Source organism: Emys orbicularis, chromosome 15, assembly GCF_028017835.1.
Source record: "Emys orbicularis isolate rEmyOrb1 chromosome 15, rEmyOrb1.hap1, whole genome shotgun sequence".
Classification (NCBI taxonomy): domain Eukaryota; kingdom Metazoa; phylum Chordata; order Testudines; family Emydidae; genus Emys; species Emys orbicularis.
Genome location: NC_088697.1, coordinates 28988820 through 29132998, shown reverse-complemented (window position 1 = coordinate 29132998; position 144179 = coordinate 28988820). Strand labels below are relative to the sequence as shown.

The 144179-nt window shown below is 43.5% G+C and overlaps 1 protein-coding gene across 1 annotated transcript; it reads right to left on the bottom strand.

Annotated features, from left to right (window-relative positions):
- Positions 1-28990: 28990 nt before the first annotated feature.
- Positions 28991-130938, bottom strand: SIK2 (salt inducible kinase 2). Its single transcript, XM_065417006.1, is given in 16 exon segments — positions 28991-29570; positions 31961-32052; positions 33039-33152; positions 34535-34698; positions 34861-35145; positions 36219-36447; positions 45999-46157; positions 49554-49706; positions 51281-51501; positions 52427-52550; positions 57614-57738; positions 79156-79317; positions 111885-111948; positions 120120-120236; positions 130788-130913; positions 130915-130938. Coding segments are annotated over 16 exon segments (2739 nt in total).
- Positions 130939-144179: the final 13241 nt, after the last annotated feature.

Genomic DNA, 144179 nt, shown 5'->3' with positions numbered 1-144179 from the left:
TGGTCCATCTGAATATAATCTCTGACTTGGACTGCGTAAGGGAAGCAATTGGGAACCATCAGCTCTTCCGGTCTCTCCCATTTGTCATGGTGCAGGTGACTGCAGGTTCCGAGTGGAGAGCATCTCTGGCTGTTTATTAAGGGATGACCAGCTTGGGGTGCCCAGCATGGCTTTATGTAGCTCCGTTAAGTTTTTGTTACTGTTGAGATGGGAAGAGTCCAAAGCCCTGGCTCCATGAAATGGCTGGATGAAGGCCAAGTAACTAAGGATGTTGCTCTATTTTGGGGCATTACTTGTTACCGTATGCAGAGCACATTGCCTTGACATTTGATTGCTTTAGTCAGATGGAGGGTTTGCTGCATTTTTGGCTTCCTGTGATTGAGGATTTCATTCTTGTTGGCTGCAGGCTTGAGCTGAAGATAGGTAGCATGTTTCCTTCACGTTCTTCTCCCTTCATGGCTGCACTAGGCACTTTGCGGTTGGCAGGGCCATTTCATGGCTGCTTAGAAGGAGAAATAAAGTCGCAAAGTGCCCTCTAATGGGAACAATGAGGCCATCAACTTGCAGTGTTGGTGGAGATAATGTTACTATAATACTCTGCATGTGTATGGTACATCCACTACTCCTAGACCTTCTTGGAATGCTTAAATCTCTGACTACTCAGCTCACCCATTGCTTAGGTCTCGTCTACACGGGAAAGATTTTTGAGTATAACCAAAGGTGTGATTTTAAACAGAGTTATACTGATATACATCCTCTTGGGTGACCGTTCTTGCAGTATAAGAGTGCCTTTTTTGGTGTAGCTTATAGAATCATAGGAATGTAGGGCTGGAAGGGACCTCGAGAGGTCATCTAGTCCACCACCCTGTGTGGAGGCAGGACCAAGTATACTCAGATAGACCGTCACTGACAGGTGTTAGTCTAACCTGTTCTTAAAAACCTCCAATGACAGGGATTCCACAACCTCCCTTGGAAGCCTGTTCCAGTGCTTCCATATCCTTATATGGAGAAAGTGTTTCTTAATATCTAAGCTAAATATCTCCTATTGCAGATAAAGCCCATTCCTTCCTCTCCGTGTCCACTGAAGGAAGGATAACAATTGATCACAGTCCCCCTTATGACAGCCCTTAACATGGTTGACGACTTATCAGGTCCCCCCTCAGTCCTCTTTTCTTAGGACTAAACATGGCTGGATTTTTTTTAACCTTTCCTCATAGGTCAGTTTTTCTAAATCTTTTCTCATTCTATCACTTGGGAAGGAGTTTATGCTAAACTGAGGAAACATACTCTTATACTGTATTAAGAGCGTCCACATGGATAGGTTATACTGACAATATTGTCTTCTATAGACAAGCCCTTATGCTCCTGCTGGGGTCTGGAAGCTCATCTTGTTGACTTTCAGGCTAGGTCTACACTACCCGCCTGAATCGGCGGGTAGAAATCGATCTCTCGGGGATCGAATTATCGCGTCTTGTTGGGACGTGACAATCGATCCCCGAATCGACGTGCTTACTCCACCAGGGGAGGTAGGAGTAAGCGCCGTCGACGGGGAGCCGCGGAGGTCGATTTTGCCGCCGTCCTTACAGCGGGGTAAGTCGGCTCAGATACGTCGAATTCAGCTACGCTATTCGCGTAGCTGAATTTGCGTATCTTAAATCGACCCCCCCCCTGTAGTGAAGACCTGCCCTCAGACACACTTTCCTGGGTAAAGCATTCTTGCAACAAGGTGTTAATCAACATTGGGAGGATTCATCCCCTTTGCTCCAGTTGGTACATTCTTGGTCTGTTAATATTTTGCTTTAGCTTGCTTGGTTCCTGTTTCTTTCCTTTTCTCTTTTGTGTTTTATTCTCCCTGCAGTTTTATTGTTTTGGGAAGAAAAAGGTCTTGTAAATTCTTACTCTCCACTAGCTGAGCCAAAAATACAAGCAGTGCTGATCAGAGGGGTGGGTTAGGAGAGAATGAAACCTGAGAAAGACTTAAGGAAAATCCTGGAAGACATTAAAACTGCTAGGAGAATCATGAACCTTCTCAAATCCTGTTTTTATACCCTTGGGTGAGGAATTAAAAGCCCCAAAAGGTTTATAGTGGTTTAACATTTCAATAATGCAACTGGAGAATGTTTAAATGAGGCTGACAGAGTATTTAGGGCTCAGATTTGACTGACTTGAAAATTGTTATAATTGGATGAGGTAAGCTCTAGTTAAGCCACAGGGCAGAGTGCAATAGCCGTTGTTTGTCCAGCAGTTCAACACAGCTTTTCTATTCTCACACAACTTGCTTTCCCTTAGCTGCTTTACTGCAAATGCCCGTTCCCAGGGCTATGCACCATTGCTAGTGTCCATGAGCTAGGAAGTAAAACCAAAAAGCCAGGTTTGCTCTTGCTCTAATGGTAACGGCAGCAGATTAGTTTGCTTGGAAGGAGACTTATTCTCAAACTTTGCAAGGACTGCAGCGTAGGGTAGCACTCCAGAAAAGCTGTGGCACCTTTTCTGTTTAACTTGGCGTCTTTGGGGGTACCTTACCCTTGACTGACGGCTGTTTACAAACTATTGGCGGATGTTTTAGAAATTCTCAAGTGACTCTAGGTTTAATTGATGTGTAACTATATGATGAGTAATCATGACTACATATAAATACTAATGGATTTGCATACGTATAGATCCTATAGCTATAATTGATTATAATATTTATACTGTTTATTATAAACATACTGTGCTATATAATTCCATGAGACCTGACTGATGATCGGTGTCCTCAGGCTGTGGAGTTCTGTCCATGAATAGCAACTAGAGGTCAGAGTTGGGGCCACTTTGTGCTAGGTGCTGTACAGATACATAGCAAGAGTCAGTCTCTGCTTTTTTAACCTAAGTTGGGGGTGACTGATTGTGCTGAGAGCAGGAGCCAGTTTGCTGGCGCTGCAGATCTTCTAACCCTGGCGTCTTCCTCACGAGATGGGAAGGAACGGGCTTGTGGTTTTAGCAGCCGCCTGGGAGTCTAGAGATGGTGGATCTAGTCCTGGCTCTGCCACAGATTCGCTGCGTGACCTTTGGGAACTCACATACAATGGGGCTGGTGCCTCCTTCACGGGGAGGGTGAAGGGGTCATTCATTAGCATTTGCAAAGCTCTTGACACTTGTTGGATGGAAGGCGCCAGGGAAGTGCAGAGAAGTATAATTCTAGTGCTGGTTCCTTGCAGGAATTGGTTTCCAGCCTGCTGCCTCGAGAGGAGGCATCTGCTATTTCAACATCAGCAGGAAACTGTGGCTCAGATGGGTCCAAATTACAGTAAACGGAACATGGCCTCATGTGCATGAGATGTGCCTTTCTTAGTGCTGGCATGTACCCGTCGAGAGCTGCTGGCACTTCCCGGCTCTGGGAACCTGGCCAGCAATGCACTTTGTACAAGCTACAACACAGGAGACGTGCAGATTAGCAGCTTTCAGCGAGGTGCTTCCTTCAGCAGTTATCTCACTGCAGGTGTCTAGAGATATTTAACACCCTCCTTACTGGTAGAGGTGAATAAAGAGGGTAATGAGACAATCCTAAGGGGAGTGTGTGTGTGTGTGTGGGGGGGTGGGGGTGGTAAGTGAGGTGAAAACTAAGGCTCTATTGTGGCAGAGCTCAGGGCTGTACATGCATCTTCCTCAATTCTTACTGCTTTATTATTTTTTTCCTTGTGTAGTGCACAGGGGTTTATGGTTTAGGATTTCTCCTCTAACAACCAAAGCTAAACCCAGGGTTGTGAGTTCAGTCTTTGAGGGGGCCACCTAGGGATCTGGGGCAAAATTAGTACTTGGTCCTGCTAGTGAAGGCAGGGGGCTGGACTTGATGACCTTCCAGGGTCCCTTCCAGTTCTATGAGGTATATCTCCATATATTTATTTTTATTTATTTATTTACTTCAGCTTGTGATTCCCAAACAATAGTTGGTGCAAATCCCTTTGTTGCCTTCATTCTGGAGCACTGTAATTATACCTAGCACTTCTCAGCTGTAGAGCTCAAACCATTTTACAAATGGGGAAACTGAGGCATGGGGAGGGGAAGTGACTTGCTCAAGGTCACCCAGCAGGCCAGTGACAGAGCCAGAAAGAGACCTCAGGTATCCTGAGTCCCAGCCCAGTGCTCTGTTCACTAGACCACACTGCCTCCCATGTAATGTAGCATCACCTTTTATGAGGAAGCAACCATATCAATATTTAGTGCTGCTTGGGTGGGAGGTAAACTGTAGCGTATGGACGGTTTCAGAGTAGCAGCCGTGTTAGTCTGTATCCGCAAAAAGAACAGGAGTACTTGTGGCACCTTAGAGACTAACAAATTTATTTGAGCATAAGCTTTCGTGGGCTAAAGCCCACTTCATTGGATGCATAGACTGGAACATACAGCAAGAAGATATTTATACATACAGAGAACATGAAAAGGTGGAAGTAGCCATACCAACTGTAAGAGGCCAATCAATTGAGATGAGCCATCAGCAGCAGGAGGAAAAAAAACTTTTGAAGTGATAATCGAGATGACCCATAGAAGGTGTGAGGATACTTAACATGTATCTCGATTTGTTAGTCTCTAAGGTGCCACAAGTACTCCTGTTCTTTTTGTAGCATATGGGTGTTTAGTTGCCACCCACAAAAGGGCAGATCATGTCTTCTTAGTGCTGGCCGTAGCTGAGGGAGCCTGACTTCCAAGAAATTCCCAGCTGCTCTGGAATGCTGTTGTGTATATTTAGGCCATTGGAGTTCCATACAGGAATCTGGTTTTCTGTACTTCTTCCTAGACTTGGCTGTCGTATCTGCATCTTTAAAGGCTTTTGGGAGTGAGAAGCCCGTCAGCTCTGTGGCCCTATTTCCTAGATACAAAATGTGAGGTGAGGACTGATGCTGGCAGACGTGGTACCAGCATCAGTGAAGATGATTACTGAGCTCATGCAAGGATTGGAGCTGCAACAAACGAGATGCTTAGGTGCATGTTTAGTTAGGGATGTCACCCTCTACTGCTCTGTTAAAGCTTTGTAGGTATTCGTACAACACCTAGTGGGACCCTGATCCTGTTTGTGGACTCAAGATACTTCTACAATATAAACATCAAGCAATAATACTAACACTGCTCCTCTGTTAGTCACACTTGGCCCAGTCCTGTGGTGCTATTGCCAACACCCTTTTGACATCATACAACACTGTCATCAGACCATAAGACACCAGATGGAAAGTTCATAGAGATGCAGGTTGAGGGGTTCTCGTCAATCCTGTCATCTTTATGCCAGGAAAGTGGGAAATCATCAGCTCCTTGACAGTTTTGTAAATGTTTGGCTTCTTCCTTCCCGCGGTTGGAGGCTTGGAGACCTGTCCAGAGCTTGAGCAAACAGCCTCCAAGAACAGACCAGCTGTTTATTCCTACCTGGAAGACGTTACTTTAGAAGTCTGGCTCCTATTCATCACTTGGAAAGATCCATCGAACTTGCTGCCTTCTCACCGTACAGATGTTGGGTTGCCTCACCGTTCCCTTCTCAGGGGGGCCCTTTCACAGAAGCATCACTCGAAGGCATTGCTCGGATTGGGCTGCAGGGACGGAAGCATGCTGGTTTTTACTGGCTTTGTAATTATAATATCTCAAGAAGCTGCAGGGTGGGCACTGTTGTTTTCAGACCCTGCGCTGCCTTGATGAGCGCTGGTCATTCTGAATTTAACATTTCGGCAGTGAATGTTGAGTTGGTCTGATGGCTTGTGGTTCCTGGAGAACTGAAGAGTTGTCTCCGGGTTGTTCATGATCCCCATTCAAGCCTCATGCTCTGTCAGCCAAAAGGCCTCTGGGACTCTGTACAGGGAATGTGCCTTTGTCTGATAAGGCACAGGAAAGTATAAGAGGGAGCTGCTTTGCTTATTGGAAAGCAGCCCTGCCAGATCTTTCATAGGCTGATTATTTTGGTAAACAGAAACCAGCTCAGGACCAGGCTGCATTGTGCGGTTGGGAGGAATGTAACAAAACTTCTGTGAGCCCATGGAGTTGGTTTTGGCTCACTAGCCACCCCTGAGTTTATCAGTGACAAGGACTGTGTTGTTTTGTTTTAAATTCCATCAGAGGGCAAAAAGCGCAAATGCTGTAAATGCTTTAGATGTTCTGATTCCAGGCTCTGCTCTAAGCAGGCAGAAAAAGAACCCATGTTGCTATGGGGGGAGATACGCCAGCCTCAGTATGTGTCACTATCCCCAGCTTTCACGGTGATGTTCTGGAGGGATAAATTGCAAGCGCTTTGGGGCAGGGACTCTGTGTTCTGTAGTTGTGCACAGTGGGGGTCCTGGACCAGCTCTTTATAGAGTTAAAGGGGACAGGCATAAAAGTCAGACAAATAAGGTAAGAATGCATGCCCTGTGCATGTCACCCTTGCTACAGAACAACTAGCGACTGCAGGGGTGATGTTGAGACATCATTTTCTAAGGCATTCTGAATGCATTCCTGGGGAATCGTACTGTGCTAAGGGTCAGATCTGGCCAGCCGAAACTTGGCTTCCATGCTGCACTATTTCCTAACACATACGTGGGCAGAGCTCACTGAAGTCAATGGGAGGCTTTCCATTGGCTTCAGCAGGCATCAGACCACGCCCTTTCTGGATCCTACCTTAGGGTTACTTCTAAGGGTCCCTGGTGGGGAGGCAGAATTTACGGCTCATAAGAAGAGTGAAAAAGAAGAATATTTTACTGTTATTACAGTAACATCTAGAGGCCCCATGGTGCCAAGCATTGTGCAAACACTTAGGCCCTGTCTTCACTAGGAAAAAAGGTGGATTTTTTACCATGTGTTAAAATTGTAGGGTGGACAAGGTGGTTTGTAGTTTTTACACACTAATACGTCAAAGTGAACATGAAGCTCCCTCCTAGTGTTTCACGAGGCTTGCTAATGTGTGAAAATGACAGCAGCTTGTCTACTTTTTAGTGTGGACACACCCATAGTTTGAGAGACTTCCTGCCCCGAAGAGCTCATTGTCTAAATGGAAAAGGCAGACAAATGATGGGGAAGGGAAAGAGTGGTACAGAGAGGGGAAGTAACTTGGCCAAGGTCACACAGCAGGTCAGTGGCAGAGCCAGGACTCGATCCCTAGGTCTTGTGACTCCCAGTCTATTGTTCTAACCACTAGACCCTGGCACTTCAAGTTAAATTAAGTCCAATACCTGGCGAGTTTGCCTATGATGATGCAAGTGTCATCTTGTTTTGTATCATTTGTTTTTGTATGAAAGCTGTCTTGGAAGAATGTTCTCAGATCCACAGAACTAGAACAGACAGCATGTACATGAAAAAGGGACAAATGTTGATCTAAATTCCTGCCATAGGCTTTTCCCCCTCAAAAACCTTTTGTTAGAAATAAATATACACATGTGAGAAGTTACCAGGTACCAGTTGACACTATTAGTGTGATTTTGCTTGAATTTTCCAGTTCTTGCTTTATGTTAATGAGGAGCAGCAAAGACTGGATCTTTTTATATTCACCCCACAGGTCCCATCCTACCAGAGATGGAAACTCTCCAAGTCCGCTTCTAAAGACATGGCAACTACTTTTGAAAGAGTTCCAATCCAGAGTTTGTGTTTTTCCTAAGGACAATGGGTGAAATCCCAGCCCCATTGAAGTCAGACGGAGTTTTGTCAATGACTTCAGTGGAGCCAGAATTTCCTCACAAAGGATGTGGGTTTTTGTTCTGAAATCTAAGGAAGTTTCTTTAAGCTGCTTTGGCCATTTGACTTACCTACAAATTCCTAATATGTAGGTAACTGACTTCTATAGTTACCAGGAAGATGGTGCTGGCATAAGGCATTGAAAGGGGAATATGACAAACGTGTTTATTGTAGTGGTTGCTTTCACTGTACACCTCTACCCTGATATAACACTGTCCTCGGGAGCCAAAAAATCTTACTGCGTTATAGGTGAAACCGCGTTATATCGAACTTGATTTGATCCGCCGGAGTGCACAGCCCCCCCACCCCCCCGGAGCGCTGCTTTACCGCGTTATATCCGAATTTGTGTTATATCGGGCCGCATTATATTGGGGTAGAGGTGTATTTTGATTTTTATACGGTGAGGATGTCATACAGAGTTCAAGCACTGGCGAATTCTGTGCTGTTCAAGCAGAATGTGTTTCATGGACTCATTACGGCAACATTTCTTGTAAACATTTTATAAGGGAATTTTCCACGGCTGGGAAACTATGCTTCCGCACATCTTGGAGTGCAGAGGGCAGCGGGTCCATCCTTCCAGAGCTACAAGAAGGTTTGGAAACGTGTCACAATGACGGTGTGTCTACACTGGAGCTGGGAGTGAGCCTCCCTGGCTGCGTAGACAGACTCGTGCTAGCAGAGTTTGAGCTAGTGCACTAAAAATAGCATTGTGGATATTGCAGCTCGGGCTGGGGGCTGGGTGGGCTTGAAAGCCCTGGCTTCTGTGCAAGCTAGAATATCCACACTGCTATTTTTAGCATGCTAGCTCGAACCCTGCAAGCAGGAGCCTGCCTGCCCGGCCTTGGAGCCTTGCAGACCCTGAGGGACTTGTCGAGTTCATTCTATTTGGCTTAATCTTCTCTTTGATGGGAGGTGGCTGGATCACAGTCTAGAAGCACCTGCGGAGGAAGATGATTTCTGACACGAGAGGTTAAATCTAGCAGACAAAGTCACACAACGGGAGCCAACGGCTGGAAGTTAAACATAGAAAAATTCAAACTGAAAACAATTTGCAAAATGTTAACTGGGAGGGTAATTAGCTGTTGGAGCAGCTTCCCAAGCATTCCCCATCACTAGGAGTCTTTAAGTCAAGTTGGACGTCTTCCTGAAAGATACGCTGTAGTTCAGTCAGAAGTGATTGGGCCAGATGGTAGAATTGCTGGGTGACATTCTCTAGCCTGTCTTGTGCAGGAGGTCAGACAACATGATCACAATGATCTTCTCTGGCCTTCATAACTATGACGTTCAATCAGTGTGTTTGAGAGTAGGGGTGGTCGTGATTTCTCTTTTTGCTGCTTTTTTCTCCATTAGAGCTTCAATTAAACCAACCTCAGTGATAGCTGTCCTGGTTTTAATCCTAGAAGCAAACATTCTCCAGGGCCAAGACTTTGTCTCTCTCTGTCTCTCCTCTCCCCCCCATGTGCCTCTTGTACGTTGAACTAAGTTATGAAGCTGGTTCAGGTGTTCTTCTCCCAGGGATGGAATTACAATGCCAGACGTGCAGCGAAGGGAATGAGCTTCTTAACTGCACAGAACAGATGATGCCATGGTGGTGTGGTGCGCAGTCTGGCATGTTGAGATGGCAGATGAAACCAGTTAATATCCAGCTGCCGGGAGTCCATGTCAGAATTACTGCCTATTATAAGTCTGTTGGTCTTGCTCTGCTTGCATCATGCTGGGGCCATAATGTTCCCTGAAAACCTCCAAGTGATACCACAAAGATGAGCTGCTCTGGCAGAATGGAGCCAGTTCTGTCGGCTGTCTCAGCGCACCCGGGCGCTGTGGCAAGAGAGCTGTGCTGGAGTTTGTACTGGAGCATGAGACCAGGAGTGAGCCGATACCATTGCAGTAAAACAACTCCATCTCACAGCCCTGGTGGCTGTGCTGGGTATTACCCAGGGAGTGCGAGCAGGGTGCCAGAAGGAAGGGGCTTAGACAAAGCTCTAAAAATAGGAAGAGTCTGTTTCTTGTGACAATAGCTGTCTTGTAGCCCTCCCTGCTGCTAGTCTCTGGTAGGGCTGGCGACAACAGAAAGCTCCTGTCATCAGGGGTATATTGGGCCCCATCTAACTCCAAGGACTTGCATGGCTCCCTTCATGTCTTTACCCAGCATTACTGTCTGGGAAGCTATAGGCCAGGCTTGGTCCATACATTGTGCTAAGATTTTTCATGAGCTAGGAAACCCAGGCCGCCCTGTTTGTTCTTCTGTTGCTCCTTAATGGGAGGTGATCTGTGATATACAGAGCTATCAAATGCTGCATCGCACATTTGGCATTGCCCCATGGGGAGGCCGAGGCAGGGCAACATGGACCTCGGAGGTACATGGCGGGGAGTAGACGTAACATTTTCAAAGAGAAGCGGCTCCCCAGGTCTTGGCTGCCACTCTCTCTCTGCTTTCCAAACACTGCTTCTGGGGTTAGCCCATGACACCCGTGGCTCCACTGTAGCTCCTCAAACCTTGTTTCTTGAGGTCTGATTTCAACTAAGCTTGCGTGGCCCTGACTGAATAGAGAATGGCTGCTCTGGAGTGTGTCTTCCTTTCCTCATTCAGACCATGGAGACTTCACACAACAAGCTGTACGAATGTCGCTGAAGTGTACAAGGGAGGCAGACCCCAGCTGTGTGTCAGACGGCGGTATCCATCCAGGACGGTGCTGCACATTGTGTGTCGGGTCTGACCCATGGTCTGGCCCATTAGTCATTCCTGCACCACTTTGGCTTGACAGAGTTGTGATTAACCCAGAACTGCTACTGGGCTTTCAATCCCCTGTCTCTGCCACTGGCCAGGAGCTGGTCTCCTCCCACACTTCCTGCAATACCAGCGGGAGGCCCTTTACAGCAAGGGGTGGGACCTAGTGCTCTTCAGTCTATTGCCGGTACTTCTATGTCCCCCATGGCCACAGCATCTGAGCATGTATTTATCCTCATAACACCCATGTGTGGTAGGGCAGTGCTATTATCCCCAGTGGGAAACTGAGGCTCAGAGAGGCTGAGTGACTTGCTCAAGGTCACACAGTGGGGGAAGCGAAGAATTCAACCTGAGTCTCCCCAGTCCCTGGCCAGCATCCTAACCACTGGACCATCCTTCCTCCCCATCAATTTATTTATTCTGAGATTTCTCCAGAGGAGGAGCACTTGTATGTCAGGCAGCTACATATTTCCCTTCCATAAGGGCCTGACAAACAAATGCTAGGTTCAGCTAGTCCCACCAATCACCAGACTTTGCCCGATGGAATTGCAACATCACTATAAAGGCTGGTGATGCTAGAACACAGATTGCTTCTTCCCCTCACCTTAAATCAGCATCTCCCTTTGGACAGGGTGAGGGCATTTGTGTCCTGTTCTATAAGAAAGCCCTGAGAAATGTGTCGCTGTGCTGGATTAAGCTAGGCTGGGGCAGTGGGGAATGTGTGGATATCTGCTAAGCATCATCCACAGTGTAACTTGTCCCATCTCTTTGAAGGAGGTTAGGAAAAAACTGCTGCCTGGCGGTAGGCTGATTAGTTGTGACGTAATCCTTATGTTCACTCTTTAGTTAGAGAGCATCAGTTCATTCTCCGTTCAGTTTTTAAACCCCATGGAGATGGTTTTTGTTACCAAAAACAGTGATTTTACTTTATGTATTTTTGTACTATATGATTTTTATTTTGCTGGGGGCTTTTTCCCCCTTTGCTGCAGAGTCTGTGGTGATGTCTCTGAAATCCATCTGCCAAAGCAAATCCCTCCCTCTAAGCACTTTAGCCGCACCTGCCTTGTGGCTGAGACGGAAAAAAGTGAGTGAGGCACCATTGAAAGCAAAATAAATTCAGCAGCCACTCCTGGCTCCAAACCCACTGGGTATTTGAACTGAACATTGGCAGCTTCAGGTCAGATGCTACTGGCGTTGGCTGCCTCTAGTCTTGAGAAATGTTTTCACCGTTTTTCTTTGTGTTTGTTGGTTCTCTGGATGGGTTAATCCCTTGGGTGCTCTGTACATATACTGGCATCCTGGGAAATGCCATTGTTTTGATGTTAAGGTGAGGTAAACACTAAGAACTTGGCTGAAATCAGGCATAATAGAGGATTGTCAAAGTCAAGCTGAACCCAGCAAAACCCAGATCTTGTGGCTTTGGCTAGTTATTGGGAGCCTTTGAGTCTCCCATTCAAACAATGTGTGAGGCTGGCAGGAGCGATGCCAAGTGCAGAGTTTGGCAAGGCTGTGCCGACCATTCACTGCATAATTGTGAAAGCCGAACCTTTGGAGGAGTGCCCTGGGAACGGGCCACTCTGCACTGAAAAGGTGATTGTGACATAACGAAGCTGAGCAACTTCTTGTGTAAGTTGTGATCGCTTTTCCTGCACAGCTGGTGTGTATTGGGTAGTTTCGATGCTTCGATCATTCCTGCCTCACTAAAGGACACTTTGCACCAAGGATCCCATAGAAAAAGCATGCATTTGATTTAGACGAGCGGTTCTCAGATTGTGGGTTGGGACCCCAAATTTCAATGGGCTGGGGTTAGACTTGCTGGGGCCCAGAGCTGAAGCCCAAGCCCCACTGCCTGGTGCCGAAGCGGAAGCCCAAGGGCTTCAGCCTGGGTGGCGGGGCACAGGTTACAAGCTTTGGACCCCCCTGCCAGGGGACTCGGGCTTTGGCCCCCACATCTGGGGTAGCGGGACTCGGGGGACTGGGGATGCTTTAGGCTTCGGTTCCCCTTCTGGGGTCATGTAGTAATTTTTGTTGTCAGAAGGGGGTCATGGTGCAATGAAGTTTGAGAACCCCTGATTTAGACTATTGCATTAGCCTGCAGAAGCCGATTGCACTTGGCCTCCAAAGTACTCCAGAGGACTGTATTAAAGCAAACACAATTGGTCCTATCAGCAGTATAACACAGCGGCTATCCATTTTCCTATGTGGATACTTAAACAGCTCTAACAACCCCATTATATAAGCACCTGTTGGAAGGTTAAATTACTTCTGTGCCTGACTAATCATCCCTGGCATCCCTGGTGTGGACTGAGCATTGATTGCTCTGGGCTGGACTGCATTGTACCCCCCATCCCAGAATTATCTGCTAGTTTCCAGAGGGAGCTGAGTTCTAGACAGGGTCCTGCTGGGGGAAGGAAGCAGGGAGAGGCTCTGGGGTGGAGTTCCAATGCCGTGGGCCAGGGAGCTGCAAGGGGGGCCAGGGACTGGAGCTGAGGCTAATCTCATTGGACAGGTGGGGGGTGCAGGGAGAGGCACTGGGGCTGCCCCCCAGGCACCACAGTATCATATGGCCATATAGCCAAGTGTCTCCATGTTGTCTGAGCACTTGTGCAAGTGGAGGTGGGCGCTTGGCCTGGGGAGACATCTTCAGGATGGGGAGTTTAGCAGGTGAAACGCATCGTAGATGTGCGTGCGTGCAGGAGGTGCAAAGTAGTGCTGCTCATGGGACAGAGAGCAGATGTAGCTAGTCGACCTCCCTTGGGCTTGCCTGCCTGGGGACTGCAGGAGACACTGAGAAGGTGCTTTGTGGACCAAAGAATTTTATAACCTGCTGATGGGCCGTGTGGGGGCCCCGTGGGTGCCCTCTGTGTCTCGCTGGGCAGATGCATTGGCCAGGAGGTAAGGGCTGGACCTTTTGGCAGGGGGGAGTTGGGTTTTTCCGGATCTGTAACTCATGCGTGCTGCGTGAAGTTGGATCATTCTGGGAAAGGGTGATTCAGTGCTGCTCCGGGAAATGTCCTGCCCCTGTCCCATGCGAGAAGGCAGTCTGCCTCCTCCACACAGGCCATTCTCTTGAGCTAGGGAGCGGCCCGTGGCGTGTGTAGGGGGCACGTCACAGCAAACCCAGCACACGGCTGTGCTTATAATGCCAACATGGGGCTCAGCAATAACGCCGAGCAGACATAGAGAAACAGTCCCTGCTTCCAGGAGCTTCCAGTCGGTTGTAACACTTGGCTCCCTGTTGCCTCATTCCCCAAAACCAGTAATCCAGTGTTCTAGTACCATCACCCTGAAGCCACCAGAATAGGGTGGAAGTCATGGTTTTTTGCAGATGATTTGATTTCAGGGGTGAAGATCCTGCCAGCCAGGGATGGATTGGAAGGAAAGCCACTAAATATAGTAGAATAACTGGGTAAGGTGAAGTGAGTACATTGTTCTCTTTACGCCTTTATGATCTAATAGGTGTGAGCCATTCAGACAGCCTTCAGAGACTACAGGAGGGCTCTGGCTTGTAAATTAGTTTTTTTCCCCCTCCAAAGATCTTGCTAGAAACAATGGAGGCCATGCAGTACAAAGAGTTCTATAAAAAGGTTTCCAGGCATTGATGTTCATTTTCCCCCCCCCCCACCCTCTGATTTTTTTCCATGCTTATTTTTAGACAATTTACAGTTAATTCTGTAGGAGCAAAAATCAGTTTCATGGTTTCCAAGAAATTGTATAAAAATCAGCCCCTTTAAAGGCTGCTATTCCTGGGGACGCGCTCCCAGGGGCTTTGGGGAAGGTGTGTCAGTCACACCTGTGCCCTTGCCTGCTTATTTCGAGCAGTGCAAAAAGAGTAAATGTGTAGGGTATTTTTGCATTATTAAAAGAAAGTCTCAAACTCATGCTTTGATGCTGACGTTTTACCTGCCGTAAGCCGGAAGCCTGCCTTTTCAACCTACGTTTCTATTGTTTTTAGAGGGGGGGGGGTTGCTCAAAATCATGACAATAAAACAAACAGGAAGGGAGTCACCCAGGCTCCAAAGCGGTGCTCAGAACTTGAGAAATGCTCACATAAGAGGCAAACTGATGTCTTCTGGTTTAGAAGCCTGTTGTGTGTGTTGTTCTGCTGGTGTTCTTAGAAAGCTAACGTTTGCCAAAATTCCTGTCACCGTATACAAACGGCTGCTTAGATTCCGTCATCCTTTTGGTGCAGGGAGCATCTTGCAAGCCAGCCTGTCGTCATTCCTCCACAGTTAGCAGACATTCCCCTGGGAAACTGACCCATGTATAAAATTTGCAAAGTGATGGTGCTGAATCAGACTGCTGGCTGCTGATCAAAAATGTGATTCTATTAAATACATGTTACTAAAACAAGGTGAAGAGCTTTGGCTGCTGGGACGTTCTTGGAGGCAGAGGATGAAAAGTGCTCGGGTTAGTCCAGAAATGTAAATAGTCAAAGTGACATGATTGTGAAGCGAGCTCAGGGTCTTTGTTTGTTTAAGAGAAGTTTGTCATAATGTTGACTATTTAGCAACCTGAGGCATTAGGGAAAAAATGTTCTGCCCACTGGATCCCTTGGCTTGCTTTGTTTACTTGCCCTTGCTAATTAGAGGTTTGTTAGGAAAACTGTAGTTGAGTCCTTGATTCTTGCTTGGGTGCTTGGCGTTTCCCCTCTCAGACAGAGTTCTAAGCAGAAAAGGGCAAAAACCTCCTGTCCCTTTGAGTCTCCTTAGGAGCTCTCTAACTTCAGCTCCTTCAAGGTATAATCAGAGCCAGGGTTCTCCTTAGGTGGGGCACCTTTTAAGTGACTCCGGGACCATCTCCTGTCACATTAGCACGGCCCACCTGATAGGAGAGTGTGCTGAAGCTGGGTAGCTCTCTAGCCACCCTCTTGCTGCACAGGTATGAATTAAACAGACCTCGTCCCTCCCTCCACAGGAAGGTCAGCATAATTATCCCTATTTTACGGCGCAGAGAGGGGAAGTGTCTGAGCCACGATCATACAGTGAGTCGTTGGGCGGAGCTTGGAATAGAACCCAGGAGTCCTGACTCCCACGCCTCTCCCAGAGCATCCAGCCTACCCCTGCTAACTCTTTTGTGAGCTAATAGAACCCGGGAGTCCTGGCTCCCAGTCCCCTGCTCTCACCACTAGCCACCGCTTCCCTCTAAAGGAATGTTTTTAAGCAGGTGATACCCTTTCCCCAGAGGCTTGCAAGGCATTGACTGTGTCTCTGCAGCCACACATGGATTGATCACTGCTCACTGTTCTCAGAGACCCCCTGCTGAGCCTGCTGCCCCCCACCCCCCATGCTCTTTTAGAGTGTCTGCCATGGGGAGTCCTGGACGGGGCAGTCGGGTGGGGTTACAGGGAGCCTGTTTGTTGAATTGCAAAGTAACTGTCGCATGATTTTATCAAAACACGGTTCCCTTGACAACAGCTGATGTCAGCCTTGTACTTGCAAGGAGCCAGCAGCTGTGTGCCCCCCCCCTCAGTACTGGGGCCAGAGCTGGGGAAAGCAAGAGCAATATAAACAGCCCGGTTTATCAGATCCTGCTGGGGCTGGGTGAGGTTCTGCCCCACTCTTTGAGGGAAGGGCACAAAAAAGCAGCAAGAGCCTGGTGGGTGCTGCCTGAGCACAGGGGGCAATGCAGGAGGCTGTTCTCTACCTGCTGGCCTTAAGACTTCCCTCTGAACGGTCCCCTCCCCTTGTGCAGCTCTACGGAGAGGTGGGTCCCCTCTTCCTTTTAGCCCTCCCCCCTCCCCCAGGTTAGAAGGACGGTTTGTCTGATTCCCACCCAAAGTCCCTGGGACCAGAGGTTTGAACTCCAAGCTGGGTCAAATCTTCGCAGGAGGATAGATTAAGTCCCTTGCGGTTATTGGCCTTGAGTCTGTCAGAGGAGACCGTATAAACAAACGAAGGGTCTGTCTGCTCTGTGCCCCGAGACTCCAGATCCCCATCCTCTGGCTGTGGGAGCGGGGTGTCTCCGGGGTCTGGGTGGAAAAGCACGGAGTGGAGCCTGGCTTTAGCGTGAGAGGTGCGATTGTGTGGGTGCATGGAGGCTGAAAGGAGTGCGGGGGAGAGTCAGGGTTGACGGTCACCAGGGTACAATTTACTGTTGCGAGTTCAGTTTGTGCTCCCGGAAGGGTTTGCTGCAGGCGTGTTTTTATAAACCGCAAAAGAAATAGGTGCCCTGGATCGTTTCCCTTGATGCTCAAAGGCTAGTGACACCCTAATCTTCTCAGCATTACCCGAGGGCCAGGAACATGCAGTGTCATTTGTAGGGCGCTCTGGCGTGGCATCTTCGGCAGCCTTTGGGGTTGTGGGCGCGCACAGCCTGGCAGCTGTGCTTCTCGTTGAGCCTCTCGCACATGGAAGTGATCTCTGGGCCCTAGCATGACTGCTCCAAGCCTTGGGCAGCCCCAGCCCCTATCCCACCTGGGCCTGGCCCGGGGTGCAGCTCCTGGCTCTTCCTCCAGATGGAAGCTGTTCAGGGAGTGGGAAAGGGTTAAAACCTTCACGGTTCTTCCCTCGTTTCTGTGCTAAATTACCTTAAACTTTCCGCAAGTGGCAACTGCTTACACAGATGTGTTGACATGGCAACAGGCAGCTCCAAGGAAACGCTCATCAAGTCAGGAGCCAGAGGCGGCAGTGCAATCATGACAAGGCACCTTGAGCAGGCAGAGAGTCTGCCACTGCCCTGTCTGTGCCCTACATTGTGGCAGGGCTTTGATTAGTGAGAATAATTCATACATCTCTCTAACGACCTATCCCGCACCTGCAGTGACGTGCATGGCGCAGACAGAGCCAGGGCCTTCCGCACCTGCAGTGACGTGCATGGCGCAGACAGAGCCAGGGCCTTAATTTGCTGCATTAATAATGTCGCCCTGTTCCTGCCCCAAGGAAATATTCCCAAGGAGCAGGGCTAAAGTCACATTCCCTGGTTGGCCATTTAGCCAGGGCCTTGCCCTCTTCGCACCAGATGGACCAATGCAGCATATCAGTGTGCAACAAGCATGAAGCCAAATGCTCTGGGGCTAAGGAATAGGGGTGGAGCATTCGTGCAGATCCATCCCCAATGCCTGGACCACATTCTCAGAGAGTCAGTGGGCTGGTTCCTGTGTACCCCCAGAACCTCCCCTAATACAACGGGGCTGTTGGCTCGAGCAACAGCATGGTCTAGTGGATAGGGCACTTGGAGCTCCTCAATTCTATTAAATTCTTAAGCAAGTCATGTCCTCTCTCTGCCTCTGTTTACCCTCCCACTCTGTCTTGTCTGTCTAAACTTGAAGATCTTCAGGTCAGGGACTGTCTCCCTTGTTGCTACTGTAATACATACAGTAATAATAAGCCCTGAGCCTCCGCAGAGGGGTGCATGACCTGTTTCCTCCCCAGACTCTAAACTGGAGAATTTTGCCACCTTAGCTATTTCAGGAACAAAGTTATTTGCAGGAAAGTGCCTGCTGCTTCTGTCCTACTTGTATTTGACTAGTATTGTGCATCTGTCCCTAATAAGCCAGTATAATGCTAACAGATTGTCAGCAGGCAGGAGTGAACCTGGGACCTCTGAAGCTTAGTTTATGAGCTTCATATGGCATGAGCTGAAAGCCACATGTCTCTTAGCCAAGGCTGTAGTAGACTCCTTAATCGCTAGTTGGGCTAGGTGTGACTAAAGGGGGACAGTGCCACACGAAGCAGGCTGGGTTACACCAGCACTGAACTCCCTCCAAGTCCTGTATAGATGGTTAATTCAAGCACCCCAGTGCCAATAGGGCAGCATTATTAGCTCTCGTTTATAGAGGACTGAACTGACATGGCCATTGCTGCCGTTAAAGTTGCTCTGGGCAGTGGCATTTGAGTTCTAGTGTGCCTAGCTGCTAGGCCCCTGCTCAGTCCCTTGGACCATACCACGACAGTACCCTGTAGCCCCTGGGATCCCTATTACAGACATACTGGGTCCATCAGGGAAGAGGGTACCATGCCCTAAGGAATCCAGGAAAGGATTTATGCTGTACCAGCCTCACAATCCTGTCTGTTCAGCACCACTTCATGGCATGCAGCACATCATTCCACCTAACACAGCAATGGGAAAATAAGATTGGTCAGGCAGACACAGCCAGTCACTGGAATGAGAACAGGCTGTCCTGGAACCAAGAAAGCAGCTGCTCAGTTAGCCCTGACGAGGCTGAATCATCTCTCTATGCCACAGGTCTCTGCTGCGGGGTTCAGATACTGCTCCGTCGTTTTGCTCTTTTGGCAGCTGCACACTGGGGTGCATGTCTATTGGTGTATGACTGCTGTTTTTCCCATGCTGCCCTAAGCCATCCTTCTCCCCACCCTCAGTTGTAGAGAAAGCCGCACCATTTTATTGGAGCTTTGCCATTTCCAAAGCATGTTTTCTGTATAAGCAGACACCTGGGCTTCCCAGAAGTCTTTGCTGCAAGATGTGTTCAGCTGGCTGTCGTTGAAAGGGTAATACAGACTCAGGTGGTTTCAATGTACGGTATTATTTACCCTATTGACGTCAATGGTAGCACATTCTTAGCTTTCCTTCTCCATGGCAGCCTCTAGATACAAGCAGGGAAGCATTTACTAGCTACCTAAATGGGACTAACCTTTTCAGAACTCAGCATATAATTCTCAGATAAGTAAATGTCCATTTTTGATTATTTTGGGAACAAACCTCCCATTAGTCTTTCACAATCCAACACCACATGTATTCTTATCAAAACACCGTAGTCTTTATTTGCCGTTAAGTCAATTCAACAGCGACTGTTACATAAAACCATATTATGACATTTTCTTTACACAAAATTACCCCATTAAATTACGTTTTGGTACAAAGATTTTGTATTCAACCACCATATTTAAATAGCTTTCTAACTCTAAGTGACAGCAATACAGGAGACACATTTTTCACGTTAGGGGTATTGTATTGACTCGTCTTGCTCAAGACGCACAGAAAATTCAAGAAGTGGGAGACACCCACATTTCAAAATAAAGATAAGATCTGCTACAGGAATTGCTGGCTTTCCTGAATAGTTTCCCACAGAGCAAGCTCCTCCCAGAACTAAAGGAAACTGTATCCTATATGGTACAATTTCACTGTCTCTTTATTGCAGACAAGGCTCCAATGGGGCCTGCTGGACAACCTGCCGCGTTCTTTGAGGCGATTGTCACAAGCTCCAGAATCTCAACTTTCATTTAAAAACAATAAATAAAAGGGCGGGGGGTGTCCAGCTCCAGCTTTTTTGGTTAGAAAAAAGCCTTGGCGATGTGACCCGAGTGTAAGCGTCGGCGTTTCCAGGCAGACTGAAGCAATAGCTCTCAGGAGGGAGGGCTGCCCTGCTCGTCTTGGTAGCGTTAACGCTGAGGCCCAACAACGATGCTGTAGGTGTTGCCATTGTCAACTTGTGCTGCATGCCAAAGCCTGGGAGAAAGGCAGCGCGAGCTGCACAATGGACTGTGAGTGGCCCCCTTGTGTTGGTGCAGTGAGTGTGTGGTGCATGCGCAGTACCACCACCTTTCTCTCTTCGCACTCTGACCTTTGGAAACAGTAGGCCAGAGGGGAGGAGCAGAGCCAATCCCACAGAGTCCAATGGACATCCCCCCTTCAACCAGCTGCAGCATGCTCTTGTGGGTGGGTGCCAAGACTGCAGTTTACCAGGCTCCAGTTATTGCTGCTTCTCCCTTTGCTGGATGCCGCCTGCAGACATCACTGCTTTGGTTACACTCGGTTCACATTTTTCTGCACAACCATGAGGGCTAGAAACAGGTGTATTTAAGGAGAGTTTGGTTTCTGATGTCATTGTACGACAGAGCCCGGGCATGAGCCTGTGCCTTAATCCTGTCCTGCCGAAGGATGTATCTGAACACCTATGAGTGGGAGCCACGTCTGGCAGAGCGTGCATGATCGTACTCTGCCCACCTGCATAGTCAACTGTGTGGTATCTCGAAGAGCAAAGCTTGGGCAGGTATCACTGTCTCCCCACCGCCTTGACAGTAGCCCGAAAACCTACAGGTGGACCATCTTCCCCTCCCCCTGTGCCCTGAGATTTGGGAGTTCACCAGCTTGTCTGCTGTTTTACAAATGGCCTTGCCTTTGTTTGATTAAACATGGCCCTACATAAAGTACACGGAGGCACTCAGCGGAATCGTGCACCACTAATACAGCTGAGGGGCAAAGAGGATACAGATTAAAGTTTTTGGAACACGCTTGTGCCACCTGGTTCGTTTGGGATTTTGGCTTGAAGGTGTCGATACAGCCGCTGGTGTGGTTTTTGACTGTAACATGACGGGAGGGAGGCGCACTGCCTCGGTTTGGGCTAATGTTCTGAGCAAGGACTGACGTTACTATTGAATAGCAGCAGCTGCAGCATCACCATTGTAGCTTTCCTTTGCAGCCCAAGCCTGTGCTATACCATGTGACGCTGCTCTGATGAGCGCTCTGCTTCCCCTGGGCACACAGAGGGACAGGCTTTTTGCCAGAAAGTTTTTGCAAAGCTGTTGCTGAGCAGGTTTTTATTTCCCCCTTTGCAAAAATGCAAGGAGTTTGCCCTTTGGGGCTGTCGAAGTCACTAGTTAGTCCCAGAGGGCTCTTTGCCTTGTGACTCTCCCACTGGTGGTTCATTCAGTTCTGTCTTCCCCATGACTTCCCTGCTACTCCCCCGCCCCCAATCACAACCACCTCCCCCCACTTCACTGTATCCTGATAAGGGCTCTAGAGGGAAGCATTTTCCAAGCTTATCTTGAATAGCTTCAGGATTCAACTGCCTTGGGAACTGTCTAGTCACAAGGAAAATTGGCAGTTTTGAGGTGGTGAATGACAGGGACTGAATGGAGGCTCAGAGTCAGTTTGATTTAGAATCTTAGAATATCAGGGGTGGAAGGGACCTCAGGAGGTCATCTAGTCCAACCCCCTGCTCAAAGCAGGACCAATCCCCAGACTGATTTTTACCCCAGATCCCTAAATGGCCCCAAGGATTGAACGCACAACCCTGGATTTAGCAGCCCAATGCTCAAACCAGAGACCAATTAATTGGTCAAATTAGATTATAAAAAAAACCCAATCAGCAAAACTGACACCCTCCCCTTTGCAGCCTGTGTATACAGGGTGGTGATAGTTGTGCTGCTCAGTTAACCATGGGCTTAATGAAAAAGCAAGTGCCACAGGCTTGAGGCCCAGGATGGGAACGACTCTGCTCTACAGCAGTGACAGATTTAAAGTCTACACCTTGACCTAAAGCCAGCAGTTTATACCACTGAAAAGGGAGAGCTTGGCCTGCTATCTAATGGGACCCACAGCCCTTGTGTCTAGCCCTGGAAGGTTCTGAGACTGATGGAGAAGTTGTCTGGAAAAGCTACAGTAGGCCATTGTTGAAGTGTTGTGAATGTTACTCGGGCTTCTGATTTGTATCATGATAACTAAGGCACCTGCTCTAGAGGTGGAGAGAGGAGCTCTTCCTGTGGGGTATATTGGCACATATGCTGGACTGGGGTGGCAGAAAGGTCTTGATGGTTTGGGGGGTAGTCTCACATGACTTAGTCACTCTAGCTGCCTACATCTCAGCCCCATTAACCCTTCATACACCACCTCATGCAGTGCATACTGTTTACAGCTGTGAATGTAAGAGGTCCAGGAGAAGGGGGCTTCAGAATGTAGCCACCCCCTGCCACACACCAGTGAATGAGGAGGTGAAGGAATCACCCACATGTTTTTTTAGGACGAGTATTTACAAATAGGAAAATATTAAATAGGGACTATGAAAAGTAAATCTGAGAATTTCTGTGGCAAAGTATGTCTTGTCTAGGGAACTAAGCTGTCCATAACCAGACCTTCATTTTCCTGTAGCCTGATTTGCTCTGAACTCTTTGGCTAATGTTTCCACTCACATTTCAGGCAGAGGGCAACCCAGGCAACATTAGCAAACAGCACCTCTGATCCTGCATTTAACCAGATTTTGGTGCTTTCACATTGGGTGAGGTGTTGGGTTTGAAAGAGGCTGAAGCAAGAGCTGGTTTTGGGGATGCCGCTGTCAGGTCTGTACTGCCAGTGTATCAAGGGCTACATTGTGTTGGGTAAATATTTACCAAAAGCCAGCCATCGCTCCTTTCACTGTTCTAACCACTGCCTTGTAATTTCTATCAGTAGGAATGCAACAAGGTTATCTAGCAGCTAGATATAGCAATTATAAACTGAAACTAACCCAAAATGCTAACTTCACATTCCAGTGTGCACTCATACTTAACTATAGAACTCTGTTCTTTGTGATCACACCACAAGCAAGAGAATCAGGGCCTTACACACCTGTGCACCAGCCCTTGCAGCTAATGCCACAACACAGGTGCACCCATTCAGCCCTTAGAGGAGCAGTCAGTTCTGAGTGTGGCAGGGTGGAAGGGCTTTTCCAGGTTAGTTTGTGCTCCCCTAGTAATTCTTCCTCAATGTACTTAGGACTTTAATAGTCCCAACAGGGTTAAAAGAGGCTCTTACAAAATATGATGCTAAGTCTAGCTAAGGTTGTAAGAGAATATCTCTGTGGTTGTTGGAGAATTAGCAGCAGATAAAATATATCTTAGCCTAGTAGGTCTCAACCTTTTCCCTTCTATGACCGTCCTCCCACCTAGCTGGAATCCAGGATAGACTTTTGTTCCATCTAGGACTATAGGAAGGTAGGTTAGTCACAGCTCCCTAGTTGAGAACCCATGGTTAGAGCCCAGCACAGATACAAAACTTGTATCCACATCTGATGGGCAAACATATCCATGGATATCTGCAGATTTGCAGGGCTCTACCTGTGATGTTGTTTGTATATTTTCCCTACCTTAAACTCACTCTCTATGCAGAGCCATTCCTCTGAGTCTTTTGCTTTCTATAGAGCTTTCCCTGCTTGAGTATTTAAATTTCCTCTTATAATGTAGTTTTTCCTAAGTTCTCAGTGGGCTGCCATGATTCATTTTTATAGTCCCTGCCCCTATCAGGGCGGACCCATGGGACTTCCAGGTGTATCCTATAAAAGCGGCAACATATGCCCTCTCTCAGCTTTAGTAAGTTGATTCTAGCCACACTGGAAAAAAGCATCTCTTGAGGTTAACCCAACTGGAAGGTAAGGTTTTAAGAAAAACCTCCTAGTTTTATTATACTAAGCCATAGTTCTCCTGTCACACACAAGGTTACAGCAAAAGGTTCAGCGAAAGTAACAAGCAGGATCCAAACAAAACTGCATATTTATTTCTCAGCATCTTCCCTTCACTTTTAGAAAGAAAAAGAATGGCTGTCCCAGCCACAGTCTCCGACTTCAGGTAAATCAAACTTATTTTGTGAGAAGAAAAAACAATGTGAGCATGGATTTCAATTTAATACACAACTTTAGATGGAACAGCTGGATGCTGCTTCTGGTTCTGCAAACAGAGCCCAGGAATTGTATCTATCTGGCTCCTTTTGCCATTAGCTGTTAACTTGTGGATTTTGGTTGTATTTCTCTTAATGACTGTAAGTGACTATGGTGCTGGTGAAAGGTGTGGGAGTAATACCCCCCTGCAGGGTGCAGTTCTCCTCTTAACCCCTAGAACAAGTACAGTCAGGGCACCTGAAACTCCCTACTACAAGGGGGGAAATTGTCCTTTGCACCCTGACTCTTCCAAATTGGATTGAGAAATGCAGCCTCACTGTAATTCCCCCAATAACTGCTAGCACCTGCGGGTTACAACTGAGCTAGTCTGGATTTGACAGGTCAATGCATGCTTTTGTACTGATTTAACTAGATTGGCTTAGAACAGTTAAATCTGCAGCCTCTTTGAGTGGGTATTATCTGTATAATTTACTCCTAAAATGTAGCTCATTTCCATAAATATATAACCATCTTTTATACCAATATAATCTCATCCTTGCTAGAAGACTGCATGGCTTTAACTATCTGTTTCTAAACCTATATAGGTAATAGGTAGAGCCTTCCAGGGAAACCACTCCCAGAGCCCATTTTCAATCACCCTAACCATTACTTCCCCTACCTATAATAAATGTTGAGTAGAGCTAGGCAGAACTTTCCAACCAGAAAGCTTTCCTGCAAAAAAAAGGGGGGTGGGGGTTCCGAAATTTCTTTTCCCCCCCACAAGAAAATGTCATTTGATTATTTTTTTTTGCAATGAAAGTTGTTATAATTTTGGAGCTTCAGTTCTTCCACTCTCCCCTCCTCTTGTGCCACCAAATGCAAAAGATTGAATGGAGTTGAATGGTTTATTTCTCCCTCTGCTTTGACTTTTCTTAAATGCTCTCAACTTTGGAGGATTGGCAGAGCTAAAGGGTTTCATTTTTCCTTTTGCCACTTCCAATCTGTAGATTTTTCTAAAGTTGAGGAGGTTTTAAAGAGTGAAGAAATGAAAATATGCCCCTGGACACTACCCCTTTAATTGTGTTAAGTGGAAAAAGGGGGGGGAAACAATTATGAAATTCTGAAAATTCACAATTTTGCAAAACAAGAATTGTTCTAGTGTTCTTCAAAACAGAAAAAACTTCTAATTTTGGTGTGAAATTGTTTTTCCTTCTCAAGCTGCTTTAACATTGAATCCTTTTCCTGATCAAAACCAAATGACTCTTCTTTTACAATGGGTTTGAGAGGGGAATGGTTCAGCAGGTGACCTGTGACAGTTGGATTCTAGCAGTGTTAATAGCAAACATCTATGGCCACACCCAATCTCTTCTTGTGTTTAGAAAGAAGAGGGTTTTTTAAATCAGGGAAGTATAGGAACTAGCATTATGTAACCTACACTAAACTGCTGCTTTCAAGTCATTTGGATTTGTTGGTCAGTGTTCCCTGAATAGCTTAGGAGTTACCTATGCTTTTAGCCTCCTGTTATAAGAAACTGGTTTTGAATAATTACTTTCCTTATTCACAGTTACCTGTGTAGTCTGTCGGTGATCCAGATGCATTAAGCAAACATTGCCTGTGCTGTGAATGGGTGATATCGAGATCAGGGCTGTGCTAAATGGGTTGCATGTAATATAGAAATGGAGCTATTGTGTGAGGCTGTTAATACATTTTCTTCCTTCACATTTGTCTTCTGAGATCAATTATATGAAATAAACGGAGTTGGTTTGTACCATCTTGAAAAAGACAGTCCAGAGAACCCCACACTGGCAATAGGAACATGCTTATTTTTCGTTATTTGTATCTTGGTGTCTCAGCTGCAGCCTGCCATTAGAATAACTTAAAGGTAATGCTACCATGGCGCTTGCTAAGCTTACAGTGTAGAACAATTTTCGATTCCATTTTAGCTCACTAAAGATTTAAAAATGAAATGTACATACTCTTTATTTTGTATTAATACACTGTAATTGCTTTACAGAGTCCAGTATACCAGTTGCATGTAATTACTACAGATGAACTTGCCCAACTGGAGCTCACAAAACTAGTGCATTTATCCCAAAGCAAAGACTAAACCCTCTAACTCTTTAAAAAAATACATTAAAGAACGTACCACACACACATATTGCACTTTTCTCCATATGAAATTTTTACCCCATATACATCTCACCAAAGTCTCTTCAAAGGAGCCTGTAATACAAGATACTAAAGGTAATACTTAACTATACAGTAGTATACACAATCCTCTAATGTTAGACACAACAGACTTGAACAAAAGCAGCCACTTCAAAGTAGCATGAATACAACGAGTGGTGCCCACGAAATAGTCTAGTGTGGCATTAGAAATGTTTTATTCTAAAGAAAATGACATGAAATGTTAAACAGGCTGTTAGTTGAGGGAGATCTAAGCTACTTCATGTTCATAACATTCAAAACTCTTTAGCTCCCTAGATACCTGCATTCCAAAACTCAGCAGTTTAAACTAGTTGGGACCCTCTGGTAAAGAAATGACTAAAATGAGTTGAGATCAAACCACAACAATAATTCTGCTCTCTGTGCCCCTGAATCCTGATCCATGGCAGCCTACTATGTATGGGGTGGTAGGGTTTGTTGTGGAGATAGTTAAGAAAAGGGGCAGGCCGTGTTTTGTAACTCAACTCCCTGTGCAGAACTGGGCTTCTGAATTTATTGTTCATGCTATGGAGACATTTCCATATCCATTGTTTGCTTCTCCCTCATGCAGCTCTCTAGGTATTCAGCTTGGCCTCGTATGTCCACAAATGTTTGCTTAATATTTAAGGGGGCCCCCTTGCTGCCCACTCTTGCAGCGTGTGGTCACCTGCCCTGGTGAGATGCTTAGATTCCACTGGACCTCTTTGCCATCTAGCCATAAAGAAAGGGGTAAGTGGGCACAACCTCTAAGCTGGGATTCCATGCTTTAGCTTACATGGGATTTCAAATTGCCCACCAGCAATGACTTTGGAATCAATGTGTAGTCAATACAAAGCCTTGATTGAACAAATCTGACTGCACTACAAGTGGATTAGTGACCAATATTACACAATGTGCTGTATAAACACCACAGGTCAGTCAGATTTTAGCATACTAGGAAATAAGGCAATTGCTGGCAGCAGTGCTGAACTTTTTCCCGTTTAAAGCTGACTAATATATAGTCACTAGATTTTTTTTTTTTACCTTTGCCATGTAAATGCTGTATTATTGCTCTGTGTGCTGGCTGCTTATTCTCTGAAGGGAAAAAATAGTTCTGCAGTCTGATCTTTGATAACTCTGTTTATGACATGAAATTAGTTGGTCAGAAAATCTGATTATAAACTGACTGGGCTTTTTCTCAATGTATCAGGAATTCTTTCTTCTGCTACCACCAATTCAGTTCAATGTCTTGGTGCTTTATACAGTGCCTGGAGAACTTGCCCGTGGGTCAGTGTAAAGTGACAGCCTAGATTTGGTGGGGTTGGGAACTTGCAACAAGACGTTGATTTGAGAGCAAAGTCTCAGGCGCAAGGATGGTGATTGTGTAGTGATAGATACAGATGGAGCTATTAGCATATTTAGCCTCTTTCCTCACTTTGAACTTAATGAAAAGGGAAAACCTTCCAGACAACAAAAGGTGTTTTTCATAAGCAGTACCTGCTTCTCTGCTGTTCTTTGTGCTTTAAAGAACCTGCATTGTGCTTAGTGTGTTCATCTGCTCACAAAGGGCTAAACTCTCCAACTATGGGGTACTAGGTTCTCCTTTAATATTGTGTCTCAGTATTTCAAACACTGGAGACAACCCAAATTATGGTGATTACCTATGTCCCTTCTATGGATCCAAAGCCCAGCTGCTGTCTGGCATTTTGTGAACTGCAAGGGTTTGGAGACTCAAGTGCTTGCTCAAAGTGAGTATCTGTTGAAATGGTTAATATAGCAACAGTTCTTAACACTAAATATTGCTGTAATACTTTTAACATTTCACATATAGATGAGCAATCAAAACACTAAGGAAGTTGCATTGTATTCCACATGGTGGAACACGTGCTCTGAAGTGACTTTGGCTTTAGCATGGATATAAATGGGGTATTGTCTACTTTCTTCAGGAAAAAAAGCATATAATCTGATAAAGAACCCAAAAAGGCACAGCACTATCACTTCACATGGGGTTTTTAAGCTCATTTTGTTTTGTCCTTAAGTTCTAAAACCTAAATTGTCCAAATATACAAAGCTTAATAAACCACCAGCAACGCATACTGTAAATTCAAAATAGTTATTTTTAAAAAGCGACAGAGGACAGATGTATCCTCTCCAGTGACCAGAGCTGCTCCAAGGCAGAGGCCTCCACAAGAGGCTGTCCGCAAAAAGGGTTGATTTCTAATGCTACCCTGGCTGACCTTTTTGACAATGTCATTTGCTGCAGTTGTAGACCTCCTCTTGGTACTTTCACATCTCTATTAACTGATCCTTTACCTTTGGAGTATTCTGTACCCCATTCAAAGGCCTCTAAAAACACTGCAGTGCCCCAAGTCAGACCTAGCTATCTTTTGACTAGGTCAGTGTATCATTTTGTCAAAGTTCCAGAAACTTCCCATGATGGGCAATTAGAAGTTTTTTGGCAAGTTTGGGGAAACGCTGTTTGCTAGCAGGAGGATGTGAAGTCTGTTGGAGAAACACCTGGTGTCCTCTGAGACTTACTGTGGACTAATTCAACATCAGTAGCTTAGAACCAATATTTCAATGCCAAAGTGCAACTTTCCTTTAAATCCACCATGCACTAAAATTTCAAGAGTTTTTGATTTGCCTTCAGGTTACCCAAGTCTGAGTTCCAATTAAAAATATATTGCTTTTAGTGCCAAGAAGTACACTGCGTCACTCATTCATTCTCCTTTCTTTTGCAGATCTTTAACAGGTTTCATCTGGTACTGGATGGATGCTAGCAGAGTATCCAGTTTTTGGAAGGGCCCCTTTTCTTTCTCTTAAAACTACATCTGTAATCTCCTTCTCTGCAAACTGGTTCTTGGTTTGACCAAATCGCACTATCCATCTCCTGCCACCGGGTTTGTGGCATAGTACTGACAGGATGAACTAATGGCTATGTAGCGTTTAGCCATCCCTGGCTAGTACCAGTCAGGTGGCTTTTACATCCCCCAGTAGGTCAAGGGTCGGAAAATAAGCCATGAATTTTAGGGTTGGAACAAAAATGAAAATTCACATGCTTTTCCTTCACTTCACCTGTCTTCCATTCTTAAGTTAACACTGCAGGGTGGCTAATTCACCAAGACATAGCCACTATGTTGGGGGTCAACAGTCTCCATCATTTCGCAATCAAAAAGTCCTGGCAACTCTGAAAGGGCTAACGCCTCATAGTTGGACTGAGACTCATGAGAGGCTGAGCTCCTCTGGCTATCTGGTGATGCTACATTGCTTTGCTGGGCTGGGTTCATGGAATACTGGCACTGGTTTGGGTAGTCTGGCTCAGAAGAGGGGACGACTGGCAATTCACAAGTCTGATAGGAATATTGTAAGGGCGGCGGTGGTGGCTGCTGCACATGAATCTGCGATGGCAGCCGAGGTGAGCTGTGGATCTGTGATGGCGGCAATGACTCCAGCTGCAGTTTCTGATACTGGCTAAGGAAAGGGTCGTATTGCATTTGTTCTGAGGAAGGCTCCATTACAGGGCTCAAGGGCTGTGCCAGGCTGAACTGTGGCGGCGGCGGCTGCTGCTCCTCCTGGCCTGGAAGTGGCAGTTGACTTGAGCTTGGGTAGGAGCTTTCAGCTATTTGCATCTGGTTAAAATAAGCCTGCAGCTGGGACTGCTTCTGGAGGAAGAGTCTCTTCTGATGCAGCCTGAATCAAGGACATCAACAGGAATTATTTTCAGTCTTTGAAATATTAATACTGAGTGAGATTTGTCTGCTAATCATTCTAACAGCAATGGCAGAGGAGAGTGGTGAAACGTACACTGGGTTCCAGAACCTTTGAGAGAGCCAATCCCTAAACTGCTAGTTGGGTTTCATTTACAGTTGATCCTTGTTAATTGTCACTTTGCTAATCTGCACACTCAACACGTCTCTCCCTGCTTCTCAGCAAAGGTGCAATAGCAGAGACAATGCACTAAGGTCTCTCATGGCTAACGTTACAGAACATGTTCTAATAGACTATGAAGTATTATCCTGAACAATTAAAACTAGACTATGCTTGGCAAATAAATAAACCTTATGCACTATGCAATGCAGCACGAATAATTTATTGAAAAAGCCCACACTTCCCCCCCACAAAAATGCTAAGGGTGCTTGATCATAAAAAAATTCTCATTAAGTAATCAACATCCCAACTTCAACCAAAAATTGTAGATACATTTGCTTTGTTTGTTTGTTGGCTACTTGCTAAATTTCAGAATTCAGCAACTGACAGAGTCTCCCCAGTTACCAGTGCAAATTAGTGAAGTTCCACTGTTCCTATTTTGTGACCTGCATCATCATCTTGGATTTTAACAAACACCCATGCTCTTCACATCTGACAAACAGGAAGAACTTAATATGAGGACTTTTATTTCATAGCTCCCGTTGGCAAATTCTGGGGATATCACAAAAGTGGGATCTCCAGTCAGGCAATTTGCAGGGCATCCAGAAATAGGAAGTCCTTTCCTGCCTAGTCTCTACAGCAGAGGTGGTACAAGACTGTTCCCAGCTCACCTAGTTTAGGTCGTTTACATTTCCTTACACGCAACCTTCTTTTCTTTATTTAAGACATGAAAAAGCAGATGAAGTTGCTTTGGTCAGCAAGATAGTGTTCTGGATGGTTGTCAGCCTTAGCTCTCAAGCAAGAGTCAGCGTTACCTCTCAATTCTACAGCCACTCTGGACGCTCACTCCAGATATAAAGGGACAACAACAAGAAAGTAAGTGAAGATTTCAAGTCCCTCTACCAGTGTTTATGGATTACAAACACATGGATTATGTGGATATGTCTCACTATATCAATTCCCTGCCATTGCAGGGGCCTTGGACATTGGTGCACCTTCATCCTTCCTGTTCTCTGCCTCTGGCACTCAAGAGTTGAGTCTCCTGAGGGCTGTTATACTTTTGTCTAATTCTGGCTTTAAGGCCAGACCCCTTCTGACCTTCAACTCTGTGACTCTTTCACACAAACCAGAGCCAGTTTTTAGCTGACTGTTATACAGGCCTTTGTATACCCTTGCTCTTTTTGCTTTTGTATCAGTTTTCTCTAACTGCTGTTGAGCCTAGCAATTTAAATACACAGAGAAAACAGTGAAACCGGTTACAAAAAGAGGGGAAAAAAAGGGGGGAAGAGACAACGATGTCTCTTCCAATCTAAACTCTGTTATTGTAGACATTACAACAAGCAAGATAGTTTGAGAAGTGTCATTTTTAAATTGATTGTCCTTTTGGATGTCTGTCAAAGCCTGGCTCACAGGAATTCCTCATGTTCTTTGTGGTAAAATTATCTGGTCATGGAAAAAAGGCAGGAAATACCCAAATGACTGCAGGGATTCCGAGACACCACATCATTCATGTTCTGAGTTACCATAAATATTGCAATACATGGTTCAGAAACTTTCACTGGAAACCATGAGTACAGAAGTATAGGAACACTGCCCCCAATTCACAGAACCTCTGCACACTAAAGAAAGCTAAGGACACACCATTATCTGCTGAATCAAACTTTTATGGTCCTTTATCATCACTGCAGTAGTCAGGCAGTGGTGGCTGTTGGGACCCAGCTCCCTGTCAGTCTCGCTCTTCTCCACTGCACAGAGGAAGTGAACAGGGCTACACTGTAGGGTTGGACTCAGGAGGGAAGCAGAAGGCTGCACCCTGTGAGTATCACACCCCCCTCTGCTCCTCCCCGAACAGAGCCCCGGCTGACCCTGCCGGCCCATCAGCCTGGCCCCATAAGCAAAAAATTCCCAGATCCTGAAAAGCCAAAATTTGGGTGAAATTGGCAAAACTTGAATAAAATCTAGGAATTTTTCAGCAAAAATTGGTAAATACTGATAATGAAGGGCCTTAGTACTGTGATCGTAGAGATTTTAAGATGAGTTTGCCTGGCCCAAGAATGTCTCTATTCTCCTATTACTCCTGGGAGGAAGTTGCATGTAAATTACTCATCTACCCAGATTGTGAACCATAAGAACGGCCGTACTGGGTCAGACCAAAGGTCCATCTAGCCCAGTATCCTGTCTTCTGACAGTGGCCAATGCCAGGTGCTTCTCACCTGTGCTCTTGTAACTGCTGTTCCAGGCTTCGGGGCAGTTCTTTGCAGTACAGCTGGCAGGTATTCTGGGCTTTTGACAGCAGGCTGGGTTTCTGCAACAGTACCAAAAGATGATGGATTTAAAATGTGAAATGAAATGCACTGTTTTAAATGGATGTGAGTCCAGGAGAGAATGAACTGTCCCATAAAGCCTCATCTGGGGAAGTACTTGTTTATCCTATCACAATGTGAGGGTTTTTAAGAGATTGGGGGCAGCATTTTCAAAAGTGGATGTGCAAGTTTTGGATGTCCAACTTTAACCTATCTAGCACCTGGTTTTGCAGCACCACCAGTTACTGGTAGTGCCTAGAGGTCCCAATCAGGGATCAGGATCCTATTGTGCTAAGCACCTGTAACTAAAAGATAGTATTTGCCCCAAACAGCTTTCCGTCCAAGTAATCACCCTCAACTATAACTGAAGTTAGTGGTAGCTGGAGGTACTCTGCATTCTGAAAAACCAAGCCCAATGTCACTCAAGTTGGATACCCAAAATAATCTGAACCACTCAGAACCCAAGCACACTTGAAAATGTTGGTCTGTTCCTACATTCTAGATATGATTATGTACTAACTGGTAGCCATAATTGATTTCAAACATTCACAGAGGTTAGACTTCTGTGGGAATTTTTATTATACAAGCTGGGAGAATCTGCAGAGTTTGTGTTCTTAAAAGAAAACCAGTAAAAATAAAAAGAAATGTTACTCTGAGATGAAAAAGGACAGAGGCTCCTCAGATCACTCCCCAAACTAGATCTTGGTACATTTCCTTTAAAGGAATGCAACCAAGAGGAGCTACCAAGAACTGTCATTGAACTCCTGTTACTCATATTTGCCTCTAATTAGCACATAAGTAACTGGCTAAGAAAGTGGAAAACCAGAAGCAGTAGCTGCAGCAACCAAAGGAATCCCTATTACACAAGGTGTAACTTGAATTTTTGTTGTTTTACTAGTTATCCACCATTTTTCTCATTGACAATAACTGGCTAGATTGGTGTGTACTATCGATGGCTGGCTTGACATTGTGGAGGAAGGCACCATACCTGCAGTCTGTGTTGCAAGTACTGTGTTTCTAAGCTCTGCCGTCTGGATAATAACTGTGGATGCACGCCATTAGGGAAGGCAGATACAGTCTCCTGCTGCTGAGAAGCTTCCTCCTGGGAAGAGAAGGCAAGAGCACAGTTTAATTCCTCCAGACAGAAGCTACATTTTCTGCTTAAACCCTTTAGGGAGCTGCTTACACAGATCTCCATAGCTGCAGTGACTGGGGCTCTAGTGCCACTTGATCTGCGGGGCTCATTGCTCATTTAGGATTGTTTAGAATTTAGATAGGATTGTTTAGAATTCTCCTCCATGCCACAATAGAAAAGGCACACAATTGACTAACCTGGAGAAATACAAGGTATTTTCTGACTCATCTGCTCTCAGATCCCAGTGGCACTAGGACAAAGTGATCCTGACCCTGTGAATATGTCTGCCTCTTTTCAGAGTTTTAAAACCAAAGACAAAAGGCTTTTGATACGAATTTTAAAAAGAGCTACACACACAGTGGGTGTCTCCAACAGGCACGATAGCTGCTGATGTGGCTGGAGAGAGAATGGTTCATTGGTTGGCACCACAACTGAGCTCTGACCTGTCACACTTAATGACACGTTCTTCTGAATGGATTGTGACTTTCTGGTTTCCAGAGAGTGAGGAGTGGCACCTAAATCTCATAGCGAATTGTGAGAAAGCACTGGGATTATCAGTGCTTCAAAGTTGGTCTCTAGACCATTTTGCAAGGAGTACAATAGGTTCTATTGACCATCAATGCTGATTATTCCCCTGAGCAGGTGGGCCCAACAAGAAAAGATAGAAAGCGCTTATTTACATTTGCTGCCTCCTGTTTTATTACAAACAGGCAAATAAAGGAAAATGAAAGCAACGAGTTGGATTTTGTCTGGCAAAAGAAGGCCAAAGCTGACCAAGTGATGTACCACCAACCATATTTAAAATGACAGGCGGAGGTCAGTTCTGTTACAGCACAGTAACTCCACTGTGGCAGAACAGAATGTAGTTCTATATGTATCTAAAACACACGTCCTTTAGACAAACTAACAATCCGTTGGATCCGAAGAGCCCAGAATACCATCTCACTGGTTCCACAAGGCTGGCAAACACTAACCCACAGGCAGGGCCGTAGCAACAAAGAACATGGCCCCCTCCGAACATATGTCTGGGCGGGGCCCCTTACAATGCAGAAACTGGAATGCAGTATTTATTTTGCCACTTTTAGGGGCCCCCTTCCTTGCGGGGCCCCCTCCGGTCGGAGGGTACGGAGGGCGCTCGCTACGCCTCTGCCCACAGGAGCTCAGTACCTGCTCTACCCTCCATTATACAAGTGAGGGGGAGAGGAGCAAATTTAAGCTCTAAATTAATGTCTCTTCTAGGTCTCCCAGTGCATCTCCTCTCCTCTCTTTATCTGTCTCTTTGAGGAAGGGGCTTGTTTCTGCCTGTGGCTTGTACTGCACCAAACACATTATCAGTGCTTAACACACACCTGAGGGGGGCTGTTTACAAGATTCTGCAAGTGGGGAGCAGTTGATGTTAGGTTGGGCTCTTCTTCTGATCCCATCTGTTCATATAGCAGCTGGACTTTATTCAGCTCCAGGATTCCTTTGGTTCGTGCCAGATTCTGAAGGTGCTGTCTAAATGCTACAATTCCTGGACAAAAGTCAAACAGAACAATATCAGCGAACAATGGGCACAGCCAGCTGAACTCTGGCAGGGCCCAGCTGAGCCGTATTTCGCCACTAAAGCTTGGGTTAAAGCACACATAGTACTACATTTGTGCGTAACTTCTCATGACAACAGTGAAACAGTTACCTTGTGTGAGGGATGTGTCAGATGCCCTGCGCCCCTCTCGGAAACTGACGGGGGAGCGGTTGTGGGCCTCTCGTTTCTGGGAGGTCAGTGCCTGCATGGCTGGATTGGCAGGTCTCAGGCCTATGAAAGGGGGTGTCATTCTGGGTGCTGACTGGTTGGCCAGCACCATTTCTTTCAGTGTAGGATTGTCCTCAAGGAAGTTAAGATCCCTCTGAAAAGATCCCATATCATATTCTGAGTCAATGCTGCCCAAAGATGGATTCTCATCCAAGGAGTAGACTTTCCCTGTGAGCAATAACAAGCACCAGATTAAATGAAAAGTGCAGTAATTTAGCAAAGCAAAGCACCACAGGTTGGAGCCATTTTTACCAGCACCGTCTCCAGTGACTGGCATGGAGGAAGTGTAAGAAAAATGCAAGCTTTATAAACACACTAATATTTCCAGCACTGCAATGGGGGTCACACACCTGGTTTTAATACTAAGTTGAAGGCTAAAATAAGTTAAATGGCTTGCTAGCAAGGATACTGTGCTCCCAAAGTGCTTTTCAAACAATCACTTCATTCACCACTGGGGTGAAACACAGAAGCCATTTACAGTGGACAGGTACATTACACAACTATTGGGGACATGAAGATGTGCATTCCACATCCAAATGAAACTGTAGGAGGAATTTAGGGAGGCAGAATGGAATTACCCAAACTGGAACCTAGCAGGGTTAGTGGGAACCAACGCTTGCAGAAGTGCAATGGAACCTTGAATGGTTAGATATGGTTATGAACTTGGCTCTATAATCGCGAAAAGACAACCGCTGAGGGCTTTAGCCTTGCATTAAGACCTCAGTTGAGTACTGACTCTGGTACAATGCCATTAAGTCACCAATCTTGTTTCCTTCACCACACTCGTTTTCTTGAGGAATTTCCCATTCAAGTACTGTCTAGATTCTGCTCAACTTGGGAGAGCTGACAAGATCATAGCCCAACTTGGCATTGCTGCATCCCCGCATTGGCATGGGCTGCCAGAGAAACTAGTGTTTCTGTCTAGGCACAATCTTCACCTGGGAATTAAATATGTTGGGATGGTTAATTATGCTAAAAATGTAACTCATTTAAGTTGCCTGCCACCCTCTACCCTTTCTACATTGCCATTAGATTGGATACAGTTGTGCTTGCATAGGCCACCTGTGAATTTGCTCCCGTCTTCATATCTGCCTTTATTAATTAATAAATAAAAAGCTGCTTTTCTTGATAGTTCTTAATTTAAGACACAAACCAAGCTACAGTTCTTCATCCAGCATGTAGCAAGCGGGGCTCGTAGAGCCTTAAACAAACTTTTGCAGAGACCTCTACAATTTATGTACCTATGCCTGGCATCATGACAAGCTGGTTGGTCACTTCTGCCAGAGTGTGACGTCTTTTCCCACAGCGGGTTGCTTGGAGGGCTGCAAATGCCTGCGCGGGATCGTCTTCTGATTCGCCTTCTGTCTCTATCCCCTCATCAATAGACGTTTCCATCATGCTAGTAGGCAGTGACTGGCATCCTTTCCTAATCACCATTGGGGGCAAGGGATCTAGCAAGCAGCCGTTTACCTAAATGCCACAGGGAAAGGAAGAAAGACAGCATTCAATTACTAGCATAGAGGCTCCTTGAAGAATAAAATCTCTGCCCTATATTGTGGGACGCAGACTGAGACTGAGACTGACTCAAGGCAGCTTGGATATTCAGTGTCATCTGCGAACTCCTCTGATTTAAATCAGAGACCAGTTCAGAGTTCCAAAGTGAGGTTCCAGAAGAGTAGAATCACTGGTCACCTTATTTTTTAGTTAACTTGAGAGATTCCAACAGTAAGTCTTAATTTCCATAACACTTATTCTTGTCAGGAGTGTCTCATAAAATCTGCTTCAGGCGTAGCCACAAAATATTTACATTTATGAAACACATGAATTTTGTTCTCTTCAGTCCTGTCCATTGTTTAATTTAGAGTCTGGCAAACAAGCATTCGTAAGACCAAGTTTGCCCTATTTAATTCTGCACTGTCTCTGTAAAACTGCAAAACAATAAGTTCTCCTAAGTGTATTTCACAAAGGATCAGCAAACATGCCCTTCCTTGGTTCATGCTTAGAACTGGTCATTTGCATTATAGGTCCATTCCTCTTATCTTGTGTCTGCTCAGTCCAGCTGATGTGGGGGTATCTGGGACTTGCAAGGGAAAATGAACAACATCAGTTTGTTCAGATAATTTTACATTTTGATTCCTTAACAGTGAATTGGAAAAAGATGGAGCCTGTGTTCATACCATACTATGGCCGTACTTTATGCAGTATTAAAAAATAGTTCTGTCTCTAAAGTATCGTAGAAGCTGTAAGCAGCTTCCTTTTGTAAGATTGGCCTGGGCTGCTACTTTTTTCTTCTGCCAAGATCAGGGTGGATAAAAATAATTTTATTATTTATTTATTTTTTTAAAACCCTAGATTTTATTTTAAATGGACTTTTAAAAATGTAAACGAAATAAATTTGTTTTTCAAAATAAGCCCACTTAATTTCAATTTTAATTTAACTTTATGAAAACCTATGTTAAGGACTAAATTTACAATAATAAAAATTTAAATAAAAAAATTCAACAGTACATATTTGCTGCTGGAATTTTAAAGAAAGTCAAACCACTAAACTGATGGAAGTCATTGGCTAAGCACCTGGAACCAGAGTTTGTTGAAGTGCTAAATGGGCTTTTGACAGCAAGTAGCTGCTTCTGCGGGTACAGAGAGAATATTTTTTTTTCATTTGTTTATTCAAGTAGTTCAAGTTCAATTACTAGCTCATTCAAAATTGAGAAACTGAATGAGAGTTGAAAAAGCAAGAAAGTGTGTTCTCTCCCAATCTACGAATACAAATGGAGAGTGAGGATGAGATCTGTTAGAACTAAAATCTTGATGGACATGGTGACCTGAAACATTTAGTTCAATTAATTAACTATAGACACTTCCTTAAACAAATCAGTATGTTTCAAATGCAATTTTGATACTTACTTTTTATGTATCCAGCACATGTAAGATTTTTAACTCATAATGATTCTAAACTTCTTTTCTGTGCATTTTTAAATTAATTCCAATTTCCATACAAATACTGCTTGACACAAGTCATGAGTAAAAAATTAGATATCTAGTAAATAAGAAATGTCTATTTTCTAAGATAATAAAGTAGAATTAACATATTCAGGAAGGATGTGGCCAAATTGGAGAAAGCCCAGAGGAGAGCAACAAAAATGATTAAAGGTCTAGAAAACATGAGCTATGAGGAAAGACTGAAAAAATTGGGTTTGTTTAGTCTGGAAGAAGAGAAAACTGAGGGGAAACGTAAGTTTTCAAATAAATAAAAGATTGTTACAAGGAGGAGGGAGAGAAATTGTTCTTGTTAACCTCTGAGGATAGAACAAGAAGCAATGGGCTTAAATTGCAGCAAGGGAGGTTTGGATTAGACATTAGGAAAAACTTCCCAACTGTCCGGTTAGTTAAGAACTGGAACAAATTGCCTAGGGAAGCTGTGGAATCTTTCAGTGGAGGCTAGGGAACAGTTGTCAAGTGTAGTTCAGGAACGCATCCATGGTCTAGCTCAGTAGGGATGTCTGGACAAAAGATGAAAGAATAAAGAGGCATCCTTGGGTTTGACATTTCATGGATTTAATAACATTTCCTCATTCTTGGTTTAAGAAGGTTTTAGGAGAAATAATTGAATCCTCTATTCCTGTCTAATACTGAACATTTAATATTACGCTTTTGCCTTTATTATGTACAGTGCTCTTCTCCAAATCCTTCAGAGGGAGCTTTCCAACCATTGCCTGGAGTCTGAGGTACTCTGCTCCTGAATTTTCCTCTTCTGCATTTTCATTTCAAGTCCCTCCAACCAGATAATTACCTCCCTGCTCTTCACTAATCCCCAGACATTTAAGCAGTTGCAATTTTACAAAATGGTGTAGAGTTCTCTACAGAGTTTAGTTTTATCAGATTAACTTCATAATTAGTTAACTGCTGAGCTGTTTTGGGTTGGGCCAATTGCCCACACATCTCTGTGGATGTTACTTTCTAGTGAAAACCCAGTCAGGTTTTCACTACCTAGGTCTGGGAATGTAATGTCTATACCTGGATAAAGGTTAGAGTGGGGAGCACCCCATAAGCCAGATGATCACTAGACCTAGGAAAAGGGCAGGCATTCAGCTATCCCCAGATGGAGGATCCACAAAGCCCTCCAGATGAGAAATGACTGCCTGGTTGGCTAAAAGATCTGTTTCTGTAGTTCATTTCCATGCTTTCTGGACTCATGGAACGGAGACTTCAGGGTAAAACGGAAATTCTCTAGTTTATCCAGTCCTGCTTGGATAGAAGCTGAGTCACGTTTTGGGGTGATACCCATGGACAGCTGGGGTTGTCTGTTCATCACCTCCACAGCTGCACAATGCTAAATGATAGATATTTCTAGGGATAAACTTAGAAGGGGAAGAATGCATTCAAGCTTTACCTAGAGTAAATTTGGATTCAGTTTTATTCTGGACACTTCCTAATATCTTTTGCAATTTAATTCTTAAACTTCCCCCTGTTCTTAAACTCTCAAGTTTCCTGCATAACATTTCCAACCTGTTTTAAAACCCACTTGAGCAAGCAGCTTGGTGCCAGAAACAGGTTATTTCTGAATCTGTGGAATCCCTGTACTCTCCTTCACACCATTCCTGCAAGCCACCAAGTTGTAAGCACCTTCTTTCTGATCGTGGACAAGGCAGGATGCCCTCTGAAGTCCATCTGTGCTGCTCCTTAGTCATTTGGGGATCACTGGGTGATATGAGGTGCTCCTACTGACCCAAGGAATGAGACTGGGACTATTTTCTGGCATAGCGGTGCATAGCATTAACTACAAGGGCCATCATCACCAGAGACTTTGATTTCATAGATTGCTTTTTTTAAATACAGGGATCGCTAGTGTCTCTCCCCAGTCCTGACTGAAGAGTCTAATGGGTGACAGCATTACAAGAAGAGGCTTTTGTATGCACTCCCAGCTGGTGCAATTTAATACTGAACTAATGTAATTTTGTGACCGTAACAGAACAGTTCAGCGGTCAATGAGATGCCAACGCCACGCGGCAGAAGCATTGCTTCTGTTCAATAGGAAAAATTTAAATGTCCCCAGTTATAGTCAGTTTTACAATAATATGGGGAAGGTCATCCCTGTTGACTGAGTTTTCCTTGCAATGCTATAAACTTGAATGAAAGTTGTGCACATGGTCCTGAGCACAGTGCAGACGTTCCCACTACACACTGGAATTCAGTTGGCCATTCTGTATAACTAGCATAACTTCCTAGTTACTAAACACAAGAGAAGATAACAAATGACCAGTCTTTGTGTGCCTTCTCCCAGAGTTTAACCGCTAGTAGTGGGGCCTCTGAGGAGTCAGATAGCAATGTCAAATGCAGGGATGCAATTCCTGCCACTGTTTTTGCAGGGGTAGAGGATGCATGCCTCCTCTCCACAAGGAAGCCTGAAAACAGAAAAGCATTAGTGACACCTGAGGCCTTGCTAGAGGCATTGCTAACACAACCTCCAGCAGTTAAATCTGCACGGAAGGCAAAATGCCGGGCCCTACGGCCCTGTCTTGACAGGCAAAGTGTGTGGCTTTCAACTGAATTAGCTGACCAAAACTGAAAAGCTCTCAATGCTTATGTAAGATCTGGGCTAACAAGCCTGAAAGCATGCTAGCTAGCTTCTTGTAGCCTACGCTACCTCTCTAGCTACAACATGGCCCGCTAAATGTCTTCAGCCCAGGGTGGATTGATTTAAATCAGCTAGTTAAATTACCAAGAGGCAAGTCTCAATTTAAATCACTGATTTTAATAAACTTTTCCATTTGTACTTCAGGTATTTTTAAAGAGGCACATTCTCGCTGATTGATATAACCATTAAAACATGTTGATTTACAACTAAATAGAGCCTTTACACTAGATTTGGTACATTTTTTGCTAAGAGTACACTATAACTATGTACATTTATTTAAGCAATTATATAGCTTATTATTTTCACATTCTTATCAACTGTACATTTAGGTATGTTTGAAAATGGTGAATGATTTGTTGCTTATTTACTAGATAATTATCTTTTTGCTCATGATTTGCATCAAGCTGCATTAGGATGGGAACTGGAATTTAATTAAACACACAAAGCAGCATATAAAGTTTATGGTGATTAAACAAAACTACCTCAAATGTTTTGGATACTTAAACTTCTCTTATCAAAACATGTTTCATATTTTCAACTAAACAATTTGTTAAACAGATTAACTAGTGAGTGAATTAAACTGATTATTTCAGATCAGCCTGGGCAAGTTTTCAAATATGCCTAAGTGAAAGTGACTGAAACTTAAGTTGCCTACTTGCCTAAGTCTCCTGAAAATGAGACCGTCTCTTAAATTATTTAGCGTGACCTATTGTGCCATATTTATAAAGCTTGATCTCAAATTAAGATCCCCCCCCCCGTTTTTCTTTCCTTATATAGAAAAGCAGCCTTTAGCTCACAGTTTTTGATAGAAGCTCATGCATTCAGCATATTTTTTTATTTAAACCTTTAAAAGATTATAATAAGTTTAGGCCTTAGCGTATTTTGTATTAAAATCAGATTTCATTTTAATCAGGTTTACAAAAAATTTAAACAAATCCAGATTTTTTTATTTTAAAAATCGATTGTTATCCACCCTGTTTCAGGTGGATCACATCTTAAAGAACAATAAGAGGACTTTTCAATGACATTACACTAACTCAATTGAGCTAACACAATTGAAAACTCCATCCTATTTGCTGTCAAGCAGTGCCTGTTTGTTGTCTCCTGCCGCCCCCAATGTGTTTAATAAATAAGGATTTAATGTTTGTTATGCTGTCATCAGGAAAGAGCACAAAACCAGGGATACACCAGTACCTAACTGGTGAATGCAAATCATTGGGAAGGCTCTGGCAACTTATTTGTTAACACAGGGCTATAGATGAGATGTGATGTTACAAGTCAGGTACAGAATGAGAGTAAGTTTCAGAGAGCTTTTCCTGAGTTTAGCTGGTTTCCATGCCATGAGAAACAGCATTGTAAAATGGCATAGTGAGCTTCACGTTCCTCTCAATGACTCTGACAAACTTGGTCTGTTTGCAAATAAAATGATGGCATTTCATATCCCAGCCCTGCAAACCCAGTCTGGGATCCGAGAGTTAAGCTGTTTTCCCCCCCTAGCTAATGCATCATCAAAAGTAAAGATTCTGCAATGGACACTTAGGGTATGTCTACACCCAGCCGCTAGTTTGGCGGCTGAGAATCGAAGTTCCGGGTTCGATTTATCGCGTCTGGTCTGGACGCGATATATCGATCCCGGAAGCGCTTGCCGTCGACTGCGGTACTCCAGCTCGGCGAGAGGAGTACCGCGGAGTCGACGGGGAGCCTGCCTGCCGCGTGTGGACCGCGTCTGAACCGCGGTAAGTTCGAACTAAGGTATGTCGATAACGTAGCTGAAGTTGCGTACCTTAGTTCGAATTTGGGGGTTAGTGTAGACCAGGCCTCAGTTAACAATTCTGCTACCAGTGCACAACCCAGAAGAGAAATCAGTTTGCCTTCTGTTAGTTATGCTGCTGCAGCAGCAACAAAAACAGAGCAAATTTATTTTAGTAAAGTCAGCTGATATGACTTAGAATAAAGGGGGCAGATCTGTTGAATAAGGAAGTTCAATATTTACCAAGTAATTTTCTGACTATATCACTTCATACATTTCTGAATCTACTGAAAGAAAATAGTAGCTAAACTTCCATTGTTATAAGAGTGCTTATAAAACAAGACTTGAATACTGAAAATGGCTTTCTGTGCCCTTCTTGAACACCTCAAGCTTTTCCAACTCCACATGGGACAAAAACTGAGCCATCAAAGAGATAATGCAACCCCCCCTCCCCCAAACAAAAAAGATGGAGATCTAGATTCAGATTCTACTAGAGAAATGAGTTAGGGCCCAGTGTTCACTACACCAAGTGGTTTTGGCTCCTGTTCTCATATGGGATTCTGTTCCTCCATTTTTAACATGCATTGGCAGACCAGGGCTGCCGCAGGTCAGAACTAGCAAACTTCCATCAGGGGCACGAGTGGAGTAGCAGGGTTGAGATGCATAGGCAGAGATATAATGGGGAAGTTTACACTGCAGTTTCATTCCCTGTTGTGCCGACTAATGGTATTAGTCGGACTTTCATCAACACTAAATTAATGTACAAACAAAATCTAATGAACTGGCAGCCCCGATGCAGGGTTCTCTAACTAGAATTCTAACATGAAAAAAAGGGTATTCGGGTCTGCTGTATTATGTTTTTGAAATGTTTTAAGGGAAAATGTGTTGCAGAACAGTTAATCTACAACAAAGCGTCCTTTAGTATTTTGAAAACCAACATTTTTTCAAACAGCCCATGTAGATCTAGGGAAATACTTCCAGCATTCGTATGAGATGAACACCTATCCATATTGTGCTTGTAGTAGAATGTGTTGGTATGTACAAAACAGCTCTGGATCTGTTGTCTGATATTTTAAGACAATTTTTTTCCTTCCATAGTGTGGGTCACATTTTAGGAATATCTCAGACACCTCCCTTCCTATGTGTGATTCCATGGACCATCTATACATAGATTTTATGCTACCACCTATCACTGTAGTGGATTTTGTGTAGTCTCTGGCACTTCTGCCTTTTCAAGGTAAAAACTCTGCTTCTCCCACTTGAAAACACTTAATATCCCTGTAGCAATAATAGTTTCTTACATGGAAAGTATTTAACATATTTGCTGTCTTGTAGTGCAATTTAGCAGCTGAAATGGATGAGGACAGCCAACACCACATGTACAGTCATTTCTTTGCAGACCACCAGTGGCATATGGACCACAGCTTGAGAACCTCTGGTGGACATGGACTGTAATATCTAGCCATTGCAATATTCTCGAGGTCAGTGTGATCTGACTCCACAGTATAAAGTATTCTGTGTGCTGGTCTATTCTGTTCAAGCTGCATTTATTTAAAAACAAACAAACAAAACAAAACTGAAGTTTCATTTTCAAAGGCTGCTTCTTTTAAGTCTTGTGATCTGATGGCCATTTGCTTTAAAGTGAATCAATAGCTTTTCTGCTGCAAAGGGGCCACACACAGAGCTATTCAAATCAGTGATGTGAAAAAGGTCCAATGTACTACTGTCAACATCTAACCATCAACAAGTAAGAAATCCTTCAGAATGACAAGCAGGGACTAAAAAACATGGTTTGAATCCAACAGAATATAATACGCCAAGATTAAAATTATAATGTGGTAGCAAACATGAGAATGCCAGTGTTAGTGTGTGAATAAACTCATTTTTGAACAATTCAGTCTGATGCCAAACTTGAATTTTCTCCATGCTGCCAGTTCACATCTCTCTCTGCCTCCCTACAAAGTATTGCCACAGACACATAGTTTCATGACAAAATACATCAAACTTGCTGTTGCTCCCTTCAGAGAGTTAAGCTGTAACTGTACACTTGTATAGCAGTGGAGTTGTCAAACCCTATTAGCAGAGTTCAGTTAAATCTTAACTGTGGAGGGCAAGGCAGCCTACACAATCTTCCAGTCTGATTGCAGGAAACAAAACCCATTAAATGGGACTGCAGTTTAACATGGTCTCCAGAGCAGATTTTATATACAATTCTAGTTACAGAAATGGCCTTGCTGAGAGGATCAGCTGTAATCCCGTTGAGACGCAGCAGTTTGCTAATACTTTGTCAGTATGAATGTCCCTGCTGGCTATTTACTGTTCAAAAATGGACTACAGTAAAAAATTAATAAATACTCTAAACTGAAATGCCTGTCTGCCAATTTTCCTGTATTTCATAAGGCAGGGAGAAGAGTGAAATTCTAATAACCATAAGCTTGCATTACCAGCTAAAGCTAAGGCTCCATTATAACCTCTTGTTCTCAAATATCTACATTTCTGGGAGGGGAGGGGGGAAATCTCACTTTCAGTTGAAAGTTTCCAGTGTTGGACTCAGCACAAAAGTGGGTTTTTGGGAAGTTTGAGCAGTATCCAACTGCCCATTTTTACACTTTGTGAAGCTGGAGAGTAATATACATATATGCATAAGTCAACTGCACAAGCAAAACGCCTGCCTGAGCAACTGTCTTCAGGGCAATTTTTACATTTGTGGAGGAGGAAAAAAAAATCTCTGGAGGTTGATTTGTTTAAAAAAAAAAAAAAAAGCATGGCAGGTCAGTGGGCTTTGAATGTTAGACTGGCTCCCATGGGGTTTAGATTAAAGGACACAGGACAGGTAAAACTGTCAATGGGGCATGATGAATTCCTGTATCTTGTCTCTAGAACTGGACATGTTTCTCACCTACATATGTAACATATGCACATTTATACTACGTGAGGAGGTAACATCTGATAAGGCAGTCAGAGTGCACTATGAATTCCTTTATCTGTCCTCTGACTAATCAGTCTTCCCCAAATCACCCATACAAAGATAGGATGAATAAGTTTTGCTTTTAAATGCCCCAGAGGCAAATAGGGAGAGAAGATCTAAAAAGATCTAGGGGGGGCAGAGAGGGTGATAATATCTCACTTAAGACTATGCAGCATTCAGTAAGCCCAGCTGTCTACAGGGCAGATTCCAGCTGGCATGAATCAGGGTTGATCTAATGAAGTCAGTGGAGTGACACCACCTTCTAAAAGCTGAGAATCTAGCCCCCCTCTCTTCGGGGTTCTGTACTAGGAAACAGACATACCCTAAAGGCCAAGGTGCTGGTCTTTCAATTAACTAATGAAAAGGTGCAGATCATTCCAGTATCAAATGCTACTTTCAGGCAATAATTTAACAGTACCAACCCTCTTTCTCCCCTCCCCCCCAACTTTAGTGTCATTGAAACCTGTCATTGAAAGAAAGAACAGGAGTACTTGTGGCACCTTAGAGACTAACAAATTTATTAGAGCATAAGCTTTTGTGGGCTACAACGCTTATGCCCTAATAAATTTGTTAGTCTCTAAGGTGCCACAAGTACTCCTGTTCTTTTTGCGGATACAGACTAACACGGCTGCTACATTGAAAGAAAGGTAATTTATAAGCTATACCTTTGGGGTATCGACTCTTTCTTCTTCCATGAATGCTGACTCTACGTGGCAGCTGGATGGGGGAAAGGAGAAGGCTTCTGGAGCTGGCGGGAGGCCCGGAGACCTCAGCAGCCTTACATTCTGTGAACGCAGGTTCACTGGGGGCACCGCAGCTTGTGTCTATGAGATATAACAAAACCAAACCATCTTAGGGCAAAAGAGGAATCATGAACAATGAAAACACAAAGGTAACTGCAAATACAAAACCTGGTATCAGGGCTCCCCTGAGGAGTGTAGATTTTTCTGCTTATCACTGCATGATAAGGAGGGAACCTTGGTACCAGTCAGGTTTTTGTCATGTTGGAAAAAGGGAGAGACGTGCTTGAGCTAAATTCCTTCAAGGTCATTGGCATACAAGTGCCATTAACATTAAAAACATAGTCCCGCTCAAAGGTAGTGGGTGAGATTTATTGCCTAGTTCTTCATCCAGAAACATAGCCTCGCAGGCTTAGACTTCAGAGTTCATTTAGTATATAGAAAGATTTACATTTCTGAACAAATAGCATCTCTTCAAAGATGGCAGAAGAAAATTGCTTGGAATCTGCAGATGCTCCAAACTGCTCATGCTTTCCATGTTCCAAAAACCCTTTTCCTGGTTCCTTTCCTCTGTCATAAACTGATCAAAGTTTGAAAGTCTCATTTTAAAAACTTTATTTGTATAAGAAATCTCAGGGTTAAAATGAGGCAAATGGCTATTTTAAGCTGTTTGTGACTGTCTAAAGATCATCCCACCTGGTGACCCCTATGGAACAAGACACAAAGGAATGGGAAGGATTCAGATGTGAAGTCGGGCACCTTTAGAGGGGACTGATCTCCTGGAAAACATAGTGTTGAAAGCAAAGGGGCACCAAACTCCAGGCAAATGTGGTGAAATCAGAAAACTGACAATAGACTGGAACAAATTATCATCATAGTCACAGGCCTGATTATGTGCTTGTGTGTAACACAGGCACAGAATGATCACGTAATTACACCTGCATGGGCTGAGCAACTACAAGTGTTTACAAAAACAAAGTTCCATACAAAAATATTAATCAGACTTAAAGAAATAGTGTAAACAAGGCTCTAGTAGCTTCTGATATTTTACTGATATTGTTGATAGGGTAGTCAAAAGGCTAGAAAGCTGCACAGCCTTTTCTACACCAGGGCTCCCCTATCTACAGCTGAACAAGTGGTACCATTGGTGGGAATATTAGTGAAATTCCCTAGCATAGACACAGCAAGCATCAATCATTTGTGTTCCTGAGATTTCCTCAACAGCCTGAATGACTTTCAAACCATCATGTGATTTACAAATGTGTCCATTTGGGATAGCGGTGTCTGATCTGTGTTTTCAGAGACGATACAGATTCTGCCTTCCACTTCAGGAGAATGCAAAACACACAAAATGTCTTACAATTAGCCCCCAGAGCACCATCACTGCTCTGATTCCTCCTGGAAAAGAGTAATGCACGAAGCCTGGTAGCCACTAGATGCAGACACATCTAGACACAGCAGCACTCAGTGTACAGAAGGGACCAGCAACGTGACACAGTATACATATTCAATACCATTAAAACTTGACTGTATGAGTCATCTTAGGCCAATTATTTTAATAGGGCCACGTCTCTCGTGTTTCCAGTTAGGCATTAATGGAAATTATAAGCCAGGCAATATTTTTGCACTTTAATGAAACAGGAGAGCATGTAAAAGGAACTCTAAGGGAATTATTGGAACAAAACATGATAAACTGTACATGACCTTTCTGTTTGGAGGAAGTAACTAGGGAATAAAGACAAATGGCAAGAGTGCCCCAGAGCCTGTACTGAATCCATCAGTTTTGGAAGCATAACTGAAGAAGATACTGAGTAGATAGCCTCCTGGAATGTAGAGGCCAGTGTCCGAGCAGTGAGCACCCAGATGCTGTTCTTGTGAGTGTTGATAAAATACATGTGACATCTTTGAGACTCAAATCAATTAGTTAACAGGTATACTGGGTCTACTCACACAGAGGTGCTGGAAAACCTCAACGGAGTCATTTTCGGTACTCAGCCACCTGTGCTACAGGATTGCCAGCAAAACTAGACTCCTGACCACATGTCTCAGGAGATCCTCATGCTGGACTCAGCAGAAACCACATTGTGTTCAGTGACAGGTATACACACCCTTGAGGCACTAAGTATATGAAGACGATACCTGTTGCTTAGATATCACAATGGATCGGTACCTTAGATAACTAGATCAGACAGACCAACCCTAGAGATTTGTCTTGGGTATGACCTCACTTCTTCTCCAGACTTAAGTCCAAATAGAATGCATAGCTTAAGAACAGCAATGGGGAAAGTTAGGGTTAATTTTCAAAGGGTCCCAAGAGACTGTGTGTGTAAGAGCACCGAACAGAATGTGCTGACCATCAGCCTCTGTGCTGACACAAACTCCTTTCACTCATCTCTAAATAATCCCCTGTAAGAAGTTCAGCTGCTCATTTGCAGATTACATTCAAGGTACTTGGAGCACAGAGGAGTCTGCAGCACAGCTGAGTTGATGGAGAAAGACAAACCTCAATTACTGACAGCAAAGAATGCCAAATCCTCAGAATCATAGCATATCAGGGTTGGAAGGGACCTCAGGAGGGCATCTAGTCCAACCCCCTGCTTAAAGCAGGACCAATCCCCAGGCAGATTTTTGCCCCAGATCCCTAAATGGCCCCCTCAAGGATTGAACTCACAACCCTGGGTTTAGCAGGCCAATGCTCAAACCACTGAGCTATCCTCTCCCCAGAAACATTCCATTAAAGTAGTGCAACAGCACACTTTTCATTTTTATGCCCCCAAAAGCTGCCCCAGGAATGCTGAGGGTGAAACAGAACTACTCAAACAATGAACTGGGGGTTAAGAATGAAACTCCCTGTACCCATTAACCCTGAGGACAAGTGAAATCATCTTTGGTAGCTTCAGCCCCAGAGTGCAAAGTCAGGCCATGTCCAATTTGCTGCTGCTCTGAGCCAACAGCCTCTGCTTTGTTCACCTGAGATAGGAGGCAAGATCCTTCATCAAGAAGGACAACTAGGTGTGTGTGCACAGGCCATGAAGTTGGGGTGATTCATTGCAGGGAGTAGTTCTGATCCAGTCTGGCCTCTCAATGACCACATGCCCTCTCCAAGCACAGTGACCCTAGTGCTCACAAAATGAAACAGGAAAATTAGCCAGCCATTTGGGAATTGGCCAGTTTCCAAGGGTTCTCATCCCATTGCTTACACAGACATACAGACAATTGGTACCTAGGGTCTCGCATGATTTGACAAGTCCCACAACTCTCAACAGGATGAGTCACAAACAACTGTCTTGTCATATGATGGTTCTGAACAGAACAAATGCAGAACACTCTGCCCAGAGCAACACAGAAAAGCTTGGGATTCTGAAGACACAGGAAAGCAAAGGATCCTCTGACACAGAGCTACCTAGGAACAAGAGCTTTCTGAAACAAGAACATTTTGTGCAGTGTTCAGTCCCATCTCTGCCTGGAATTAGGAGTTACCTTGGCGACTGTTTGTTCAGCAATGGTGCTTGGCCGACGCTGACGAGCATCGAGTCTCTGCTCCACAGGGAAGCTACTCCGATGTGACTTGAGTCTCTCCACTAACAGGTAATAGATAGCAGCAAAGTGGTTATAACTCTTGTTCTGCAGAGACTGAAAAGAGAAACAAGTGTCTAAATGCAGCCAACCCTCCATTCTCCAAAACCACAAAATAAGGAGCTAGGAGAAAAATTACACTTTTATCAAAAACAAAATCAAACGCTTAAAGGGTGAGGGGGTCTCAAGCAAGTGTCAATCTGGAAACCAATCAGCTGAGAGACAGTTTCAAGCCAGAATGGCAAAGCAGAGTGTCAGCCTCTTGAGGCTCAATGGTTCTGTGAAGTTAAAAAGACCAAGTAGCTGCAGCTGCATGTGGAAGCCCGCTTCCAGAGTTAGTGCTCACTGTGTGCCTATCGGCAGTGATAGTTGGCGTCTGTAACCCAAATGCCTTTCTGAGCCCTCTAAGACTGGCTCTTAGCCATCTGAAGAGAGCAAGCGCCATGACCTCACTTATAAAGGGTAGGCTACTCCAGATCCTCACCAGCACTGGGGAATTGATCCCTGGAGTGCCTGTGCACACACTCAGCCCTTTCTAGCAAGAAGTGTTAATAGTGCAGCCTCCACACTTGCTAAAAATACCAGCCATTCTAAGGAAATGATCATGCTGAGTCCTGAGGGAGTCTTTTGAGCATTTATTTCTGGCAAGTGGCACGATTTGGAATCCAAGGAAGACAGTCAATGCTTGCTGCTCTTATGCTTCCTTTTACTCTCCTCTGAATTTCACATCCCCACCCTTTCAGAAGCGTAAATCCAAATTATTTTGCTTCTGATTTTGCCCCCCTCCATATGCCAAATGATGCTTTCCCCAATACCACCCAGTGAATCTAATGGAGCAGAAACCAACACAGCTCCTTGGCTTTGTTTTTCTGCCTAAGAATCAGCTTTACTGTCCACACAGAGCTCTAGAAGGGGGGGAGGGGGATCTTACAGGGCTATCACTTTACAAGCTCTGCAGCCTCAGAAAGTCCCACAGGAATTATTCACAGGCATTTCAGTTTGCTCCGTGATCCACTATAACACATTGCAACCCCAAATGTTTGCAAGTGCACTCAAATAAAAATACCAACCAATAATTAATAAAAGAACCATCTCCAGTTCTGGAGGCCCTGGGATACATGGAGTGAATTCATTAACCTTTCCCTTCTGGAGCCAGTGGTTCGTTCCAGTTATGATTCCCAGCACAAATGAAAGTTAATTAGGTGATTTCTTCCCAGGTCCCACTTTTTACATAAGCCCCACACATTTTGCTATGACTGGCAGTATCTGCACAACAGAAGCCCAGCTCACTGATAAGCTCATCGCATTCAGGAGAACCTTTCCAGTTATTAGAGACATCCTTATTCCTCTGATCTCTTTTATTAATCAGTTACAAAGAATCGGGGCCAAAGTTGGCTAGAGCAGTTGTGAACTGCAGGATTCTTAAACCTTCCAGAAGCTGGAGCATATTTTCTGTAACTTGCCGTCCCTTGAAAGGGTCTGTGCAACTGATAATACAGCAGCAGCTTGACTTTGTTGCAAGAGTAACAAAAAGAATGCTATGAGAGACTCAGGTAAAATCTAGATTAAATAACGCAGGACAGTAAATGGGCTTATTCTGGGGTTATAGCTCTGTGGAAGGTCTATTTTACCTCAATAGTTTTCTGTTGGTCTATTCCAAGGCTGTGCATCAGCCGCAAAACCTGCTCATTATACTCTCCAATGGAAGGCTCGTTCTCCTGTCCTTGTGGATAGAGAATGGGTCTCTGCACAGGAACTTCTATTAGCATCCATTTATGCTCCTTAATCTGAGCAACTGTCAATCTCTTGGATGGGTCTAGGACCAGCATTCTCCTGATCAGGTGCTCACACTCTGTTGGGATAAAAATAAAGTAAAAAAGGGAACATGCTACAAATTCCTAGCAAAGAAGCTACAGTGCATACACTGTATTAATCTGACACCTACTGATGAAGAGCAACAACAACAGGAAACTGTCCTAGTTCTACCTCATTTTTGTGCTAAATAAATTTCCTGAAAGTTAAAATAATCTTTTGAGCTAAAGACTTCAGTTCACACCAAGAAAAAAAAATCAACTTATTTAAAAAAGTGTGCTGTTTGGGGGAGGGGTGTCATTAATTCTAAGCATCTCCCAAAAAACAACTGTTATTTAAAGCTCAGAAAGCCACTTGATATGTTCAAAACAGTGTCCCTTTAATTTAGACTAGACTATTGGCAGCTTCTTCATGGCCTGCAGGCCAGTACCCACATCACTGATTTTGGGGTTACGCTATCAAACATTTCCTCATTGTCTGTGATCAAGAGTGACAGAGCAAGACCCAACAATTGGATCAACCAAACTAGGAAAAGATCTGATAGTCTTACAACAACAAACAACATCATCATCATGTGGGTGTGCCACAGATATAAGACTCTGACACCCATATGAGTTGGTTATGTGGTTTGTTTGTTTGCTTTTGTTTAAAAGAAGAAGTCAAAGAAAACAGGAAAACCCAATCTGCATTACACTAAAATTATGGTGATTTTGTTTTCCCTGCATTTGCCTTCCAAACTAAAATGAATGTTTGTTTTGTTGTCTTGGAGAGTGAAAACTACTTGCTGTTTGAATCTGTGAATTTTTTTCTGTTTCTAATCAGAGGTAGGAAGTGGGACAGTCCTCTTCATCTACACTCATATTCATTGTTCATTAATGACTCCGTTGTCTTGTCCACCATTTGCAGTTTAAGAGTTTAACTTAATCGAGCTTAAAATCCCCAAAGCATAAGGACAAATATATTACCTTCTGACATGAAATAGGGGATCCTGAACCTTCCTTCCAGAACCCGTTGTCTCAGAATAGGGAGTGTAGGTCCATCGAAAGGTAACGCTCCACAGACTAGAACATAAAGAACTACACCCATGCTCTGCAAAACAGAGAACATTCCTGCTTTTACCTTTCAGATGCACACAAGTACTCTTTGCTCTGAGTTTTGCTAGTGAAACCCCAGGCTGTCATTGAAAAAATTAAAGTTGTTTCTACATCCTGCAGAAACAGTGTTAAAGAAAAAGGAGCCATAGACCTGAAAACCCCTAACCCTTCAGAACCCTCAGCTAACCCAAATGGCTAGGTTTGCAGTGCCTTTTGCTGATCAGCAGGGTAAAGCTGCTGTGTGCAATGGATTAAAGACTCCGTCTGCTAGTGCAAAGCTCCATACGGGTGACTGAATGATACATGAAAAACGAGCTGCTACTTCAAGTGAGATTTAAAGCCACTCTTTACTACATCAGAATATGTTCAAACAAAAAACCCCCCCCAAACTCCAGTTGTTCAGAACACAGAAACCTCAACCTCTCCTGTTCACTGGCTTGCAAAGTTTTAAGGGAAAAAACCCACTAATGTTTGCATGGACTGTGATGGCTGTGATTCTACACTGCTACGTGCAAAGCCCATTGAGGGATTGCATCAGATGTGCAAGGAGATACACACAACCAGAACAGCAGCATTAAGCCAAGTGTCAGATTCATTTCTGAAACTGTGTGTTAATTGGCAATATGTAAGTGGAAACAGTCTTGCTACATTTGCCAAAGAAGATAGTGCCATATGGAATTAAATGACCATACCACACCCTGGGGACATGAATCTGTACGGGTAGACATGGCACTAGGTGCCTCAATGGAAAGGAAAAGCATTCTAAACACACACCAAAACTGGGCCAGCATACTGAGATTTTAAAACTAAAAATATTAAAAATCAATGTCTTTGTTTATCTGCCAAAACCTGAGCTGAAGATTATGTCTTCCTCCTGCCAACTCAGCTTTTTAGAGACTATTTCCATTAGCTGCTTTAGCAGTTATCAACTGTAGCACAAGAAAGACAGTAGTATCCTGAACTCAGGTCTTGGCAGGTATGTGAAGGAGGAAACCGCTTTTCAGATGTTTTATTTTAAAATGTAAATACACTTGTGTTTTTAGTTTACAAGGAGATTTTTTTAATGAGCTGAGATCTTAAACCATTTAAAAAATATTTACCAAAGCTCTGCAATTCACTTTTCACATTCAAACACCACTCACACTATTCTGAACCTTGTGCATGGTTGGAGAGTAATGGGTTCATTTGGCAGTTACAGGATAATAGGCTCAGCAAAGATGTAGCCTTTACTCATTAAAAAGGAGTGCTTATGGGGACAGTGTTTATTTACTAAAACAACATGGATCTCTTTAGATGAGCAGCTGCAAGGTGAACGTCTATGCACTGCCCTGTTTGTGAACTGAGCTCTCACTAGAAATTAATCTGCCTCTCTCACATGTATGTAGTATTAGCACTGTGCTTCTGGAGCCAAAGCACAGACTGCCGAATTGCACTGTATCTCTGGGTGCTTCAGGATATGGACACATCATCATCAAGACCAGAACACTAAAATTCGATTAAAAACAAATTCAGAATGAAAAGTCTCATGTTTGACAGTGCATTAAAGAGCGCAAGGAACCCTGCTCAGTGCATGTTTCTCCCTCTTTCACTTCATGCGATTTCGGTTGTCCTCTCTGTCCTCTTCCATTAGAGCAGCAGGCAGGGAAACACACACACTGATTCAACAATATGCATCTGCCTATAGCAGAATGGCATGGGGCACATAGCTTCTGCTCTCTCTCAACTCAGAGAGAGGGCAGCCGGCAGCTCCCTCCCCTTTGTGTTAGTGACTCAGACTCATCAACAATTTACATCTTGAACTCCTGTAGGAGAAGGAAGCAGTGCAGTGAAGCAGGGACATTCATGCAAAGAACCTATTCAGAAAAAACAATTACCTACCTCTCGTAAGTGTTGTTCTTTGAGATGTGTTGCTCATGTCCATTCCAATTAGGTGTGCGCATGCAGCGTGCACGACTGTCGGAAGGTTTTTCCTCTAGCGGTACCTGTTGGGTTGGCTGTGGAGCCCCCTGGAGTGGCACCTTTATGGCGGTGTATATAGGTCCCTGCTGACCCGCCGCGTGCTCAGTTCCTTCTTGACGGAGGGGAGGCGGGCAGGATTTGGAATAGACATGAACACCACATCTTGAAGAACAACAGTTACGAGAGGAAGGTAACCGTTTTTCCTTCTTCGGGTGCTTGCTCATGTCCATTCCAATTAGATGACTCCCAAGCCATACTCTTGGAGGAGGGGTTGGAGTTCATCTGGTTGCAGATTGCAGCACTGCCCTGCCAAACACTGTCATCTCTGGACTGTTGCGAAATTGCGTAATGCGAGGTGAAGGTGTGGCTAGAGGACCATGTGGATGCCCTGCATATATCCTGAATGGGCACTTGAGCTAGGAAAGTAGCAGATGACGCTTGAGCTCTTGTAGAGTGCGCCATCAATGTCGGGGCCGGAATCTTGGTCAAGTCGTAGCAAGTCCTGATGCATGACGTGATCCAGGATGATATGCGTTGGGAGGAGATGGAGAGCCCTTTCATCCTCTCTGCGACAGCGATGAAGAGCTCTGGGGACTTGCAAAATGGCTTTGTGTGCTCGATATAGAAAGCCAGAGCGTGTCTCACGACCAAGGAATGAAGCATGCAATCTCTGTTATTGGCATGCGGCTTGGGAACAAACACAGGTAGGAAAATGTCCTGATTTATATGGAATTGAGAACCTACCGTAGGGAGAAACACAGGCTGTGGGAGCAGTTGCACCATATCTTTATAAAAAGACAGTGTAAGGGGGGTCAGATGTCAGCGCCTTGCGACCAAAGAGGTCCAGCTTCCTGGCCTCCTTGGTCTTTGGAGTGGGACCCAGCTGTCCTTGCCACTCCGTGTGATTGGTGGTGTCCACCACTAATGTGCCCAGTTGGGGTAGGTGAAGAGATGCTCATACCCCTTCTGTGGAACAAAATATTGGCGTTCTACCCCTTTAACTGTTGGTGGGATAGAGGCTGGATTCTGCCAGAGCACCTTAGTTGTATTTACAATGGTCTTAATAAGAGGAAGGGCCACTCTAGAGGGTCCCTCAGGAGCCAGGATATCAACCATTGGGTCTGAAACCTCTGTGACCTCCTCAGCCTGTAGGTTCAGGTTTTGCGCCACCCGGCGAAGGAGGTCCTGATGGGCCCTGGTGTCCATTGCTGGCAGAGAGGTAGTCGTCCCTGCCATCGCCTCATCAGGCGAGGTGGAGGAAGACGCCCGAGGAGGGATTGGGTCCTCTTGCCCTTCCGGTGCCCTGATGGTCACCAGGGCAGTTTCAGGTGCATCAGCTATAGGTGTCCTTCCTTGCACTGGGAGTGGGGTGACAACAGCTCCTGTCTGAGGGTTGGATTGCCCCAGATATTCCTCTAGGGACGCAGCTCTCTCCTGGATCCCTTGAGAGCGATAGGGCCCCGCGGTGTCCCAAGGCCACCAAAGTCGCCCTCGAGCCCGGCCCTTGGGCCTGATGATAGGCCCCTGGGGTCCAGAAGGGCCACTGCACCAGCCCCTACCACTGGGGAGGCCATGACTCCATTGGCACTGGGTTGGGGTGCATCGCTTCTCAAGTGGTGCCGGGAACAGTGCCAGGATCTAGAGCAGTACCAGCTCCGCCTGGAGGTGTAAGATTCCACCTCCAACTCAGAGGAGTACTCAGATGTGGACCAAGACGGAGCAGAACCCGACGGTGCTGGAGATCGGTGCCGTTGTGAGGATGAGCGATGGCCCATCATCTTGAGCTTGCCCCTATGTCTGATGGGGGGGGGGGGCGGAGCCGTCATCGGTGCCATCATTGTCAGAGCCATCAATGTCGGTGCCAGGGCATGTGCCAGCAGGCACGGGGATTGAGCCATCATGGCGATCAGATCCCGTGCTGCTTCCAATGTGTCCGGTGTGGAAGAAAGATCGAGGTCTTCTCCCTCCAAATCCTCCAGCACTGGAGAGTCCACCTGCACCTGACTTGACGGCCCCCGTCACGGCCAGAGTCGACGGCTGTGGGACTTGCAGGCCAGGTTTGGGGTGTTCCAATACAGGAGGCACCCCACTGGCGCGCCATGCTGGCGAGCGGCCCCTGTCCGCCGCCTTATTCTTATGCAGCACTGGCGATTGTGAATGGTGTCACAATGTGGAGTTGGGCCTTGGGGCTGGGAAGCGGTGCCAATGCTCCTTACCAGAGTCCTTCCTCGGTGCCGAGGGTTCCCGCACCAATGCCGGTGCTGGCTCCGGCTGTGGGCGAAGTGCAGATTCCATTAGGAGGAGCTTCAGGCGAGAGTCTCTCTCCTTTGTTCTGGGCTTAAAGCCCCTGCAAATCTTGCACCTATCCGCCTGATGACCCTCCCCGAGGCACTTGAGGCAGGAGTCGTGTGGATCGCCACGTGGCACAGACTTCAGGCACTTCTCACAGGGCTTAAAGCCCTGGGACTGAGGCATGCCGTGGTCAGGGGGAAAGGGAATCGGAGATGATCCCCCAGCTAAGTACTAATCAACTAATTAACACTAATGGGTAACTATTTACAACAACTATTCGAAGAAAGACTGCTAAGTAGGCACGTGTAATACGCAACACTGAGCTGCTCCAACAACTGTCACTGGCGGTAAGAAGTAACAGAGCAGGTGGCGGGTCGGCAGGGACCTATATACACCGCCATAAAGGCGCCACTCCAGGGGGCTCCACAGCTGACCCGACGGGTACCACTAGAGGAAAAACCTTCTGACAATCGTGCACGTGGCGCACGCACATCTAACTGGAATGGACATGAGCAAGCACTCGAAGAACCTCACATTCTGCAAGGAACAGTGACAGCTTTTTGGATTAGCTAAATTATGTCGTGCAGTGACTTCATGTGCACCTACTATGTAACCTTAAATGCCAACCTGGCATTCCAAGTGACTTTACAAAGCAAGATCCTAGGCTTCAAAACTATTTTGTGACTTGGTCTATAAAAATAAAGCCAGAGGGGAACAGCCTGTCTTGTGGTCTAAATGAAATTCAGAGGTGATTACAATGTTCATTTCTAAAAGGTGATTTTAATCTAGTAAATAAAATAACAATACCCAGATATCCAGCTGGGGTCCTTCATACTGCTGCCCTTCAAAGACTTCCGGGGCTGCATACGGGGGGCTTCCACACCAGGTGGTGAGAGGCTCACCACTTTTATAGAAATTTCCAAACCCAAAATCTGTAGGGGGAAAAAAATTTTTTTTTGAACACATCTACATTTTTAAACCTACATCCACCAATGATCTGGTGCTGATATGCACTGACTGGGCCTAAAGGCCCACTTTCAGTCATAGCTCTATATTTCCTGCAGAAACAAGAGACGGTTACTCTAATTTTCACTCGCGGTGCAGATTGCTAACTCTTAACGGTAACTGCACAACTAGCCCCCATCCCAACCAGCACAACGCAGTGATTAATTTCTACCATTGGGGTAAATCTGCAATTATAACAATGTCATCATCTAATTAAGTGAGAGAGTGGCAACCAGGCTGTGAGCTGAGCCTACGTACTCACCTGTAAATGTCTGAGATTCAATACTGAACCTGAGAGCTCTTTGGCTTTCTCTAAACTAGGCTTTCTTTAGGCTCAGAGAAGGAAAGTGATTTGACCAAGGGCACACAGCTTTTCAATGGTAGAGAACCTAACACACAGAACCTGAGTCTCCTGAATCCCAGTCCAATGACCTATCATTATGAAATGAGGCCTCTTCAAGAAAGTATCAAAACTGACTTAATACAAACATAAGAACAGCCCTACTGGGTCAGACCAAAGGCCCATCTAGCCCAGTATCCTGTGTTCCGACAGTGGCCAATAAAGTGCTAAAAGATGCTTAAAGTAAACAAACTGGGGGAAAAATAGAGTGGAGCAAACATATTTTCTCTCTCTCAGTTCCAGTAATCACAGCGGTTACATGTAACAGTAGGTACAAAAACATTCAGTGTAATTTTTAAGCTGATGTCCCTTTCAGGCTTTGACTGCTAATTTGGACTTTGACAATGTCTCTGGAAAGGTTGCTTTTGAATAGCTATTAACTTTGACTTTAAGAGCGTAGTTACGTGCCATCAACTTGTCTGTGCATGTACAGTGGACATCAGGGTCTTCAGCGAATGAATGACTAATTCAGGACAGCAGGGACAAAATACACCCATCCTCAAGGTGCCACCAGATAAAGAAATAAAACAAAATGTGGGGAATGTTGTGTGTCCATTGCCACAATCCATTGCAGCCCTCTGGCTCTCTTCTGTCTTCCACACACACTTCCTAGTCAACACCTTCAATGCTCAGCACAACTCTAATCTGATCTGCCTCTCTGCTCTTACTTCTAGCCATCCTTCTTTCTCCCTTTATCCTGTCCACACTTCATTGCCTTCTTGCATACTCCTTTGTAACACCCCCTACTCCTCCTCCTGGAAACAGGAACCTGTTTCAAGTTCCTCCCCCGAACCCTTTCCTTCAACAAAGCCACTCAGTGCTAACCCACAAAGTGGTGTTAACTATTTATTAATACATTTTAAAAAATAAACCTCCACTGCAATGTACCTGCTCATCTCTTGTGAAATTCTGACTCCACTAAATCAGTGGAGGTTTTGCCATTGACTTCAGTGGGGCCAGGATTTCTTCCTTGCTTTGTGAGAGAGACTTTTTTTTCATATACCAATTTGAAGTGTTAGGTCCTTGGGTCATGGACCATTCTGTATGGAGTAAATCACTGTTGGCACTCAAAGAGGAAGAAAAAACTCCAAGGGGAAAGGGAGTGGGATGGACATATTCTTTGTTTAAAAACCTTCAAGAGTTAGACAAACCCTAACTTTAATGTTAACTAATGGGCTGTATTTCTGTAGGAAACTAAAGCCTGGTTGTGACATTACCCAGGATACAATGTGGACTGATGAACAGCTGTATTCCCTCAATTCTCCAATCTGGGGTGCCTTTTACACTGCTTTGCTGTGAGAGCTACCACTCCTGGTCTGCTCGCACACAGCCTCCAGCAGGTAAGTTACTCCCCGTTATACTGTATGAGTGTTGCAACTAGCCACTCATGAAATTACACTGCAGAGCAACACCAGCATATTCCCAGTCCCAGACTTTCCCCAGAAATGTACATCTTGTACTGCCCAGTTCTCTCCTGGACAATACAAGCCCATCATGTTATTAAGAGAAAATGATATGCACAAATCCTGTTATCCCAAATGGAGTTTCCCAAACATTTCAATCCAAACACACTGTTTGAGATAAATCAGTAAAACAAGTTTATTAACTACAGAAATATAGATTATAATTAATTAATTAATTAATTTTTAAAAATTAATTAATGGAGATATCCCATCTCCTAGAACTGGAAGGGACCTTGAAAGGTCATCGAGTCCAGCCCCCTGCCTTCACTAGCAGGACCAAGTACTGATTTTGCCCCAGATCCCTAAGTGGCCCCCTCAAGGATTGAACTCACAACCCTGGGTTTAGCAGGCCAATGCTCAAACCACTGAGCAAGTGATTACCACTAATGAGGCATAAAAGTCAGAATTGATTACAAGAAAATACAAGTAAAATGCAACTAATGCCTAACAAGCTAAGTGAATTCAAAGCAAAGTCTCTCTTAACACAGTTCAGCAGTCTTACTGGCTGAATTTCTTTCAGTCAGGATCCCTCCCCCAGTCCAATGCTGCTTCCTTGTTCTTCAGCTGTTGTAGATGCCTTGGGTACAGAGAAAGGGAGAGATAATTTGGGGCACCTACTCTCTGTTCTTATAGTTCTCTCTCTTCTTCAAGAAGCATCTCCAGCTGAGGTTCAAGGAGACAAAGTTTGTGTGGATAGGAACCCCAAGCTGTTTCTTTGTCAAGATATAGATTTTTCGCTCACACCCTCTTTCCTGCCAAAGGACAGCCACTTAACCAGTCCATTTGATTTTGTTGACACCTTGCTGAGGCATCGCCTAGCCTTTTGTCTCTGGGGAACTGGTTTGTGACTGCTCCCCAGACTTGGAACATAACTTAATAGTAACAGAGGGTCCTGTGGCACCTTTAAGACTAACAGAAGTATTGGAACATAAGCTTTCGTGGGTGAATGCCCACTTCATCAGACGCATGTAATGGAAATTTCCAGAGGCAGGTATAAATCAGTTTGGAGATAACGAGGTTAGTTCAAATCAGGGAGGGTGAGGTGCTCTGCTAGCAGTTGAGGTGTGAACACCAAGGGAGGAGAAACTGCTTCTGTAGTTGGATAGCCATTCACAGTCTTTGTTTAATCCTGATCTGATAGTGTCAAATTTGCAAATGAACTGGAGCTCAGCAGTTTCTCTTTGGAGTCTGGTCCTGAAGTTTTTTTGCTGTCAGATGGCTACCGTTACATCTGCTATTGTATGGCCAGGGAGGTTGAAGTGTTCTCCTACAGGTTTTTTGTATATTGCCATTCCTGATATCTGACTTGTGTCCATTTATCCTCTTGCGTAGTGACTGTCCAGTTTGGCCAATGTACATAGCAGAGGGGCATTGCTGGCACATGATGGCATATATAACATTGGTGGACGTGCAGGTGAATGAGCCAGTGATGATGTAGCTGATCTGGTTAGGTCCTGTGATGGTGTTGCTGGTGTAGATATGTGGGCAGAGTTAGCATCGAGGTTTGTTGCATGGGTTGGTTCCTGAGTTAGAGTTGTTATGGTGCGGCGCGTGGTTGCTGGTGAGAATATGCTTAAGGTTGGCAGGTTGTCTGTGGGCGAGGACTAGCCTGCCTCCCAAGGTCTGTGAAAGTGAGGGATCATTGTCCAGGATGGGTTGTAGATCACTGATGATGCGTTGGAGAGGTTTAAGCTGAGGACTGTAGGTGATGGCCAGTGGAGTTCTGTTGGTTTATTTTTTGGGCCTGTCTTGTAGCAGGAGGCTTCTGGGTACACGTCTGGCTCTGTTGATTTGTTTCTTTATTTCCTTGTGTGGGTATTGTAGTTTTGAGAATGCTTGGTGAAGATCTTGTAGGTGTTGGTCTCTGTCTGAGGGGTTGGAGCAGATGCGGTTGTACCTCAGCGCTTGGCTGTAGACGATGGATTGTGTGGTGTGTCCGGGGTGGAAGCTGGAGGCATGAAGGTAGGCGTAGCGGTCAGTGGGTTTTCGGTATAGGGTGGTGTTAACGTGGCCATCGCTTATTTGTACTGTGGTGTCTAGGAAGTGGACCTCCCGTGTAGATTGGTCCAGGCTGAGGTTGATGGTGGGGTGGAAGCTGTTGAAATCATGGTGGAATTCTTCCAGGGTCTCCTTCCCATGGGTCCAGATGATGAAGATGTCATCAATGTAGCGTAGGTAGAGAAGGGGCGTGAGTGGACGAGAGCTGAGGAAGCGTTGTTCCAGGTCAGCCATAAAAATGTTGGCATATTGTGGGGCCATGCGGGTGTCCATGGCGGTGCCACTGGTCTGGAGGTATATATTGTCACCAAATTTGAAATAATTGTGCGTGAGGATAAAGTCACAGAGCTCAGCAACAAGTTGTGCTGTGTCATCATCAGGGATACTGTTCCTGACAGCTTGTATTCCATCTGTGTGTGGGATGTTTGTGTAGAGAGCCTCTACATCCATGGTGGCTAGGATGGTATTTTCTGGGAGGTCACCAAGGCATTGTAGTTTTCTCAGGAAATCAGTGGTGTCACGGAGATAGCTGGGAGTGCTGGTGGCGTAGGGTCTGAGTAGGGAGTCCACATATCCAGACAGTCCTTCAGTGAGAGTGCCAATGCCCGAGATGATGGGGCATCCAGGATTTCCAGGTTTGTGGATCTTGGGTAGTAGATAGAATAACCCCGGTCGGGGCTCTAAGGGTATGTTGATTTGTTCCGGTGTTAGTGTAGGGAGTGTCCTGAGTAGATGGTGCAGTTTCTTAGGCTAGGTCTACACTACCCGCCTGAATCGGCGGGTAGAAATCGACCTCTCGGAGATCGAATTATCGCGTCTCGTCAGGACACGACAATCGATCCCCGAATCGACGCTCTTACTCCACCAGCGGAGGTGGGAGTAAGCGCCGTCGACGGGAAGCCGCGGAGGTCGATTTTGCCGCCGTCCTTACAGCGGGGTAAGTCAGCTGCGATACGTCGAATTCAGCTACGCTATTCGCGTAGCTGAATTTGCGTATCTTAAATCGACCCCCACCGTAGTGAAGACCTGCCCTCAGTGTATTCCTCAGTGGGATCTGAGGAAAGTGGCCTGTAGAATTTGGTATTGGAGAGTTGTCTGGCAGCCTCCTTCTGGTAGTCAGACGTGTTCATGATGACAACAGCACCTCCTTTATCAGCCTCTTTGATGATAATGTCAGGGTGGTTTCTGAGGCTGTGGATGGCATTGCGTTCTGCACGACTTAGGTTATGAGGCAAGCAATGTTGTTTTTCCACAATTTCTGCCTGTGCACGTCGGCGGAAGCATTCTATGTATAGGTCCAGACTGTCATTTCGACCCTCAGGAGGAGTCCATGTGGAGTTCTTCTTCCTGTGTTGTTGGTGGGAGGGTATCTGTGTATCAGTGCGCTGTTCAGTGTTATCTTGAAAGTATTCTTTGAGTCCGAGGCGGCGAAAGTAGGCTTCCAGATCACCGCAGAACTGTATGATGTTCGTGGGAGTGCTGGGGCAAAAAGAGAGTCCCCGAGATAGGACAGACTCTTCTGCTGGGTTGAGTGTGTAGCTGGATAAATTGATGATATTGCTGGGTTTCTGTTAGTCTTAAAGGTGCCACAGGACCCTCTGTTGCTTTTTACAGATTCAGACTAACACGGCTACCCCTCTGATATCTTAATAGTAGAAACTTATAACTTTACATACAACGTTGCCACACACATTTTACCAGGACAATAATGATCAGCAAAGTATGAGTTTTCAAATGATACCCCACAAAGCATATTTTGTACAAAATTTATCATAGTCCTGTAAAAAGGGTGAATATACAGATTCACACAGGTCTACATTAGAAAATTAGGTCAATTTATGTGTGTCAGTCAGTCGGGTGTGAAAAAACCACCCCCCTGAGCAGCATTGTTAAGCTGACTTAAGTCCCCATGTAGACAGCACTAAGGTGATAGAACATTTTTTCCATCAACCTAGCTACTGTCTCTTGGGGAGGTGGATTATGTACACCAACAGGAGAACCCCCCACCCCATTGGTATAGGTAGTATCTACACTTAAGCGCTACAGCAGCACAGATGTGCCGCTGTAGCATTTTAAGGGTAGACACTCCGAGACATGTAACAATAGCAGGTCACAGGCAATCTAAGGCCCACAATCCAATATACTGTGCAGAACTTCATATATGCTCAGCTTTAGTCTAACTTGGTGTTAGCCATTGTTTAGCTGCTCCTTGAAGTAGTGATCCTGCTAACTTTTCCAGAGAATAACAAGCCATACAATATAAGATTTCAGCTTGTATTTTTTCAGGTGATAAAGCTTTACCCTCCTAAGTAGCTGAGCTTTCAATGTGTAACTGTACACTGGTGTGTTGGGAAATTCTGTGAAAGTCAACAGTGTTGATTTATAGTTATCAGGCTGTTGATTTAGTCCTATCAACCGCTGAATACCTCAGAGGCATGTGAATACCATGTGGCGGTGATCAGCAGATAGCTTCACTGATAAACACTGTGGTTAGTAGACATTGTACAGGCATCACTGATACCACTTCATTTTGCTCTATTTGCATATGTTGTATTATGTTTGGGAAAGGACTCGGATCTCGCCTCATATGACGTGTGCTACAAAACCATATAAAGACCCTGCAAGTCACAAGCACAGCAACACAGCGTTACTGTTAACTATATGAAAACACAAACTAATCCCACAGTCAGAGGAATTGACAATTTTAGATAAAACTAACCTTGCTCTGGAGTGGCACGTATGTGGAATTGGAATTGCAAGATTTATTTTCAGTGTAGAATAAAGGTATGTGTATTTCTCTAACATAAGGCTACAAGATTCTCCTAGGGTTTATCTACTCTTCAGCTGGGCGTGAGCCTCCCACCCTGGATACACAGACCAGCAGGAGCAGGGCTTGAACTAGAGTGCTAAAAATAGCAGTGTGGACATACCCTTAGAGCTCATTTAATTTTCTCTAACTTTATGTACTGTAATGTGTCAATCAACTGTGATGAAATTTAGCAGAACCAACCACTGAAACAATAAAATCTGAGTCAGTGGGTCACAGAACTTCAACAAGATTCCTGTAATATCAGGGTAGTGGCAAGCTTTTAGTGTAGATTACATCTTAATAGAAAGACTGTCTCCTGGATACCCCCACTCCCATTCATGATAGCATAGCATCATTAGTAGCTACAACAACTGCTTATTTGTAAAGTACCATCCACAAAATAGTCAATGTATTTTTTACTGTTTATTAATTAAATATAGCATCTGGGAACAAAGAAAGCCAATGCCACATGGCCAGTCAGCTCTCTTTAGAACACAATATTGAAATCACTGCAGCAGGAAACATGGTTTAAGGTGATGCAAACATTAAGTCAATATTCACCCAGTATGACTATTCAAGGGGAACTCCTCCCATAAACTGGCCTTTTAATATGGCCTGTTTTGTGGCCTATCTGGTCCACGTGAGCAATTGAAGTGTGTAGTTCATTCTCATTACAAACGCAACCCATGCCATTTCCTCCTCACCTTATCCCTCTCCTCCTTCCACTCACCCACTGTTATCTTGGGTTTGGTACTGGACACAGACAAAGGAAGTAAATTTCTACACTAACTTACACTTAGACTACTTCTGAACTGACCTCACTCCTTGTTACATCAAGTTTAATAATACTTTGCACCTTTATAGTATAACTCCTTCCATCCAAGAATCTCAAAGCATTTATTATTCAGCTTGTCTTACCTTATAGGGGGTGTTTTGATGATAAATATCCCTATTTTACAGATGAGGAATCTGAGGCAGAGATTAACTGATTTGCCCAAGATCCCACACTGAGTTAGTAATCATGATTAAATGGCTGATCATCTCCTAAGGCTAAAACAGAAATCAGTGTCTCTCTCCTTAGAACCTTTGTCTGGACATTCCCAAGCACAGAAACCCAGCGGTATTCCTGAAATTATGCTTTGCTCCACCCTCTCTTACACTTACATACCATTTCATTAAATGGATTGTGGGCCACCTTTCTATCACTCCAATTCACAGGATATGCTCAGGGAACACCACACTCAGATGACTCCAACGCATCAGGACTCAAGGGGAACTGCCAAGTCCAGTTTCCTTTTATAAACATTAGCCTTGTGCCTTTTTGCTCGGCTGGAACCATATGGTCCCCACCTATTTCTTTATCGTCTCATGCACCGCTCACAAATTGATTTTCTTCTTTATATAAGCCATCCATCCTGTTCAAGACACACCACAGAACTTGCAGTCATGAGAGAAGGACAAGACTAAAGGTAATCATTTGGTGGCATTTTTATTAATAACCAAACACCACCAACAACCATCACAACATTGGAATTCTGTTTGCTTTGATATTGCATTAAGTCACCCTCAACCCATCTCAAATTAACCGTACCCAATATCCCCACCAATAAGAAAACAGACACTAGTCGTATCCCAGGGTTCTCTTGTTGGGAAACAAGAGTAAGAGGTGTCAATGGATGGGCTGCCTTTGTGCAATCTTCCACAACGCCTTTATGAATTGAATACTCTCCCTCAACTGATCTAGGTGGTCACTACCGCCTTCTTCATCTTTCTCCTCCAGACCCACCGCTGTCAAAATGCTTACAAGAATATAGCCAGTTAACATTGGTTAAGTCAAAGGGGTAGTTGAGGATTATGGATTTTTATTGTGGGGGGGGGGGCCGCGAAATGTATACATTCTGTGTTTTATACTGCTCCTCTATATTTCATATACTACTTGTCTTCTCAGATAGTTAGCTCCTCACAAGAGGGATTATGTCTTCACATGAGTTTGAACAGCCCTAGCACATTGATGGTGCTACCAGAATTCAGATACTAGAACACTTTCATTTTTGTAGAAGAAAACAATAATTTGCTCTTCCTTCAAAACCTGTGTATATGAACACTACGTGGGTTCCCTTCAATTGGTATTTAACTATTGGATTAGGTATACAGCATGAGCCATCTTTATTATAAATCAAATAGACCATCTCATAAAACTGAAATGTAGCATAGGGTGGATTAGCCATTGCTTGGAATCTTTGAATTAAGATTAGATCTGTTTCTAGAAGATAAGATGTAGCTGAACCACAAATTATTAGGTTTATGCAGGAATTAGGGGGTAACATCCTATAGCATCTTTCACAGGGGCGGGCAAACTTTTTGGTCTGAGGGCCACATCGGGTTTCCAAAATTTTATGGAGGGCCGATTAGGGGAGGCTGTGCCTCGCCAAACAGCTAGGCGTGGCCCGGCTCCTTCCCCCTATCAGACCCCCCCTGCTTCTTGCCCCCTGACGGCCCCCCCAGGACTCCTGCCCCATCCAACCGCCCCTGTCCCCTGACTGCCCCCACCCCAACTGCCCCCCACCACCCCATCCAGCCCCTCCTCTCATTCCTGACTGGCACCCCGGGACCCCTGCCCCCATTCAATCCCTCTGTTCCCTGCCCTCTCACCACCACCCCAAACTCCCCTTCCCTCTATCCAACCCCCCCTGAGCACGCTGCCTGGAGCACCAGTGGCTGGCGGTGCTACAGCCGCGCCGCCCAGAGCACCAGGACAGGCAGCCACGCCGCCCGACTTGAGCCAGCCACGCCACAGCACAGAGCTCCGGGTCAGGCCGCGGCTCTGCAGCTGCGCTGCCCAGTGAGAGCTTGCTGCCCCGCCGCCCAGAGCATTACGCTGGTGGCGCAGTGAACTGAGGCTGCAGGGGAGAGGGAACAGCAGGGGAGGGGCCAGCCTGCCGGGGCCAGGAGCTCAGGGGCTGGGCAGGAGGGTCCCGCAGGCTGGAGGTAGCCCGCGGGCCACAGTTTGCCCACCTTTGGTCTATCATGAAGGAAGTCAGATTAGATAATCACAATGGCCCCCTTCTGGCTTTAAAATCCATGCATCCATCTGTTGGTCATTACATATCAATCATCGTCTCTGTGCCGGTCTTTTGCACAGAATTGTCAAATTGAAAAATGTGCAGAAAACATGGGAAATTTTTGTATTATTTTTATGAAGTGTCTGTGTGACTTGGTTTCCCCACTCACTATTTTATTGCTGCCCCTTTGGTAGTAAGGGGTTAATTTCTTTCCAAAGAAGGGGGAATATGCAATGAATTGACTGGGTGCGGGTCCTGTAGACATGTCTAGGTTGGTATGATTGGACTATCAAGAACTCTCAACATATGAAGAGAGCTACTTTGGGAGACACAATGGAGACCCATGACTGAACCATTAACATTTAAAAACTGCATAACTGTTAACTGCCAGCCAAAGGGACCTGCTGGATGTGGATGGACAATTACTTGTCTGACCGCAACTCCTTCCCAAGGGAAGGCATACATGAGAATGCAGTGCGACTGGGACTCACTCCAGATGAAGAACTAAAATGCCAGGAGAGGGCAGTAAGAATCCTGCTCTTCCAGCAAATGGAGTAATTCAATCTGGGCCCACTGGGCAGGGACAGGGAGGTTTGCTACAGGAAAGCACTGCCCGCCTGTCTTCCAGGCCAGGGCAAAGAGGGTTCACATCTACACAGCGCAAAAAAAAAACCCCACAACCCACAACTGGTGGCAATGAGTCTCAGAGCCTGGGTCAACTGATTTGAGCTAGTGGGGCTTGTACTGCAAGACTAAAAATAGCAGGGTAGATGTTTGGGCTTGGGCTGGAGCCTGAACAGGAGAGAGACTCAGAGCCTGTGCTCCCGAGTCTCTCCCTCTTTGCCGGGTTCGAAGTTTCGTCTCCAGCCCGAGCACGCATGTCTGCTATTTTTAGCCCCATAGTTGACCCAGGCTATGAGACTCACTGCCAATGTTTTATTTGTTTGTTTTTTGCTGTGTAGATGTACCCAGAGGGGCCCACTTAACTAAGCAAGGAGGAGCTGGCAAGTTAGGGCAGGACATGCATTTAGGCTTTGCCTCACCACTGTCCCTAAATACTGTATTCCAGTTCACAAATAATGTCTTGTTTTGAAAAGGCTGTTCTGTATCACTGCAAATATCTGCTGGTTGCATTGCTCCTAAGAGGGGAAGTCTCCAGTGGGTCCAAGCTCATTTGGACCAGTTCAAGGAGTCACACTGAGAAACAGAGATGCTGAAGCCAAAAATCCAATCTTGGAGTCATGGGGCTCCCCCCCTTGGGAAGAGTGGAGGCCCAGGGCCTATCACATACACTTCCAGAAAGCCCATACAAAAGTCAGAGGCACAGCGTATCTTGTGGATCCATGACATCATCACATTTTGAAAACATGCAAAAAGCCAGACAAGCTAGCCAGACAGGCACCCAAGCAGAGTCTCTTTTCAATGGCCCTGTGGTACATCATTGTCAGCTGGAGAGACAAGGGATCAATATCAATCCAGCTCTGTATCTGAGTGCAAAGCACAGAACGTAAAGTTCATGCCACATTTCCCTTTCTCCCTCCCCGAGACCCAATAATTGCAAAATACGTTGTGATAAATACTTAATAAAATAGTATAGATGAGAAAAAAAAAACCCACCACCCAGTCACTGTTTCTCGCCTGCCTTATTCCTATTACAGCCAGACTTGTGTTGTGAAATTTTTAATTCACTTTGACACAGTTTTTCTTCACACATTATTGGCTTAGCAACCTTGACAATACTTCAGGAGACGTGAGGCAATTTCTTTCCTCAGAAGCATTTTGCCATCTGTGTAGGTGTCATTAAGTCTGAACTCTCCCCTCAGTTATCTTGAATTTGTCAGATCAGTTAAGATCTCCAAGAGTCTCTTAGCACTGCAGATAGATACCAGTCTTTTGCCAAGAATTGCAGTGTTGTTCAGGTGCCATTATTAGGAATTTTCCATATCAGACCACAAGTACTTTCAAAGGGGTAAAATTACAGTGACTTGACTTGCAGAAAAATGTACAAGGTGCTGTTACAATTCCCAAAGAAAGCAAAAATTAGGCCTGGTCGGCACTTAAAACTTAGATCAACCTAGCTATGTCGCTCAGGGCTATGAAAACATTCACGCCCAGTGTGCCATAGTTAGGTCAGCCTAAGCCCCAGTGTACGTTGACGACCTAACTGTGTCTATCTACTGCCTCTCGGAGAGCTGGATTAACAATTTTATTAAAGTTAATGTTAAACAAAAATTATGTAATACATAGGATGAGAAAAGAGTGTCTGTACATCTGGGTACAGTGCTTAGATTATCCACAAATACAATTTGTTTTTAAAGTCATATGATACATAGAGTACATAATCAGCAATAATTCAAGTTTAGGTGAATACATTTAAGAATACAGTTTGGATATGAGCATCCAAGTATTCAGGTACATCACTCATGAGAAGTTGTACAGAGATTTGGTTGTGGAAAGCAAAATATATCAATGAATGGAGACTGTCCCTCAGTAATTGAGAATTAGGGTAGGTTGTCCAGTTAGGAAATACAATCTATCAGGGAAGTCTTTCAGTTACTTTCCTTGCTGTGCTTATCGTCGGCACTCCAGCTCATCCTTCCTGGTATTGTCGATGTCCAGTGACGTGTTCTATGTAGATGTCCCTCGACCATCTGACGACGTCCGACACCATGAGTTGCCGCATCAGACGAGCGTAGCGTTGCCTGATTCCGCATTCCCGCAACACTCACTCGTTACTGGGGTCCCATACGCAAAAGGCTCACACGATCAGCGTGTCTCAGAACCTGGTAACCCGTAGCTCTCAAGGTGTTGGCCAGAGGGGCATATTTCTCCACCTTTCAAGCTCGGGCATCGTGGAAGGCTGGGGTCCTGTTCTTGAAGGGCACTGTGGCGTCCACCATGATGATCTTCTTCCAGTCGGTCGCAGTTGGCTGTCCACTCTGGGAATGGTGGAATTCACGGCAACCTTCCCTATGGGTGGTGGGATGGCTTTGATCAGGCGATCTTGGATGGCGTTGTGTTGCAGCTGCCAGGCTCTGGAATGGGGCTTGCAGCTACACAGGACGTGGGGTAGTGTCTCGTGGGCATAGCCACCCTTCCTACATCGCTTGTCCCAATTCCCGTGGCGGACGACTCCGTTCAGAGGAACACAGTTGAGCCGGGCCCCATGGATGAATCTCCAGTTGGCAAATTGGCTGAAGCTGCCCCCGGGGAGGAAGTGGTTGCTGGTGTCCCACTTTGCATGTCACCTCGAACACTTTGCCCTGGTCCGGCTTGTGCTTCAGGTTTTCCACATACTGGCAGCAGATGGCATCCTTCAGGGTCCTCTCCAGCATGGTTCTAGTTTTTGGAGTGAGGATAACTACACTGATGAAAAATCTCCTTCTGCTGATGTAGGAAGTGTCTGCACTACAGCAGCTGTGCTGCTGTAGCATGGGTAATGTAGGCAGAGCCTAAGTTTGAAGTTTTTTTAAAATTCTTAACTAATTTAGACTATGTTCTGATATACTACCTGTTTCCACTCTGGGTACTTACTAGAATATGTTGCTGTATTCATATAATTTTAAGCTCTAAGTTTTACAAAAGGTGCCAGAATACCTCCAGACAGCCTTGTCTTGAAAAAATTAAACTAGTTGTTTATAACAATACAGAGTCCATATAAAACATTCTCTTGTTTGCAGTGATAATATTTTAGTAAGCATCTTAATGAATCCAGGAAGGGATCCAGATAAGGTCAGAGCTCAAGACCATTAAAATAAAGGTTACTCAACTGTAACTTGGGTTTTCTGAACAACAAAAGAAGAGAGAGGGCCTTTACACTGGGTTGGTCAGGTGTAAAAAAATGTCTCTTTTTCTAGGGCATGAAGGATTCTTGAGATTCTCCTCTCAGAACTCTGTAAAGTATTGACGTTATATAACCAAATACTCATTGTTTTTATTTAAGATTCACTAAATCTACACCAAGGGCAAGTAGGTTTTATAACTAGACAGCATGGCCCTTGCAAGACTTTGGCCTCCTGCTCCCCATTTGGTCAGTGGTACGACACATCCAGAATTTATACTACCCCGGATGCTAAGACAGACTGTGGCCGAGTGGTGTGGGTAGCAGTACTTCTTTTCCACAACAGAGAAACTGGGATTTGGGGAGACGTTTATGTCCTGCATAGAGCCACTGTATAGATTCCCCAAGAATGTCCCTTTTGGTTAACGATGGAAAATCTCAATCTTATTTTCTGAAGAACTGGACTAGACAGGGTTGTCTACTATCTTGCTGACCCCAAACACTAGCTGTTTTTCAAGGTTTCTCTCTGAACAACACTGAGTACAGAGTTGCCATATATGCAGATTACATACTGCTTATCATCTCCAATCCTACAACCTCAATTCCTTCCCCTTCAGTTCCTGAGGAACATACATCTCTCTCTGATTTTAAAGTAAATGTTGGAAAATGGCATGCATTGGCAATAGGGTACAGCCCAAGTCGGACACCTACTAACTCAGATTGGATTTCTTCATGTAACGCAAATCTCAGATACTTAGGGATACATATTCCAGCAAATGGCTCAGATCTTTACAAATCCAACACATTCCACTGTTGGACAAGATAATTACCTGTTTGGATAAGTGTCTGGAGTTCAATGTCAGCTGTTGGGCCATATCTTTGTAATAAAAAACTACCCCTTTCTTATTTTCTCTAGGTTTCTAGAATTGTCTTCTAATTTTTTTAAAAAATGTAAAACCCACATATTAATACCATTGTTAAAAATTTATTTGAATTAAAAAAAACCCACCCAGACTTAGACAGAGCATTGTATATGGCCTCACATTTAAGGTATACCATTGGGCTGTTTGATTTATTTATTTTTAGTTTGATTGGTTTGCTTTGATAAGAGCATTAGAGTGACTGGTACTCAAGTAAATACAAAACAAACAATAGGTTTTTTCTTCATTTCTATGTTTTTGTGTTTTGTAATTGCTGTTCCATTATAATCAGACTTCATCCTGGATCAGAGATGATCCCTTTAATATAACATGAATTTTGTTAATATTTCTTGTTCCAGATCTAGCAATCAGATTTAAAGAATATTAGTGTTCTTCAAGAGAAAGCCCTCCATCGAGCATATGCCATCCTGAGAATCTTAGGAGGGCTGCAATTGGACCCGCTATAAGGGCTGAGATTATACAATGGAGTGATCTTTATCTTCTTAACCTTTGCCCGCATCTGTGCTTCAGATATACGATCATTCACAGTTTTGTTTTCAGTTGTATAAACTGTATGTTCCTGCAGTCTGCAAATCTTGGTCTGAATGATCTTGGCATTTTGTTTCTTTTCCTTGTTACCCCTTTAAAATAATAAACTACTTAAACTAAAAAAAAATCTTGAATCAAAGAGGAGTAATTTTTGTCTTTACATAATTTAAATGAGCATCTGTTAAAAAAAGGAAACAATGGAGTAAGGTTTTAAACCAGTTTTCAAGCTGAAAAATGGAAGCTATTTCCCAGAAATAAGAGAACCTCTGCAATATTTGCTGTGCATCCAACACTCTGAGGTGGGCTGTAATTCACAGATTTAAGAATCCTCCTGCTGAAGAGCAAATAGCTTCAGGGTTAAATTAATCCACTTTTTAAAAATTACCAACAGAATTCAACCTGCCTGGCTTCATGGAGGCACACGGATCTTTAATTATGATGGTAATACGAGTGAAGGAGATAATTTTGAGAGAGCTGCTGATAAAGAAAAGGTATGAGTGCGGTAGAAACAAACCTGACCCACTTCATGAACTGAATACTGATCAGCCATTCTGACGTCAATGCATATTTTACTGTCCACCAGCAAGACAAGCCAGCAGCGCACTCTACTTCAAAATAATAGTCACTCCTACCTGATTTGGTTCAACCACAATTGCGATCAAGTTCATGTGATCTCTGCAGACTCAGTCTATAAAAGATCCTAATCCAAGCTCTCATGGGCTGGAAGTATACAGAGAGCTTCTCATTGTTTCACCCTAGTTCAAAGCTATGCTTATTTTCCACAGACCTTTACAGAGCGCACAGATTTTATTTGGTGGAGCCATAGTGCAGAAGCAGTCAATCTGCACTCTGGCCCTCACAGACCCTCCAAAACCAAGTAAGCTCAAAGAAGAATAAAAATAGTTTGACTTTTTTCTGAGGCAAACCATTTCTGATAAAAACAAACGGGATTGTCTGGTTAGCACTAAAAAATAATGCAGGGTAAAATCTGAAGGAGAATGCATTAGTGTAACAGCCCTAACCCCATCCCTCCCCAAGCAGACATTTTATGTGGTCAGTATAGAAAGCCCTTTGTTTTCAATTTTTACCAGAAAATTCCCAGGTTCTGTAAAAGCGATTATTTGGTTTTTACCAATTTTCACCCAATTTTTTGGATCACTAAAGTACATGAAAATACTGATTATGTTAAGGAAATTCAAAGCATTAGGTAGGTGCAATTATGTTAATAATAAATTAGTGTAAGTGTAAATACAAGGCTGTATGTTAAAGTAAGGCAACATACACAATGTAAGGAAGATACACACACGTGTGCATATGTGTATGTACTGTTAATGTACAGTTCATGAAATCAACCACAGCATTTAACTTTTTACTTTCAATACTCTTACTTTTCTCTATTTGTTGCTTTTTTCTGTTCTCCCATCCCCCAATATTAACCCAGATGCTTACTCAGAAAACTGATAACTTTTTGCACCAATTTCCACCCATTTTAAATTTTTTGTAATGAACATGATAAATTCCTTCGTAATTTTAAACAAAATAAAAAAAAATGGAGGGCCTTGTTAATATATGTATGTTTGTTATTTAGGACACAGTTTGAGTTTGGATTTATTTATATATAAAAAATTCTGGAAGATAATCCCCTAGAACAATCAGTTCAGGAGTCATTGCTCCCTAGGATTAACATTTACTTATCTTACATGAAGACCCCTGTTGAGAAAAGTTCCTTGGACCTCTCTCCGTTGTTTTTTGGAGCAATTTTAAATAAAAAACCCGTAACTTGCAGTACTGCCTTTTTTTTGGGGGGGGGGAGGGGGAGCCTAAGCAGCAAGGGTGACAATCTCACAAATACTTCAGCATACATTCTTGGGAACAGGTTTTTTGGGGTCTCAGTGTCTTCACCATTGAGCTGAACCACACAGGGCAATTTTATTCCTACTTCTATATTTGACTAAGAAGTGTTCGGCCACTAAAAAGAAAAAGCTTCAGAATAAGAGCCCCAAGAGCCAGAAGCAGATTTGCCAGCAAATTAACTAGTGAGATGAACCAGCAAGTTACTGTGAAGAATGCAGCTGGGCAGTTGACTCTTTGTTCTTCCATGGCAGAACTGGATGTGTGGTTGGATTTCCCAGACGGCTGGACTGACTAGCAGAGGGAGAGCCCAAAGAATTAGTACAAAAAGCTCAATGCCATTACAACAACAATAGAACACTCTTGGAGTTAGATATCAGCTGGGTTTGGTTTTCCTCTGACTTTGCAGAACTGTCTCTCAAAATAATCAATTGCTTTAATTTGCTATTTAAAAAAAATGTACAGTATTTTCATGACAGAGAGGACTAAACTATGGGAGTTGTGCCCCTAGCTGCCTTTTGCTCTTTCTCAATTTGATGATTGGAGGCAGTTAAGAATACAGCAACTTGCATCCATCTGAGCATAAATGACCCACTGGGGAAAGGGAGAAAGGACAAGGACCTCTGTGACAACACATCACCATGCAGTTTGGGGTGAAACACTGGGTGAAATTCACTGCTCATCACTTTGTGGAATCACCATAATGTTTCTGACAGCTATGACTGTCTTCTGATTAGCCATCACTAGAGCCACTGCTGGACAAAGGGACCACTCTGGGTATGACAAAGCTGTACACAAGAATCACAGGATATGAAAAGTGTGAAGTGTGGGACTACTAGCTAACGTGGATACTTATCCACAGGCCAGCACAGTAATGAGCATTTTGACAATACAGTGATAGCACTACAGAAGATCTGAAGAGAGAGAGAGCGCCTGACATAAGCAGTAAATGGAATTGGCTAATAACTTTATAATTTCACCTTGCTTTTATTTATTTTTGAATCCTGGAGAATGCACGCTGTGAAATTCCCTATGCTAGAACAGCTCATGTCTCTAACCTTTCCTTGGCTAACAGAGCTCCTGGGATGCCTTTGAAATAGTGTTTTTGTGAACCTTTGTTGTGCTTGTGCTGGAATGTTCAGGGAGGCAAGGAACTTGCTTCCCTGCACCTCTAAGGAAATTATGAAAAGGAGACCTTCTCTGAATACAGCACACAACCTTCAAGGCAGCTCAGACCCCTGAGGAGGAAATCTGAAAAACAATCCTGGTTGAACATGGCAAACAATAGCACAAAAAAATGGCATAAAGAAAATAAAATGGAGGGAGAGGGTGGGGAAGAAGAGATGAACAGAAGAAGAGGAAATGAAAGACCATACAAATAATAGGCCAAGAATGTTCATTAATTCAGTACAGCTACTGATAGTAGATAAGTCCAAATACACTGCAATTCTGAGCTGCAAAATTTGCCCAAGTACTGCTCCAGAATTTCAGCTTTCATTCTAAAAAATAGTAATAATCGCAACAGTCATAAGTCGTTAAGTCTTATTGTGCAAAGAAAACCTTAGAAAACATGAACAGACTGCAAACCAATGGTTAAGGCTACGATTATGTCACAGAGGTAACGGAATCTGTGACTTCCATTGACCTCCGTGACATTTTCTGCCCTGGGGCTGGAGCTCCCAGCCAGTGCCACACTCACAGCTCCCAACCTGGTGGAGGGACCCTGCATGCCCAGCTGCAGCCGGCAGGACACAGCAGCCAGCGGGGACTCCCCACAGCTGCACAGCCGCAGCTGCAGGACCCTGCAGCTACCAGCTGCCCGGGGCGAGTGGACCCTGCAGCAGGGGGACCCCGGAGCTCCCACGTACCGCATCAGTGGGAGCCGCGGGAGCCCCAGCACCAGTGGGTGCTGAACCCACCTACCCCTTTTGTCAGGGATATTTCTAGTGAAAGTCAGGAAAAGGTCACAGGCTGCCGTGAATTTTTGTTTCTTTCCCGTGACCTGTCCATGACTTTTACTAAAAATATCCGTGACAAAAACTTAGCCTTACCAATGGTCAATGCAAGTCTAGATGACACAATGGTCAAAAAAAACCCAAAGAACACTCCGAGTGTCCTATCAGTGCTAGTACCGATGAAGCTGCCCAAGTGGTAGAATGAAGTTGAGAGAACTGCCTAAAACCCTCAGTATCAATTCAGGTATCTTTGTCACCAATAGCTCTGAGAGAACAATGTTAATTGCTCAATTAATTTTAATGGGGTGCTAATTCTGAAACTGAATGATACAAATTCATTCTGGACATTATTTAGTATTTCACTTTGAACTGTTTATTATAACATCCAGCTTATGCACTTGGTCCACAGTCTCAAATGGCCTTCCATACCAAAAGCCCCATTTGTCCCTTACTCCAAAACTCCCAACTTCCATGCAAAGTTACTGTAAAATCCTCCTGTTTCCTGACAACTTCAACAACAGATATGCATTTTCAATACAAAATCCTGAAACATACAAAAAAACTAAAATTTATCGAATAAAATGAAGTTTAATATCAAATGAAATTACATGGGGACTATTGCAATAACTGTGCTATTCATTTTCAGATTACATGAAATAAAAGCCTTCCATTTTTAGTTTATCTGAAGCTGCTGCAGACTTTCTAGTGTGACACAATAGAGTGCTGCAGGAATTAGGACTGCGGAGTGTACTGCCGCACCCCCTGGCTTGAAGTGGTTTCCATTATATACAGGGTTTACAGTTTGCTTCAATGGATCTCAGCACCCCCACTATAAAAATAGTTCCAGCACCCATGGCTACAAGGATGCATAAGTGTGGCCATGAAGTACACAGGACTTGACATCAAGAACCAGCTATTAATTGTCCATTTGCTCCCTTGTTTTATAGTGTTACCCTTTTTTGACCTGAGCACCTAGCCAAAGATTTGGGGTCTTGCAGATTCCAGTTAGGAGAAGAAATTGATGGAGTCAGATACCTTTGTTGTAATCTTGTTTATTTACAAAAATGTACAAAATCCTTTTTCCCCCTGAACACAGCAGGAACCAAACAGGAGACTGCTTCCTTCCTCACAGTCCCAAATCTCTCTTAGCTAGCATCAGACCCAAAAGCCCTTCCTCTAGGCTTCTCTCAGGACCACACACCAAACTTATCCAGGTTACGTCTGGAGTTTCCTTCCCTGTTTCTATGTACCTCTCTGCTTCTTGTCTCCCATCCCCAAACACTTCCTATTCAAACAATACCCAGTGAAGCCCTCCGCCCACATAATTCAAATTCACGAGTGGCCTTGGATGTGTCTTCGTTTTGGGTAGAGACAGCTAGTATTTCATGAAGGAGCTTAACTGTTCCTACTATTTTAAACGAAGGGTGGCTGTTACACCCCCAAGTTTCATGGAGGTTTAACCCAAAATATAACAATAAGGATCCTTCCATTCTTTCTTCAACCAAAAATGTCCTCCAGTATGTTTAAAACCAGCAACTAGAAATAGTCTAATGTTCTACCAGCGATATGGAACAGGCAAGCAAGCGCTGCAGGCACCACACATTGAAATTAAATACACCTCCCTTTTCATTGCTTTTTTTTGCCAATTTTAAAACAAAAATCTGTTGAGTGTCACCTTTAACACATTCCTACAGCCTTGTCCGTATGGAAAATATCAGAGATCAAGATGCATCCTGCATTATGGCAATGGCTTTTAAGCCACTGCAGGAAACCTAGGTAGGAAGTCCAACAATAAGATGATGTGATAGGGATTTGTAGCTTAAAAGAGTATCTCTACAGCTTTGTCAGCCAACTGAAAGTCTATTTGCACTTTCTTGTCAGAACTGGCAAGTTTACTTCACTGAAAACCAGCTTCTTACTGCAGAGACTCCCTCCCCCTCCCCCCCCCCGTTCCCCAGCTACTGCCAATCACAAAAGTTCTCCAAGTCAGGGTGTCACCCAACCCTTCCCTATGCTAGAGTGTCAGGGCTAAAATCAGTCTGGAAGGGTTCTTGGAATTGTAATGAAGTAACAAGCAGCAAAATTATCCCATTGCATATAACATCTGCTGTGTCTAAATTTATTAAAATGAAATCATGCATGGTAAAAAAAAATCAATAGGCTTCCACTTTGAGTTTTTTTATGTTGAAAGAAGTTATTTGATTAATTCTGTTTTAACCTGCACATCTGGCAGTGTTAATGAAGTGTCATGACACTACAAAAAAAACCAACCACTCTCCCGACCCCCACCCCCAAAAAAACACCACACCACAACTCTATACATTAGTTCCATTTTTCTGAAGACAAAAAGGAACTAAACTAGGAGTTATTTTTAGTTGGTGTTTATTGCCATCATCACAAATTACCCACAAATGTAAAATATTGCCCTCTTTTGCCTTTCCACTTCTTACTGTTAGTGGAATCATTTGAGCAACAGCAACTGATTTGTTGGAGCAGACCAGGTGCTTCCATGGGTACAAATAAGGTATTATTTAGAATCAACTGTATTCTGAGTACCTGCTATTTTGATGTTCATGTTGTTGTCGAGCAGGAGATTTTCAGCCTTGAGGTCACGGTGCACAATCTTTCGGCTATGACAATATTCCACCGCAGAGAGGATTTGCCAGAATTTGCGCCTGGCCTCGGGCTCACTCAGACGGCCATGGTTGGCAAGGTAATCTATGAAAATAATGCATGTTTCAAGGGAAATGCGATAACCCTGTGATTAAAATAATTTCTTTCAAACATTTATGACGCAGAAACAAGAGAAGGATTTTGGCCAATTTCAGACACCAACAGTTATTCACCCAAGCCCCTCTGCAAAATGGCTTCAGAGCCAGGAAAAAAAAACATTGTGCAACATAGCTCAATAGTCCCTTCCTTCAGTGATGCATGTTTTGGTTTGATATTCCCTTGTCATAAAACAGGAACTATTTCCATGGAAACAGAAGGACAGCTGCAATACATTGGCTTTTGCTATTATAATGTTTCAGCTTTGTTTCAAGATTTAGTCACCTGAAGACGACATTTACACTCCATTCTCTCTCTCTACGGATATGTCTACACTGTGCTGTAGCACCATGGCGTAGACCCTTCCTACACTGACAGGAGGTTTTTTCCCCATCAATGTAGCAATCCATCTTTCCAAGAGGCGGGAGCTAGGTCGATGGAAGAATTCTTCCACCAAACTAGCCACATCTACCTCAGGGACAAGGTCGATCCAACTATGAGGCTCAGGCACAACATTTTTCATATCCCTGAGTGACATAGGTAGGTCAATCTAATTTTTAAGTGTAGGCCAGGCCTCACAGTGAATTCTCACCACATGCAGCCTTGCTGCCTAATTATATTGTTTCCATAGAATATAGACAACCAATATCTATGCAACAACAGACCTAGCTGGACGCTGCTCCTTCTCATACCTCAGGCATTACCATCAGTGTGTTTTTATAATTAATAATTTTTGTGACAGTAAATTTAGTGCTGGACTATAGCTAGCCCTAGAAAAAGAAGTCTCTATGGATCCCCAGAACAGGAACAGCATAGGCAGCAGCTTCTATTCACTGTCCCAAGTGGAGGCCAGTCTCCAGTTCAATCCTTTCTCTCTCTCTCTTGAGGCGGTAGTGCAATTAACAGCAAAGGTGCAGTAATGATACTGGTATTACTCATGATTAAACCACAGGCAGAAGCAGATATATGTATAGCAATTTGCATGACAGACTCATTGCATCACAATAATAAATCTTTGGTGGTGGAATTCCAACAGGAGGGGCCAGTGAACAGGACATGCTTCATTATTTGCTGGATTAAACCAGTTTAAAAAATGCAAGGTGATTTATAGCTAAATGGTTAGTAGCAAGCCAAAAATAATCAACACCAATAAATTCTGAGGTTGTATTCTAGGAATATGCCTGACTCAAACATTGGACAAGTCACTACAGCTCAGAGGAGATATAGAATTTCTCTCATTAATAGAACTTATTTCTTAGAACTATTTTAAAAGGTTTTTGTGTACCATCAGATGCAGTGAAATTTTACTATGAAACGACATGGATAATTCTAATCTTTTAACTGTTCAAACAGAACAGATCTGACATTCATATATGCTCCAGCCAGGAGACTGTACAGGAATTATACTAAAAATGTCTACTTTGTTCCTTTTATATGGAACATGAACCATTCAATGCATTTCCCTCTCCCCAATCAATCTGACACACAATCATCCCAGTAACACATTAGTACATATGTTCTATGAAAACAGGAATGAAATCCAAAGAGAATGCAGGGGACAGTAATTAGTGCAACAGAAGGTCCACTAGCTGCCACAGTGAAATATTTGCTTACTGCGATATATTTTAGTTCTCAGCTGTTAGTCTAAAAGTAGCTTCTGTTAAAAAGAGGAAGAGGGAGCAGAATGATTTTTAATTTTGTCTTGACTAAGATTTGGTCCCTGGTTGTCACATCTCTAGAGTAACCTGCAGGTTTTCCATTCATTGGACATTTTCAATTTCTGTCTAAAATAAAGTAAACTAAGGAACTCTGATTAATATTGGGGTGCAGGGTTAGAGCTAGTCCCACTTTCATTTCATTTCATATAACTGATGACATAATTAGCACCAGACTAGGTGGCACAATACCTAGTGTAATATTAACATGGTTCACGTAAAATTACTTTATCATCTTTCCCATTATCATAGGAGACTGACTTTAGCAGCATGTCACATGCACACTTCCTCTTATGCACAGACCTGCTGCATCCTAACTTTGAAACAGGAGATCCAGATTTCTCATACTACTGCATTTGCTTCAGTTTTAATTTTTAAAATGCCAACAAATTTTTATTCAGGAGTACACATTAATATTAGCTAAAAAGTTTAGTTCAACAACTTTAAATAATTCAGGCTGTGTGGAGAGCATATTGTGTGTACATGTGCGCACACATGCCTTTGTGTACATTAGTTTTAAAGCATTATACTGTAAAATTTACTCCCTTCAGAGAAATAACATTTCTTATTGCCCAGAGGGATAGGAGCAGTCCAGGGCAAAATGCATTCTGGCTGGGGGCATCAGCAATGTTCTATCATGTGACGTCAACTGCAAACAAACCTTCAGTGTGTGCGTGCATGTTTAAAACCTCCTCTCCAAACAGATTTTGAATTGTTTAGTTGAACAAGTGAGAAGCATTTTTGTAGGAAACCATCATTTAGAGTTACCTGCTAAAGGACAGATTGTCCATGGCCCTTGCACAGATTCCATTAGTTGACCAGGCCTCAAGAACCTCACCCAGAAGCAGGATTGTGTGAGGCAGCCCTCTGCCTTTGCTGGTGCATAGGATACCCAGGCCACATGGGCCGCCTTCTCTTCTTTTTCTTCTGTTAAGAAAGGCTGATTCACTGACTACACTACACTAGAAAATTAGGTCAATTTAGCTACATCTCTTGGGGTGTGTAAAATCCACACACCTGAGCGGCATTGTTAAGATGACCTAAGGGTACGTCTACACTTAAAGTGCTGCAGTGGTGCGGCTGCACTGTTGTAGCTATGCCACTACAGTGCTTCATTGTAGACACTACCTACGCCAGGGGTTCTCAAACTGTGGGTCGGGAACCCAAAGTGGGTCGCGATCCCATTTTAATGGGGTCACCAAAGCTGGTGTTGGCCCTGGGCCCCAGCAAGTCTGAAGCCCAAGCCCAAGCCCCACCGCCCAGGGCTAAGGTTACATGCCGCCAGCCCAGGGCAGAAGCCCTTTGGCTTCAGCTTTGGACCCTCGCCCGGAGCGGTGGGCTCGGTCTTCAGTCCCCCCCTCTTGGGGTCATGTAGTCATTTTTGTTGTCAGAAGGGGGTCACGGTGCAATGAAGTTTGAGAACGCTGACCTATGCTAACAGGAGGGCTTCTCCAATTGGCGTAGATAATCTAGCTCCCTGAGAGGCAGTAGCTAGGTCAACGGAAGAATTCTTTTAGCAACATCTCTCAGGGGTGAGGAATTTTCACAACCCTGAGAGATGTACTTATACCAAAGTAAATTTCTAGTGTAGACCAGGCCTAAGTCCCAGAGTAGAAAATGCTAGGTCGCTGGAAGAATTCTTCCATCAACCTAGCAACTGTCTCTTGGGGAGATGGATTACCTACGCCGACAGGAGAAACTCTCACATCAGCATAGATAGGGTCTATACTGAAGCATTGCTGTAGTGCAGCTGTAGCATTTTAAGTGCAGACATACCTAGAAAAACTAACTAATTACAAACAATGATAGCACTGCTTCCCCCACCCCTGCCAGAAGGGCAGAAGGAAAGGAAAACCCACAGAGCAGGCACTGAAGACACTGGATACAATCTCCACTTGCTGTGCCATCAGTGGTTAAGACGAATTGAAGGGCAATTGGGACTACTCCCCCATTTATTACCCTCAGCACCCTCCACAAGTGGAGTGAGCAGTGAGTGGACCCTGCTTAACAGAGGACTTTGGAAGCTTATGGCATAGGTGCTTTGATCCTGAAAGTGGGGCTACATAAAGGCCACCTGAAGCAGTCGTATAGGGACTGCTCCATCTGAGAGCCTTCAAGGTGCAAATCATTCCAAAGGGATTGGAGAAGAAGTGGAAATATGTCGCAGGGAGGTGGCCAGCCACAAAGAGGGGAGCAAGGCTAAATGCCGCAACCTGGCTTTCAATCCCAACAGGTAAGAGCTGTTATGCCTCTTTGAACGGTCTATATCCATGATGGTAAATAATGACTCAAATGGGTTTAGAGAAAACTTGACTATTCTCTACTATTTTCTGCTTGGATAAATCAGAGGAGACCAAACAATATAATCTCATGTTCCTAAAATAAATTATAGCTTGGGATTTTAATACCATCATAGGCTGTTTTATAAATCTGCATCCCTGCCCCTCATTTTCATTGCTGCTCATCAATAGATGATAAATTATGGCTTATTAGCTGCTATAATGAAATATAAAGTTTGTAAAATGTGGAGGATGGTGGAGACAGTCTGCTGCCATTTGGCCGTGATCCCTGTAATGTGGCTGGAGGGGAAATTTAGCAGGAAAAAACCCAAAGAAAAAAAAAGCTTTTACATCCTGCAGGTTGCATAAGGCGCTCAAAAGACACAGACACTCTCCCCCCCAACATTAATAAACATTTCCCTCTGGCAATATTTCAGCCATACAGAATTTGTAAAAGAACAAATCTAATTTACAAACCATCAATAATAGTTAAGCTGCTTCTTTATGATGTGACATGGAATAAGTGTAACATAGCTGGCGAAAGACCATCACACACGTAAGACATATTCATGGCCAAATTCTGTTCTTCAATTACACAACTTGTAAAGCCACAGAAACGTCACTGATTTCAGTAGTATTGCTCTGGCCTTACATCGTCAGGGATGATGGATTTGGCCCTTAATGAGTAAGGAAGCATTCAGCAGCAAAACTAGGGAGGAACTGCAATCAGGTGACCTAGGAGAACTATGTTAGGGTAGAAGTGGGTTGTAGCCCACGAAAGCTTATGCTCTAATAAATTTGTTAGTCTCTAAGGTGCCACAAGTACTCCTGTTATTTATGTTAGGGTGGTAATTTAGGAAACCGTCAATTATGAGGAAGGAACTGCCAAACTGGGAGTGAACCAGCCAGTCAATATGGCAGGCAGGAGAAATTTTCAGTATCAATGAGAGTACACCCACCAGTTCCATGGAAAGTCCATACTTCCTTCCTTAAATCTGATTTAATAAGCGATCCCTTGTCCTGTTTAAAAAGTTTCCCCTCTTGTTTCACCTCACATGATAAATGGCCACATTCCTTTCCCTCAGATCCTAGCTTCAGGTCCAAGAGTTCATCATCTTATGGCTTTCATCAGAAACCTACTGCCATTCTCATAGATTTCACAGGTTCATTGCCAGCTAGTCCTTCCTATGCCAAATTTAAAAACAACACAAAACAAAACAAAAAAAACAAAAAAAAAACAAAATTCCAGGGGACAATCAGGATCCCAGAAGCAAGAGACACCTTGCCCACCACACAGCCTGTGACTGCTGACTGATAACTCAGTTTGATCACACGCTTATGCCAACGGTGCAAGTAACATAACTGAAGGAGTCTGGCACCAGCAGGCTAGGAAAATGGATTTCATGGTTAGCTCATTTGCCAAAGTCCAATAAAAGCTGCCTCAAGCAACCACCCAAAGGACCAGCATAAATCAATTTCCTCATGCACAATGGTCTTTGGCTGAAGGTCAAGGGCAGCTTTAGTGGAAAACTTGGGAAATGGTCATTTAGAGAATGGAGTTTGCATATTTGAGATCTGTAGATGAACAGTACTAAGTATTATTTAGGTTGCCTTGATATTTGTAGTTAAAGCAGGAATAAAATCCCTGTTACACATGCTGATTGATTGATTTTTAGTCTTGAAATTTTACATATTAAGTCTTTCAAGGCTCTTATTTCTTCACTGCATTGGACAGTCAAGGCAGCAGCACCAAAGGATAGCTGATGAAAAATCAAACTCCCATCTTCTCCCTGACCCCACACATCCCTATCTATCCCACCATTCCTCAGCACCTCCCCAGCTGGCTCATCTGCCCCTCCAGCTCAGCACGCTCTCTGTGTAGATAGAGGAGTTTGATGGCTGTGTGGACTAGCTTATTCTAATCAAAAGAGACGAGGAGGGAGGAAGATTCTCAAGACAAAATTTGCTAAGGGCGCATTTTAAAATTCTTCCTCGACCAAACAAATCTTTTAGGGGGGGGGGGGGGAATAGAAAATTGTAATGACCTAGGAAGGGCTAATGTGAAAAAATTGTAGACTGAATTCTCTCAATGTGTTTAACTAAGGGATTTTAGTTCTAGTCTAACTGCAAATCTTAATGCAATTTTAACTATGAAGCCACTTCCAACACCTTCATATTTGTTACTGAAGATGGTCTCGTGGAACAGGATTAATCATTTACAGAACTACACCTGACACAACCATCTTTGTCTGAATTCAGCTAACAGGTCAAATCTGCTTCTTTAAAATGCAAACAAATAAAGATGATGTAATGGGGTACTGAGCCCTGCTTCTGTATGTTTGAAATAATCTGTCTGGAACATCTCTGATTAATGGTTTTACTTATGAATTTCAGTCAAAGTGCTTATGTAATTCTGACGGGTCAAACAGGGTTGTCCTAGGCATTGTAACGCCAAAAAGCAATAGGTCTAGGGAGCCTCTGGGTACATTGGGTAATTTTACTGGATTAGTTAGACAACATTCGATTTTAAAGGTAGGCCATGGGGGAAAAATTAGGCTTATGCCTTTGACGTGGGGTTATGATATACAGAGAGGGCCTAAAGGGTGTTTTTTGTGAAACCAAAACACATTTTTTTGCCTGCTTATTTTTTACATTAGAAATTCATGTCTCATCTGCCCCAGAAGACTCTAAGGGTACGTCTACACAGTGGGGAGTGACCCTCCCAATGCCAGTAGACAGACTTGTGCTAGCAAGGCTCAAGCTAGTATGCTAAAAATAGCGGTGTGGACACTGCAGCTCAGGCAGCAGCTTGGGCTCTCAAGCCCACCCAACCCTCTAGGTCTGCGCTCAGGTGCTTAGTCTGAATCTCTGTGGGAGCCGCAACATCCGCAGCGCTATTTTTAGCACGCTCACTCGAGCCCTGCTAGTATATCGGTTTAGTCATGCTGGGAAGCATGCTCTCCACTGCAGTGTAGACATATCCATAATGTACAATTTTCTGAGTTGTTTTATTAAGACCTAATAACTAAACTTTTAAATAAAAAGATGGACTTCGTTAAAGGTATACCCCCCTGAGCCCTTCAATTAAAGTGTTAGCCCTCCACAAAGCATGCTCTGGGACCCTTAAAAGGATACTTCTGTGAAATCAGGGAAAACTAAACTTGGCACTTCTGCCTGGTTATTTCTAAGATAAAAACAAGCAAGGAAAGAAACCTGCTCTAGAAATTAAACCCTTCAGAGATTTTTGTTATACCTTATAAAGAAGCAAAAAAATGTGCATATACACCTCTACCCCAATATAACGCGACCCGATATAACACAGGTTGGCATACAACGCGGTAAAAGCAGGCGCGAGGCGGGTGGGCAAGCGGGGTGAGGAGGCGAATGGGGAGGTGAGCGAGGAGGCAGGCAGGCGGGAAGACAGCGAGCAGGAGAGCAGCAGTCGGGTGGACGGGGGGAGGCACGCCGGACAGACCGTGAGGAGACTAGCGGGGAGGCGAGCAGCGGACAGGTAGGTGGGGTGAGGAGGCGAGTGGCGGCCAGGAGCGCTGGGCGGATGGCGAGACTAGCAGGGAGGCGAGCGGTGGGCAGGTAGGTGGGGTGAGGAGGCGAGCGGCGGCCGGGAGCGCTGGGTGGATGGCGAGGAAACTAGCGGGGAGGCAAGCGGCGGGCAGGTAGGTGGGGTGAGGAGACGAGCGGCGGCCGGGCGGGCAGGAGCGCTGGGTGGATGGCGAGGAGACTAGCGGGGAGGCGAGCGGCGGGCAGGTAGGTGGGGTGAGGAGGCAAGCAGCGGCCGGGCGGGAAGGAGCGCTGGGCGGACGGTGAGGAGACTAGCGGGGAGACTGATTTGTCCCGGGCCCCACACCCCTCTAGGGACAGCTCCGACCCGCTGCTCTGAGCGGCATGTTAAGGGTGCCGGGCCGGGGCCGAGGGGTTGGATAAGAGGCAGAGAGTCTTGGGGGGCAGTCAGGGGACAAGGAGTGGGGGGGGGGGTTGGATGGGTCGGGGGTTCTGAGGGGTCAGTCCGGGGTCGGGAAGTAGGTGGGGGTCGGATAGGGGGCGGGGCCAGGCTGTTTGGAGAGGCACAGCCTTCCCTACCCAATGTAACGTGGTTTCACCTATAACGCGGTAAGATTTTTTGGCTCCCGAGGACTGCGTTATATTGGGGTACAGGTGTACCCTATTTAAATAAAATATCTTTTGCAGGTCTCCTTTAAAAGTGAGTTCAGGTAACAAGAATCTCCTTGGTATCAGGCTGGGACTCCTCTCTGAATATTGGAGTTTTTTTTGTTTTTTTAAACAATCTCCTCTCCCCCAGCCAAGGGGGGTAGGAGAATTAAAAGTAGAAAATTTGAATCGATATTAGATAGCTATAGAGATAAAAAGGGAAAAACCCTCTACAATAAATAGATGAATAGGATTTCATGTACTATAATCCGCAGTAGCTGACTACGTTTACACTGGGTGACTCAGGCGGGGAAAGATGGTCTTGTGGCTAAAGCATAAGACAGGGTGTGTCAGGATGGCAGAGTTTGTTCCAGCTCATGAAGAATTACTGTGTGAACTAGGATAAATTGCTACCTCCCCCCCAAGAAGTGTCTGCAAATTTTGGGTGGCTAAATTGAGATACCCAGAGCCTGATTTCCAGAGGTGCTGGACAGCTGAAATCAAGCTATAAAGTGCTCTACATTTTAAAAGAGCTGTACAAATATTCACTAATTAAGCCTCACAGTAGCTCAATTAGATATATGCACTCTGGGATAAGTTGTGATAAGCTCTTTTGTGAGCACACAAGGGAAGGGGAGGTGCTCCCCCTCATCCTTACAGCAGCTTATCACAAACTGGCCTTATAAATATTATTTCTCCTATTTTACAAACGTGGAGACAGACACAGAGGTAGAGTTATGTGCACATGACAACCTACAACTCAAGAGTTTTTGACTCTCAGTCAGATGCTCAATCTATAAGACTACAAATGCTTCCTCCGTCAACAGAAAAATTGCTCTCTGGAGGCCTGATCTACATTAGAAAATTAAGTCAGCTTAACTATGTCACTCGGGTCTCTGAACAGTGTAGTTAAGCCGATCTATCCCCTAGTGCAGACAGTGCTAGACTGACAGAAGACTTCTTCCATCAACCCAGCTATCGCCACTTGAGGAGACAGATTACCCAGGAGAACGTCTCCCGTTGGTGTAGGCAAGTGTCTGTGCTGAAGTGGTGCAGCTGCAGCTGTGTAGCTGTGCCACTATTGCATTTTAAGTGTAGACAAGCTCTAAATCTTCCATATATAAAGTCTCCATCTGCAGCCATATCATATTATGGGATCTGATCATACCTCACAAGCTAAACCAAATTAGGCCTGGTCAATACTTGGATGGAAAATCAAGGAAAACTCTGATATTGCAGAGAGTGGTGTTGCTGATTGCATTTTTTCTGAGTTTCAATACTGAACCAATGCACTGGTATTGTTGCTGGAGATGACATCTTTTAGGCAAGATGTAAAACAGAGCTCCTCACCAGGCCTGGTCATCAGGAACCCTTTGAGGTTTTTCAAGTGCCCTGGGCAAACGCATTTGGATAGTGGTGCTCTGCTTTCCCAAATACTCGCACAGTTTCAAGCACACAGGATTCCTCTGTATCGCATTTTTATCTGAGCAATGAAAGAATGTGGACAGATAAATGATTTATTACAATGCTACATCACAACTGTGGTCATTTACTCAGTTTATTGCATCAATGTAATAATAGTTAGAGTGCGGTAGTCTCCCTTCCATCATTCTTTACACAGAAAATTAAACCCAGAGAGCTCTCTCTCTCTCTCAACACACACACGCCTCCTAATGACGACTTTGAAATTCTTCCATCATACAATATTTAGCTCACTTGATCATTTTGCTATCTCACTGAACTCTTTACAGTAATAAATATATTGGGAACGCTATACCTTCCTCTGTCCATACTGCAGTGATACCATTCATACTGTGAAAGACATGGCTGCATTAGCATGCTGCATTTTTGTTATAAGCAAACCCTGACTTTAAAGGGATTTATGAATAATCAGTCAGAAAATGCCAAATTCAGGCTGAAATCTGATGCAAGATTTTTGCCCCACACATTTAAAAACATTGAAGAAAAATCTTCTTGGCTGCTCTGGGACAATGAGTGTGGAAAGCAAACGGAAAAGTAGTCATTTTTTCTATTATAATTCAATAAAATTACTCTCATTTAAAGACTGACCTTTGTCAAGAGATCTAGCCACACCTGGGTCAAAGAAATCTAAAATGAAAATTAACAGCACCACAAGATATTGATCTTCAAAAGTGCTCACTAAGAACCTGATCAAAAGACTGTCAAAATCAATGAGAGTCTTTCCATTGACTTCAGTGGGCTTCGGATCAGGTTTCAGGAGCACAGGGCATACTTCATACGTCTTTTCATCTGGATTTAATGGTTTCATTGTGCCCTCCTAATCACATTTTCCCCAACCCATAATCTACTCTCTAGAAGTCTTTTGTAATAGGAATGCCATTACCCTGTTGGAGAAGCAACTACTTCCGTGACCTCCTGGATCATCTAGGCTCAATCACTGCACAGCTTCTGCACTGAGGATAAGATGGAAGAATATGCCCACTAGAGAGCTCAATAGCCACTTGCATTCCAAACAATCTCATTACAAGATCTATTCAAAATAAATGGGTATTTGAGTATATTAAATACAGGACTTCAGGAAGAGGAACGTGAAATATTATTCTCCTTTCTAATCATGGGACCTTTAAATGTATGAATCAGAAAAAGTCAGCACGACGTGCCAATCCCTGGAGGGCTTACTGACCTTGTGCTATCTAGTGGACTGAGTTAAGTGGCAGCTGGGAACTCAGATGCACAAGGACATGGCAGTGAAGTTTTGGCTCTCTCCTGCTGGCTAGAGAAACAAGCTCCTCATCCCACAAGGGATGAAAATTATTTTCATCCTAACTCATTTAAATTCTCGTATTTTACGTGTTGCTGCTGCTACCACCTCAGGAGCAGGTACTGTGGGCAGTGGGAACTTGCAGCTCTCTATTCTCCAGGCAGTGATAGGCTAGAGATCTCAATTAGATTGCACTGACCTTACCTCCACCCAAAAATATTCATGTAAAACATTCTGGATCCGATCTGCAGAAACAGATCTGAAGTCACCTGGGAGTCTCTAACATTCCTCCCTAAGCCATAATGAGTTAATTAGGTTTAATTTAGCAAAATGCAAGAACAAACAAAAGCCTGGAGATTAAGGTTTGTGATTTCATCATATTTGTATGCTGAATATCATCTCAATCATAAAATGACTTTAACAAATCACATGATATCAAGGCAGTCAGGTTTCAAAGGCACAACCTGAAAAACATTCAACACAACTCTCTTAACGGTTTAACAAAGATGAATTCACAAGCCTATTAAGATAGGTCTACACCACAATGAAAAACCCACAGCTCTGAGTCTCAGAGCCTGGGTCAATTGACTCAGGTGGCGGGGTTTGGACTGCAGGGCTAAAGATAGCAGTGTAGATGTCTGGGCTCTGTGGCCAACCTCCATCACCAGGTTTCAGCGCCTATGGTCCAGCCCGAGCCTGAAAGTCTACACTGCAAATTTTAGCCCTGCAACCTAAGCCCCGCGAGCCCGAGTCAGTTGACCCGGGCAAGCCGCAGCCATGCCACAGGTCTTTTATTACAATTTATTAATACGCTTAGCGGCAGTAACAAGCAAGTTAAATCTAAAATGTTGTCATCTGCTTTTACAGCTCTGGCCTATTGGAATTTTGTTAAAGATTCCAGTGCAATTTCTAAAGCTAGCATTAAAGATATATTTGCCTTTACACCCCAATCTGGCCCAAGACATACATTATATACATATACACATTTATTTATTTATTTTACATATGATAGAAACCAGTTTGTCCGTTGATACTGATGGATGTTTCCTTCCATCTCCAGTGAGCGCAAAGTACCATAGCTTATCATCATGGTTAAAATTCTCAGTGTCTGTAGAGATGCTGGGTGTGATAAGTAATTTTCAAGTAGGACTGGTCAGGATTTGAGGGATACCAGCAACTGGGGTCATGGTGACCATTTCAAGACAGCTGAAACTCACCACAGACATTTTCCTGCAACAGCTGGAAGCTGCTGTGAAGAGATTTGGATAGACTGTCTGGAAGATAGTAATTTAAACTGTGACTTCTCTCTACGACGAGCTGATGACTTGTTTATTAGGAATACTGTAAGGTACAGGGTCAAAACACTGAAGTTCATTGACGCACACTGGGTAAAGCAAACCAAACTGTCAAGTTGCCAGGTCTAGAAAGGCAAGTCTGTTCCATCTTGACAAAGGGCAATTCCCTCAATCTGTATTTCAATTTCTCATTCTACACCTCTTCATGGCAGGCATTGTGGCTTTCTTTGAGTTTGGAAAGAGCTACAGGCTCTACTACAATCTAAATAATAATAAGTACCATCACTGGAAAATTAGTAACCGGTATATAAAAAAAACTTTGATTAAACTTTTCTTCCAGAACCAGTGTCAACTCCCTTACTCCAAGAACATATTAATACTGTGCATATATTGTACTGTATAAACCAAAACTGCAGAAAAGGACCTGGGGATTACAGTGGATGAGAAGCTGGATATGAGTCAGCAATGTGCCCTTGTTGCCAAGAAGGCTAATGGCATATTGGGCTGCATTAGTAGGAGCATTGCCAGCAGATCGAGGGAAGTGATTATTCCCCTCTATTTGGCACTGGTGAGGCCACATCTGGAGTACTGCATCCAGTTTTGGACCCCCCACTACAGAAAGGATGTGGACAAGTTGGATAGAGTCCAGCGGAGGGCAACGAAAACGATCAGGGGGTTGGGGCACATGACTTACGAGGAGAGGCTGAGGGAACTGGGCTTGTTTAGTCTGCAGAAGAGAAGAGTGAGGGGGGATTTGGTAGCAGCCTTCAACTACCTGAAAGGGGGTTTCAAAGAGGATGGAGCTCAGCTGTTCTCTGGTGGCAGATGACAGAACAAGGAGCAATGGTCTCAAGTTGCAGTGGGGGAGATCTAAGTTGGATATTAGGAAACACTATTTCACTAGAAGGGTGGTGAAGCACTGGAATGGAGGTGGTGGAATCTCCATCCTTAGAGGTTTTTAAGGCCCAGCTTGACAAACCCTGGCTGGGATGATTTAGTTGGGGTTGGTCCTACTTTGAGCAGGGGGTAGGACTAGATGACCTCCTGAGGTCTCTTCCAACCCTAATCTTCTATGATTCTATGAAAACTCAGCATTCTATCCACCCACAGTGTATTTCTATAGCTGTCCTCAAAGACATCCGTCTGCACAAGGTAGAAAGTCTTCATACAGTGCAAAACTTCTAGTATGGATTATTGTTTCCACAGTATTTAGAATAGCTCAGAGTTGCAAAGCTCCTTTAAGACACCCAGGGACTCTGACCACAAAGAATGTCCTTACAAGGAACTTAACCTAGACTGTTTCATTACACAGCTTGAAAAGAACGAAGAAAGAAAGATTCATAATACTTAATGGAAGACCGTCACAGTTTTGATGAACGCCTCACTGGGCTCTCTGGAAAATTGATTTACAGAAACCGGTTGTGAAAAGACCATGGTGTGACAGGTGCTTTACAAATCAGGGGAACAAACAGACCTCGCTCACAGTCAACAGTCTAACATATTAAATATAAGAAAGAGGGAATTACTCAGTGTCCCAAGCAATTCAGTAGGAAAGGACAGAGATCAGGGAACAGTGCAGAAGGCTGAAGGGTTTTTCTGGGTAGGAATACTAGATTTTAAAAGAGAGTTAGATTTAAATCATCCTACAGGTTAACATTAAAAGCATATCAGAAGCCCTTCTCTTCCTATGGTCTCAATAAGTTTGGTTACTACTCCACTCAGATAATAGTATTATATTGGCATCTTCTTCTCCCCTTAACTCACCAATTTATGACATTTGTATTGCCTTGTAAGGTGGAGACATGGGGAACTTCACTTCTGCCCCTGTAAGTACACCACACCCTGCTGAGATACTCTAGTAATGGGCGGCAGCAGCAGTATACAACAGCCTAGAGATCTATACACTGTTATTTTAAACTTGTATCTTGGACTCATTTCATCCCCCACTTCACATCATTTGGTTATTTGAAGTGTTGCTGTTGCTGTGTTGCTCCCAAGATATTAGAGAAACAAGGTAGGTGAGGTAATATCTTTTATTGGACCAGCTTATGTTGGCAAAAGAGACAAGCTTTCAAGCTACACAGAGCTTTCTTTAGGTCTTCATTTGGTTAGGTTTTTGTTGTTGTTGTTTCACTGTTTCTTTGTGTAGTTCAGTAAAAACTGGAAGCTACCTTAGATTTGACAAGAACAATAGCTGGAATAAATAGGCCTTTCACTTAGAACTGAGGCGGCTTCCTGTCCTGTTTCAGCAACACATTCCTTATATGGATGAGTAAAATAATGCAGGGTTTGGAAAAGAGTGAGATTTATTTCAAAGCATGTGATCTAATAGAAACAGTCAGGAGAAGCCAGTAGTTAATGCTTTGTTTCATTTAACATGCTCGCCTTCATATGGTTTTTCTTATGTGCACATGTGAGGGAGCCAGGTAGATTTGAGAAAGTGTCTGGTAGTGAAGTAATCTCTTATTGATTTTCTGCCTTCTTATGTTAATATGGAACAGGAATGACTTAAGAATTCAGGAGACATTTCTATGATTCTAGATTCTATGATTTTTCTCTAGCTAAATCTGCAGACCGCCTACTTACACCCAGATCAGAACACGGTGTGCAAAGATTTATATGATAAGGGGTAAGACCCACTGATATATCACAAGGCTCTGATATAAACATGTCTTTCATCTCTTCTACATACAGAAGACTGGCCATGACTCTAAGTGCTTAGAGCCTAAGAAATACCATAAGTGAAGAAATGAACAGAAGTCAGCTATTTATGTTGATTTGTTAATGTTACAATCCCTCATCAGGAGTTTACTATTATTCAAAGTCTTCCTTGTGAGACTAGGAATCCATTGTACACTTATTTCAGGTCAAAATATATTGAAGAAATGTCCATGTATTTTAGGAAGATCCAATTTTGGATTAAAAGGTAAGAATAATGAATTTATAGTATGAATGAGTTCATCACCTTTGACTTAATTCTTTATAGCTTACTTATATTCTCATTCTTTAAAATATTCTAGGTGACAATGTCTGCTCTCTGTCTCTGTATAAGCAGATGCTCAAAGGCTCTAATATCTGCACATTACTGTCAAGTCATCTGCAGGCTAAAGGGATCATACACAACAGGCTTTCTTGATCCCAGCAAAGCTCAATTTCAGGACAATACAACTTTACCTGGGTTTCCCTGGTGAGTAGCACAAGATCAGGAACAGAATTTAGGTCAGTCTGATTTAGTTGTGCATAAATTACCAGTTTTTTTTCTAATAATCTAAAATAGGAGTGCTCAGAAAAATAAAGGTCACTGGGCTACTGATGTCATGCTCTCCTCTTTTATTTGCATACTCACAACTCAAGAGTATTTCACTATTCATATTTTAGAAATTTAGTTTCTACTTCTACTCCTAGTTTTTTACTGCTTCGCTTGGGGAAATATTTTCCACATGTTTATTAGTCTCTGTCCAAATTCAGTAGTAGGTTACTCAATAAAAAGTGCAGGTACCCAGTCATGTCACATGGTATTTCAGAGCCAAGGAGTCACTTTAGAGAAATATAAACACTAGCTGCACTGATGCAATAGGTGTTTTTTGGCTTGTTTGTTTTTCTTTCGGCAAGAGTACAGGTGAGAGGTGTTGGATCAACAGCCCTTGGGAACAGAATAATCTATTTTACCACAGAACAGCCATAAGAACGGCCATACTAGGTCAGACCAAAGGTCCATCTAGCCCAGTATCCTGTCTTCCGACAGTGGCCAATTCCAGGTGCCCCAGAGGGAATGAACAGAACAGGTAATTATCAAGTGATCCATGCCCTGTCGCCCATTCCCAGCTTCCGGCAAACAGAGGCTAAGGACAATCCCTGCCCATCCTGGCTAATAGCCATTGATAGACATATCCTCCACGAATTTATCTAGTTCTTTTTTGAATCCTGTTATAGTCTTGGCCTTCACAACATCCTCTGGCAAGGAGTTCCACAGGTTGACTGTGCGTGGTATGAAAAAATACTTCCTTTGGTTTGTTTTAAACCTGCTGCCTATTAATTTCAGTTGATGGCTCCTAGTTCTTGTGTTACGAGAAGGAGTAAATAACACTTCCTTATTTACTTTCTCCACACCAGTCATGATTTTATAGACCTCTATCATATCCCCCCTTAGTCGTCTCTTTTCCATGCTGAAAAGTCCCAGTCTTATAAATCTCTCCTCATAAGGCAGCCGTTCCATACCCCTAATAATTTTTGTTGCCCTTTTCTGAACCTTTTCCAAGTCTTTTTTGAGATGGGGCGACCACATCTGCATGCAGTATTCAAGATGTGGGTGTACCATGGATTTATATAGAGGCAATATGATATTTTGTCTTATTATCTATGCCTTTCTTAATGATTCCCAACATTCTGTTAGCTTTTTTGACTGCCGCTGCACACTGAGTGGATGTTTTCAGAGAACTATCCACAATGACTCCAGGATCTCTTTCTTGAGTGGTAACAGCTAATTTAGACCCCATCATTTTATATGTATAGTTGGGATTATGTTTTCCAGTATGCATTACCTTGCATTTATCAACACTGAGTTTCTTCTGCCATTTTGTTGCCCAGTCACCCAGTTTTTGAGAGATCCTTTTGTACTTTGCTTAAGAGCCTTTGGTGAGGGACCTTGTCAAAGGCTTTCTGAAAATCTAAATACACTATATCCAGTGGATCCCCTTGTTCACATGCTTGTTGACCCCCTCAAAGAATTCTAGTAGATTGGTGAGGCATGATTTCTCTTTACAAAAACCATGTTGACTATTCCCCAACAAATTATGTTCATCTATGTATCTGACAATTTTGTTCTTTATGATAGTTTCAACCAGTTTGCCCGGTACTGAAGTCAGGCTTACCGGCCGGTAATTGCCGGGGTCACCTCTGGAGCCCTTTTTAAAAATTGGCGTTACATTAGCTATTCTCCAGTCATTTGGTACAGAAGCTGATTTAAATGATAGGTTACAGATAACAGTTAGTAGTCCTGCAATTTCACATTTAAGTTCCTTCAGAACTCTTGGGTGAATACCATCTGGTCCTGGTGACTTATTACTGTTTAGTTTATCAATTTGTTCCAAAACCTCCTCTAATGACACCTCAATCTGGGACAGTTCCTCAGATCTGTCACCTAAAAAGAATGGCTCAGGTTTGGAAATCTCCCTCACATCCTGAACCGTGAAGACCGATGCAAAGAATTCATTTAGTTTCTCCGCAATGGCCTTATTGTCCTTGAGTGCTCCTTTAGCATTTTTATTGTCCAGTGGCCCCATTGGTTTTTTAGCAGGCTTCCTGCTTCTGATGTACTTAAAATTTTTGTTGCTATTACTTTTTGAGTCTTTGGGCTAGCTGTTCTTCAAATTATTTTTTGGCCTTCCTAATTATATTTTTAAACTTCATTTGCCAGAGTTTATGCACCTTTCTATTTTCCTCATAGTATAATAGATGAGGCTACCACAGAGCATGACACTGTGCTTTAACAAAAACCTGGAGGGACCCCCTACTAGGGGCAAGACAACAATGTGAACACCTGTCTTTCTGACTATATCTACACAATAGAATTCTGCTGGCATAGCTACATCGGTCAGGACTGTGAAAGGATGTGATCCTGACCAATATAAACTGTGCCAGCAGAAGCCCCTACTGTAGATGCAGCTAATCCAGCAAAAATGTGCTTTTACTGGTTGTGACATTATATGATTAAAACATGACCATGTAGATCATTGTTGCTACCACTGATATATAATTGCAACCAATCTTATACAACGTGTGTCAAGTACAGTCTCAATAGAAAAGTTATGATATGCTGGATATGATTATGCTATTTGTATGCATGTATCATTTTTGTTATCTGAAGTTATGAATATTAACTATGTACCTGTATTTCAAATGTTTGCTCATGTGGTAATACCCACACAATATTTAGCCTGCACACATTGTGAAGGGACTATTCAAGTTAAATGGCCCATTAAGGTACACTTAACTCACAATGGACCATGGAAGACGCCCTTCCACACCTGATGGACTTTCATGTGAACATTCTAACTAGAGTATGGGTAATGGCCTCTGCTATGACTAAGCGAAGCAGGCATAGACATGTGACTTGCCCATGTGACTCCAAAATCCATCTTGTTACCTATATTTTTCCATAAGCTGTGCGGAGGGCTTTGTTTGAAACAATGGGTTCCTTCCACTTGGCAGAAGCTATAAAAGGCCCTGGAAACATCTCCATTTTGCCTCTTTTTTGCTCCAACCTCTGGACTATGGACTTATACTAATGGGAGCATTCTAACCAAAGGACTGAGGACCTTCCAATGATTTAGAAGCAACCAGAGACTTAACAAGCCAGCAGTTTATTCCATCAGTGCTACAAGCCTGAACCAAGACATTTGCAATTATTGTATGTATTTGATTCCTTCAGCCAATTTTAACTCTCACCTTTCTTTCTTTTTATACATAAACCTTTAGATAATAGATACCCAGTAATCATGCTGTTGCCTTTACTTTTGTCACTGGTTTGGTATATCTTATGGGAGAATAACCACCAGCTTTGGGGAGGGGTATCGGCCCTATTTTTCAGCAGTTTGTCCTGAATTTAGTATTCTCAGTTGTGACCCACTAAGGCACAATGACACTGGTATAGCTTGTTTTGCTTGTGGGGGTGGTGTTTACCACTCTGGTACAAAGCACAGCCTTGCCAGTAATGCTGCATCCACACTAGGAGAACACTACCAGTACAAGAATACCTGCATGGGAGTACTGGTAAAACTCTCCTTGTGTAGAGGCACAGGTCTGACAAGTAGTGTTTTATATATAATAAAAATCCTTCCCCCCTCCCCCATATATATGTGCTCTTCAGCTGGGATTTTCAAAGGAGACTAAGGCTAGGTCTCCCGGGGATCGAATTATCGCGTCTCGTCGGGACGCGACAATCGATCCCCAAATCGACGCTCTTACTCCACCAGCGGAGGTGGGAGTAAGCGCCATCGACTGGGAGCCGCGGAGGTCGATTTTGCCGCCGTCCTCACAGCGGGGTAAGTCGGCTCCGATACGTCGAATTCAGCTACGCTATTCGCGTAGCTGAATTTGCGTATCTTAAATCGACCCGCCCCTGTAGTGAAGACCTGCCCTAAGGAAGTATAGTGCCTAACTCCCAAGGCACCTACCATTCATAGGCACCTTTGAAAATCCCAGCCCTTAGGAATATTTCAATGAGATATTTTACTTTGTCATTTCTTAATTTATTATAAAGGGGTAATATACTGGTATAAGGCAAGAAGATCTACTAGCACAAGAGACAGGCAGAAGGGCTGAGGGTTTGAATGCCCCTAATTTGCTGATACTTTAGGATAAATTAATAAAATGGTACAGTAACTATAATGCTATTGCTATTTGTTTGAGAAAAAAGCCCTACACAAAATCTAGCTGCCGACTGTTGCGAGAGTTTCTGAGGGCAAGGATGAAAATCTGTTCTACTAAACCTTGGCCAAAAGCATCACGTTCCTGCCAACAGTGATTCATGCAGTAGGATTTATATGCCAACTTGGACATAAATCACAGAATTAGGCAGTCTCAATATCCTACGAGATTTGGTCACATTTGCAGCCCCTGAACTATGCAATGAACCTTTCTAGTAGTGGGGAATACCTAAGATAGACCACAACCATCAAGACTGGTTGAGCTACATTAGCAGTAGTGCAGCCAACCACATAACAGTGACCTCAGAAACATTCTTTAATCCCACCCCCTGCTCAATGGTTAGCTTATTTTTAGGTTGAATAATCAGCTTTAGCTTCAAGAGTCTGAATTCTTGAAATACAAAACAGAACAATTGGTCATTGATGAACAGAACTAGTGAATCAGTCCCTATAAAACAGCTTCACTGTAATTAACAGTTGATGGAAAAATATCTGCATTCCTAGAAACTTCAGTTTCAGGCACAGGATTTGGTGGAGGGTTGGGAAGAGGCAGCTGTAAAAATACCTCAAATATGCAGCAGAAGTGGTCGCTGAAAACCCACTTTGTAGGTCTGTAAAACATTAAACATACTTGAAGCCTTTTCCCTACTCATAAATCAATTTTTTAAAGACTTTCTTGAGTCTCTTTATCTCTTACCAGCTTATAAAATGTGCCACCACTTAAACTGACTAGATTTTGCTCTGGAAGGAATTCCTCCAGCGGAGACCATAACAGGCAGAAGCTGTATTCACAACTGCCGCTAAGTGTGCAAAATTCTGGATGTCTATAGTGAAGAGTCGGGAGACTCACTTCAGGCCAAAAAGATCAGATCAGATCAGATCATCCTCTCCATGAGCTAATGTATAATACTACACAGCATGTTTTGAGCCGAGTTGCCAAGCATCTCAATGAGATGCACCTGATGGATGTTCATACTGAGAATTCGCAATACTGATAAACAATGAACAAGGGAATGCTTACTAGCTGCCAGCTGCTGACAAGTTAAAGAATTTTCTTTACAGTTTATACTACCTCATTCAAGAGTTGGAATTAAAGGATCTTCAACAAAATCTGATTTGTAAAACAAAGTCATCAAAAGTTATTTTGTTACTAATTCTGCAGTACAAAGTTTTGAAGGAATCTGTTCTTGCCTGAAAGACCCACTCAATCTCTGCTTTGGTGCAGTCAAATTGTGAGGAGCAGAGAGCATGAACAAAAAAGACAAGTCAGATTAAGAAAAATGGGACTCCAAAAGGATAATGTTTATATGTCCACGAACTGGTGGACATGGCTAAGTGCTAGAAACCTGCAAGACGCTATGGATTGTGAGCACCAAAAGAGCACTCCACTATGTGCTAGTGCAGGGGTCAGCAACGTTAGGCACGCGGCTCGCCAGGGTAAGCACCCTGCCGGGCCGGGCCACTTTATTTACCTGCTGACGTGGCAGGTTCGGCCGATCGCGGCCCCCACTGGCCGCGGTTCGCTGTCCCGGGCCAATGAGGGCGGCGGGAAGCCGCGACCAGCACATCCCTCGCCTGCGCCGCTTCCCGCCGCCCCCATTGGCCCGGGACAGCGAACTGCGGCCAGTGGGGGCCGCGATCGGCTGAACCTGCCGCATCAGCAGGTAAATACTCTGGCGAGCCGCGTGCCAGAGGTTGCCGACCCCTGTGCTAGTGTGTAATCCAAGAGCATGAAGAAAGCAGGATTTATTTCACATGCTATTAGTCTAGAAGAAGGGAGCTTAATACAAGCCAATAAAGCATTTGGTAGAAAGAAGGAAAAGCTTTCACCTGAAAAGATCTGATTTGATTTTCTCTGATGATTTTTGTGTAAACAGCAGCCTTTTTTTTTCTCTTTGCTTTTACATAAGAGTTCTTCTGGACACATGCCACCCTGGCACTGACACATGCAGTCTAATGATAAGGATTTAAAGGTGAAAAGAGAATACAGCCCAGACAACTGGAATGGACTTGGTAAATTTTAGTGAGTTCAGTCTCAGTCACACCAGAAACTGCTAAGCACAAGAGACAGTAAAATCATTCAGCCTCTGACTCCTCCATTCTCTAATCATCAAGGTTCTCAACATCACAGCTGAACTTTATTCTAATTGCTTCTGGGTGGAATTTTTTCTTGTTGGTGCTGTCAGACAAAAGTTCTGCTTCAATGAAGCGGTCCTCACCATCCCCAACTGTGTTATCGTGACTGAAAGAGAATGTAAAGACTGCAAATGCCTAGGTGTTGAATATAAGGTATGGCGTTAAAGCAAAAATATCATTGTTAGGAAATACCCCATTCTATTCAGAACATCTACAACGATAGCTCAACCAATGAACCATAATGAGCAAGGAACTTTCTAGATCTGAAGTTAATTTTAATATTTTTTCTTCACCTTTGATCTCATTTCTGTTCTATTTCTTAGTGGTCTTAAACACGATGGCAGGGGTAGGCAACCTACGGCACGCATGCCGAAGGCGGTACGCGAGCTGATTTTCAGTGGCACTCACACTGCCCGGGTCCTGGCCACTGGTCTGGGGGGCTCTGCATTTTAATTTAATTTTAAATGAAGCTTCTTAAACATTTTAAAAACCTTATTTACTTTACCTACAATAGTTTAGTTATATATTATAGACTTATAGAAAGAGACCTTCTAAAAACGTTAAACTGTATTACCGGCACGCGAAACCTTAAATGAGAGTGAATAAATGAAGACTCAGCACACCACTTCTGAAAGGTTGCCAACCCCTGCACTATGCTAATCTTCCTCTCTTTGTTCCTTCAATTATGAAGCTGTTCTGAGGTAGTGCCTAGGAGCCACAGTCATGGGCCAAGACAACATGGTGCTAGGTGCTGTACAAACACAGAACAAAGTTTTTGGTACTAGTTTTTTTTTGTCATTAGTAAATAAAACACTCTCTTACATAGCAACTTATCAGTATAGTGAATTTTGTGTGTGTCTGGCAACCTGCAGAACTAACAGCAGGGAACCATTTTTTCTTCTCCCTTTGAAATCTCAACATGTTTCTATGACACAAAAAAGTAGTCACCAAAACAACTACAAAAATATTCAGAATAAGAGAAAAAAACATTTCCATATAGAAATTCCAATCACCACTGAAAAATTCCATCGCCTAATAGACGGCCTCAATAACTCCTAAGGCATAATTACTCATAAAAAGTTGAACTAAGGAAAAAAACTTTATAAATGTAAACAATATTAAACTTTCAATAATGCATCTAAAGGCATAATTCTATTACTTTACACAAGCAGCCCTGGTCTACGCTACAGAGTTAGATTGACGTAAGGCAACTTAAAGTGATCTAACTCTGTACGCATCAACAATAAAATGTTGTTCCCGCCAATGTAACTCACCTGCTACGCCGACTTAATAACTCCACCTCTGTGAGAGGCGTAGCACTTAGGTCGACGTAGTTAGGTCAACGCAGTGTAAGTGCAGACACTGTGTTGCTTACATTGACTGTTGCCGGCTTTCAGAAACCATCCCACAATGTCCCACACTGACAGTTAAATCAGTACAAGTGCTTCTGGTGAGGACGTGCACCGCCGACACAAGGAACTTAGTGTGGACATGCAAAAGCGATGTAATTACTATGATGGCTGATCGTCGACGTAACTTAGGTTGACATAATTTTATAGGTAGACATACCCAAATAAGAAAAAACAGCGATAGACAATTCATAAGTTAGGTTATGGAGAATCAGATAAATTGAGTGTTAAAGGCCTCTAACCCATTTACAAATCCTTTAATATATATCTAGACGACCAAAAAAGCCTTTGTTTCACTGTAATAAAAATACAGATCTTCTTTGTAGAGTCACAATTTTGCAGGAAATATGACAGACATTAAAACTCAGAGACAACCATCACCATGGAAAAAACAGCCCATCAGTTTCTTTCTACAAGCTTAGGTAGCCTTGGCCACATGAGGAAAGAGATATTCTTTGCTCTGTGCTCATTTCTAAAGATCACCACCTCTTTTTTTCCCCTTACACATATATCAATCTCTCCTGACCAGTAAATATGTCTATGGAAATGGCAATAATAGAAAGTGGTTGAGCTGTTGCAACTGAGGGCACAGCAGCAGAATCTTTAGTGAATCAATAGTGAATATTTTTGATTAAAAGTTCAAAAGTAATGGGAGAAACAAACAAAAATACCAAACCCCTAAAGTATATAACTTTAATTCTAATCCCAGAATCACTGCAAAGACTTTTTCCAGAGAAATCTTGGGGTTAGAACTAAAAATTGTACGTGAACCTGAGCTATCTGCACAACAGATTGTCTCCAATACAGAAGATGCAGAGGGAGATTATGAGGGAAACAGAAAAATGCAAGGAAACTCTTACTCGCAATGTCCCCTTAGATGTCATAGGAATTCCATGGAAAATATACGTCTATCTAGTTTCTTATTATAATAATGTCCATCAGCATACTATCACAATGCTTCCAAGAGATATTCTAATTAAGCTCTATTCTTGGTTGTTTGGGCTAAATGGCCTTCTTAAACTGAATGCATTTTTAATTCCAAAATTTGAGTCCATAAATCCTGGGACATGCTGGGTATGGAGATAGACTTCTAAATCCAAAGAAATTCCTGACAGTCAACCAACTAAGGCCCGAATTTCACCTGAAATGTTCCTAAACACCTACATTTCCCTGTGTCCAAGAAAGAAAGAAAAAAAAAATCACCAAAACAATGAAATAAACAATTTAACGACCTACAAGTCTAAAAGCAGGATTCAGGAAACATGGTAGGGGAGGATTTAGAGATGGCTGGGGTTTCACACACAGCCTCCTTGGCCCCCACAATGTCACCTGGGGGCAGAGTAAAGGGGCTGCCCGCTCAGCAGGCTCCAGGCAATGTCAGGTTTTTTTTAAGCATGTTACTCAGTTAACTACCTGGAATATATTTACAACAACAAAAAATTGAGTCAATGTGTGTTTTATTCCCCTAGGATGAAGTGGACAAAAAGCTCCAATACACTACAGAATTACAAAAAACACAAATAAGAGGTCATTCTAACAGCAGAGTCCTTCCGAGCTCTCTCTAGTCAGATGCGCTTACAAAAATACTCTGGGACAAGATGAATTAGTTGCTCAAATACCATAGTTATTGACACTTTAGAAGGACAGAGGAAGAGGCATACATAAATATAAAATGATCTTCTGCCTATCTAAACTAACATTTGGGACTATTATGATATTCTTTTTTTAAATCTATCACCAAGAATGATCTGTTATCAGATATTTACAATTTTATCTTTATAAAGACTAACTTCAGAAAATGATCAAACTTTATACAATAATAATAAAAATATCCACACTGAATTCTTCTTACAACACCAAGAGACCTGTCTTTTAGACCTGCTAAGTGCCAGACACACACAGCACTTACTGTAATTTCTATGAGGAGTAAGGAGTCAAATAATTTCAAATTTCAAATAATTTCACTCCCAATGTACACAGTTCTATGAACTTTCTTTCTGCGTCGTAAAGATTATAGGAAGGTTACAGGAATGATAATTGCAGAAGATTTCCATTAGCAAATACAATCTAGCTATGTAGAGTGTCCAGGCTTATTGAAACAAACAGCATTTAGGGCATCATTCAACCCCCAATTAAGTCAATGTACAGTGTCTCTGATTTCAGTGGAGATGAATCAGGCCCTTAACACAGATGGCATGAATTACTTGTTCTAAAATTCTGAATAAAAATTCCTTATGAAATCACGAAGTGTAGGTAGCCAGTTTGTGTAGCAGGAATGATCACATCTCAACTGCACAACAGCTCTGTGGTGCTGTGTAAGGTTTGGGGGTAAGGGGCCCAGGAATTGTTTAGAAGGTTAGAGGAGCAGAATCTCCCCTCCTTGACTGGATATTCCCAGAAATATTTCTGAGGTTAGAGGATCGTATAGCAAACAGGCCTGTGTTAATGAACAGTGTTTGTAAATGGGATAACATTCTTTATAAACTTAAGGAAATGGCACAATGAATATTATAGATTCATAGATTCTAGGACTGGAAGGGACCTCGAGAGGTCATCGAGTCCAGTCCCCTGCCCGCATGGCAGGACCAAATACTGTCTAGACCATCCCTGATAGTCATTTATCTAACCTACTCTTAAATATCTCCAGAGATGGAGATAGGTCAGATTCCCCTTTCCTGATTCTCAAAATTTAGGAACTACTAACCAGTCTCTGGGCTAGACCAATACATTCCTGCCAGAGCGACTCACTGCACACAAGGGAGTCAAGAGAAGGCAGCTTTCAGCCATTCTTTGAGAGGTAACACACTGTACTATAAATAAGTGTAATGTGCTAATATAGCTTAGAAGTGCTGCATTTAAAGATCTAATTGATGTTATGTTCTGTATGTTTCCTCTCTGTAACCTCACTTGGTAGTAAAAACCTAGTTTAAAAAAAAAGGGGGGGGGACTGCTATAATTAATTTATTATGGAAAAAGTTCAGTCTGTTGCTACTGGAGTGAACTTTACCCCTGCCTTCTTCACAGAAGCAGGTAGCACTGATTCAACAGCCTACTTCCTGAAGGACGAGATCTCAACTCTGTACAGAACAGGTCTCACAGGGGACTTGTGTACACAGAGAGGTCACTGAGGACATAATGACCCAAAGATAACTGGCTGGTAATGTCACAGTAAGGTCTCATGTGTCTGCCACTCTTTCAGAGCTCTGACAATTATTTAATATATAGTGTAGTAATGCTCAGAGCCACAATCTGGAGGAGAACCCTAACGTAGTACGCACAGATTACCTACCATCCATTCTAAGGTTTTCTATGGTTCCCACAAACACAGTAACTAAGTGCTATGACAGCACAGAACAAGAAAGGAGCCTGGGAATCATTTATGTGATTGCAAGAGTGCAATTAGGGGTTAGCTTCAGGACTCTGGGGTCTCCCTTGTTTCCCCATCTTGCAACTTGAGGACTGAACAAAAGCTTTAAGGCAAATGTTTTAAAGTTTCTGAGACACACTGAAGAGCGACAATCTGACAAATTGCTCAATAAACCCAGTGGCTAGAGATTCCAAGAGTCAGCAAACGCCTTCTCTGCCCTCCTGATCTCTTCCTTCTGAAGCTTCAGAAACATTGGGCCTCATTCTCCATTGCCTTGCAGCTTGTGTAGTCATTTACTCCAGTGCAAAGGAGGTGTCAAATGCTACCAGATCAGAATGGTAGCATTTGACACCCAGTTTACACAGGTGCAAGTGATGAAAAGTTGCAGAGCTTGTCTACACTTGAAACACTGCAGTGGCACACCTGCAGGGCTGCAGCTGAGCTGCTGTAGAGCTTCAGTGTAAACACTCACTACAGTGACTGGAGGGTTTCTCCAATTGGTATAATTAATCCACCTTCCCAAGAGGCATTAGCTAGGTCAGTGGAATAATTCTCCCATCCACCTAGTGCGGTGTACACGGGGGTTAGGTTAACTTAACTCATCGTTCAGGGGTATGGATCTTGCACACCCCTGAATGACATAGCTGCATCGACTTAACTTTTGAGTGTAGACCTGGCCTCGGACTAGAAAACCAGGCTTTTCTAGTAAGCAGGTTAGGGTAGTGGTAAAAACTGGGGGCTAAAGCCAATTACAGAATCCCCTATAATATTGGTGCTGAACAATACTAAGTACCGCTGAATACCATCTACTAGGGTTAAGCATGAGACTTGAATGTAAATATTTCCTGGGGGTGTAATAGTGCATGGTCATCCAGCAGGATGTATAACCAGAACCAGTAAAACAATAGGATCAATTTCACAATGCTGCATGGGGACCTTAACTCATGACCTCTGCCAGAGGGGAAGAGATGTTTATTAATCTGGAATTTTCATAATAAATAAAAAGCATGGAAAATATAAAATCCTATTGCACAAGTCTAACAGGACAAATTAAATGTTTAGTTAAAAAAACAGACTAACAATAATATTGCCTTCTTACACAGAACCTGCAGCACATCGTGCTGTTCTAAGTTCTATGCTTTGCTGGTGCACGTCAGCCTTGGCCTGGTGCCCCATTCATCTTCTTCATTATTTCAGCTCTGAGCCTTCCACGCAGCTTTACTAACACACTTAAATCCTGACCTGCAGCCCTCCCTGCCTCTTGCTATTCCAGACAAGGCCCTTTCTATGGCAGGGCCCATTAGCCATGCCAAACATATACTGGTTTTGTGATATGAACCAATATCTAGTAGGGACTGTGGTGGAGCTCACAAAACGTATTTTCAGCTGTGCTCTAAGAAAGATATGAACTCCAGCCCCTAGAATATACTGGCACATCATCCCAGATTGCCATCAAACACTATTTTAAAAAAAAGTTTTATAAGAAGATTTAGAAATCCTTATCTAAGGTGCATCTAATTCCATTTCCATGTACCCAGACAGCCTGCTTTAAACATTCAGTTTATGTTTTGCAATCCTAAATCTCCCCAATCCTGTTCCCTGTTCATTAGGCACTAACTCAATCTCACACCAATTACAGGAAGACAAGGTGCACAGACTGATATATACAACATGGTTATATTTCAACAACAATCATTGCTTAAGAAAAGCCACATTTCCAAATCACAAACAAAAAATATTAGTTCCGTCTTTTCCAGCAGGCTGACCTCTCCATCCAGGTATCTTCTCCCATTCCAACAGATCAGGACTCTAAATGCTGATCATATCCCATCACAACCAAGACCACACACCATCCTGCTATTGTGGAAGCACAGCCAAATAGAAAAGGTCTCATTCTCACCCTATTCCCTTTCTGAACCCATTAACTTTTGCATCTACAAAGCTGCTAATGTAACTAAGCCTATACTCAAATATTCTCAACAGTTTAGGGTAATATACAGAAGCCCAAGAGAAAAGGTTGCCAAAATCTGCAAGGTTAAATTCTACCTGTGCTAAATCTTTTAAGACCTCTGGGAGCACTATTTCAATAGATATATTTAAAGGTGACTGGAAACAGACTAGCTGAGTGACAGCATCATCTTGTTTGCACAGCAATAGCTCTTGTTGTTTCTGATACCTGCAGACTGGCAAATCTAAACCCTCATTACACCGAAATGTTGATAACCGAGAGTAGCCTATTTGGACTGACCACTCTGAAGACCTCTAAAAGGCCAGAACCAAGCACAGCTGTGTTACATTACCAACCAAGACTGCCAGAAGGGCCCTAAAGACCCAATACGTGATGAGTGCTCTGCTTACTCTATTGTCAGGCATCTGTCATTTTAGGACAGCCCAAATCTTCAGCGATTAGAAAGCATTTAACAAGCCCAAGGCCTGGTCTACACTGAAAAGTTAGGTCGACCCAGCTACATCACTCAGAGGTGTGCAAAATCCACAAACAGTTAAGTCTATCTAGCCCCAGGTGTACATAACACTAGGTCGACAGACCTAGATACCGCCTCTTGAGGAGGTGGATTCCTACGTTGCAAGGAGAACCCCTCCCATCCCGTATAGTAGTATCTACACGGAAGCACCACAGCAGTGCCGTTGCCACTGTAGCATTTAAAGTGTAGACAAGTCTTAAGTCATCCCCACTGCATCTGTGAGGCAACAGGCCAACCCACCACTATACAGGAATATTGAATGTAAATCTTTATTCTCTGTTAGGCTACAGATATCAGGTTTTGGGGCTGAGACCATCATGTGCTATGGGCAGCCACTTATTGAATATTCTTGTGCTGTTAGCAGCCAAATGTCCAAAAGTTCTGTGGATTGAAGGTGGCCCATCTTCAGTTTCCAGTGCCAGCCACCTAAAATGCCACCACTGAAAACAAGAGAATCAACATTTTGAGGCAAAAACCACAAGCACATACTTGGCTTGCAAATAGAGTACATCAACAAGCAAAGATATGGAAACAAAAACCCTCAGTAATTTAATTACTGGCCTGGAATCTGCTGACTGCCTGTTAATTGTTTGAGCTCTCGAACTGTTAAGAGACCATCCTATGATTCCTGAGTTTTTTCACCCCATATGAGGACATCCACAACCATGGCAAATATATCCAGAAATGTGAGTGTCTTTAGGAAACCCTTTCTTTTTCACAATCCTATAATAACTTAAAAATGAAGCTCCCAATCCTCTCCCTCCTGTCATGTTCATAGACAACTAGAGACCTTTGTTAGACATTGAATTAATTTCCCTTTGAAATGTTTCCAAATGTTCGGAAGATGAGAAAAAGCTTCCTTCACATCTTGTTATCCTAATGAAATGATGGAGGTTCTTTATTACTACCACTGTGGAAAGAACACCTTGCAGGAATGTCCTGCCAGGCAAAGGCCAGATACATGTGTGAGATACCAAATACCTGTGTGAGAACTTCTCAGGAGGCTCCATACTCCAAAATTCTACTTCACAGTTCTCACTCAGTTTTATTTGCTGCAAAGGGAATTCTGTTCATTGGAAGATTCTGATATGACAGAACTGCTTTCTGATCCCACCAGTGAAAACTGGCAAGGCCAGAACAGCAAACAGCCTGTGGGGCCAGAGGAAACACTGCCTTCTACGTAACCATGTGTCATGACAGAGCCTCTCGGCATATGATTCTTTCAATAGCAAAACCCTCAGACTGGAAAATAACAGAAGAATAGAAACTACAGTATGAAAGCATAAGGCCAATCTCTATCCAAAGTCTTTTTCCTAGCTATATAAAGGCAGCAATAATTGGTAATGGGGAAAATGACAGTAGATGCCCCAGAGGTGTCTTGTGAAATGTCAACTATTCCCTCATGATAAAGAGAACAGTATAAGGTCATTTCTTTTGGGAGGAATGCTTCTTTTCTCAGGTAACTTCGGAGAGCAAACCTTTGACTCTTGTTGCATAAAGCCCGGGCTCATTATCTATTATGGTTGCAAATCTGATGGAGAGAGGACAGTACTACTATGTTTACCCTTTCTTCCCTTCTATATAGCCAGAACTACTAAGTCCCAGCATCTAAAAATTACCCTGCCCTCTGCTTCTGGAACTGTAGTGCACACACAAAAATAATTTCTGGGCCAAAGTTTTTCACTAACTACTAGTTTTAAAATGATCAAAAAGGAAAGGAAAGTCGGCACGTTCCTTCTGCTAAGATGTCATCATTTGGAGAGCATACAACCTGGGACTCAGATGCATCGAGGTGACTTCTTTATTCAGTCTTTCCTCATGGTTACAGTCTTCAGAGACCAACAGAAGCAAAACAACTCTTTTTAAAATATCACAACAAGCAAAATGCCAAATTTCATTTGAATTTATTATGAAAATCTTGTCCCCGGTCCAATTTCAGTGCTCAAAGACAAAACTGAAACAAGGTCAGGTTCATGTTAGCTAAACTTACCAGAATTTATTGTAGAGTGACTCTGAGCAGCTATGAATAAACACTCCCCATAGGAGCCACGTTAAAAAAGTAAGTCTGATGACTGAAAAAGGCTAGAAACAAGAGTGCTTTAGCTTACCTGAAATATGGTTTGGGCCACTATTCATTGTGACAGAAGAACATCTAGCATGTTATGTAGTAAGCGTAAACCCAGATCCTGATCTCCATTAAACTGGTGTAAATCTGATAACTTTGTCTTCAACTGAGTTACATCATTGTAAATGAGATCGGATTTCGGCCCACACTCTAAGAGCTAATGCAATCAGGAGAATCTCAAGTAGGAGTACAGAAGTTATTATAACTGTGTATTTGGCACTGTTGCAACTGTTTCTGAAATACTGTGTCCAGTTCTGGTGCCCACAATTCAAAAAGGATATTGACAAACTGGAGCAGGTTCCGAGAAGAGTCACAAAAATGACTGAAGGATTAGAAAACATGCCTTATAGTAGCAGACTCCAGGAGCTCAAGCTATTTAGCTTAACAAAAAGAAAGTTAAGGGGTGACTTGGTTACAGTCTACATGTACCCAAGTGGGGAACAATTATTTAGTAAAAGGCTCTTCAATCTAGCAAAGAAAGGTAGAACACGATCCAATTGCTCAAAGCTGAAACTAAACAAATTCAGTCTAGAAATAAGGCGTAAATGTTTAACAGTGAGGGTCATTAACCATTTGGAACAATTTACCAAGGGCCATGGGGGATTCTCCATCACTGTGATTTTTTAAATCAAGATCGGATGCTTTTCTAAAAAAGAGTGGCTCTAGGAATTATTTTGTGGTATACAGGGGGTCAGATTAGATGATCACAACAATCCCTCCAATCTCGGAAACTATGAATCTACATTGCTTTTTAATATACAATCAACTCTGCTAGAAGGACACCACATTTCCTTAACAGAATTTTGTTAAACCTTACATTAAGCATTTACATTTTTAAGAAATATTTTTGTATTTCAATTAATAAAATGAGGAAAACAGTTTCAACTAGTGTCACAGCTTTTCCGTGGCAGATAAATGAGAAAGTGTGCGCTACAGTATAAATGTCCCTGAGGCTTCAATTTACATAAGAACGGCCATACTGGGTCAGACCAATGGTCCATCTAGCCCAAAATCCTGTCTTCCAAAAGTGGCCAGTGCCCGATGCTTCAAAGGGAATGAATAGAACAGACCAATTATCAAGTGATCCACCCCCAGTTATCCAGTCCCAACTTCTGGCAGTTGAGACACCCAGAACATGGGGATGCATCCCTGACCACCTTGGCTAATAGCCATTGAAGGACTGATTCTCCATTAACTTATTTAATTCTTTTTTGAACCCAGTTGTCTTCTGGCCTTCACAACATCCCCTGGCAATGAGTTCCACAGGTTGGCTGTGTGTATTTATTTTATAAAAACTGATCCAGTAAGATGAAATAACCCGCAGAAGTAAATGATTTAATATTTTAACATTAAAATATTCTCTTGCTTACCAAAAATTTCTCCGTTTTTGGCATATTCTGTCACAAGGTACAACATGCTTTTGGTCTCCATCACCTGTTGATGGAGAAATTGCATATTAGTTTAGTTGGAGAAGGGTAAAAACTACATAAATATAGCTATTCCAGCCCTTCTCCCCCAAAGAAAGTCACTTAAGGTCTCAAGCCTGCAAACACGTACACAGATGCTTAAATTTAGTCACGTGACTGACTTCAACCGGGCTACCGTGTGCTGATGGTTAGCCAAATGCTTAAGTATTTTGCTAAAATTGGAGTCTAAATGACAACTTAGATTTGATTCTTAGTCCCAAATAATAGCTATGAGAAGCTGACAACTCCAAATGCTAACTGAGTGAACAGACTTGGCCTGAAAGTGGTTTGCACTTGAGCCAACATGTCTGAGTGACTGTTCTGCTTAACTCCTCTTCTGACTTGCTGGAAAATTATTAGTGTCTGTAGACAGGAAAGAAGCTTGGAGCCCTTGCTGCCCTCAGTCGTCATGGTGGAAAAAAACAATGCATTGCACATTTGGGAAAGACTGGCTAATCCGATAAATCACGAGATTCCATTGATACCATAATGCAACTGTGCGCAGTACAGTAATGGAACCATCACATCCCCAGTTTCACCTTTCTGGAAATTTTACAAACAACTTAAAACTTCTTTCCTCAGACATCTATAGCCCTGATGCTGTTTGAGTGACCTTTTCCACAAGTTTCAGAGTGGTAGCCGTGTTAGTCTGTATCAGCAAAAAGAACGAGGAGTACTTGTGGCACCTTAGAGACTCTACGGTGCCACAAGTACTCCTCGTTCCTTTCCACAAGGATAGCCTGTTCTCAATTTGGAAACACTGGACAAAAATCTACATCTCTAAATTTGACATAAAAATTTCTGTGCTGTCCCAAACAAGGGGATTTCACCTAAGAATTCAGGACACAAACTTGCCAAGAAATCTACCCCCAAAAGGAAAACTTCCTTGATTACACTGCAGTTTTTCTTCCTATGCATCACCCTAGCTTAATCTTTTAAATGCTCCCTCAGTAGCTCATTACACAAGTAGCAGGACCAAAAACAGACTGAAAAACTGTATTTTAAAATAAAAATAGTCATTTCGGATTTTTTTCTCCAGCAGGTTATAACAATTTAAGTGTCAGTCACATTTTGGACCTCAACTATTTAAACAAAACTGAGCACTGTAATTTGTTAAAGACAGACCAACCTGAGTAAGTTGTGGGCACAGCCTCCTTTAATCATGATTTTCCGGCTTTTTATTTATTCACAATCTGGAAACTATTGCAACAGTTTCTAGTAAATAATTGTTTTTGAAGAAATGTGTTTTTCTTCTTAGGTTTTAAAATATATTTTAACATGTTGTAGCCATGTTGATCCCAGGATATTCAAGAGACAAGGTGGATGAAGTAACATCTTTTACTGAACCAACTTCTGTTGGCGAAAGACAAACTTTCGATCTACACAGAGCTAAAGAACAAACAGCTGAAGACGTGCTCTGTGTAGCTCAAAAGCTTGTCTCTTTCACCAACAGAAATTGGTCCAGTAAAAGATATTACCTCACTCACTTTGTATCTCACATATCTTTAACAGAAAATTATAAAACCCACATGAATTACCCAAAAGATTTGATATAGCTCTACAGATAGAACACAATGGCTGATCTTCAGAAAGTCCAACCATATCTGGGTCCTTATTTAATTCTATAAAGGTCCAGAGTACATTTTGCCTGTAATTTTCTTTATTGAAAAACAAAATAGTATGGCAAGGTTGGTTGGTTGGTTGGTTGGTTTTTAACCCAACACCTGGAGGAGGTAGGAAACGTCAATATTGTATTTTCTACACTAGAAAGCCATGAATTTGGTTCCCATTATGCCCAGCCCCCTCAAATAGGGAGCTCTGAGACTCATATTGTGGGCATACTACCATGATGGGCACATTATATGTAGATCGATTAGAAAGACTCAATGTTTTTAGCATGCTAATGTTACTTTTATCTACTTACCTATCTACCAAATGTATTTCTAATGTGCCAATGACAACAATATCTAGGAGGCAAACATAAAATTAAAAGTTGCATTACCTTTGTCCGTAACTGTCCTTGCTTCCCTCCAGTCCCTAATTTAACTGCTTTTCACTCCTCTCTCTCCCTCGTTTTTCTTTTTTGTCATTCATTTAGGAGATTGTGGTGAATTTTACTTATGCTAGCTACTAATTTTATCCCCTAACATTTGCCTCTATTCTATGAATCACAAGTTGATTTTAAAAGGAAGTGCCAGACTATTTCCCATAACATGAAATTAAAGCTAAACAAGACTTTGCTAAATCAAGCCCTTTGTCTTTATTCAGTGGAATAATTCTGTCACCAAAGGGTTGATCCTTTATGTGAGCAATCCCATTGCCTTCAAAGGGCTGCAAGATCAGGCCCTCAGTTTGAATGCAAAGGGTTTTTTTCTTTTGTTTTATTTTTTGGTGCCTGCAATTGGAGTTAAACATGTTTCTTGCATGATGTTTCAAATACGAAATCAGATGAAGCACCATTCATGAAATAAATTGGCCTAAATTTACTAAAAAGGTTGTTGACAGGGAAGTTAGGTCCAAAATGTAGATTCTGTAATATATAAGGATGTAGATTCAGATCAAAATCTTACTCTGAAATGCCAATAACCCAAAATGCCATGGCATCATGTTTGAATGAATAACAGAAAATGAAAGATACTAGAAACAAATGTGAAACTGATTAATCTATTTTTACCATCCAATTTAAGTGAAATGCAAAAAGAATACAGCATAAATAGTGAAAAGTAAAACAGATTTTTAAGAAGTCTTTCAGGTCTAGAGTTCGATCATCCAGGTTCCTCAAGTCTTGAGTGGGAGGTGAAAAACTTAGAAGAAGCTAGAGCTAAAAGCTATAGAAAGACTATAGAAGCTTCTTCTGGAATATGTTCAATGAATTCAGACATTTTTTAATAGTTGGAGTGATTGTATTTGGCCATTAATGCTTCAAAGTTTGCAATCCTGAACTGCAAGGTCACAGAGGAGTAAGTTTTACGACCAAAAAGATCCAATCTCTTCCAGTCCCTGTTATATGGAGTGGATCTGGAGTGGTGTTGTCTGCCCAGTTCATTCATGGCCTCTACCACCAGAGAGTTTGGCGTAGGGTGTGAAAATAAAAATTCCACTCTCTTGGAAGAGACATAATTATTTTTAATCTGCTCTTTTGCAAGTGGGCAGAATTGTTGCTGGGGTTTGCCAGATAGTCTTGGCTGGGTCCATGAGAGCCTCATTTATTGGAGGAGTAATCTTGGAAGAGGTTGAAGTTTGGAGGATGTCCAACAACTTATGTTGGGACTCTGCAACTTCTTCCAGCGGTATACCCAGGGAGTCTGCAATCCTCTTAAACAGTTCTTGGAACTGTTTAAAGTCATCCCCATCGTAGGTGGTGGGGGCATGATAGTTTCATCTGGAGAAAAGGATGAAAAACTGGCAGACGCAGTGACTTCCTGATCCGAAGTCTCCTCCAGTTTCTCGATTGCCTCTTCCAGGGATTCAGAGGGTCGAGGTACTGAAGGTGATGGAGAATGCCTTGACCTCTCCCTGTGTGGACTGGGAGGCTTAGGGTAGTGTTGGTGGTACGCTGCCCATGGGTCCCAGTAGAGCCACTGTGGTGGGAATGACATTGGTGGCAGCATCCAGGGGTGTCTGTACCATCCTTGAGTTTCAGCTCTTGGGTGGTACTGATGTTATTCTAGTGGACCCGGTCTGGCGGCCGTCTGTATAGGCGAAGAGCGATGGGAGGAGTAGATTTTCCCTTCCTCATCATCATCCTTGTCACTGGATAAAGGAGGAGCTGATCTGGTTTGTGTAGCGAGTTGGCATGGTACCAACCATGCTGAAATAATGTCAGTACCGAGGAGTGGAGATTCCGGTGTTGACGAGACTAAAAGGTCTCTATGCTGAAGAAACTACTGCAGTATGGAGAGTATATCAGTTCTGAGCAGGGTGTTGTCAGTGGTACTGATGCCTTTACCGCGATTGTCAGTGCCGAGGGTTGTGCGCTGTGGAGGCAGGAGATGACGCCATAGATTGTAGCGCTGCCAAGCTGCTCAGTGCCGCTACCGCATGTTTGAGTGGCTCTGGCGGTACCAAGGCAGGGATTGTAGGTTTCCCTTTTGTGCCTTTGTCTGAACCCACCTTAGGGTCTTTGGCTTGCACAGGACCGGATGGTCCCGCTGCGTCAGAGGTGGGTGGTCTTGGTGTGGTCAGTACCAAAGGGGTCTGACGGGTCAGGGAACTACAGGTCCTATAAGGTAACCGTCCTATCGTCTTTAAATCTGTGTCCATATGATCCCACTCTAGGTAACTGATAAGCACTGTCTCATCTACAAGGTGGGATTGAGAAGTCCTGGCAGCCACTAAATAAAGTGACTATAACACTGCTCTATCAAATTTGGTGTAGCTGATGTAGACTGACCAATTACTGAAGGAAATGATGGTCTCTTCTGAGATAATCTTGGCTTCTTGCTGGGTGGTGTGACAAAGTTCCTCTATCTTGGTGGGTCCTGCGCTTATTGGTGGATTTTCTTGCCTCAGAGATTCACCATGTGGGTTGGGGAACAGCCCAGAGACCTTCCCCTCTGGGAGAACCCACAATCCAGGTCAATTGGGAGGTTTGGGGGGAACCCGGGCCAGCCCTCTACTCCGGGTTCCAGCCCAGGGCTCTGTGGACTGCAGCTGTCTATAGTGCCTCCTGTAACAGCTGCATGACAGCTACAACTCCCTGGGCTACTTCCCCATGGCCTCCTCCAAACACCTTCCTTATTCTCACCACAGGACCTTCCTCCTGGTGTCTGATAACGCTTGTGCTCCTCAGTCCTCCAGCAGCACACCCTCTCCCTCTCAGCTCCTTGCGCCGCTTGCTCCCAGCTCCTCACACTCCCACCACAAACTGAAGTGAGCTCCTTTTTAAAACCCAGGTGCCCTGATTAGCCTGCCTTAATTGATTCTAGAAGCTTCTTCTTAATTGGCTCCAAGTGTCCTAATTAGCCTGCCTGCCTTAACTGATTCTAGCAGGTTCCTGATTACTCTAGTGCAGCCCCTGCTCTGGTCACTCCGGGAACAGAAAACTACTCATCCAGTGACCAGTATATTTGCCCTCTACCAGACTCCTGTACCCCACTGGTCTGGGTCTGTCACAGTGGGTACACAGAAGATTGTTGCCAAAGGTAGGTGGGTGTCCTCTGTCTGGACTGTCTTTGGTATCTAAAGAGCTTGAGATTTGGGGCTGAGGTGTAGAGGCAAACAGGTCATCATCCTCCCTAACTTGAACAGAGATACATGATCTTAGATCTAGGATGAAGGAACATCATACCTGCAGAGTTGGGGAGTGCATCCAGGAGAGAAGAGACTCTCTCCTACAAAGATTTAGGCATTGTAGTGGACAAATAACCCAACATGAGCTCCCAGTGTGACAATATGGCAAAAAAGGGCTAATGTGAACCTTGGGTGTATAAATAGAAAAGTAGTGAGGTGATTTTACGTAGGTATACGGCATTGATGAGACTGATACTAGAATATTGCATCCAGTTCTGGTGGCCTCATTTTAAAAATGAGGCTGAAATGTTTGACAAGGTGCGGAAAAGAGCCAGAAATTTCTCCCAGAGGCAGTGCTGATCTTTGCGCCGACTTTGGTATTGAGAGTTTGGAGATGTGGATCAGTGCCAAGTATAGTGTTATCAGTGCTGAGGATCACTTGCCCCTACCGAATGAACAAGCTTAGCACTCTGCTGCTGAGAGGAGAGAGAGGGTTTGAGTCTCTCCTTGTGGGACGAGGGGGATCAGTACAGGCAGCAGTGTCTATCCAGGTGTTCAGATCTCGCTTGCCTTGGTGAGAATGCAGTACTGGTTCCCACCAGTACTGCATTCTGGTGGGAATGTTGACACCAAGATAGTCTTCACTGGTTCCTGATCCTTGCCTGATGTGCTGTGGATTTTTGCCAGTAGTGAACTTGGATGTTGCGTGACAACTTGCAGGGGCATTGGCTGACTGGAACTTAGAGACCAGATCAATCTTGGATGTCAAACCTCGCTCTTTGGGCGCTGAAGTCCCTCTCATTGATTGTTTGACTCAGAGTCTCTGGACTTAGTTGCTGAGACAGAAAAGGAATGTCATACAGAGCAGCAGTCTAACACACGGTTCTCCCCGAGATGACAAACACAGCAGCTGTGGCCATCTATGAGTGGAATAAGTGTCACAGGACTGCCACAGTTTGAAGCCTGAGGGTTTTGAATCTGCCAGTTTAGGTCTGGATACTGGGTAAAATTACAGAAGAAAAAACTTAAATTTAATTCTTTTTGGAGGGGGGGGGTAGGGTGGTGTGTGTGTTCATATAGCAAAAATTTAAAAGAAGGAAATTGAAGGGAATTAACTAATTTACGAGAGAAAATTCTGCTAAAAGGAAGGGGGTGGGCACCACTTGTTTTGTCTCGCTGCAATGGGCAGTAAGAGGAACTGAGGCTCTCAAGAATATAACATGTAGGTGTAGAAATATTATATTCTTGAGAGCCAAAGGACCAAATATACTAAACGACGACCTGTAAGAAAGATGAGGACCAATTCTCTTGCTGTTCCCCCTCCCATTCATTCCTACCATAATGTGTTATCCTTAGACCCTATTTGGGAGATCCAGATTTCAAATTCAGCCTCTAGCTGGTAGGTATCTGAAAAGGTTCCCCCCTCCCATCCCAGAGCTTCCTCTAGCTTTTGGGTTGCTGTGGAGAGGATGGGTTGTGTAGAATTTCTCTACTACTCTACTTCTGCCTTGGCCTCCACTTTTGCGTTCACCTCCCTTGTCAATAGTTCCAGTACTGCCCCTGCTCAGGGCAGAGAACATCTGGATGCCAATAAGACAAGCTGGCATTATAAGTCCCTAATCATCTCATACAGATTTTGATTCAGCATCAGTGGGAAGTGTGTGTGGCATGCCTCATAAGATCAGAAGGACTAACTGTTGAATGGCTTGAAATTCTTTACACAATATATTGGGTTCTGATGCCAGCCTCAGTCTGCAGCAGGCCTGATACACAACCCCGTCCTGACATCAGAAAAGACTCCACAACATCTCTACACTTCAGACTTCAAGAAAGAAGTGTGTGCAATGAAGAACAAATCAAGAAACGTCTGAAACTGAACTCCCTCTACCTCATCTTTTTGTGCCAAAGTCTGTTAAATTATCAAGACACAATAAGACAAGGAAAGGGCAGTTTCACCTTTAACTCTGAATCTACCCAGCTGTACTGCAAACCCCATACATCAACTGAAACTATTCAGCAGATACAAAGATTCTGTTCAGAATTACACAAATAGGTTTACAGACAACTTCTATAAGTGGATCTGCAGCATCATGGTCTACTGTGTGTATACAGATTTATTCGTGACTGAGGAAAAATAAAGATCCAAATCATAATTTGCCCTGCACCTTGTGTACTTGCTTACACCCACACAGACAGGAAAGGCAGCATTTTGCACCGATGTAAATGACCATACAACAATGAACTGGGACCTGGATTTTTAGGGGAACTGGGCAGTTCAAAGGATTGGGTTTAACAATCTTCCACTTGCAGGTGGTTGGTTTTAATTGAAAGTTACCACTTATTGGCAGGTTGGTAACTTCCCTGAAAGGAGACTGCTGGGTTCAGTCCAGATCCCAGTGGACAAGTCTTTACAAGATTACCAACAAGGGTGCCAAACGTTATGGCAGTGGGTTGTCTCAACAGAAAAAAAACAAGAAAAACCAATGGCCACTCTCACTCTCAGTTTAGGCACATAGGCAAAGTAATGTGAAGGAAACTTGCACAGCTGCTGCTCATACTGTACATGCTATGTGAATAAATAGGAGGTTCAGTCTCCAGGTATCTCTAGCACCTCTCACCAGCACTAAATGACCCCGTTTTTTTAAAAATTAGATCTCCGGCACCTCTGGAGTTATTCTGTGTGAGGCAGACATGAATGCTAACCACAGAATGAATTAGGCCAATATGCTGCTGTGCACGCACAAAGACTAAAAACACACCCAAAACAACTCAACCACATAAAAGCCGAATGTATACTATGAACCAGCAGCCCATAAAATGTCACTGATGTAGAGGACTAGACATCCATAAACATTTTACACAAGAACACATGGGGGGAGGGGAGAAGCAAGAGGATTGTAACTGTACCTGGTAGAGTTTTATTATGTGCGGGTGGTCGAGCATTTTCATTATCTGCACTTCTCGATAGATCTTTTCCAGGTTCACTGCATCCAGCTGAGATTTGTCAATTATTTTTATTGCCACCTGTAGCCCAAGGAACAAAAAAACATTTTCTTTAAATCAATTTTCCAGTCTTGTCTACCCCTGCTTGTTAACAGGACACCAAATTCCTATAACTCTGGATCATTTTTTTTATTTCAAAAATATACTTGCTATATGTTAGAATTTGATAATTCACTTATAAAAAATAAGGCACATAAGATATCATGCTGTTGATCCAGGAACTCAGCTGCTGACCGAAATCTCTTTAGCATTGTCAACAGGTGCAAGCAGTATCAGCAGGGGCTTAGACAGAGGAGAAGAGACCTCAAGTGCCTCTTAATTTGTGCATGTGAGCAAGTGGACTGAAGTAATAAATGGAGAAACTGCAGTCTGATGCCTGGGAACGTGAAGCAATATTGAGGGATGAAACAGCTTGATGAGACTTCTTGCAGCAGCACCAGGTCACTATCTGGGACAATGCAATGATAAACTAAAACTAGTCAGTATTTTTTCATTTGCAAAATACACTAATAAAACCTTCAATTACAGCTTGCTTTTCTACCCCAGAGCCCAAGCCTGCAAATACTTATGCACATGCTTAATTCCATGCACATAAGTTGTTCCAGGCAGCCAGGATTTCACCCACAAATTTTAAATAAAGTTTTGAACTCAAGTTCTTGACTCAGCACATGCAATCAAAACATACTTAGCTAATGCAATTTGGATTGTTAAGGATTTTTATTTCAATGTGATTAATGTTCTAGATATAAGGATGTCTGTAATTAACCTGTTAAGAAAGTGTAAAATCTCTGCAGGGAAACTAGTGTCAGTTACACAGAGCAAACAGAGTCCATGTTATTTAGAAGCTAGTTTGGGGTCCTACTGACCTCATTCCCAGTCAATACTGGAGAATTGAGTTACATAGAACTATACTTAAGGGATTCCCAATTTCACCAAAAAAGGAAACAAAATGTTAGGCGCTATAAAGAATGCAAGAGAAAATACTGAGAATATTAAACAGAGCAAATTCCTTTTTTTGGTGTGAACATACATGGTGTAGGAATAAACAAGGATGTAAACAAGAATTCAGTCTGTTAAAAAAAAATTAAGACTCCCCCTCCCCAATTTGTTTACTGCCAATAAAACTGATTTGTGAACAAGTTTATGCAGGCACAATTTCATCAACCTATAAAACAAGTTTCCTAGAAAATTATAATAACCAAAAACAGACACTAAAAATAGAAACAAAAATTCTTACATACACCTTAGGAAATATTTGCTTTAAAAAGTTATTCCTTATATGTCAAATTTCCCCACTTTCTCTCATTTACTTTATAGTAGCTCACCGAAAAAGCAATATCAAGCAAACACTGGAACTGGCCTATTATATTTTCTTAATATAACAGGGCAGGTGTGCTCTGGGTGGAGCCCTGTTTCAAGCACCACTCAGCTTCCTCCCTCAATAAAAAGAATGGAAACCACTACTTCTCACATAAAAAGTTACCCAACATTCCTAGGGTGATCCCTACCCCAAACTGATACTTCACTTTATCCAGATCCTGTCAGAGTAACGGATCGCCTATTTTAGGTAAGCCAGGAGGATTTATATTCCAGTTTATTAGAGAAGTAGAATCCAAGTGTACTCACTCACCAGACAAGCCTAATTCAAGAAACCAACCACCTTCTCTCAGTTGTTTGTATGATCAATTTTTAATTTTCCCATTACTTACATTAATAGCCTAAACTCTCCAAACCTCCCCTGTACATGGTATCTTACACAGCATCAGTCTTGCCTCTTACTTCATTTATCCACACTAACCCCTTGCTCTAACTCTGTTCCTTAGTAGATGCACAGATTGCAAAAGCTTTATCCATAGAGGAATTCCTGAGCACTTTCCATTTCCTCTCTGTTCTTTCCTTTCATTATTCTAGTCCATTTACTTTTGCCTTACACTTGAACTACTGCACACTTTTACCTCGTTCTCTCCCTCTATCCCTTTATAAGGCTCCCTTTAATCATAACTAAAATAACTTTCTCTTGTTGCTTGCCTGTATCTTCTGTGTGACAAGACTAACGTACAGAGGCTGACAGGAGCGAAGTTGTGTAGGGATTCAAAGAGAAGAGCGCTTATGTCCGATATAAAAAGGTGAGGGAAAGCCAGTAAAGGGTGCTGTAGTGGAGCACAGGCAGAGTGATGGAGCACACTAAGCCCAGGTCTACACTCGCGGCGGTGTGTGTGTGTGTGTACCTAAGATACGCAACTTCAGCTACGTGAATAGTGTAGCTGAAGTCGGCGTATCTTAGGTCGACTTACCTGGCCATGAGGATGGCGACGAGTCGACCGCTGCCGCTCCCCCATCGACTCCGCTTCCGCCTCTCGCGAGCTAGAGTTCCGGAGTCGACGGGGAGCGCAATCGGGGATCGATTTTATCATGTCTACACTAGACGTGATACATCGACCCCCGATAGATCGATCACTACCTGCTGATCCGGCAGGTAGTGAAGACCTGCCCTCAGTTCATCCAAAATGCTTCACTCTCTTTAATATACACTTTTGTATTTTGGATTTCCATTCCTCCCCTCCCCCAGGAAAAAAAAAAATCTAGTATTTATATGGCTTGCAATTACAAGTTCCTGCAGTGAAGCGTGTAAATTCCTTGAATTGAAAAAGTGAATTTAAAGTATACAAGCTCTGCTGGTTTTTCCAACAGAGTTTGGCATTTCCACAATTTGCTCCTGTATTTGAATACAGAATCTCTACAGAGATTATAAAACACTGAAGGAACATAAATATTTCAATGAAGAATGTTTCTGCTTTCAAGTCTGTCTATAAACATTTCCTATGTTGACAACTTTCTCCATGTATGTTAGGCAGTTACTAGCTCCCAATGTTAGCAAAAGTGCAAACCCAAAACAAAGTTTTTTAAAAGATACAATTCAGCTGAGTTGTCTTGCAAATCATAAAAGACCTAATTCCTCAGTCAGACCTAGCGAAAGAAAGAAAGAAAGAAAGAAAGAAAGAAAGAAAGAAAGAAAGAAAGAAAGAAAGAAAGAAAGAAAGAAAGAAAGAAAGAACAGATGAGTTGTGAGAGGGTAAAAAGGGTCTTAGTTTACCTGTAATCTCACTGACAGTTAATCTATACCAGATGCTTCTGTTATTTCAAGAGTAAATGTATAATTATAGTTTTACCATATTGTTGACTGAAGTTATTTAAAAAATTACTTAAAATTGAAAAGGCATTTTTCACATTTACTTAGCAAATTCCCTTCTGGTATTTGAACCAACTAAAAAACAAAAATAATCTCTGATCTGGGACCAACCATGCGGAGTTTCATCCCCAAGGGAGAATCTTCAGAAAACTGAGCATGTAAAAATTGAGTCCTGCTGTAACATTTATTATAGTTTAATGTTAAATTAATGTGCTTTCTTTGTGGCTTTCTGCCACTTCCTCCTTTTCCAAATGTTCCCCATTGAGGGACATGCTACAGATGTTTAAAAAATTCCTAACAATACAACCTGTCTACATTTAGAAGATGGTGAAAAGACTGAAAATAATTCCTTCATTTGAAGGTCAGGAAGCCATACAGCTCCAAGAAATTCAGTCCTCAAGTCAAACATTTCAGTGCAAATCCCAAGAAAATCTGTTCTAATGGCTTCCAAATAACATTAGTCTTCTCATACTAAAAATCAGTCTCTCAGATTCTAAAGAAAAATGCATTTGCATTAGAGACCAGTATGCCACACAATCTCATTAAAGAAAGTCTATTGTACTAGAGTTCTACATTTCCCACACTATCAAATAGCTGTTTATTGCAAAAATTCTATCACTATCACTTAACATTTTTGCTCTAAGAACCCTGCACTTACAGCTATGTAACTTGCAAATACCTGTGTCACATTTAGTTTTCATGTAGCGTATTCAGGTTCAGTAGTGTGTCAAAGAACCTGACAAGCCAACACTTCCTGTGAAGTCTGAAAATGTGTTTATAAAAGCCTTATCGCATTAAGAGCAAGAGTGTTCTTTTAATGTCATCAAGCCTTGAACTCACATAAGTGAACTTGTTTTCATATCTCCATATTTAATCACAAGTGACATGATCCAAACAAGTTCTAAAAAATTCAGTTTGGGTCACTTAAAATGTAATACTTGGTAGCCTTACAACTTTCCTTGGTTAGATCTACATTTACAAAAGCCTAACTGTGTTTAAAAATGCAATTACGTTCTTTACAATTAGACTAATGGGCAAGTTACTCAGCTGTATTAGGTGAACTCTGGTATAAAGCTGAATGGACAGTCCACAGAACAAACAGACCCCGAATTAGCATCCTCCTCCTTCTGTGGTTTAGTTATTATTACTAACAAAAAAAAGATGAACTTCACTTTTAGTTTTCTTCTTACCACTGGTTGTCCCTAGGGGTTCCCTTCAGGACCTCCTCTGCTCTAATGCTCTCTCTTTCCAAAGAATCCCTTAGTATCTTCTTTTTCATTCTAGATGGAGTTAAAAAGCTGCCCCCACAAAATGAGTTAAGCAAACTTCAGCAGCTTTATACAGTGTTCTATCACCTGCTGTGAGGGTAGGTCAACAGATGAACTCTGCCAAGCTGTTAAAAATCCATAAACACATTCTTGCTTCAGTCAAATGTTTAAAAATCAAGATTTTCAGTATACAGATCACTCAGCATGAGAGTTGCCACACTGCCTCTTTGATCTAAAATGTAATTATACGAGTGTAAATGTTTTTTATTTAGCTACATGCTAGTTCATTTTTTTGAATTTCTGAAATAATCCCACGTGTGGTACTCTTGCTGACCACGAGTAGCTGTGTATCGGCAACACAAAACGCGTTTATATCAAATAATGTAGACCAATAAATATTAAAGACTTCTTATTTCTAGTTCATCCAGAGACTTTATAAAAACACTCATGATAATGAACTGAATAAAATGTAGTGTGTACTCTCTTGCTATAGTTAAGCACTAGCAGTTTTTCTGAAACAAAGCTGCAGTAAGAGGTGGCGCTAATTACAGAAATATTTTGTTGTCTATTCTCTAATACAGGTTGAGGTTTTATATTAGGATTGACATTGTAATATATGTGTAAATATTTTCTTAATCTGAAACGGAGTATTACAGACATTTGGCTTCTCTGTTTCAAATGTTTAAAGGTAGATTAGATACCTCAGCCTTTTTTAATCCTGAATTTTTTTGCCCTTTGTTGGATCTGAAGGTTTAGAGAAAAATCACTAAGAAATACTACGCAACTACACAAAAATGTGAAGTTGCACTTAGCACTGAGCTCTTTTTCACTAGCAATCTTAACAGTGTCTTGATTAAAACAAAACATGGGTCAAATCCTATTGAGTTCAAATTGGAGATGCTGCTTCTAACTGCAGCAAAGATTTTAATTTTACATTTTTGCACCAAAACTGTTGAACTATGAAATCTCTCTCAGTGAAACTGAATATACAGCTCACTAGCAATCACTAATATTTTCCAGAAATGTCATAACATAGCACTAATCTTTCCAGTATACTGCATAAAGGTTTACCTGGTACATGACTGAATTCTCATTTCTCTAGCATGGTCAACCTCTATCTATGGCAACACATGCCACCACCCACAGGACACACCAAATTAAGGACAATTATGCAAGTCACATGATTCTAGCATACTCCTACAGTTAGGCTGCAAATCACTGTGTATTTGCACACCTCTCCCCACTACCACACACAACTTTCATGATTAAGAGTAATAAATGCTTTAAATCAGCTTAAAAGTGACCTGAAAAGGGGTAAAAAATGGTCTACACCTCCCTTATCCTCCCCCCCCCCATTGCTTTTAAGATGCATAAAAGCCTAAAACCTATTTGAAATCTTGCTTCAAAATATCAGGAATAGTAAGTCTTTCCTTCCTTGTTTTTGCTAGAGGACTAGAGAATTGGAGTGGGAGCCTTCTCTGCCTTCAACTGAAAGGGCAGGGAACTGAAACTGCCAGGCATCTAAATTTAAACAGATATCAAATGAAAAAAAGTTAGTCTGACTAATAATCCTTACTTTCAATTTTTCAAGATGAATTTAATTTCTATTTAGTTTTGATGCTACCCTTATAGTCCTCCAGTCACCCAGAAAAAGAAGACTTAAACTTCTAATGTAAGGGAAATGCTGAATATCTTTCAGACCTATAAGACACACAGCAAAAAAGGCACAAATTCAGATTTTCTCTTTTGCAGCTGCCATTTAGGTTGCACAGGTCAACCTAAAACCTTAGGCCCTGTCTAGGTTAGAGAAATTTGCACGAGTGCAGTTACCCTGATGCAAGCTCCCTATGTAGACTCACTGTAATAGTGTAAAACAGGGCTTACTCTGGTCTGGAATACATCGTGCTGGTGCAAGCCCCACGGAAACAATGGAGTGCTTCTACATCATGGGTTTGCTCCAACATAGCTACATCAATATTAGCTTCCCTTAAATCCATGTGCGCTAAACCAATTTGTGGGTCACAACAAGGGGAGAGGGCTGTTGTGTTTTAAACTAGTGCACTTATGAGTATGTATCATGCATACACACATTTGATCAGCCAACCGTTCATCTAGTTCAATATTCTGCCTCCTAGAGAAGCCACTTTGGAGAAAAATACAACCATATGTAATGGACAATTAGGCAATAACATGCCTATAGGAGAAGGTTTTCCAAGTTCAAGCAGTTGGTGGCTGACATATGTCCTGAACCATGAGGACTGGTTAATAAAAAGTGTTTACGATAGTTCATGGAGCCACAGCTTACATCAATATGCAGATGATGGTTTGAGCATTGGCCTGCTAAACCCAGGGTTCTGAGTTCAATACTTGAGGGGGCCACTTAGGGATCTGGGGCAAAATCAGTACTTGGTCCTGCTAGTGAAGGCAGGGGGCTGGACTCGATGACCTTTCAAGGTCCCTTCCAGTTCTAGGAGATAGGATATCTCCATTAATTTTCCTGCTTTGAGCAGGGGGTTGGACTAGATGACCTCCTGAGGTCCCTTCCAACCCTGATATTCTATGATTCTATGATTAACAATTTGAGTTTTAAGCTTAATGCCCTATATCTTGTAGGAAAGAGTCCCACAGGTTGGTTATGTATTTGAGTATTTCCTTTATCTGTAAGTTTATTACTTTTATAATTCCAGAGGGTGTCCCTCTTATATTATGAGATAGTAAGCAGCAGATTCAGGCTGATGTTCTTTACCATTCATGTTTATACCTCATGTCACTACTTACCTCCTAAAACTAAGCAGTCCTAATCTTTCTGAGCTTCCCTTATGATTCTTCCAATGCTTCTAATTATTTTTTTGCCGTCTCCTATTTTTCCTGTCCTCCAGACCATAACTACTTCTCCTGTATCCATATTCATGAACATAAACCTAATTCTCTGATCACAGGATATTTCTGTGATACAACAAACATGTACTGTGTGCAAGAACCTATCAAAAATGCAGCTGTCTCCTCTGAAGCATCTAGTACTGACTGATCTTAAAGGCAGGTTATAGGACAATATCAACCATGGTTGAGACTACATTGCAATTCCTACATTTCTATTAACTTTCACATTTTTTCACTTCAGTGCTCAAATGCAACATTAAGGTTGCAGTTATATGAGTTCACACTCAATTTGAACTAGTTTGCCATACTCCACCTTCTGGGCTATGTACACATTCTTCTTATATACACATTCTGTTTCAGTCGGATTTCACCTTTAAATAGATTAGATTAATTTCATGACAAGTAACTTTAAGGTCTGCATCATTTCAATACAATTCTATTACGTAACTAAGCAGAGTTGGTGGAACTCACACCGGTCTGACTTTGAATCATTGACAGTAATGGTACTTGGTCAGAATGCAAGTTCTCTTTACCATTAGTGAAAGTTAATAGGGTCCCTCTGCCTTGCAACCCAGCTAGCTGCTCCGACTGACTGACCCAACAATGAAGTTCTACCTATGTCTATACATTTCTTGTTGTGGAAATAACTGGTCATGCAAAACAAACAAATAAATAAATAAAAGTGTACAACAAGGTTTAACCACAAAACTTTGGAAAGGGAAAACCTACTACAAAAATTATGGGAAAAATATGATATAGGTTTCATTTTAGCTTAATTTTAAAATATACCATGTGAAACAACTGTCAGTCATAATAAGTTCACCCTGCCATTCACATTCCTGGAATTACTTCCATCTTGGCAGTAGTAATTCACAATGTGAACTATAAAAACAACTTCCAGACCAAGCACAGCATACAAGACCCTAACCAAGAAGAAAACCTATTCAATCAAATTTAAACTTATTTATATTGACATTTAGTAAAGTTTTTAGAATGTACTTCTATTAATTTCAGCCATTTTTTTAAGCTGACAACTTGTACCAAAGACAGTATTGCCAAGCTGTTTAAACGCAAAGTGTAGATTATTTTAAATTTTCACAAAACTCAACAGAGATCTAATTTTTGAATTACAATGAAAAGTTAAGATTGCCACTGCAATGCCATTGAGACATGATGCCTGAAGACCAGTAAGCAAACAGCTTTACCTACTGCCTGGTGAGTGAAACATTAACAGTATAATTGATCACTACCTAAAATTCTAATTTCCAAACTTGGGTATTTAGTAGTAGCAAGGAAAGGGTTTAAAATTATTTGACTAAGTTCCTTAATACGCAATTTGAGAAGTGAGGCCATAACTTGATCAAATTTCCTTTAATACTTTGGATTTTCATAGAATCACAGAAATGTAGGGCTGGAGGAGACCTCAAGAGGTCAATAACATTGTACACACAACTTTGAAGAGTAACCACTACTATGTGCCCTGCAACAATGTTAAATGTAAAATTGTAGTTGAAGTTAACAATTATAATTTTGCCTCCTGCCTATTGATACCTGTACCACTTAAGATCATTATAAGTGAAAGATTACAGTTTTCAATTTCTTTACTTTGTGCTTTGTGCATTTTGTTCAATCAGTTTCCTTGCCTGTATGGATCATTCACATCGCACCACAGAAAAAGGTTTTTTTTTAAAATAGGAAATATGATCATATCATAAAAATTGGCAAGAAACTTAAATACACTTATAGTATCAGAGGGGTAGCCGTGTTAGTCTGGATCTGTAAAAAGCAACAGAGAGTCCAGTGGCACCTTTAAGACTAACAGATGTATTGGAGCATAAGCTTTCATCTGACGAAGTGGGCATTCACCCACAAAAGCTTATGCTCCAATACATCTGTTAGTCTTAAAGGTGCCACAGGACTCTCTGTTGCTCGTTAAATACAGTTATAGTAACTGAAAGTACTTATGTTTTAAAAGTTATTAAGCGATGATGTCCAAAGGTGCTGCTTCCATCGGATATTTTAAAAATATGCCTAACTACATTTTTACCCAAGTAGACTATAGTAGTTTAATTATGGATGATGCATAACATAATTATGGTTTTCTGAGAATGGTATTTAATTGATAACTTAGGTAACTTGCATTTCTGAAAAGATGACGGTTTTTAATTTAGTACCCAGACAAGCGGATTCAGGGGAATGGGATAGGAGGGAATCATTCTTCTTCAAACTGAAGTACCAAAGCTGGCTCCACACCTGGAGATATTGAATAGATGGCAAACCTGACGGCAGAACCCAGAACAATTTAGCCTTTAGGGTTCAAACCTGCAGTGCTTAATTTGTGCCAGGGCTTGCTAGGGCAGAGCCCCAGCACCTCTAGGGTTGGCAGTTCATAGCCCCGGCAACTCAGGGCTTACCACATCAGTTATGAAAGTTTAAAAAAATGGCTTGAGACAGGGCACCTAATTGTTGGAGCCCCAGCCCCTCGCTCATTACAAATTAAGCACTGCAAACCTGTTCTGCGTTTGCTAATGACCAAGTTATCAGTTACCTGCTGGCCGTTTCTCATGAAGGGACTATCCTAACAGCAGCTCCACGGCTAGTGGCGGCATTGTTCTCGGCGCTGCTACAGCCCCCGAACCCGGAGAAGAGCTCTGCGGCTCAAACACACTTTCTCCAGCAAAAGTTGGCCCCGTAAAAAAATATTTCCTCACCTACACCTTGTCTTGCTGGCAAGTGCATGGCTAAGACTTACCCCCCGCCCCGCGGGGCTCCCCTCCGGCTTAGCCCCGGGACACCCCCGCGGGGCCGGGGGAAGCTCGCACCGCTGGGGGGGGGGGGAGGTCCCAGGGCTGGCCGACCAGCTCCTTCCCCACAGCGCTCGGCTGCTTGGCGGAGCCCCCCGCCGCGCTCAGCCGGACACCGGCTCCATCCCTGGCCCCGCTGAAGGGACAAAGGCGGCTGAGGGGAGGCTGCGGGCCGGCCGTGCCTGTGCGAACGGCAGTCGGAGGGGGGGCGGGGGGCACACCTGGAGCCCCCCCCCACCAGCGCACCCCCTATGGGGGGCAGCGCTCCTGGGGGTCGGAACCAGCCGCCCGCGGGGCGGTGCCAGGCCCTTGGGCCGGGAGCAGTGGCGGGGGGGGGGGGAGGGGAAGGGTCTGGCCGGCCCCGCCTCCTCACGAGCCGGTCCCCGGGGGGCGAGGGAGGCCCGGTTCCCCCCCGGCCCGGCCGCCTCACCTCGCTGCGCGTGATCCGGTGCCGCCCCAGCTTCACCACGGCGAAGTTGCCCTTCCCCAGCGTGCCCTCGATGTCGTAGAACCCGACGCGGACGGGCCCGGGCCCGCGGGGCAGCAGCGGGGGGGGGCAGCCGGGGCTCGGCCATTACCATGCTGGGCTCGGGGGGCGGCGGCGGCAGCGGCGGCTCGGTCCGTCTGTGGCCGTGCGGCGCCCTGCAGCCGCGCCGCCCCGCCCCCCCGCGCGTCACCGCGCGCGTCAGCGAAGGAGGAGTCTCGCCATGGCAACCGTAGCCACCGCCACCGGATGAGCAACGGCCTCCTGGGGCTGTTCCCTGCGGGGCGCCTCCTCCCACCGGCAGCGGGGCTCCCCTCACAGCCGTCCCCGACAGAGCGCCTACTCCCCGCCGGCCTGGTGCGGGGAGAGACCGGGGGGAGGCCGATCCATTGTGGCCGGGGTGGGGGAGGTGGCCGGGCTTTGAGGGAGGGCTACCTACCTGCACGGCCCCCCTCGAAGCTGGGGAGAGCCTCCCCCACACAGCTTGGTTCTCCCCCAGTCCCCCTCCCCCGGGCTGGGGGCCAGGAGAGCCCCTCCCCCCAAGTCCTGGTTAGCCCTGAGTCTGTGCCTGGCCTGTCGCCACCCCCACTGCTGCTGTGCCCCCCCCCCCCCAGCACAGCACGCCGTGGGCTCGCAGTGCCCCGCCCCCAGGACCCCCCCACGGCACAGCACTCCCCTGGGCTCCCAGTACCCCCCCCCCCACTGCACAGCACGTCCCTGGGCTCCCAGGGTCCCCCCCTCCCCACTGCACAGCACGTCCCTGGGTTCACACTGCACAGCATGCCCCTGGGATCCCAGTGCCCCCCCCCCCCCGCCATTGCACAGCACGCCCCTGGGCTCGCAGTGCCCCGCCCCCAGGACCCCACACTGCACAGCACGCCCCTGGGCTCCCACTGCACAGCACGCCCCTGGGCTCCCAGGGTCCCCCCTCCCCCCGCACAGCACATCCCCAGCACCCCCCACTGCACAGCACGCCTCTGGGCTCCCAGGGTCCCCCCCTCCCCACTGCACAGCACGTCCCTGGGTTCACACTGCACAGCATGCCCCTGGGATCCCAGTGCCCCCCCCCCCCCCGCCATTGCACAGCACGCCCCTGGGCTCGCAGTGCCCCGCCCCCAGGACCCCACACTGCACAGCACGCCCCTGGGCTCCCACTGCACAGCACGCCCCTGGGCTCCCAGGGTCCCCCCTCCCCCCGCACAGCACGTCCCCAGCACCCCCCACTGCACAGCATGCCCCTGGGCTCCCATTGCACAGCATGCCCTTGGGCTCCCAAGCCCAGCTGGCCCCAGCCCCCTTAGCCTTCCCTCCATGCCAGTTGCCAATCTCTGACCATGCAAGGCCTCACCCGCTCCTGTCGCTGCCCTGGTCCCTGTACCCCCTTCCTCAGGGCCACAGAACCAGCTGGGCACCCAGTCCTGCCCTCCTGCTGGAATGCAGCTGCCAGGGATTCCCACCCTCTACCAGACCACAGGTCCTGTAAGCGCCCTGGGACTCCGACACACACCTTAGCCAGTGCTCAAACCCACCCAGGATGCCCCCTGGAGGGGGCCCCCTCGCTCCAGGCAGATGGTGTCAGGAGCTCTGAGGGCTGAGACAGCCCCTGGCAGCAGCAGGGATGTCCAGCATTGCCTCCTCTGCCAGGTGCCTCACCGTGCAGACACACTCTCAATTATTTGTATTGGGATAGCACGCATGGGCTCCACTGCACTATGTACTGTACAAACCTGTAACAGATATCATCCCTGCCCCACAGAGTGTCCATGAGCCCACTATGCTCCATGTCACACTGGTCCTTTCCCCACTGCATCAGTAGTGGCACTTTGCTGATGTATTTACTAGGTGTACTGTTACTGGGAAGGGTCCACCAGAAATCATTAATTAGCAGAAAAATGAAGTCTCTCCCTCTACTTCTCTAGCCCCAAACCTCCAGCTTGGCCCTGTGCTTGCTCCATCAGCACAACTGCCATGAAGGATGGGGAGCCTCCACACTGATTCGATTCACACCTTAACTAAGGACAACTGGGAAACAGGTGCTCACAGTCCAGGCTACTATTTTCTGAAGCAAATAACCTCCTTGGCACTGAGAGCAGCATTTCAGATGGGCTAGGATCACCTCTATAGGGGAGTGCCCCCAATACTTACACACCCCTCCTTGTCAGCTAAGGGCATGAAGCTCTTGCCATGGTCAGTGTTTCCAATAGGGCAGGCTAGGCTAGGCCCAACCTGAGGGACCTTGTAGGCTGGATCAGAGGCATTGGTTGCCGATGAATGCTGAATTTATCACCGCAAAGAGATGGTTTAAATCAGGAGTTCTCAACCTTTTTCTGAGCCCCCCCCCAACTATGCTATAAAACCTCCATAGTCCACGTGTGCCACAACCACTGTTTTTCTGCATATAAAAGCCAGGGCCGGGTTTAGTGGGTAGCAAGCAGGGTAATTGCCCGGGGCCCCACACCTTGCCCTTTCCTAGTTCATTCAGTCCCTATCTAGCTTCAATCTCTCTTTGCCTGACCTGTCACTCCCCTCTCACAATCAACCCCACCACCTCTTTCTGGACAGCCAATCCCTTTCTTAAAACTGTAGGAGTCTAGAACACCTGATAGCAGAGGGGCTCCTTGGCCTATGAAAGTATATGCTGCTACTGCTTCTAGTTGACAGGAGGTGTGGCCTTCTACAGTCTGCCACTGAGGGGAGCATTGCTGGGATTCTAGACACCACTAAGCACATTGGGAGGCGAGCAATTTAAGGCCTGACAATGCCTGGCCCTAAAAGAGGATTGCATGTATTTTCTACTTCCATTAGTCAGACTTCCACCCTCTGAGATGGCTAATGTATACAAAAGCATGCTAATAATAGTTCTACTTGGGTATAATATGCTGTCACCCAGACCTTTTACTCTTTGAGTTTAGCTTTTCATTATCTTTTTTGCACTATTATGACACTTTAATTCATCTATTCAATTAATGTTGTTATGCTGCAAAAACCCAGTAAATTAGAGATTAAAATAATCTAACCTGAGGTTCATGTGAAATATTGCCTAATAGTTGCTCTAAATCAGGGAATTTGCCTTGGAACATTTTATATATTTTTGGTAGCAAAAGAATCGATCTGCCTTTTTCCTACTTTTATCGATGCTAACCCTTACCGTATCTGTCTGAAACAAATTATTCAACAAGTTAGACTTTATGTTTACAACAGAAAGCTTCACTTGCACAGCCCTTCTTGTACAGCACACGGTAACATCAATTTTGGTTCAAATGTACAGGCTAAAATAAAACTCCAAAATAATGTTCATGGAAAAACTGCAACCAAGAGAACAGCCTTTCTGTAGATGGTTTTGCTACCCATTGTTCACTTCTTGTTGTGCTTCAAACAAGGTGATCCAAACAGTGACCTGTGCGATCTCAAATAAAACACTCAGGAACTATTCAAAGGCAATTTCAGCAACTGTCCAAAAGTATCAAATGTGGAGCACATGTGCCCTCTAGTGGACTATTGTCCTATGTATATTATAAGTAGGGCCCTACCAAATTCAAGGTCCATTTTGGTCAATTTCATTATTTCAGCTATTTAAGTCTGAAATGTCATGGTGTTATAATTGTAGGGCTCTGACCCAAAAAGGACTTATGGGAGGGGGGTCACAAGGTTATTGTAGAGGGGATTGTGATATTGCTACCCTTACTTCTGCGCTGCTGCTGGCGGGGCGCTGCCTTTAGAGCTGGGCACCCAGCCAACAGCCACCGCTCTCTGGCTGCCCAGCTCTGAAGGCAGTGCAGAAGTAAAGGTTGCAATACTGCGACCTCCCTAAAATAACCTTGTAACCCCCTGCAACTCCCTTTTGGGTCAGGACCCCCAATTTGAGAAACACTGGTCTCCCTGTGATATCCGTATAGTATAGGGTAAAAGCACACAAAAGACGAGATTGCACAGGGGAAGGCCAGATTTCACGGTCCGTGATGTGTTTTTCATGGCCATGAATTTGGTAGGATACTAATTATAACACCGAGGGTGATCTATTAAATTTAAAGTGTCAAAAGAGATCTGACAGTTGTCTATGCAAAAAGATAAAATTAGGTGCAGGAGAAGTCTGTCCAAAGAGATAATGCACTTGGTAGGCTCAGTAGTCCACTAATCCCACACTCTCATTTAATAGCTATTAACAGATTCAAGCAAGACAATGAAGAAACTAAAAGCACCTACCTGTGAAGATAAAGTCAGAAGACAGGCACCTCTCCTGTGCTTTGCAGAGTCGGTTGAATCCCTGTCTGACGCAGGGCAGAACAAGAAGGTCTTAGGGACCGTCAAAGAGACTGCATCCTGTAAAAGGTGAAAGCTCCATTGTTGTGGTCTTAGCAGGGTAACATTAGAACTGTTCTATCCCCATATTTCAGGTCTTGACACTGGTGCTCCAACAAAATCTTCACCTTCATTACTGAACTCCTCTCCTAGAAATCTGATTATGGATGTTTCAAGGACTGATGGGCAGTCTGGGCTAGGCTCCCCTAACTGATCATCATACTAGAGCATTCACTTACTAGGTCACATGCGAGTGTTTCCGGGAAAGCTCTGGTGAGTACAGTAGTGCACTATATAGTCACAGCAGTGCTCTAGAGAGAAAAGTTAGTTCATTGCCACCAGTTTTTGTTGCTGACTTCCTCCAGCAGAAGCAATGCAGAACCATTTGGGAATTCTAAGGTCCGCCCTCACAGCCTGAAGAAACCAAGTTATTTGTGGTCTCAAATCTGCCAAAAGTTGCAATAGCTTATGGTACATTGAGTCACAGTGGTGAAATAACAGCAAGCTGAAATATTGTTAATATTTAAAGTGGAAGATTAGACATGGACCTGCAGTTCCTTTGTTCTAATCCTAGTTCACCCAATGAGTGGTATAGCCTTGGGCAAGTTATATAACCCCTGTCCATCTTCCCAATCTGCAAGTTGAGGACAAGGCACAGTGCCCAGGCAGTGAGGATATATGGATGGTTAAGTGCTAAATTATCTATAGCCAAACTTGCTGGAGAATTGGGATAAAAAGCATTGGAACTGTATTTCTAAATTGTTAGGAAGTAATATTGATAGGTATACACTTGAGGGAGAAAGTTCTGTGTGGGGCATTATTCCTAGCAAGAAGGCAACCTATGTGCCCTCTCCAAACTATAAGAAAGTACCTGGGCTCCTGCCTCTACCTCAAGCCAAAAAGGAACAGAACTGGACAACTGGGTTAGAGGTGCCCACGTGTCTGATGTTTTGACAGCTGAGATGACACACCCTTTTCTTAACTGAATCACACTTTCACGCAACTGAAAATGGTGACGGCGAAGAACAAAATAGACGTATTTTTGCAATTAAACATGATTACAAAAAAAGACCAATGCAGTTTTGGGCTGTTTACAGGGAAAGACCCTGTCACAGGACAGGAAACTAATCATCCTCCACCAGGCCCTGACACAACCATGTCTGAATCCTGGCATCGTTGTATACTCTTGTAGGCACCGCATTACCAGAGAGCATGTCTTCAAAAAAGAAAGAACTAAATATGTATAACTTGACTAAGGGGAAGGACATAGCCCTACAATTAAAGGATGGAAATAACAATGGGGAGGCATTTTTAGTGTGGCACAGCAGTGTATGTGTAGGAGTGATGGGATGAAAGTAAAAGATTCCCCCCCCCCCAATATTCAGCCTAATCAGAGCAATGTATTAAGCTATGGAACAGTCTCCTCCCAAAAGCAATGGAAGTGCAATTTCATAATGCTTAAAACAAGACTGAAATAAAGCTTTAGAAAATGTGCTGTATGAAACAATCTTGCATTGGCTTCTAGGAAAGGGACTGGATGATTCCCATCTAGCTTCTATAATCCAATAGTTCTTAACTTGGCTATTCTGTGCATGTGAAAAGGTTTGGAGCAGATTTTATTTACACAACATTTGTATACTTTCATTAATCATACGTGTGAAGGTGAGAAGGTTTTTCTGGTTTCATTTTCAGGTTCATTGGTGCCTGCCCTTTTCCAAAGGCCCAAAGGTGATCTCAAACTCTCCTGACTGCAAGAAAGCACGTTTTTTAATAATAAGCTTTTGCCTCTGTCCTACACAAAGCAGCTATGAGATGAGTGCATGTATATCACATCTGTTAAAAAGTTTCCTTGATGAGGTTTATCTCTGATACAAGCACCTTTCCAGTTTCAAAGCAGTCTCAAACTTAAAGGAATAGGGAACACTGGGTATTTCAGTACTTAAACATTTAACTTGTTCTCGCAACAATGGCATGAAAGACCTCCGCAGATGAAGTGCTAGATAGGGGTTGACAAATTCAAGGAGACTTGTTCTTGTCAGTAACTGTCATCGCCATATTCAACATTTTGATTTCAGAACGAGGAAAGAACACAGATCAAGTATTATTCAGTCCCATTACAGATAAAGAAGTGAACCTTGGGAGCTTTAATAGGCAAAACTTTTCCAAATTAGTTTACTAAAATTAACCATTTACAACCATATTTCAGCACCTAAATACCTGGCCTGACCTTCAGAGGTGCTCGAACACGCGTGGCAGGCTTTCACTGACTTCAACGAGAGCTGCGGTGGTCAGCACCTCTAACAATAAGGGCACTCATTTAGTTACCAAAATATGGATGTAAGAGGTTACACACCTAAGTTTGAATATTTTGCTTGAGCTTTTTGCTCTCGTTTCTTGTTTATCCAAGGACTCAAAGATGCTTATAGCCTGCCTAAAAACAGACTAGAACAAGATTTGAAGGATAAAAATGAATACACATACACAGCTGCTTACTAAAATGCACTAATTAATGTAATGAATCCCAGGAAGTTAGCCAGCACCAGTCAGTGGATACCCCTTTCCTAGTGCCAATCAGCAGCTATTGCCTAGCATTATCCCCACTGGTAACCAGCTGGCAGGTTATCATTTCCTTGGTAGGCAGTGGCCATTTTCTAGCAAGGACTGCTCTCAGAGGCTTGAACTTGCACCACTAAAGTCAATGGCAGGCCACCAAATCCTGGTTGGTAGGCACTCTCCCAGACTGCCAGGTATCCAAGACAGGCCCTATGTCTCTATCAACCCAACCTGTAATACTTATGAACAGACAGAAACAGCTATAGCAACTTACAAATATTTTAATGTTTGCAATGAATATGATGGGTGGCATACAGCTCCAGAGCTGGCTCCCTGAATGTTTATATTGGCAGATTCAACTCACAGCAACGTCCTGCACTCACTTCTGTTGTTGTTTCACTCCCATATAAACACCTTCTGCCAAAGCCTTCGACGCATTTTTGCTTCCTGGTGGCTTCTGCGAACTGGTTTTGCTTCAATCTCATGATTTATTTTTTTTTTTTTAAGTGCAACAGAAAAAATAAATGTTGCATGAACTCTCTGTCAGTAGCTACTGACATTTCAGATGCTTCAGAGCCAGTCTTGTTTGGCTGCAGAACGTAGCGCATGAGTTATTTAGATTTCCTCTTATGTCCAGAGAGACTCACCCGTGGAGCAGTATATGTCCGCATCTACCTCTCTTCCTGACTTGTTTCACTCACGGTGTCACTCTCCCTCCCCTGCCCGATTTCTAATCAGAGAGAAAACAGATGGATCGATGACCTGAAGGCTAGAAGCTCCTTAGAGGCTTCTTAGTGGAAGCAGAGTTTAAAGCAGGTGTGGTTTTCCCAATTATGTGAAATTATTCTGAAGTGTTTTGGCTTTAGTGATCACACAATGGCCTCTGTGCTGCTCCATCCTACTTGTTTTGTACAGTTCTGTATTATAGCCAATATGCCTTTAGATAAAGCTCTTCCAAGCCAGGAAACTGGCATTTGATTGTCACATTGCATCTACTGCAGAGCATGGTGTGTACACTCAAAAAATGGGATTTTTTTTTTTTATTACTGAATCTCACCAGACCAATGGAAACCTCTCCCTGGGACACTGGTGCAGACTCTTAATTAGGAATGCTCCTCTGAGAAATCAACAACAGTTGCAGGGAAACCCTTGGCAAGTGCAGACTATTAAATAGCTCTCACCTAAGAGACACTGAAAAGGGCAGGCTGGAGCTCTATTTTAGACTAGAGCCTAACTACATCCACTGGGCATCACTTTGTGGATTATGGTAAGTGGTACTTCCTGCCTGCTCTATAGTCCAGATTCTTCTGTGTTTAGAAGTCAGGAACTTGATTAAGCAAAGCTCCTGTGGCAGAGAGCAGGACACCGATGCAGACTTTACACTGAAATCTATGGATGGAAAGTGCTGTCTGAGAGCTAGGTGGTATTATTACCACCAGTATAGAATGGCAGGCCTTGGCTTTAATGGAATTTACCATTTTTTTAAATTCAATTTTGAAAAGGACGAACAAGAGCCAAATAAATAAGCAGCATCACTGGCTGTACTCAGTGTCGGGCACCAAAATTGCTCAACCAAACCACATATTGAGTCAAATACTCTTCCAAATCCTTATGTAACAGCTTATCTTCAATAAGCTTCCAAGATGTTCTAAAGGTCTGTGTGGACAAGAGAATTAAAATATTAAGTAATTATCTGGCCCCCATTACCATAGTTTCTGAGCATCTCATAATCTTTAATGTATTTATCCTCACAACACCCCTGTGAGGTAGGGCAGTGCTATTATCCCAATTATACAGATGGAGAATGGAGCGAAAGAGAAGCTGAGTAACATGCCCAAGGTCAGACTGTGGCAGAGTACAGAACTGAACCCAGGTGTCCCAAGTCCCAGGATAGTGTCCTAAACACTGGACCATCCTTCCTCTCCTTTCAAATAGACACCAAATATCCTGCACTCTGCTATTCAACACTCCCAGTTCATTTTCAGACCAGTGAGATATGTTCAGGCAAAATCCCAGTTTTAGGAAACAAGCCCCGTTTGAGAGCAACTCCAGAATCAGACCGGAATTAGTGTAAGTGTAGACAATACAAAATGCTATGGGATCTCTCAGGAACTGGACACATTCAACATGAGAACATAAAAACAAGCATGTTAACCTTCCATGACGGGACATCAGAGCATGCAGGAACAGATAGATCACAACTGTCTAATCCCAGACTGGTGGAGCCAGCTCTCTGGATAAACTTGGACAAGAATGGACATAATAGTTCCCAGCAGGCTGCTATACATTTCAGAATCCAACCCAATGAACATATTCACAGCAGAAGTGTTACTGGCAGGACGAAACGGGTACAAGAATTCTATAAACAGGTTCTAGAAGACACATTGCTGTTTGTCAAGACCACACTTCCTCCTTCCACAGCCACAGAATTTACCTCAAAATCCACCCCTTGCTGCAAAATTGTGAGCCACAACCCAAGCGTACACTTAAAAAAGAATGTCTCACGCTCTTAGGGTGGTGTCCAAAACTTTCCAAATGTGAACCAAATGCAAATCAATGCAAGGTTATCTGCCTGAGTTTGAAGACAGCCTGAAGCAAAAGCTTAGGAGTGAACTGTCCCTCAATTCATTTCAATGGGGTGTTAACCTTATATGTTAATGATGCAAATTTCAGTGTCAACATTAATATATTTCACAGATGATCCTCATTTTTGCATCCAGTTAGTGTGCTTATCTCACAAACCCAAGCTTCCTCCCACACCTTCCTAAATGCCTATGCAGCCGCAATAACCTCCAGCTTCCCCCTGCCAGCTCAAAAAGATTAGCTAGGCATTTAAAACCAAAACCAAAACCCCCACCACACGTTCTGCATCATACAGAGCATGAAATGTATGGCCAGCATAAAACAAATGGCATTTAATATTCAAAAGCTAAGGGAAACCTGCCATGAGTGTATTCATTTTTGTACCTAGTTAAATATGAATCTCCATTTTTACACTTATCTGAAGCGGACACCGGAGCTCCAGTCTGCTGTACTGGACAGTGCAGGAACCTTGTCACATGATTTATATCAAGCTTCCCGTAGAGCACACAAAGCCGTGATTACCATAATCCAAACATTCAAAGGACTGCATACAAACAAGCAAAACACAGGCATTAGAAAGCTCTATTGATCATCAAGTTAATAGTAAACCCCAAGTCATCAGTGCTGCTCTCTCCTGAGTTCAGATTCTGATTCCACTCCTCCCCGCCACATCTTGCTCAAGAGTTTGTCAGCATCCCAGAACAGATACAGCTAGGCTTGCTGTATTGGATGGTTTAGCAGGGTGAAGCTTGGTTGGGATAAATTAGCTTGTGTTTGGGAAATGCCTTTCTCTTGGCTTACCAAAGGTGGGTGAGGTAATATCTTTTATTGGGACAACATCTGTTGGTGAGTGACACAAGCTTTGAGCCACACAGCTCACGCTTGTGTAGCGGAACTTGCATCAGGACTGAAACTAGCTTGTTGCCATTATGGAGTAAGTCAGATTTAACTGTGTCAGTTGTCGGATACATAGGAAATGAGAGTACTTTCTTGGTCACTTTTTGATTCATAGCTTCCTCATAACAATCCCTCAAATGCCTTTTCGATGCGTGACAAGGGGCTCTTTGGCAGTATTAAAGTACAAAGTCACAGGCATCCAGTTCTCAAAGAATACACGCCCATTGGCAGATCCACAGAGTTTGCACGTTGTCCATCTTGGTTTTGGTCTTTTCTAGGAAAGATTTGTGGTGTTCAAACTCATTTCAGGTGGCTCAAGGCAACTCTGGGCACCTCTCCATGCAATCAGGAGCCAGACAAGTACAGTATAAAGAAATTGCCAGTCACACACTTATTTCAGTCTCCTTTCCACATTGTCTGCGATATCTGACATTATCCTCTCAGGTAGAAAAGAGACTAAATGGGATAAAATGCTGGAGAGAAGGGGCAAGAAAGATGCCCAGACCAATGCTCACCTTCATTTCCAATATATAATCCTGATTCTTTGATCAGAGGGCTGGCTTAAATCTTGTATTGTGCTTCAAAAGGCTTTAAAAACATATCAGTTGTTAACGAAGATAGATTCAGTTCATCTCACAGCCCATGTCCTAGACTTCACATGGTAACAAAAGCCTCATACTTATGTATCAACAGCTCAAAAAATTAATTGTAATCTTAATGCATTCACTAGTCGATAAAGCAGGAACTTAATTCAACCACAGAGCTGCCGGCACATCCCTTACAATCACACTGTTGTTCCAATCTAAATACTTGTGGGTTATTGGGGATTTAGATACAAACTCCAGCGGAGGGTCACTTGCGTAGATGTTTCGCAGGTTCCCTCACACCATCTTCATGGCTTGGGTGTACTCTGCACTTCCCCTAGCTGCTTAGAAACTCTATTACATGTGCTACAAATAAAGAGAAACAGACAGCGATAAGGATAAGAAACTGAGTGTGGAAACACCTCTCCCACCAACCCAGGATTCAAACAAACAGTGAATTTGTTCCCATAAGTAATGGGCATTGTTTCACCTCACTCACATGCTCCCAGCTTTCAGTATCAGACTGGCTAATTCTGGTTTCACCTGAGTTCATATTTAGTTATATACCAACATGCAACATTAGCATAATTAGGAAGAGGTCTTGGGTCAGATTCTCAGTTACAATACAGCCAAGTAACGGAGCATTAAAATGAGCATAACTATAACTTATGTCCACTTTAAGGCTCCTTTATACAGCCATGGTTGTGTAAGTGGGCTTCAGCGTAAATGAGAATCCAGTCTTCAATCTCTGATGGGAGGAACTATCATTGATCACCTACCAATGAACATGTAAAAGATGCATTTTACACTAAGTTGCAAAAGATACTCAACTAGGTCCATGCTTATGTTGTCATTCTGGTTATGGATGATACCAATGCCCAAGTGGGTAATGACAACTTGGGATACAAGCATTGCATGTGCAAATACATCACTGAGGGGCAGATGGACAACGGTGAAAGATTTACTTAGCTGTGTAATATGTATAACCTGTGCACCTGGGGTTCACTTTTCCCTCATCACAGGAAACACAAACTAACATGGAAGTCAAATGATTGAATTACTGAGAAGCAACTGAAACACACTGCTGCTGGATACACAAAACAAGCGCTGATATAGGAAGCAACTACAATCTTGTCACCGGAACAGAATAAAGCTAAAAAGACACGCTAATAAGAAAAGAAATGGAATTTGATGTGAAGAAACTGTCTGATCTGGGAATCAGGAGAGACTTTAAAATCCAGCTCTCCAACAGATTCCAACAATGGTGAGTAATGAATGATGATAAAGAGGAACAATGGGCTTGCTTCAGAGCTGTATGCTGGGAAACTGCCATAACTTCACTTGGACCAAGAGGATCAATCGAGGAAAGAAGAGCAGATACAGCCACTCACTTGAAAATTGACTGAAAAAAGTAAAGGCTTAAAAAAAAAGAGGCAAGGACAGATGACATGACAAAAAGAACACATGCGGAATGGGGATCTGTAGAGAAAGATAAAGAAGTAAAGAAAATTGTATTGGAAAGGTAAGAGAATGGCTTGACAAAAAAAAAAAAAAAAAGCGAGAGAAGCATCTGTGAGAGGCCACTTAGAAACCATTCCAGGTGTGCAAGCAGTGATCATCCTGGTTCCAGAGTCACAATGGTTCATAAGAGCCAAAGATGGAAGATTGTTAACAACGGAAGCAAAACAAATGGAATGATGGCGAGAACATTTGAATGAAATACTCAACCAACCACAGCCAATCACTCCAATCAATGCATGTGTAGAAGAAAGTGAAGAATTAAATCTCTCTCTGCTAGAAATTTCAGAAGCAGAAATAGAGGAAGCAATTAAGCAGCTTAAAAATGGCAAAACTCCTGGTCAAGATAAGATCACTGCTGACATGCTTCAAGTGGGGAGGAAGTGGTACTAAATGAAATACATAAACTTTTAAAAATAATTTAGGAGAAGGAATTCTGCCCAGAGAAGTGGAAGAAAGATGTGATCTGTAAATTACCAAAGCAGGAAACCAACAACTGGTGAGGAATAACACTGCTTTAAGTACACAGAAGAGTGTTGTCTAGTGTACTACTGAATGGAATCAAACTGGTCATAGATGAAAAACTGCATGCTAAGCAAGCAGGCTTTAGACCAAAAAGACCACAAAGGCTTTAGACCTCATCTTTACTTTGAGATGAATGATTAAGAAAGGGCTTGCTTACCCGAGAAGATTAGTCTTAAACTTAATCAATTTCACCAAAGCTTTCACTGCATTAAGAGTCACTATGGAAGATCTTGTGACAATATGAGCCTCCTAGATAGTATGACCGGCTAAGATGCTGTATATGAAGGTTCAGGAAGGACAGGAGGTGAAGAGACAAATTGGTTTGATACCACCACTGGGGTGCGACAGAGATACATCTTATCACCTGTCCTCTTCTGCA